Source organism: Psittacula echo (genome assembly GCF_963264785.1).
Source record: "Psittacula echo genome assembly, chromosome: 5".
In the NCBI taxonomy this organism is placed as follows: Eukaryota; Metazoa; Chordata; class Aves; order Psittaciformes; family Psittacidae; genus Psittacula; species Psittacula echo.
Genome location: NC_137739.1, coordinates 8,015,565 through 8,146,312, shown reverse-complemented (window position 1 = coordinate 8,146,312; position 130,748 = coordinate 8,015,565). Strand labels below are relative to the sequence as shown.

General features: G+C 44.1%; 6 protein-coding genes and 2 pseudogenes across 8 annotated transcripts; all 8 read right to left on the bottom strand.

The window, feature by feature from the left end:
• Positions 1 to 1,767: 1,767 nt before the first annotated feature.
• On the bottom strand, positions 1,768 to 11,663 carry LOC308221163 (ubiquitin carboxyl-terminal hydrolase 42-like; the record flags this gene model as incomplete). Its single annotated transcript, XM_080618126.1, has 14 exons — positions 1,768 to 3,244; positions 3,915 to 4,003; positions 4,388 to 5,119; positions 5,820 to 5,958; positions 6,418 to 6,518; positions 6,720 to 6,860; positions 7,480 to 7,591; positions 8,239 to 8,321; positions 8,866 to 8,936; positions 9,074 to 9,141; positions 9,302 to 9,404; positions 9,565 to 9,675; positions 10,899 to 11,099; positions 11,462 to 11,663. The coding sequence occupies 14 exons, from the start codon at positions 11,661 to 11,663 to the stop codon at positions 1,768 to 1,770; spliced, it is 3,630 nt and encodes a 1,209-aa protein (XP_080474252.1).
• Positions 11,664 to 21,772: 10,109 nt separating this feature from the next.
• On the bottom strand, positions 21,773 to 30,183 carry LOC308222350 (ubiquitin carboxyl-terminal hydrolase 42-like; annotated as a pseudogene). Its single transcript has 15 exons — positions 29,982 to 30,183; positions 29,419 to 29,619; positions 28,300 to 28,410; positions 28,049 to 28,151; positions 27,821 to 27,888; positions 27,613 to 27,683; positions 26,986 to 27,068; positions 26,227 to 26,338; positions 25,467 to 25,607; positions 25,165 to 25,265; positions 24,567 to 24,705; positions 23,140 to 23,864; positions 22,866 to 22,996; positions 22,671 to 22,759; positions 21,773 to 22,400 (listed from the first exon to the last, which is right to left on the bottom strand). The product of its transcript is annotated as a ubiquitin carboxyl-terminal hydrolase 42-like (transcript).
• Positions 30,184 to 34,411: 4,228 nt separating this feature from the next.
• Positions 34,412 to 44,166, bottom strand: LOC308222349 (ubiquitin carboxyl-terminal hydrolase 42-like; the record flags this gene model as incomplete). Its single annotated transcript, XM_080620245.1, has 14 exons — positions 34,412 to 35,888; positions 36,415 to 36,503; positions 36,891 to 37,622; positions 38,323 to 38,461; positions 38,921 to 39,021; positions 39,223 to 39,363; positions 39,983 to 40,094; positions 40,742 to 40,824; positions 41,369 to 41,439; positions 41,577 to 41,644; positions 41,805 to 41,907; positions 42,068 to 42,178; positions 43,402 to 43,602; positions 43,965 to 44,166. The coding sequence occupies 14 exons, from the start codon at positions 44,164 to 44,166 to the stop codon at positions 34,412 to 34,414; spliced, it is 3,630 nt and encodes a 1,209-aa protein (XP_080476371.1).
• Positions 44,167 to 54,290: 10,124 nt separating this feature from the next.
• LOC308222348 (ubiquitin carboxyl-terminal hydrolase 42-like) lies at positions 54,291 to 63,815 on the bottom strand (the record flags this gene model as incomplete). Its single annotated transcript, XM_080620244.1, has 14 exons — positions 54,291 to 55,767; positions 56,294 to 56,382; positions 56,770 to 57,498; positions 58,199 to 58,337; positions 58,797 to 58,897; positions 59,099 to 59,239; positions 59,859 to 59,970; positions 60,618 to 60,700; positions 61,245 to 61,315; positions 61,453 to 61,520; positions 61,681 to 61,783; positions 61,932 to 62,042; positions 63,051 to 63,251; positions 63,614 to 63,815. The coding sequence occupies 14 exons, from the start codon at positions 63,813 to 63,815 to the stop codon at positions 54,291 to 54,293; spliced, it is 3,627 nt and encodes a 1,208-aa protein (XP_080476370.1).
• Positions 63,816 to 68,055: 4,240 nt separating this feature from the next.
• On the bottom strand, positions 68,056 to 78,524 carry LOC308222347 (ubiquitin carboxyl-terminal hydrolase 42-like; the record flags this gene model as incomplete). The annotated part of the gene is made up of 15 exons (XM_080620243.1): positions 68,056 to 69,532; positions 70,201 to 70,289; positions 70,675 to 71,406; positions 72,107 to 72,245; positions 72,706 to 72,806; positions 73,008 to 73,148; positions 73,768 to 73,879; positions 74,527 to 74,609; positions 75,154 to 75,224; positions 75,362 to 75,429; positions 75,590 to 75,692; positions 75,841 to 75,951; positions 76,960 to 77,160; positions 77,271 to 77,371; positions 78,355 to 78,524. 15 exons carry the CDS (start codon positions 78,522 to 78,524, stop codon positions 68,056 to 68,058), a joined length of 3,699 nt encoding a protein of 1,232 aa, XP_080476369.1.
• Positions 78,525 to 81,959: 3,435 nt separating this feature from the next.
• On the bottom strand, positions 81,960 to 91,710 carry LOC308222346 (ubiquitin carboxyl-terminal hydrolase 42-like; the record flags this gene model as incomplete). Its single annotated transcript, XM_080620242.1, has 14 exons — positions 81,960 to 83,436; positions 83,963 to 84,051; positions 84,439 to 85,167; positions 85,868 to 86,006; positions 86,466 to 86,566; positions 86,768 to 86,908; positions 87,528 to 87,639; positions 88,287 to 88,369; positions 88,914 to 88,984; positions 89,122 to 89,189; positions 89,350 to 89,452; positions 89,613 to 89,723; positions 90,946 to 91,146; positions 91,509 to 91,710. 14 exons carry the CDS (start codon positions 91,708 to 91,710, stop codon positions 81,960 to 81,962), a joined length of 3,627 nt encoding a protein of 1,208 aa, XP_080476368.1.
• A 10,104-nt stretch (positions 91,711 to 101,814) lies between these two features.
• Positions 101,815 to 111,236, bottom strand: LOC308222345 (ubiquitin carboxyl-terminal hydrolase 42-like; annotated as a pseudogene). The gene is made up of 16 exons: positions 111,067 to 111,236; positions 110,969 to 111,021; positions 109,684 to 109,884; positions 108,350 to 108,460; positions 108,087 to 108,189; positions 107,859 to 107,926; positions 107,651 to 107,721; positions 107,024 to 107,106; positions 106,265 to 106,376; positions 105,505 to 105,645; positions 105,203 to 105,303; positions 104,605 to 104,743; positions 103,181 to 103,905; positions 102,907 to 103,037; positions 102,713 to 102,801; positions 101,815 to 102,442 (listed from the first exon to the last, which is right to left on the bottom strand). The product of its transcript is annotated as a ubiquitin carboxyl-terminal hydrolase 42-like (transcript).
• A 3,442-nt stretch (positions 111,237 to 114,678) lies between these two features.
• LOC308222344 (ubiquitin carboxyl-terminal hydrolase 42-like) lies at positions 114,679 to 124,574 on the bottom strand (the record flags this gene model as incomplete). Its single annotated transcript, XM_080620241.1, has 14 exons — positions 114,679 to 116,155; positions 116,826 to 116,914; positions 117,299 to 118,030; positions 118,731 to 118,869; positions 119,329 to 119,429; positions 119,631 to 119,771; positions 120,391 to 120,502; positions 121,150 to 121,232; positions 121,777 to 121,847; positions 121,985 to 122,052; positions 122,213 to 122,315; positions 122,476 to 122,586; positions 123,810 to 124,010; positions 124,373 to 124,574. The coding sequence occupies 14 exons, from the start codon at positions 124,572 to 124,574 to the stop codon at positions 114,679 to 114,681; spliced, it is 3,630 nt and encodes a 1,209-aa protein (XP_080476367.1).
• Positions 124,575 to 130,748: the final 6,174 nt, after the last annotated feature.

Below are 130,748 nucleotides of genomic sequence, written 5' to 3'. Positions count from 1 at the left end.
CACTGGTCTCCTGATGCAGGACCAGTGAATATGAAGTGCATCACAGTTTGATAGCATTTAATAATAAAAATTAAAATCACCCTATGAATTTGTCTGGAGCTAGCCACTTTAGAGAGACAAAGACAACTGAGACTTCAGGCAAGTGACAGTATATTAAGAGAACGGAATTAAAACGTATGGATTTTGTCTTGATGGTAAATGTTTCAATCAGAAATTCTAAGTTTTGATGGTCCACATCGATAAAGTCCAGTTTGAAGATAAAGAGTCGTTGTTTTTGAAGGTAAAGATTCATCTTTTTTGATGGCAAATCCAGGTTCGATGATAAACAGTCAGGTTTGGTGCAAACAGTCAGGTTTGGTGGTAAAAAGTCACATTTGATGGTAGAGAGTCAGTTCTGATGGTAAAGGCAGGTTCAATGGAAAACAGGTTTGGTGCTAAAGCGTCAGGTTTGATGGCAAAGCCAGGCTTGATGGTAAACAGTCAGTTTTGATGGTAGAGTCATTCTTGATGGTAAACAGCCAGATTTCAGGGTAAACCATCAGCCTTGATTGTACAGTTTTGATGGTAAAGAGTCAGGTTTGACGATGAGACGTAGCTGGTTTTGTCAGTAGGTTTAGTTTAGGTAGCGAAGGATTCCATCAGTGAGCTTTGCATCTGAAAGACAAAAGAAGCCAATGTCACTCCATGTCATGACATTCAATGTCAAACCCTGTCTCAGTGGTTTGGTTTCTGAAAGAGAAGTCTCAAGCCTGCACACAGCTCCACCTGCTCTGTGACTATATTATCCGACGGACTTGAGAAGGTAGCTTCCCCACTTCCAAACTGACTGCAGTTTGGATCTATGCTAAGGTGAAAATTCCTACTTGAGACCCATTCATTTAATATTTTTAAAGACAGACCTTCCACAACAGGAAGTTCGTTAACATCTATGGACCTGAGGAAATACTCAAATTCTGCAGACTTAACAAATTGCTTTTCACAGCCCTCATATCCCACTTGTGTTGCAAGCAGTGGATCAAAGTGGGGTTCTAGCACTGTGTTTATCGGTTAACATCTCTTACGCCTACACAGATAGTGCACTAATCTTAATGCCCCTGACCTGTGGAGTGGGGTGCAAGACATTGAATTTCTTCCTATACTTTTGAGTGGTTTAGAAAGAACCAGATTTGGCCACCTGCTGGCAAAACCATTCACTAAAGCCAAACCAGTCCCAGTCATTGCAAATGCGGAAGGCTGAGGGAAACACGCAGCTTAAAAATAGGAAAACGGATGCAGCGTTTGATGCGTGTATGGAATGTTATTTCTTTTACCACAGGTGATGACTTGCTGTGTGTCACCTATTTTGTAGTAATTTCTGCACATCTGACTTTGGATGCAGCAAACATAAGCCCTCAGATTAAGGACCAGTAAGTCTTGGTTTGTACACAAATCCTGACAGGGGCTAATTGTGGAATATGTGGAATTAAAAATACATAATTGTTGTAACCTAATCAAGAACAGTGCGCAGATCTGGCTCTGCCCTGGGTTCAGCAGGCTGGGCTTAAGCCACGACAGGGTCTTAAATTTGTGCTCCAGGTCTAGCGTTCTAACGCTATTCAGCAACATCCTTCCTATGTTGGCTTGACCAACCTAATGACCAGCCTGATGACCAACACCTAGTCAGATTATCCTACATAAATCACTTAGAAACAATGGGGAAAAGGCAGGCATGAGAAACACAGAGAAAAGTGTTAGGAAAAAAATGGCAGATTATGCTGGAATCCCTGCTTACTTGTAATCCTTCTCTCGATATGTATCTTTGGACTTCTTTTTCTTCTTGACCTTCTCATCTTTTTTCATTCTTTGGTCATCTGTCTTGCGGCATTTCTTTCCCATTTCACTTTCCCTTCCTTCTCTGTCACTGTATTTCCTCTTGCCAAGTCTAAGTTTTTCATTTTCCCAGAAAGCGTTGTCAAAATGTGCACGAGCTGAGGCAGGTGGAGGTGCGTGCCTTTCCCGAGAGTGTTTTTCAGACTGCCGCTGAGGTACTGAACCATGACGGAAGTTCTCTCTGTGGCTGCTCAAGTGATGGGCTCCTTCCTCTCTGCCGTGAGCGGTGTGAGCCCATCTGCTGTTGCAGTGATGATCCCTACGTGATTTGTAGAACTGACTCAATTTGTCAAAGTCCTTATCAAAATGAGAGGACTTCCTCTCTCTACCATCTCCTGTTCCATGAACAGAGTAATAACCCTTGTAACACCTGCGTTTTTCCCATCTCCGTGCTTCATCTTGATAGTATCTTTCCCTGCTCCAAGTTCTCTCTCCTTTGGAATGGGAATACCTATTTCTGTCTTGTTCTGTTCTTTCTCTGCTTCGTGATCTATAACGAGAGTATTTTCCTGAGCTTTTGCCGTTATTTGGACTGCTTCTTTCATTATGGGAAGGTCTGTACTTCCTTTCATTGTAATAGTCCTGCTTATGATGATATTGCTTATTTGTTTCCATGCTGCGAGAGCGCCTCCTTTTGTAGGAACGATCATCCGCTTTGCTCCTGCTTTGCTTCTGCTCTTTAATCTCAGAGTATTGTCTCTTCTTTCGGTAGTGTTCTTTGTCAGGTTTTTTGGAGTCGTGTATCTTCTCCTCGTATTTTTGCCTATTATCCTCTTCGCATTTTTTATTATTCAGCCCCTCATTTTGCCTGGAGAACTGACTCTCCAGAACTTTATCCAGCTTTGCAATAGAAGAGTCATTAACAGGTGGTACCTCTACATAGTTATTAGAAATGTCCTCTGTATCTTGGCATTTATCTGTAATACCTAGAGATGCAGGTTTTTTAGGACTACATTCAATGTCAGACTTCACAAAGGAAGTTTGCCCTAATTTCTCTTCACTCTCAGGAGACCCTTTGATATACGAAGGATCTCCTTTTGCAATGAGTGCAGGTTCTTTTGGTCTTCTTGGTTTGTCTTTGTCTCTGCTGTCTTCGGACTCACACTGCCCAACGTATTCCCATTCAGTATCCAAGGACTTTTTCCTGACCTTGTGCTGACCATTGATACTGGGTTGTACGTTATCAGCTTTTGTTATAATACTTTCAGCAACTTCTTTGGTAGCAATGGTTTCACAGTCTGATACAGTAAAAGGACTCTCAATCTCACAGCCAAGGTCGGAAAGAGGCGTCCCGGATTGTTCATAGACAGACACTGTTTCCGTCACTACGGTTTCCATAAGACGATCGCCCTCAGACTTCTGAGGTGCAGGGACACTGCACAAAATAAAAACACATTTTTCACTTGGAAAAGTTCACCTAAAAGATAAATGTTGGGAGCACAAATCCCCTTAAGTAAAAGATTTGCTGGCTACTGGTAAACTCTGTCTGTTTCTAAACTCCCTTACACGGTTTGGAAACTGTAGCTTTCTAAAGAGACTCTGTAAGGCAGTCCCCTTTAGAAACCGATTCTTATACATTCAGCAGCGCCCAGAGAAGGTGTTTTTCTTCTCTTGAGCCTGCAAGGAGTACATTAAAAACCCACACCCAGCACATTTGTCTCCCTCTGCTCACTGCTCTACATCACATCAGTAGCCAGCACCACTAGGTTCGCTCACCCCTAACTAGAAAAAAGTCAACTCATTAATGTCCGTCCCTCCCCCCAAAATGGGAGGGCAGGAGGTGGGGAATTTACATTGGAAAAAGAAATCCAATCGTTAAAAAAAGGAAAATAATTCCGTGAAGAAACAGAACTATTCTGAGAGGCATCTGCTCGTATTTAATATCAGAATAATACATCTTCAGTGCTGATGTCTGCAACCCTACATGTACAGTGTGGAATTTGCTGTACTGGTTCAAAGCTTTCTACTAAATAGAATTAGCAAAGGGGTAAAACAATGATAAACTTGGATGAAATCTTGTTTTCATCAGAGTATACCCGGTTTACCTTGTTTGCGCTGACAGCCTGTTCAGGTGGCTGTAGGCCAGGGATTCTAAGATTATTTCTTGAGGAATTGGTGACTCAGCTTCAGGTACCTACAATTAAAATGCAGACGTTAACAGACAAAAATATACTACCTTTAGCTGAAAACTGTTTGCAAAATTTCCTCATTAGTTATTAAGCAAGATCACTTTGCCTTACGTGCACTATTGCCATTTCACACATCACCCCTTCCCCACCCCCAATATATTTATGAAACTTATCAAGTACTATCTCAGCTGAACTTTTCTGAAGCTGACATATTCTCACATGCCAGTTCAGCTCTGCAAATTCTAAGGGGACAACAGCACAAAGTGTTAACGATGAAATTTGTGCTGTGTGTTTTCACAGTATTTCACATGAATTAGGAACATTTTAACGCTCCTGAATACTAAGGACACCATAGGTGAGAAGTTCTAGATGGAACAAACATAACTCACTGGTTCAAGCAATCCATTTGTTTCAGGAAAGAAAATCTCAGAAGTTTTAGCAGGTTGGACTTCGCAAGTAAAATCATCAAGTTTCAGTCCATTTTGTTTAGATCCAGTATCTAAACTAACAGCACCATTTAGTGAATCATTTTTTGGCAGCTCATGATGGGCACTCTCTTTTTCAGCCCTCTCACAGAAAGAATGGGAATTCTGCAATGTGCCGACCGCCTCCCAAATCACAATTCCGTTGGAAGATACGCTGAAATTCATTTTAAACACGCCATTCGACACCTCAGATTTTCCTGAAGACTCTGCACTGGAAGGAACCGTAGCATCGGAGCCGAGTGTAGGACTTCCATTCACTGCTGGCTCTACAAACATTTCATCAGGAACTTCCTGTCTGGAAATGTCAGCAGCAACTGCCACTGTAGAGGCATCTGAGGTAGACTCTGCTCTGAAAGAGTTTGTAATTGTGGAGGAAGGAACGGCCTTGCTGAGATCCTCATTCTCCAAAGCACTGGTAAGATGGCCAGCCTGTGACACGGTCTGCCGCTCAGGCAATTTGTTATTAATACTTCTAGTGATCTTCTGGGCTTTTGATGGATCCGTAGCTGAAGGCCTGGTAATTGCCCAGTTTTGAATGCAAGCTGTTGGTAGAGCTGAAGATAGCCTTTTTATGGAGATACCAACAGGATTTGTATCCTCTTCTAGGGGTCCATTTCCATTTAAATGACTTGAATTCTGTATTTAAAAAGAAAAGATTGCAAGATGAATATGTGCAATCACACAGCACTTATGAAAACATTAAATTCTCCTACTAAATATTTCTACAAATTGCCTCACCACCTAAGAAGAAAAAACACCCCACTTCCAATATCGACCTAAGTCCAACAAGTGTGTTTAATTCCTGCTGCTTTTGGTTTACTGCATATTGGTATCAAATGAGCCTCATTTTTGAAACCCACACAAACAACTTAACATTGACTAAAGCTCTTCCCAAATGTATTTACTTTCCCCTTTAAACATTCCTCGAAAACACTGCAATAATTGCTCTGGTACGCAGGACCAAGAAAAATCGTTTTCACTGACTCAGCTAAAGTAACACTGGCGGAGTGATATTGAATTATTACTACTACTATTGTTCTTATCATCATCATCATCATCAGGAATTAATAGGCTCCTTCAAGCGTCTGAAAAGCATAGCTCCCAGTGCTTTAGAAAGCACTTTGAGTTGGAAGTATAATGAAGTAGCATGGCTGCACAATTTAGGATTAGCCACTGTTGGAATAATTCTGGCTGTTGCTGACGGTTGTGAAGAAAGCTGCAGTGTGGGAGGGAAAATAAAACTCAGACGCTACAAAACAACAACACACCCCCCACCCCCAGTCAAAAGAAAACAACATTATCAATTTGGTGCCATTATCTGCTCCCTGCAAATTACCTTAATCATATGAGGAGGAAGCTGCGGTCCCATAAATCCGTCCTGCTTACTATTAGGCCCCCACTGACCAAGGAATGAGCAGGGGTCAGACGGTGCTGGTAAGTAAAAACCACGTTCTCCAAGTGTCAAATCATAGCGCCTTGGGAAAAAAGCAGTGATCTCAGTTTAGAGTTTTTCTTTCAGCCTGGTCTTGGATTAAACCCCCTTCTAAAATTTGAAAAGAACAGATGATGTGACACACAAGACATGTACAAAAGGCTCAACCAAGACTACAAACTAAAAAACAGACAATGGTCTCCCTACAATGACTATCCTTGCCAGAGCGACAGCTCACCCTTACATCATCTATGGCGTAATTTCTCCTCTTCTACATTAGCCAGCTACAAAGACCAGATAGACAGCAATGTACACAAGCGCACCAGTTTAACGCCAAGCAATGAAAGGCAGTAAACGCTGTGGGCAAGTTCAGGTTAGACAGAACCAAATTCCAGAAATTGTAATCTTTTCCTAGCACAGAAATAACAACACCTGAAAAAAAGACAAGTATCAGTAACAGGAAAGTAAATATATTCTGAACAGATTCAGGAGTTGGTATTACCTGACATAAAAAAGTAAATAAGCTTGCTGATTGAGAACTGTTTGGATATCAGAAGGCTCCACTACGGCATCATTCATTCGATACCAAAATCCATTGCCCGCCTGCAAATAAAAGACAGTGACATCTTTAGACAAAATGCATGTTGCTCAAATGCCGTCACAGGTAGAACTCTTCAGCACAAACCATCCAAACCAAATCAAACAGAACACACCATCCAACTTTTCCCCATCAAAACGGTGGTTACCAGTAACATTGATTTTCTTTGTTTATTTTACCCTGGGAGAAATCAAGCTGGTACCCACCTTTATGAAGCAGATATAGTGTCCTGCACTGCAGCCAAACCCCAAATGAACAAGAACTGCATATAAAGAATAGATGAGTGGCTCTCCCATCGATTGGGACATATAGGCTCGAAGATCCAAATATTCAGGGTATTTTACATCCTAAACACAAAACAGGAAGATTCAAAAATTACCCGGAATCACTTGGTGGAACAGCCTGAGAAAAACCCTTCTGAAAACACAGGCTAGGATCACACAAATATATTCTTGATTCTTATAAAAATACCTCTTCTCAGAAACAACATTTAGTCATTTAAGCTGCAGAGAACTCTTTTCTGCAGAATTAGCTCTAAGAGTGAGGTATACCCCTATGGTTACCGTAAGCCACAGTTGTTAGATGGACTTTTCTTAGACTATTGTTATTAGTCTCTAGTTACAGCCTGCAAGCATTAACAACTTTTAAATCATAGAATCACAGAATCATAGAATAGTTAGGCTTGGAAAGGACCTTAAGATCATCTAGATCCAGCCCCCCTGCCATGGGCAGGGACACCTCCCACTAAACCATGCCACCCAAGGCTCTGTCCAACCCGACTTTGAACACCGCCAGGGATGGAGCAGTCACAGCTTCCCCGGGCAACCCATTCCAGTGCCTCACCACCCTAACAGTAAAGAATTCCTTCCTTATACCCAATCTAAACTTCCCCTGTTTAAAATGATATTTTCTTGGGGAAATCTCCCATTCCAAGAAGATACAGGTGCTTTACGGCTGCAAATATACCTTGTTGATCTTGCCACCAGTAAAATCTGCAAATCTTTTCAGCGATATGACGAGAACTTTGGAGGAGCGATGTATTGTGTACCTCTTGGAGGCAGAAACCATGTTTTCGCACCTTAAAAACCAGCACAGACAAACGGTTAACGGCAAATTCTTCCCCCTCCCAAAACTCAAACAAGTGTTCATCTCTCGCACAGGCTTATGAACCCATACGCTGCACTTCAGGCTTGTTAACAGACAGAAGGTAACAGGATGTAAGCGGACAGCTCTACAAAACAAAGGATTTAGAACATTATCTTTCGATAGCCAAGCAAACATCTGAGCATCTATCCTAATGACAAAAAGGAAAGGCTTCCCAACAATTCAGCATGAGAACCCTGCAAGACATTTTTTAGTGAGCCATTAGAGGCTGCTCATGTTAACGACCACCGTTCACACGCACTGAGACCCAATCCCACTTTGTTCCACAGGGAACACTAGGACCTTCAGCAAGCTGATTGTTGCCTCCCACCCCAAATCCTTGTCCTTAGCTCCATGCTTCAGCTCACCACTACTTAGCAGACATCCCCTGTAACTTCTGGCCAGACAAATATTTCTGTGTGCAACCTCACTCTTACGAAGGCTAATAAACACCAGTAGAGGCAGCAGTAAGGAATAAAAGTCTAATATGAGCTAATGGCCAGAATTCTTCTATTTCCAGATATTCATGTGATACATGAAACGCGTTCTCTTGTGTTCAGATGGAATTAGTAAGAATCTTACTTGCTGCACTTATAGCTGTTTTCTCCACCCAGTTGTTCAGGTTTCACAAATTGTTCTAGAGCCTCGGTGACAGACGTAACGGCCTGGATGAATAAGAAAGTAGAGCACTAAGTCACTGGAAATGCAAAACTTCAAACGCTTCCTGGTAGTTTGCGAGAGAACCTTGCTAGTTCATCCTCAAGCGACCTACTGCCAACCGGCAACCACTGTGAAGGAGGCAGAAACCTCAGAGTACGCTGAGCATTTACCTCCTGTGGAAACGATTCTACTCTGAAACAAAACAATAAAGTTTGCAGTGCCACAGACAGCACCTGTGCTATGCTATGGCATCAAGAATGAGAACAGTCAAACCCATCAGCCTAAGGACAGACGTATGCTGAAGCAGAATAATGGAGAAGTGTGAGAGTATAGGTGTTTGTGTAGACATAATTACTGCTTTTACAGCTTAAACCCACTGCAAACATGGAGAGCATCTAGATGCCTTCCACACAAGACCAAAGGATTGCCGCTCCCATCCAGCATCAAGCTCTTTCCTTTTAGCAGTGTATCTTTTTCAGTAAAATGCCTTTCTTTGGAAGGCTCTACAGGTCCCCATACAGCTCAACCCATATTCACAAAACACCTTACCTCTATATCCAAAGTAATATCGAGGAATGGTTCGTACGTATCAGAAACGGCTTGGCAGTTCAAGCATTTCACTGGAATCAAAATACAAATGCTTAACACTAACTGGACAAATTTAAAGTCTTCACACGTATTACTTTAGTCAAAGTCCTTTACTACAGACAAACAGACACAGACCAGTTCAAAGGAGAAGAAGATTTTTAACAAGTACCTTGGGATCTTAGGTATCCTCCAAATATTTGATAAATAAGTGTGGTGGCTTGAGAAGATATGTCCAACCTGGAAAGAAATGATAAATCAGACCTCAGATGATGCGAGGCTCAGATTTAACTCTTCAAACAGTTTTTACCAAGGACACGGATTTTAATGCAGTATAGTAAAGAAAGGAGTAAAAGGGGCTAGAGAACAATCAAAAGTTAAATAATTTGTTTATGCTTACTTGGTGCTTCCATTCAAGCAAGTTTTCTGCAAAGCATCAACAGTGAAGGACAAGAATTCATGTGCATCCTCTTGACTGCCGTAACGGAAATGCTTTCCTATTCCTAATAAATAAGAAGGTGGTCATATTTATCTCGTAGAAATTGAAAGAAAACTTGTATTTCTAATATCTTCCTTCCAAGTATCAAAATCATTCCTATGCATCAAATAGTTCTTTGAAAAGTTACCAAATATATCAAAATAAAACCATCTGAAATTACTTACTTTTAAGGCCATGGATAACAGATGTAGGTTTGATAGCATTATTAGAGCAACACAGGACTTGGTTAATGTGAGCTTCCAATGTACACATCATACAGAAGCCTTTTTCATGACCTGAAGAGTGAAAGAAGCAACAGTCTAGCCAAATATGCATTGCTACAAAAAAAACCAAAACCCAGCCTTATGAATTAATACTCTTTAAGCTAAAGGTACAATGTGCATTCTTCATGTGCATCCTCTTCTCCTAAGGCGTCAATATCCCGACAGTTTTGTGGCATTTTAAGACACAATCCTGTACAGAATTTAAATGATGACTGAGTTTGCATTAAAATGCATTTTCTGATGAGCAATCTAAGTCACTATTGCAATGACTTTTTTTTTTTTTGCAGGCTGACACGAATGTGAACTCCACAGGCTGCCGAATATATGACAAAACACTACTGACATTGATGACACAGCACTAAGAGAGAATGCCTGTTATTTTCAGCATACTGCTGTGAGGTGAGCTACGTGACACAGAGCTAAGAAACCTCCGGGAGAAAGGAAAGATTAAATTATTTCTGCCCTCCCTTTTGCAACAGGGTTCTTAACTGGAAACATTTTTATCTATGTTAAAAAAACACACTTACATTTCTAGGAATAAACACTAAGATGCCAAACCAAAAAGCATGCATGTACCTTTGTCAAAATAGACCTAGATGGAGATGAAAAGAGGCTCCTATGCCTAAATCAATTCAAGCATAGAAGTGCAAAGAACACAAATTCCAACGTTCAAAAAATACGAACTTTTAACTAGAATAAAACCAGTCTACATTTTAATACTGCCCCACACAAATTTCCATTTCAGGACAGCAGAAATTGGCTCGTAGTGCTTTCTAGGGTGTGGGCCTTTTTAATGGGTCAAGAGTGAACGTGTCATTTATTGCAGTATTAACACACTACGGTATCTAGGCTGCAGACACAAAGAAGCTATGATGCCAACATCTTAAATTTTACCTCCTTTCTACCAGCAGGAAACCCAAATCCCAAATGTTCATCAAATGCCTTCCTTTGCAACGTACTTCTTTATTCACACAAAGCAAGAAATGGTCTTTACTTGCAACTTTACCATTGTGCATTAAATGAACAAATGAACTTTATATGCCATTCCGAGCTCCCTGCTAAATAACCATGGAATCACAGAATCATTTAGGCTGGAAAAGACCGCGAAGATCGCGTTCAAAGCCGGCTTCTACAGGTAAAACGGGAAAGCCGCGAGTTTTCTCCACAGAATCCCTGTTGTTCTTCCACCTTTGCAGCTGCCCAACATATTTATAATAATGCTAGAAAGTACTCACATGACTTGCTGTGTTCAAGAGACAGCATGTAATTGGCCAGAGGAGGTGTGTACGTCAAACACTGCAGAGTAGCATTAAGGTAACACGTATTGCCCAGATTCTGCAGTCCAACTCCAACATTCAGTGGCTGTTGCCAATCCATGCAGATTTTCTCAGGTGGAAAAAGAATTCTTTGTGGTGGGGCAATTCCATCGTTAACAACTGCAAGAAAATTAGATTTCCAAAACTATTTACGGTTTCTGTTTGAAAAAGGCTGTTTAAAAGGCAGCATTCTGCAGGAGCGCCCAGAAGAACCAGGTCTACTCCACAACCCAAAAACACATGATGGAACAGCTGAAACACTGCCACTTGAATTTGCAGGTCAACACACTGCTTTGAACCATCATTTTCCAGCACCAGTCCCTTCAGTTGCCTTAGGGGACTCACAAAATTGCAGCCTAGCGCTGAAGGCTTTATTCATCACAACCCTGTTTTATATCAGTGCAACAAATGAGAACTGCGTTTTCTAACTTTTGGGGTTTTTGTTCTGAAGAAAAGGGGGGAAGGACAGAAGGCACACTTACTTAGTTCTCCCTGGCCAAAAGGCTTGGGTTTTTCCGTGCTTCTACAATAAATAGAACCTCCTGGTCCCTTCTTTGGCTCTTCTGCAGGTTGTACCCAGCCAAAGTTTGCGGTGCATGCTGTTACTTTCTTGGCAGGCCATTTGTTGGCCCACCTGAATGACAGCTTTTTAAATATTGAAGGTATTCTCCTCTTTATAGTCATCGTTCATATCTGTATCAAAGATAAAAGTTCTGGTTGACTTCAAAATATCACAAAGCATTCCAGAAGGAGATCCTGTCACTCAGTCGCAAAGAAATAACTTGAAGGACTAAATAGCTGGTAACAAATATTAAAAAAACCCCAAACGACAACAACCAAACTAAAAACCCCACTCACAACACTGTGTTTAAGTGGGGAGCAGCAATTACGCATTTGTCTCATGACAAAACAAACATTTGCAGCAGTGACTGTAAAACAACAACATACACAAAAATGCCTAAGTAGAAATAAGGAGCAACAGGAAACTACTACAGGTGGACATGAAGACATGAAGGCACTTCTATGTCTCTAAATTGCAAACTATACTTCCACAAAGCAACACTACAGGAAGACAAAAAAGCCCAAACCAAACCAACAACAGAAAAGTAAAACCAAACCCCCGAAAAAAACCAAAAACCAAACACACACACACACACAAATTCGAAATAAGGAACATCCCGAACACACACACACACACCCCCACACACACACACACACACACCCCCAGAGGCCACACTTGTTTGCTTTCATAAAAAATAATCCATCTGCCAACCCAGGAAACCCGCAGTCAATTATCACTTTAACCTTACCTGGAAGCGAAGGGCTCCGAGTTTGTCAGCTCCGGGGTCGTGACCGTGGTCTCCGTCCGCCCAGGGGTTTCTCTGCTCTCCCAAGGCGCGTCTGCCCAGTGTTTCACCGGGGTCTGAGGGTCTGCTTCTCCCGGGTCGCAAGATAAGCTCTCAAAGTCGGTTAACGTCATAGTACCAGTTCCAAATGGAACTGCCCGGCCTTCCGTCACCAGCGCTGAGCCTGACGCACCTACCCGCTCACCCTCCGCTCTGCCTTTCCGAGGCGTTTTGGTCCCTAAAAGCATTTTGGCACCGCTGCTCTCACGGACCGGCGCGGCACGCAGCACGTCCGCTGTCGGGAGCGGCAAGAGCCCAAACACAGCCAAACCAACCCGACCCTGACGCGGCAGGCGAGGGCAGAGCACGGCCCCGAGGGATCCCTCGCTTCCCCTCGCCTCGCCCTTCTCCCTCCACCTCAGGCTCAGTCCCAGCCCCGCCCCGCCCCTCCCCGCCCCGGGTGTCCCTTTCCGCGCTCGCAGCTCGAGGACCGTCCGGAAGCAGGACCGCAGCAGCGAGCAGCCTAGGGCGGCTCCGTGCTCATGGCAACTAACGGACGGGACGCGAGGGCGGCGAGAAGTGGAACCCTTCGAAGCGCTCGATTCCCCGGGGGGGGGCGGCAGGCTCCGCGAGGAGCCGCCGCCTCCTCGCCAAGCAAGGAACAACGCCGCTCACGCCTCGGGATCTGGGGTTTTTACCACGATGCTTTTCTACTCCGAGTGCGCCTTCTGTTCTTAAGGGAAAGCCCCTAATTCCATGATGGAGGCACAGGGTGGCTTTTTTGGACTGCTGCTGGTAGCAGGCAGGGTTTCACAAACTTGTTCAACCTGAGCCGTGCCTACTGTGCCAGTGACCGCTTGGGAGACCCAGTGCTTTATCAAAGCAATTTTGCTTGTTGGAGTTGCAGAGCAGCTCGGGATACAGCACAGGGAAACGTGCCGTCCTGGCAAAGCCACAGACTGACCAAGGTGATGTGTTTCAAATCCCCTTTTGACTGTCAAGGAGAGGCCGTTTGCTTGTTCCAGCCTTGCTGATGTGCCTTGTTTTGCATGAGGTGTCATGCTGCCAGTGTTCTGCTTTATTGCATGTTTGCGATAAAGGCTGAGAGGAAAAGAACAAAGTAAACTTTTCTACACCTTAGATTTTCCCCAGAGTGTGTGCAATTGTGGTCTGCTTGGATGACTGTTCAGATACAAGTACTTTCAAGGGACTGAAACTCAACCAAAGGAGGTACAATCCTCGAACAAGTGTCCGTGGGGAGATACCTTTGCTTAATGGAACACATTTAAACTCTTTCTAGAAAGGATTTTGAGTCGTACGCCCTGCGTTTGCAGAGCAGCGTGATCTCAGAGCTGCTCACATCACCTGTTTCGAGTCTTCTGGTCCGCAACTTCAGGTTTTGTTCTTCAGCAATGCATGCATCAGTTTGAGCTCTGTACAAGTACAGTTGTAATGCAAATAAGCCAGATCAGTGGTACCAATGAGTGCAAGGCTGTGAAAAGCAGCCAATAAAGTATTTCTGGAGAAATGTGAGATTACAAAAGCACTAATAAGCCGTGAAGCACTTTTGTATCAGTTCTTCCCTTCTGAAAATCTATTTATTCAACCAGGTGAGGATGCCTGCCTAGAAGCAGGAAGGAAATGCCTTGGGAGTTAATTTGCTGTATTTAGTTGAAGTTCTTCTACCCAGCAGGAATAACTATTTGAGAGTAATGTGTAACTAAGGCGATTGTAGCAGGAAATGTAGTATTTCTTAGCATTAAAATCTCCGAACAACACAGCTTAGATAAATCAGAAAGATTATTCAGATGCCCTGTGTTTCCTACAGGTTCTCCACTCACTGGTCTCCTGATGCAGGACCAGTGAAGAAGAAGTGTGTCACAGTCTGATAGCATTTAATAATAAAAATTAAAATCACCCTATGAATTTGTCTTCAGCTGGCCACTTTAGAGAGACAAAACCAGGCAACTGAGAGTTTTTCCTAACTCACTCACTCCCAACCAAGGGAGAAACCATCTAACAAAATTGTGCAATCCTCTGAAATCCTGCAGGACAATGGGCAAAAGCATTATGAGTTGAGTTCTCTATGAGGTTGTACAAAACATACGAAGCAAGTGAAAAATGTGGCACCAGATCAGGTCCCACAAAACAAGTTATTTGCCTTAACTGTCTTCAGTGAGCTGTCGAATATATTTTCACCCTCCACCCTTCTGCTCACACTCATGGGGTGGAGCTGGTTTGTGCTGGGGACACTGGGGCCTTCCACATTTTTCCTTTTCTTTAGGGCCCATGGGGTTTCTTTCAGGCCACTCTAGCCCCAGCTTTTCCAATTTATCACTGGGTAATCCATCCATTCAATCTTTAGGAATAGCCTGTCATCACCCCAATGTCCACAACCCTTGCCTCTTCTCAGGACTATTTCTAGCTCCTGGGCAAATACTTTCTTCTCTGTCTTTCGATCAGGTGAACGCAGTCCTTCCAGGGCAGCAACGGCCCTTTCACTTTGGGATGTTGCTCTTATCTTTCCCTGTAACTGGATCCCCATGGCTTCCAAGGAGTCGGGAAGAGCCCGAATGAGGGAAGTCCTGTGTTTTCGGGATCGACCGCTATCATCATCGGGGCCTCCTGTTTAAGTTCCCGATCGTACATCCTTTGCAGACATGCTGCTTTCTGCACATTTGCTACCCACTGGTCGACTGCCCCTGTGATGGCGAGGGGATCTCCCCTCTCCAAAGGGTCAAGTCCTCCAGCCCACTAAGCTGCTCTTGGAGTTAAGGACCAGGGTGCGCAGTGGTCGCCGGTGGTTAAAAATACTGCTGGCCCCAAATATCCCTCAGCTTCCTTCTCACTCCGTAAAAATCCACCTCCCCCAGACAGCGATACTCTCCAAACAGATTCTGTTTCTGATTCCTTTGGAGTACGACCCGATTGCTTTTGAAGTTTAGCTCACTCCGGAGCAGGATAACGGAACCTCTCTGGTGGCAAGCGGTGGGAATTGGTTCTCTCCGCCTTCCTAAGCAGATTCCCTATTTATCAAGGGGCGGAGAGAAGCGGCAGGAACGTTTCACTTTTCTACGCTTAGTCCCGCCTCTCCCAGGGCCCTGTGGGGATATTCAGTTGTTTTCTCCGCCCTGTGCAGGGGCGCTTTTCTCTGCAAGGAGTTGCTCTTTCAGGGCACATTGCAAGCAGTTAGCCTGATTTTTCTCATTGTCTAACGGTTCTTTTAAGTTAACTACCTGGTCCTGCAGGGCTCGGACCAGGTCTGGTGAAGTTTGTATGAACTGAGATTCAGCTGTTTGTTGTTCTGCGCCAGCCTCCGGTGCAGCAGTCAAGATGGCGCCCAGTGCGGCGCAGACAACGGAGTTACCCTCTCCGGGCCGCAGTTTTGCGTCCTTTTGCAGGGCGCTTATTCGGTCTGTTACACTTTGCAAATTATGCCGATTTTTCTCGGCCCATTCTGCCCCTGGCAGAGAGAGGCGAGCCTTCTGTTTCTCTAAAAGACCACACAACACATCTCTGCCCTCAGGGGCAGCTTCACTGCTATCCATTTCTGAACGGGACGATCGCCTCAGGGAGGCAGCACGTTTTGCTTCAACGAAACCCACCTCTGAAGTCCCTGAGAGGCCCGCACCTCACGCAAACCAAGTTAAATACAGCAATAGGTTGGGGTTGTCACCTCAGGGGGGCAGCAGGTCTGTTTCAACAGAATCCACCCCTTACGTCCCCGAGAGGCACACACGTAATACCTTTTTACTTTCATAAAAAAGAATCCAGCTGCCAAGCTAGGAAACTCGCAGTTCTTTGATCACTTTAACCGTAACTGGAAGCCAGGTAGGTACACGAAGTAGAGAGGCACTCGAAGCTCCCGCTGCCCCGCTGTCGGAGCCCAGTTCCGCTTCCTGCTACTGCTGGCGACCCCGAGCCCCGGGACCGCGATTAGTACGGAGCAGCCAGAGCGGCCCCGGGGTTGCGTCTGTCCGAACGGGGGTTCGGGTTTGTCAGCTGCGGGGTCTGCTGCTCTGTCCGCCCCGGGGTCGGGCTCTGTGTCAGGGACTTGTTGTGTGCCAGAGAAAGCACGTAATTGGCGGGAGGAGGTGCATAAGTTAAACACTGCAGAGTAGCATTAAGGTAACACGTATTGCCCAGATTCTGCAGTCCAACTCCAACATTCAGTGGCTGTTGCCAATCCGTGCAGATTTTCTCAGGTGGAAAAAGAATTTCACGTGGTGGGGCAATTCCATCGTTAACAACTGCAAGAAAATTAGATTTCCAAAACTATTTACGGTTTCTGTTTGACAAAGGATGTTTAAAAGGTAGCACTCTGCAGCAGCACCCAAACCCACCAGGTCTACTCCACAACGCAAAAAACCGTGATGGAACAGCTTAAACACTGCCACTTGAATTTGCAGGTCAACAGACTCTTTTGAACTATGGTTTATTTATCCGTTTCAATTCTTCCAGTACAAGACAAACTACCACTCTGGCCTTTTTCCTTATTGTAACTTAAACCACAAATTTACATTTGTAATTCTATGCTAATAAATACAAGAACTAAGATGGAAAAACATGCGAGTAACTAGCAGAGCAGGTAGCCCTACAGATGCCAGACCTCCTCGGGAGCAGGGTTAGCATTCAGAGACTTGTGAATAATGGAAGCCATAAACACAAAGGTAAAATGTATTTTTCTCTGCACAACACAGAAGACCTGGGTAAGTCTGTGTATTCTAAAAAGCTCCTCAAAACCGATTGTTACAAGTGGATTTTTAAATCGATAAAACCGTAGGTTTTCCAGCACCAGTCCCTTCAGTTGCCTTAGGCGACTCACAAATTTACAGCCTAGCGCTGAAGGCTTTATTCATCACAACCCTGTTTTATATCAGCGCAACAAATGAGAACTGCGTTTTCTACTTTTCGTTTTGGTTTTTTTTTGGTTTTTTTTTGAAGGGGGGAAGGACAGAAGGCACACTTACTTAGCTCTCCCTGGCCAAAAGGCTTGGGTTTTTCAGAGGTTCTGCAATAAACAGAACCTCCCGGTCCCTTCTTTGGCTCTTCTGCAGGAGGTACTTGGCCCAAGTTTGTGGTGGATGGTGTTGTTTTCCTCGCGTGACATTTGTTGGCCCGCCTGAATGACAGGTTTTTAAATATTGCAGATATTCTCCTCATTATAGTCATTGTTCGTATCTGGAACAGAGGTAAAAGTCCTGGTTGACTTAAGAATATCACGGAGCATTCCAGAAGGAGATCCTGTCACGCAGTCTCAAAGAAATAACTTGAAGAACTAAGTAACTGGTAAAAATTATTATAAAACCCCAAACAACAACCAAACTAAAAACCCCACTCACAAAACTGCGTTTAAGTGGGCAGTAGCGATTACGCATTTGTCTCATGACAAAACAAACATTTGCAGCAGTGACTGTAAAAAAACCAGTAACATACACAAAAATGCCTAAGTAGAAATAAGGAGCAATACAAAACTACTACAGGTAGACATGAAGACATGAAGGCACTTTTATGTCTCTTAATGGCAAACTCCATTTCCACAAAGCAACGCTACCGGCAGAAAAAAGTCCAAAGCGAGTGAAAAAAAAAAAAAAAGAGGAACATCCCGAACACAAACACGCCGCACTCGTTTACTGTCATAAAAAAGAATGCAGCTGCCAAGCTGGGAAACTCGCAGTTATTCCAGTTAAGGAAGATATTAACTGGAAGCCAGTTAGGTACACGAAGTAGAGAAGCATTCGAAGCTCTCATTCCTCGCTGTCGGAGCCCAGCAAGGCTTCCTGCCACTACTGGCGCCTCCGAGATCGGGGACCGCGAGTTGTACGGAGCAGAGAGCGGCCTGAGGGTCTGCGTCTCTCCGCACAGGGGTGCCCTCTGTGTCCGCACAGGAGCCGCAGTTTGTGACCCCCCAGGGGTCTCGCTGTCCTCCCAGGGGTGCGTGCCCAGTGTTTCACCGCGGTCTGAGGGTCTGCTTCTCCCGGGTCGCAAGATAAGCTCTCAAAGTCGGTTAACGTCCAGTCCGAAATGGAACTGCCCGGCCTTCCATCACCAGCGCTGAGCCTGAGGCACCTACCCGCTCACCCTCCGCTCTGCCTTTCCGAGGCGTTTTGGTCCCTAAAAGCATTTTGGCACCGCTGCTCTCACGGACCGGCGCGGCACGCAGCACGTCCGCTGTCGGGAGCGGCAAGAGCCCAAACACAGCCAAACCAACCCGACCCTGACGCGGCAGGCGAGGGCAGAGCACGGCTCCGAGGGATCCCTCGCTTCCCCTCGCCTCGCCCTTCTCCCTCCACCTCACGCTCCGACCCAGCCCCACCGGGCACCTCCGGCCCGCGGCAACCGGTGCTGCGGGGGCAGGCGCAGCGCCGCCCCGCCTCAGCGCTCTCCCGCCCCGTCCCGCCCCGCCCCGGTCCTGCCGGGCCAGGCGGTGGTGGCCGTGGCGCCGGTGGCGGCGTCGGCGTCGGCGGGGCTGGGTCCGTCCGCCCCATACTGGGGACGTCGCCCAGCCCCTCCCCGACGGGGAGTCCCACCCCTCCGCTGCCCGGCAGGCAGGAGGACAGCGGCCGGGTGCCCGACCGGCGCCACAGCGGCGGCCAGAGCTGAGAAGAGCCCAGCCCAGCCGAGCCGAGCCGGGCCGAGCCGGCTGCTCCCGCCGCTCTCTTTCCCTTCTTTTTGCCGTGCCGGCTCCGCTCAGCAGCTGAGCTGTGTGGCCACTTCCATCAGCCGCGGTGCCAGTGCAGTGCAGGCAGAGAAATGTACAGGAAACTTCGGCTCAGCCGGACTGGCTTAAAATTGACGCTATTCTGACAAAATAAGCTCTACGTTACTGCAACATTTTGAACCGCTTTAAACTGGTACAAAACTGAACCTCTGCCAACTGAGCAGCAACTAGAATGCTTTCTAGGTGAAAACAATGCATATTTTTCAGATTTAGTACATCCCTATGTAGATATGCTGGCTGGAAAAGCTAGGTCTCTTGTAGACCAAATCCTACAAGCTAAGACTTGTGGCTTACCAGTTCCATTTCTAGATTTTCTTAGAAAATGTTTCTAGCTACAGTTTGAATATAAAATGTAAACGCTGCACAGATAGGGACTGATCTAAGTAGTAACTTGGCGTACACAAGTGATTTGCATGACATACTCTGTATCAATCATTGTTTAAAATGTGACGTTCTATGTAAATCCACTGCAATCGTAACGTTTTCATTTATCAGGAGGACCTGTTGCTTCAGCCTGGAGACTTTCTCTAAAATAAAGTGTGAAACCCTACTGTTGCATAGCTCCTCATTTACCAAGAATACATGGGAGGTGCGTGCTGATTTACTGGTTTCAGAGGTTAAGATCTGATTTTGCAACTGCTCTTGTAAGTCAAAGGCCTCTTTGCCTACCTTTAGGCACACTGATTTAAATTGACAGGTTTACTTTTTCAGAGAGAAAATTCCTCACCTGCAAAATAGATTGTTCTTGTAAAGCTGAACACTCATAGCTGTGTTGCTGTGAATGTTACTCCATTAAGAGCTGGTTTCCCACCCTGAATTAAAGAGGGATTTTGTCCGTTCCCTTCCATGAGCTTCAGTCAAATATAAGGCAAGAACAACTCAGATCTCTTGTCCTCAAGTTGATTAATCAGACCAGACAGATAAGTCAGAGGAACTGTATTTCATTGAGGTTCCCAATCACTGCTCTCCTGATGCAGGACCAGTGAATATGAAGTGCATCACAGTTTGATAGCATTTAATAATAAAAATTAAAATCACCCTATGAATTTGTCTGGAGCTAGCCACTTTAGAGAGACAAAGACAACTGAGACTTCAGGCAAGTGACAGTATATTAAGAGAACGGAATTAAAACGTATGGATTTTGTCTTGATGGTAAATGTTTCAATCAGAAATTCTAAGTTTTGATGGTCTACATCGATAAAGTCCAGTTTGAAGATAAAGAGTTGTTGTTTTTGAAGGCAAAGATTCATCTTTTTTGATGGCAAATCCAGGTTCGATGATAAACAGTCAGGTTTGGTGCAAACAGTCAGGTTTGGTGGTAAAAAGTCACATTTGATGGTAGAGAGTCAGTTCTGATGGTAAAGGCAGGTTCAATGGAAAACAGGTTTGGTGCTAAAGCGTCAGGTTTGATGGCAAAGCCAGGCTTTGTAAAGGTAAACAGTCAGTTTTGATGGTAGAGTCATTCTTGATGGTAAACAGCCAGGTTTCAGGGTAAACCATCAGCCTTGATTGTACAGTTTTGATGGTAAAGAGTCAGGTTTGACGATGAGACGTAGCTGGTTTTGTCAGTAGGTTTAGTTTAGGTAGCGAAGGATTCCATCAGTGAGCTTTGCATCTGAAAGACAAAAGAAGCCAAAGTCACTCCATGTCATGACATTCAATGTCAAACCCTGTCTCAGTGGTTTGGTTTCTGAAAGAGAAGTCTCAAGCCTGCACACAGCTCCACCTGCTCTGTGACTATACTATCCGACGGACTTGAGAAGGTAGCTTCCCCACTTCCAAACTGACTGCAGTTTGGATCTATGCTAAGGTGAAAATTCCTACTTGAGACCCATTCATTTAATATTTTTAAAGACAGACCTTCCACAACAGGAAGTTCGTTAACATCTATGGACCTGAGGAAATACTCAAATTCTGCAGACTTAACAAATTGCTTTTCACAGCCCTCATATCCCACCTGTGTTGCAAGCAGTGGATCAAAGTGGGGTTCTAGCACTGTGTTTATCGGCTAACATCTCTTACGCCTACACAGATAGTGCACTAATCTTAATGCCCCTGACCTGTGTAGTGGGGTGCAAGACATTGAATTTCTTCCTATACTTTTGAGTGGTTTAGAAAGAACCAGATTTGGCCACCTGCTGGCAAAACCATTCACTAAAGCCAAACCAGTCCCAGTCATTGCAAATGCGGAAGGCTGAGGGAAACACGCAGCTTAAAAATAGGAAAACGGATGCAGCGTTTGATGCGTGTATGGAATGTTACTTCTTTTACCACAGGTGATGACTTGCTGTGTGTCACCTATTTTGTAGCAATTTCTGCACATCTGACTTTGGATGCAGCAAACATAAGCCCTCAGATTAAGGACCAGTAAGTCTTGGTTTGTACACAAATCCTGACGGGCTATTTGTGGAATATGTGGAATTAAAAATACATAATTGTTGTAACCTAATCAAGAACAGTGCGCAGATCTGGCTCTGCCCTGGGTTCAGCAGGCTGGGCTTAAACCACGACAGGTTCTTAACTTTGTGCTCCAGGTCTAGCGTTCTAACGCTATTCAGCAACATCTTTCCTATGTTGGCTTGACCAACCTAATGACTAGCCTAATGACCAACTGGTAGTCAGATTATGCTATATAAATCACTTAGAAACAATGGGGAAAAGGCAGGCATGAGAAACACACAGAAAAGAGTTAGGAAAAAAATGGCAGATTATGCTGGAATCCCTGCTTACTTGTAATCCTTCTCTCGATATCTATCATCTATCTTGAGGCGTTTCTTTTCCACTTCGCTTTCGCTTCCTTCTGTGTCGCGGTATTTCCTCTTGCCAAGCCTCGGTTTTTCATTTGCCCAGATAGAGTTCTCAAATTGTGCACAAGCTGAGGCAGGTGGAGGTGCGTACCCTTCCCGAGAGTGTTTTTCCGACTGCTGCTGAGGTACTGAACCATGACGGAAGTTCTCTCTGTGGCTGCTCAAGTGATGGGCTCCTTCCTCTCTGCCATGAGCGGTGTGAGCCCATCTGCTCTGGCAGTGATGATCCCTACGTGATTTGTAGAACTGACTCAATTTGTCAAAGTCTTCAACAAAATGAGAGGACTTCCTCTCTCTACCATCTCGTGTTCCATGAACAGAGTCATAAACCTCGTGATATCTGCGTTTTTCCCATCTCCATGCTTCATCTTGATAGTATCTTTCCCTGCTCCAGGTTCTCTCTCCTTTGGAATGGTAATACCTATTCCTGTCTTGTTCTGTTCTTTCTCTGCTTCGGGATCTATAACGAGAGTATTTTCCTGAGCTTCTGCCATTATTTGGACTGTTTCTTTCCTTATGGGAAGGTCTGTATTGGCTTGCACATATCCTAGGATGCAAAAAAAGAGAACAGAGAAAGAATTCCAATGGTAAAAAGTGGGAAATCATCCTATGAAGAAACAGAAGCATTCCAGGAGGCATCTGCCTGTGTTTAGTACCAGAATAATACATGCTCGGTGCTGACATCTGCAACCCTACATGTACAGTGTGGAATTTGCTGTACTGGTTCAAAGCTTTCTACTAAATAGAATTAGTAAAGGGGTAAAACAACGATAAACTTGTATGAAATCTTGTTTTCATCAGAGTATACCCGGTTTACCTTGTTTGCGCTGACAGCCTGTTCAGGTGGCTGTAGGCCAGGGATTCTAAGATTATTTCTTGAGGAATCGGTGACTCAGCTTCAGGTACCTACAATTAAAATGCAGACGTTAACAGACAAAAATATACTACCTTTAGCTGAAAACTGTTTGCAAAATTTCCTCATTAGTTATTAAGCAAGATCACTTTGCCTTACGTGCACTATTGCCAATTCACACATCACCCGTTCCCCACCCCCAATATATTTATGAAACTTATCAAGTACTATCTCAGCTGAACTTTTCTGAAGCTGACATGTTCTCACATGCCAGTTCAGCTCTGCAAATTCTAAGGGGACAACAGCACAAAGTGTTAACGATGAAATTTGTGCTGTGTGTGTTAACAGTATTTCACATGAATTAGGAACATTTTAACGCTCCTGAATACTAAGGACACCATAGGTGAGAAGTTCTAGATGGAACAAACATAACTCGCTGGTTCAAGCAATCCATTTGTTTTAGCAAAGAAAATCTCAGAAGGTTTAGCAGGCTGGACCCGGCAAGAAAAATCGTCAAGTTTCAGTCCCTTTTTGTTTAGATCCAATATCTAAACTAACAGCACCATTTAGTGAATCATTTTTTGGCAGCTCATGATGGGAACTCTCTTTTTCAGCCCTCTCACAGGAAGAATGGGAATTCTGCAATGTGCTGACCACCTTCCCAATCACAATTCCATTGGAAGATATGCTGAAATTCATTTTAAATGCCTCAGATTTTCCTGAAGACTCTGCACTGGAAGGAACCGTAGCATCGGAGCCAAGTGTAGGACTTACATTCACTGCTGGCTCTACAATCATTTCATCAGGAACTTCCTGTCTGGAAATGTCAGCAGCAACTGCCACTGTGGAGGCATCTGAGGTAGACTCTGCTCTGAAAGAGTTTGTAATTGTGGAGGAAGGAACGGCCTTGCTGAGATCCTCATTCTCCAAAGCACTGGTAAGATGGCCAGCCTGTGACACGGTCTGCCGCTCAGGCAATATGTTATGAATACTGTTAGTGATCTTCTGGGCTTTCGATGGATCCGTAGCTGAAGGCCTGGTAATTGCCCAGTTTTGAATGCAAGCTGTTGGTAGAGCTGAAGATAGCCTTTTTATGGAGATACCAACAGGATTTGTATCCTCTTCTAGGGGTCCATTTCCATTTAAATGACTTGAATTCTGTATTTAAAAAGAAAAGATTGCAAGATCAATATGTGCAATCACACAGCACTTATGAAAACATTAAATTCTCCTACTAAATATTTCTACAAATTGCCTCACTACATAAGAAGAAAAACACCCCACTTCCAATATCGACCTAAGTCCAACAAGTGTGTTTAATTCCTGCTGCTTTTGGTTTACTGCATATTGGTATCAAATGAGCCTCATTTTTGAAACCCACACAAACAACTTAACATTGACTAAAGCTCTTCCCAAATGTATTTATTTTCCCCTTTAAACATTCCCCGAAAACACTGCAATAATTGCTCTGGTACGCAGGACCAAGAAAAATCGTTTTCACTGACTCAGCTAAATGAACACTGGCGGAGTGATATTGAATTATTACTACTACTATTGTTCTTATCATCATCATCATCATCAAGAATTAATAGGCTCCTTCAAGCGTCTCAAAAGCGTAGCTCCCAGTGCTTTAGAAAGCACTTTGAGTTGGAAGTATAATGAAGTAGCATGGCTGCACAATTTAGGATTAGCCACTGTTGGAATAATTCTGGCTGTTGCTGACGGTTGTGAAGAAAGCTGCAGTGTGGGAGGGAAAATAAAGCTCAGACGCTACAAAACAAAACAACAACACCCCCCACCCCCAATCAAAAGAAAACAACATTATCAATTTGGTGCCATTATCTGCTCCCTGCAAATTACCTTAATCATATGAGGAGGAAGCTGCGGTCCCATAAATCCATCCTGCTTACTATTAGGCCCCCACTGACCAAGGAATGAACAGGGGTCAGACGGTGCTGGTAAGTAAAAACCACGTTCTCCAAGTGTCAAATCATAGCGCCTTGGGAAAAAAGCAGTGATCTCAGTTTAGAGTTTTTCTTTCAGCCTGGTCTTGGATTAAACCCCCTTCTAAAATTTGATAAGAACAGATGATGTGACACACAAGACATGTACAAAAGGCTCAACCAAGACTACAAACTAAAAAACAGACAATGGTCTCCCTACAATGACTATCCTTGCCAGAGCGACAGCTCACCCTTACATCATCTATGGCGTAATTTCTCCTCTTCTACATTAGCCAGCTACAAAGACCAGATAGACAGCAATGTACACAAGCGCACCAGTTTAACGCCAAGCAATGAAAGGCAGTAAACGCTGTGGGCAAGTTCAGGTTAGACAGAACCAAATTCCAGAAATTGTAATCTTTTCCTAGCACAGAAATAACAACACCTGAAAAAAAGACAAGTATCAGTAACAGGAAAGTAAATATATTCTGAACAGATTCAGGAGTTGGTATTACCTGACATAAAAAAGTAAATAAGCTTGCTGATTGAGAACCGTTTGGATATCAGAAGGCTCCACTACGGCATCATTCATTCGATACCAAAATCCATTGCCCGCCTGCAAATAAAAGACAGTGACATCTTTAGACAAAATGCATGTTGCTCAAATGCCGTCACAGGTAGAACACTACAGCACAAACCATCCAAACCAAATCAAACAGAACACACCATCCAACTTTTCCCCATCAAAACGGTGGTTACCAGTAACATTGATTTTCTTTGTTTATTTTACCCTGGGAGAAATCAAGCTGGTACCCACCTTTATGAAGCAGATATAGTGTCCTGCACTGCAGCCAAACCCCAAATGAACAAGAACTGCATATAAAGAATAGATGAGTGGTTCTCCCATCGATTGGGACATATAGGCTCGAAGATCCAAATATTCAGGGTATTTTACATCCTAAACACAAAACAGGAAGATTCAAAAATTACCCGGAATCACTTGGTGGAACAGCCTGAGAAAAACCCTTCTGAAAACACAGGCTAGGATCACACAAATATATTCTTGATTCTTATAAAAATACCTCTTCTCAGAAACAACATTTAGTCATTTAAGCTGCAGAGAACTCTTTTCTGCAGAATTAGCTCTAAGAGTGAGGTATACCCCTATGGTTACCGTAAGCCACAGTTGTTAGATGGACTTTTCTTAGACTATTGTTATTAGTCTCTAGTTACAGCCTGCAAGCATTAACAACTTTTAAATCATAGAATCACAGAATCATAGAATAGTTAGGCTTGGAAAGGACCTTAAGATCATCTAGATCCAGCCCCCCTGCCATGGGCAGGGACACCTCCCACTAAACCATGCCACCCAAGGCTCTGTCCAACCCGACTTTGAACACCGCCAGGGATGGAGCAGTCACAGCTTCCCCGGGCAACCCATTCCAGTGCCTCACCACCCTAACAGTAAAGAATTTCTTCCTTATACCCGATCTAAACTTCCCCTGTTTAAAATGATATTTTCTTGGGGAAATCTCCCATTCCAAGAAGATAAAGCTGCTTTACGGCTGCAAATATACCTTGTTGATCTTGCCACCAGTAAAATCTGCAAATCTTTTCAGCGATATGACGAGAACTTTGGAGGAGCGATGTATTGTGTACCTCTTGGAGGCAGAAACCATGTTTTCGCACCTTAAAAACCAGCACAGACAAACGGTTAACGGCAAATTCTTCCCCCTCCCAAAACTCAAACAAGTGTTCATCTCTCGCACAGGCTTATGAACCCATACGCTGCACTTCAGGCTTGTTAACAGACAGAAGGTAACAGGATGTAAGCGGACAGCTCTACAAAACAAAGGATTTAGAACATTATCTTTCGATAGCCAAGCAAACATCTGAGCACCTATCCTAATGACAAAAAGGAAAGGCTTCCCAACAATTCAGCATGAGAACCCTGCAAGACATTTTTTAGTGAGCCATTAGAGGCTGCTGACGTTAACGACCACCGTTCACACGCACTGAGACCCAATCCCACTTTGTTCCACAGGGAACACTGGGACCTTCAGCAAGCTGATTGTTGCCTCCCACCCCAAATCCTTGTCCTTAGCTCCATGCTTCAGCTCACCACTACTTAGCAGACATCCCCTGTAACTTCTGGCCAGACAAATATTTCTGTGTGCAACCTCACTCTTACGAAGGCTAATAAACACCAGTAGAGGCAGCAGTAAGGAATAGAAGTCTAATATGAGCTAATGGCCAGAATTCTTCTATTTCCAGATATTCATGTGATACATGAAACGCGTTCTCTTGTGTTCAGATGGAATTAGTAAGAATCTTACTTGCTGCACTTATAGCTGTTTTCTCCGCCCAGTTGTTCAGGTTTCACAAATTGTTCTAGAGCCTCGGTGACAGACGTAACGGCCTGGATGAATAAGAAAGTAGAGCACTAAGTCACTGGAAATGCAAAACTTCAAACGCTTCCTGGTAGTTTGCGAGAGAACCTTGCTAGTTCATCCTCAAGCGACCTACTGCCAACCGGCAACCACTGTGAAGGAGGCAGAAACCTCAGAGTACGCTGAGCATTTACCTCCTGTGGAAACGATTCTACTCTGAAACAAAACAATAAAGTTTGCAGTGCCACAGACAGCACCTGTGCTATGCTATGGCATCAAGAATGAGAACAGTCAAACCCATCAGCCTAAGGACAGACGTATGCTGAAGCAGAATAATGGAGAAGTGTGAGAGTATAGGTGTTTGTGTAGACATAATTACTGTTTTTACAGCTTAAACCCACTGCAAACATGGAGAGCATCTAGATGCCTTCCACACAAGACCAAAGGATTGCCGCTCCCATCCAGCATCAAGCTCTTTCCTTTTAGCAGTGTATCTTTTTCAGTAAAATGCCTTTCTTTGGAAGGCTCTACAGGTCCCCATACAGCTCAACCCATATTCACAAAACACCTTACCTCTGTATCCAAAGTAATATCGAGGAATGGTTCGTACGTATCAGAAACGGCTTGGCAGTTCAAGCATTTCACTGGAATCAAAATACAAATGCTTAACACTGACTGGACAAATTTAAAGTCTTCACACGTATTACTTTAGTCAAAGTCCTTTACTACAGACAAACAGACACAGACCACTTCAAAGGAGAGGCAGATTTTTAACAAGTACCTTGGGATCTTAGGTATCCTCCAAATATTTGATAAATAAGTGTGGTGGCTTGAGAAGATATGTCCAACCTGGAAAGAAATGATAAATCAGACCTCAGATAATGCGAGGCTCAGAGTTAACTCTTCAAACAGTTTTTACCAAGGACATTCATTTTAATATAGCATAGTAAAGAAAGGAGTAAAAGGGGCTAGAGAACATTTAAAGTTTAAATAAGTGGTTTATGCGTACGTGGTGCTTCCATTCAAGCAAGCTTTCTGCAAAGCATCAACAGTGAAGGACAAGAATTCATGTGCATCCTCTTGACTGCCGTAACAGAAATGTTTTCCTATTCCTAATAAATAAGAAGGAGGTTATATTTATTTCCTAGAAAATGAAAGAAAACTCACGTTTCTAAAAGTATCAAAATCATTTCTACGCATCAAATAGTGCTTTGAAAAGTTACCAAATATATCAAAATAAAACCATCTGAAATTACTTACTTATAAGGCCATTGATAACAGACATAGGTGGGATAGCATTATTAGAGAAACACAGGGCCTGGTTAATGTGAGCTTCCAATGTACACATCATACAGAAGCCTTTTTCATGACCTGAAGAGTGAAAGAATCAACACAGTCGAGTCAAATAAGCATTGCCACCAAAAAAGAACAAAACCAAAAAACAATATCCATGAAAAACGCTATAGATATTGATGACACAGCGCTGAGAGGGAATGCCTGTTATTTTCAGCATACTGCTGTTAGGTGAGCTACGTGACACAGAGATAAGAATCCTCTGGGAGAAAGGAAAGATTAAAGGAAGTATGTACGAGTATTTCTGCCCTCCCTTTTGTAACAGGGTTCTTAACTGGAAACTTTTTTACCTATGTTAAAAAAACACAGTTAAATTTCTAGGAATAAACATTAAGATGCCAAACCAAAAAGCATCCATGTACCTTTGTCAAAATAGACCTAGAAGGATACGAAAAGAGGCTCTTACGCCTAAATCAGTTCAACCGTAGAATGGAAATACGAAGAACACAAATTCCAAGGTTCAAAAAATACGAACTTTTAACTAGAATAAAACCAGTCTACATTTTAATACTGCCCCACACAAATTTCCATTTCAGGACAGCAGAAATTGGCTCGTAGTGCTTTCTAGGGTGTGGGCCTTTTTAATGGGTCAAGAGTGAACGTGTCATTTATTGCAATATTAACACACTACGGTATCTAGGCTGCAGACACAAAGAAGCTATGATGCCAACATCCTAAATTTTACCTCCTTTCTACCAGCAGGAAACCCAAATCCCAAATGTTCATCAAATGCCTTCCTTTGCAACGTACTTCTTTATTCACACAAAGCAAGAAATGGTCCTTACTTGCAACTTTACCATTGTGCATTAAATGAACAAATGAACTTTATATGCCATTCCGAGCTCCCTGCTAAATAACCATGGAATCACAGAATCATTTAGGCTGGAAAACACCGCGAAGATCGCATTCAAAGCCGGCTTCTACAGGTAAAACGGGAAAGCCGCGAGTTTTCTCCACAGAATCCCTGTTCTTCTTCCACCTTTGCAGCTGCCCAACATATTTATAATAATGCTAGAAAGTACTCACATGACTTGCTGTGTTCAAGAGACAGCATGTAATTGGCCAGAGGAGGTGTGTACGTCAAACACTGCAGAGTAGCATTAAGGTAACACGTATTGCCCAGATTCTGCAGTCCAACTCCAACATTCAGTGGCTGTTGCCAATCCATGCAGATTTTCTCAGGTGGAAAAAGAATTTCACGTGGTGGGGCAATTCCATCGTTAACAACTGCAAGAAAATTAGATTTCCAAAACTATTTACGGTTTCTGTTTGAAAAAGGCTGTTTAAAAGGCAGCATTCTGCAGGAGCACCCAGAAGAACCAGGTCTACTCCACAACCCAAAAACACATGATGGAACAGCTGAAACACTGCCACTTGAATTTGCAGGTCAACACACTGCTTTGAACCATCATTTTCTAGCACCAGTCCCTTCAGTTGCCTTAGGGGACTCACAAAATTGCAGCCTAGCGCTGAAGGCTTTATTCATCACAACCCTGTTTTATATCAGTGCAACAAATGAGAACTGCGTTTTCTAACTTTTGGGGTTTTTGTTCTGAAGAAAAGGGGGGAAGGACAGAAGGCACACTTACTTAGTTCTCCCTGGCCAAAAGGCTTGGGTTTTTCCGTGCTTCTACAATAAATAGAACCTCCTGGTCCCTTCTTTGGCTCTTCTGCAGGTTGTACCCAGCCAAAGTTTGCGGTGCATGCTGTTACTTTCTTGGCAGGCCATTTGTTGGCCCACCTGAATGACAGCTTTTTAAATATTGAAGGTATTCTCCTCTTTATAGTCATCGTTCATATCTGTATCAAAGATAAAAGTTCTGGTTGACTTCAAAATATCACAAAGCATTCCAGAAGGAGATCCTGTCACGCAGTCGCAAAGAAATAACTTGAAGGACTAAATAGCTGGTAACAAATATTAAAAAAACCCCAAACGACAACAACCAAACTAAAAACCCCACTCACAACACTGTGTTTAAGTGGGGAGCAGCGATTACGCATTTGTCTCATGACAAAACAAACATTTGCAGCAGTGACTGTAAAACAACAACATACACAAAAATGCCTAAGTAGAAATAAGGAGCAACAGGAAACTACTACAGGTGGACATGAAGACATGAAGGCACTTCTATGTCTCTAAATTGCAAACTATACTTCCACAAAGCAACACTACAGGAAGACAAAAAAGCCCAAACCAAACCAACAACAGAAAAGTAAAACCAAACCCCCGAAAAAAACCAAAAACCAAACACACACACACACACAAATTCGAAATAAGGAACATCCCAAACACACACACACACACACACACACACACCCCCACACCCCCAGAGGCCACACTTGTTTGCTTTCATAAAAAATAATCCATCTGCCAACCCAGGAAACCCGCAGTCAATTATCACTTTAACCTTACCTGGAAGCGAAGGGCTCCGAGTTTGTCAGCTCCGGGGTCGTGACCGTGGTCTCCGTCCGCCCAGGGGTTTCTCTGCTCTCCCAAGGCGCGTCTGCCCAGTGTTTCACCGGGGTCTGAGGGTCTGCTTCTCCCGGGTCGCAAGATAAGCTCCCAAAGTCGGTTAACGTCATAGTACCAGTTCCAAATGGAACTGCCCGGCCTTCCGTCACCAGCGCTGAGCCTGAGGCACCTACCCGCTCACCCTCCGCTCTGCCTTTCCGAGGCGTTTTGGTCCCTAAAAGCATTTTGGCACCGCTGCTCTCACGGACCGGCGCGGCACGCAGCACGCCCGCTGTCGGGAGCGGCAAGAGCCCAAACACAGCCAAACCAACCCGACCCTGACGCGGCAGGGGAGGGCAGAGCACGGCTCCGAGGGATCCCTCGCTTCCCCTCGCCTCGCCCTTCTCCCTCCACCTCACGCTCCGACCCAGCCCCACCGGGCACCTCCGGCCCGCGGCAACCGGTGCTGCGGGGGCAGGCGCAGCGCCGCCCCGCCTCAGCGCTCTCCCGCCCCGTCCCGCCCCGCCCCGGTCCTGCCGGGCCAGGCGGTGGTGGCCGTGGCGCCGGTGGCGGCGTCGGCGTCGGCGGGGCTGGGTCCGTCCGCCCCATACTGGGGACGTCGCCCAGCCCCTCCCCGACGGGGAGTCCCACCCCTCCGCTGCCCGGCAGGCAGGAAGACAGCGGCCGGGTGCCCGACCGGCGCCACAGCGGCCGCCAGAGCTGAGAAGAGCCCAGCCGAGCCGAGCCGAGCCGGGCCGAGCCGGCTGCTCCCCCCGCTCTCTTTCCCTTCTTTTTGCCGTGCCGGCTCCGCTCAGCAGCTGAGCTGTGTGGCCACTTCCATCAGCCGCGGTGCCAGTGCAGTGCAGGCAGAGAAATGTACAGGAAACTTCGGCTCAGCCGGACTGGCTTAAAATTGACGCTATTCTGACAAAATAAGCTCTACGTTACTGAAACATTTTGAACCGCTTTAAACTGGTACAAAACTGAACCTCTGCCAACTGAGCAGCAACTAGAATGCTTTCTAGATGAAAACAATGCATATTTTTCAGATTTAGTACATCCCTATGTAGATATGCTGGCTGGAAAAGCTAGGTCTCTTGTAGACCAAATCCTACAAGCTAAGACTTGTGGCTTACCAGTTCCATTTCTAGATTTTCTTAGAAAATGTTTCTAGCTACAGTTTGAATATAAAATGTAAACGCCGCACAGATAGGGACTGATCTAAGTAGTAACTTGGCGTACACAAGTGATTTGCATGACATACTCTGTATCAATCATTGTTTAAAATGTGACGTTCTATGTAAATCCACTGCAATCGTAACGTTTTCATTTATCAGGAGGACCTGTTGCTTCAGCCTGGAGACTGTCTCTAAAATAAAGTGTGAAACCCTACTGTTGCATAGCTCCTCATTTACCAAGAATACATGGGAGGTGCGTGCTGATTTACTGGTTTCAGAGGTTAAGATCTGATTTTGCAACTGCTCTTGTAAGTCAAAGGCCTCTTTGCCTACCTTTAGGCACACTGATTTAAATTGACAGGTTTACTTTTTCAGAGAGAAAATTCCTCACCTGCAAAATAGATTGTTCTTGTAAAGCTGAACACTCATAGCTGTGTTGCTGTGAATGTTACTCCATTAAGAGCTGGTTTCCCACCCTGAATTAAAGAGGGATTTTGTCCGTTCCCTTCCATGAGCTTCAGTCAAATATAAGGCAAGAACAACTCAGATCTCTTGTCCTCAAGTCGATTAATCAGGCCAGACAGATAAGTCAGAGGAACTGTATTTCATTGAGGTTCCCAATCACTGCTCTCCTGATGCAGGACCAGTGAATATGAAGTGCATCACAGTTTGATAGCATTTAATAATAAAAATTAAAATCACCCTATGAATTTGTCTTGAGCTAGCCACTTTAGAGAGACAAAGACAACTGAGACTTCAGGCAAGTGACAGTATATTAAGAGAACGGAATTAAAACGTATGGATTTTGTCTTGATGGTAAATGTTTCAATCAGAAATTCTAAGTTTTGATGGTCCACATCGATAAAGTCCAGTTTGAAGATAAAGAGTCGTTGTTTTTGAAGGTAAAGATTCATCTTTTTTGATGGCAAATCCAGGTTCGATGATAAACAGTCAGGTTTGATGCAAACAGTCAGGTTTGGTGGTAAAAAGTCACATTTGATGGTAGAGAGTCAGTTCTGATGGTAAAGGCAGGTTCAATGGAAAACAGGTTTGGTGCTAAAGCGTCAGGTTTGATGGCAAAGCCAGGCTTGATGGTAAACAGTCAGTTTTGATGGTAGAGTCATTCTTGATGGTAAACAGCCAGATTTCAGGGTAAACCATCAGCCTTGATTGTACAGTTTTGATGGTAAAGAGTCAGGTTTGACGATGAGACGTAGCTGGTTTTGTCAGTAGGTTTAGTTTAGGTAGCGAAGGATTCCATCAGTGAGCTTTGCATCTGAAAGACAAAAGAAGCCAATGTCACTCCATGTCATGACATTCAATGTCAAACCCTGTCTCAGTGGTTTGGTTTCTGAAAGAGAAGTCTCAAGCCTGCACACAGCTCCACCTGCTCTGTGACTATATTATCCGACGGACTTGAGAAGGCAGCTTCCCCACTTCCAAACTGACTGCAGTTTGGATCTATGCTAAGGTGAAAATTCCTACTTGAGACCCATTCATTTAATATTTTTAAAGACAGACCTTCCACAACAGGAAGTTCGTTAACATCTATGGACCTGAGGAAATACTCAAATTCTGCAGACTTAACAAATTGCTTTTCACAGCCCTCATATCCCACCTGTGTTGCAAGCAGTGGATCAAAGTGGGGTTCTAGCACTGTGTTTATCGGTTAACATCTCTTACGCCTACACAGATAGTGCACTAATCTTAATGTCCCTGACCTGTGTAGTGGGGTGCAAGACATTGAATTTCTTCCTATACTTTTGACTGGTTTAGAAAGAACCAGATTTGGCCACCTGCTGGCAAAAGCATTCACTAAAGCCAAACCAGTCCCAGTCATTGCAAATGCGGAAGGCTGAAGGAAACACGCAGCTTAAAAATAGGAAAACGGATGCAGCGTTTGATGCGTGTATGGAATGTTATTTCTTTTACCACAGGTGATGACTTGCTGTGTGTCACCTATTTTGTAGTAATTTCTGCACATCTGACTTTGGATGCAGCAAACATAAGCCCTCAGATTAAGGACCAGTAAGTCTTGGTTTGTACACAAATCCTGACAGGGGCTAATTGTGGAATATGTGGAATTAAAAATACATAATTGTTGTAACCTAATCAAGAACAGTGCGCAGATCTGGCTCTGCCCTGGGTTCAGCAGGCTGGGCTTAAGCCACGACAGGGTCTTAAATTTGTGCTCCAGGTCTAGCGTTCTAACGCTATTCAGCAACATCTTTCCTATGTTGGATTGACCAACCTAATGACCAGCCTGATGACCAACACCTAGTCAGATTATCCTACATAAATCACTTAGAAACAATGGGGAAAAGGCAGGCATGAGAAACACAGAGAAAAGTGTTAGGAAAAAAATGGCAGATTATGCTGGAATCCCTGCTTACTTGTAATCCTTCTCTCGATATTTATCTTTGGACTTCTTTTTCTTCTTGACCTTCTCATCTTTTTTCATTCTTTGGTCATCTGTCTTGCGGCATTTCTTTCCCATTTCACTTTCCCTTCCTTCTCTGTCACTGTATTTCCTCTTGCCAAGTCTAAGTTTTTCATTTTCCCAGAAAGCGTTGTCAAAATGTGCACGAGCTGAGGCAGGTGGAGGTGCGTGCCTTTCCCGAGAGTGTTTTTCAGACTGCCGCTGAGGTACTGAACCATGACGGAAGTTCCCTCTGTGCCTACTGAAGTGATGGGCTCCTTCCTCCCTGGAGTGACTGGTGCGAGCCCATCTGCTCTGGCAGTGATGATCCCTACGTGATTTGTAGAACTGACTCAATTTGTCAAAGTCCTTATCAAAATGAGAGGACTTCCTCTCTCTACCATCTCCTGTTCCATGAACAGAGTAATAACCCTTGTAACACCTGCGTTTTTCCCATCTCCGTGCTTCATCTTGATAGTATCTTTCCCTGCTCCAAGTTCTCTCTCCTTTGGAATGGGAATACCTATTTCTGTCTTGTTCTGTTCTTTCTCTGCTTCGCGATCTATAACGAGAGTATTTTCCTGACCTTCTGCTGTTATTTGGACTGCTTCTTTCATTATGGGAAGGTCTGTACTTCCTTTCATTGTAATAGTCCTGCTTATGATGATATTGCTTATTTGTTTCCATGCTGCAAGAGCGCCTCCTTTTGTAGGAACGATCATCCACTTTGCTCCTGCTTTGCTTCTGCTCTTTAATGTCAGAGTATTGTCTCTTCTTTCGGTAGTGTTCTTTGTCAGGTTTTTTGGAGTCGTGTATCTTCTCCTCGTATTTTTGCCTATTATCCTCTTCGCATTTTTTATTATTCAGCCCTTCATTTTGTCTGGAGAACTGACTCTCCAGAACTTTATCCAGCTTTGCAATAGAAGAGTCATTAACAGGTGGTACCTCTACATAGTTATTAGAAATGTCCTCCGTATCTTGGCATTTATCTGTAATACCTAGAGATGCAAGTTTTTTAGGACTACATTCAATGTCAGACTTCACAGAGGAAGTTTGCCCTAATTTCTCTTCACTCTCAGGAGACCCTTTGATATACGAAGGATCTCCTTTTGCAATGAGTGCAGGTTCTTTTGGTCTTCTTGGTTTGTCTTTGTCTCTGCTGTCTTCGGACTCACACTGCCCAACGTATTCCCATTCAGTATCCAAGGATTTTTTCCTGACCTTGTGCTGACCGTTGATACTGGGTTGTACGTTATCAGCTTTTGTTATAATACTTTCAGCAACTTCTTTGGTAGCAATGGTTTCACAGTCTGATACAGTAAAAGGACTCTCAATCTCACAGCCAAGGTTGGAAAGAGGCGTCCTGGATTGTTCATAGACAGACACTGTTTCCGTCACTACGGTTTCCATAAGACGATCGCCCTCAGACTTCTGAGGTGCAGGGACACTGCACAAAATAAAACCACATTTTTCACTTGGAAAAGTTCACCTAAAAGATAAATGTTAGGAGCAAAAATCCCCTTAAGTAAAAGATTTGCTGGCTACTGGTAAACTCTGTCTGTTTCTAAACTCCCTTACACGGTTTGGAAACTGTAGCTTTCTAAAGAGACTCTGTAAGGCAGTCCCCTTTAGAAACCGATTCTTACTCATTCAGCAGCGCCCAGAGAAGGTGTTTTTCTTCTCTTGAGCCTGCAAGGAGTACATTAAAAACCCACACCCAGCACATTTGTCTCCCTCTGCTCACTGCTCTACATCACATCAGTAGCCAGCACCACTAGGTTCGCTCTCCCCTAACTAGAAAAAAGTCAACTCATTAATGTCCGTCCCTCCCCCCAAAATGGGAGGGCAGGAGGTGGGGAATTTACATTGGAAAAAGAAATCCAATCGTTAAAAAAAGGAAAATAATTCCGTGAAGAAACAGAACTATTCTGAGAGGCATCTGCTCGTATTTAATATCAGAATAATACATTTACCTTGTTTGCGCTGACAGCCTGTTCAGGTGGCTGTAGGCCAGGGATTCTAAGATTATTTCTTGAGGAATCGGTGACTCAGCTTCAGGTACCTACAATTAAAATGCAGACGTTAACAGACAAAAATATACTACCTTTAGCTGAAAACTGTTTGCAAAATTTCCTCATTAGTTATTAAGCAAGATCACTTTGCCTTACGTGCACTATTGCCATTTCACACATCACCCCTTCCCCACCCTCCCAAATATATTTATGAAACTTATCAAGTACTATCTCAGCTGAACTTTTCTGAAGCTGACATGTTCTCACATGCCAGTTCAGCTCTGCAAATTCTAAGGGGACAATAGCACAAAGTGTTAACGATGAAATTTGTGCTGTGTGTGTTAACAGTATTTCACATGAATTAGGAACATTTTAACGCTCCTGAATACTAAGGACACCATAGGTGAGAAGTTCTAGATGGAACAAACATAACTCACTGGTTCAAGCAATCCATTTGTTTCAGGGAAGAAAATCTCAGAAGTTTTAGCAGGTTGGACTTCGCAAGTAAAATCATCAAGTTTCAGTCCATTTTGTTTAGATCCAATATCTAAACTAACAGCACCATTTAGTGAATCATTTTTTGGCAGCTCATGATGGGCACTCTCTTTTTCAGCCCTCTCACAGAAAGAATGGGAATTCTGCAATGTGCCGACCGCCTCCCAAATCACAATTCCGTTGGAAGATATGCTGAAATTCATTTTAAACACGCCATTCGACGCCTCAGATTTTCCTGAAGACTCTGCACTGGAAGGAACCGTAGCATCGGAGCCGAGTGTAGGACTTCCATTCACTGCTGGCTCTACAAACATTTCATCAGGAACTTCCTGTCTGGAAATGTCAGCAGCAACTGCCACTGTAGAGGCATTTGAGGTAGACTCTGCTCTGAAAGAGTTTGTAATTGTGGAGGAAGGAACGGCCTTGCTGAGATCCTCATTCTCCAAAGCACTGGTAAGATGGCCAGCCTGTGACACAGTTTGCTGCTCAGGCAATTTGTTATTAATACTTCTAGTGATCTTCTGGGCTTTCGATGGATCCGTAGCTGAAGGCCTGGTAATTGCCCAGTTTTGAATGCAAGCTGTTGGTAGAGCTGAAGATAGCCTTTTTATGGAGATACCAACAGGATTTGTATCCTCTTCTAGGGGTCCATTTCCATTTAAATGACTTGAATTCTGTATTTAAAAAGAAAAGATTGCCAGATGAATATGTGCAATCACACAGCACTTATGAAAACATTAAATTCTCCTACTAAATATTTCTACAAATTGCCTCACTACCTAAGAAGAAAAAACACCCCACTTCCAATATCGACCTAAGTCCAACAAGTGTGTTTAATTCCTGCTGCTTTTGGTTTACTGCATATTGGTATCAAATGAGCCTCATTTTTGAAACCCACACAAACAACTTAACATTGACTAAAGCTCTTCCCAAATGTATTTACTTTCCCCTTTAAACATTCCCCGAAAACACTGCAATAATTGCTCTGGTACGCAGGACCAAGAAAAATCGTTTTCACTGACTCAGCTAAATGAACACTGGCGGAGTGATATTGAATTATTACTACTACTATTGTTCTTATCATCATCATCATCATCAGGAATTAATAGGCTCCTTCAAGCGTCTGAAAAGCGTAGCTCCCAGTGCTTTAGAAAGCACTTTCAGTTGGAAGTATAATGAAGTAGCATGGCTGCACAATTTAGGATTAGCCACTGTTGGAATAATTCTGGCTGTTGCTGACGGTTGTGAAGAAAGCTGCAGTGTGGGAGGGAAAATAAAACTCAGACGCTACAAAACAACAACACACCCCCCACCCCCAGTCAAAAGAAAACAACATTATCAATTTGGTGCCATTATCTGCTCCCTGCAAATTACCTTAATCATATGAGGAGGAAGTTGCGGTCCCATAAATCCGTCCTGCTTACTATTAGGCCCCCACTGACCAAGGAATGAACAGGGGTCAGACGGTGCTGGTAAGTAAAAACCACGTTCTCCAAGTGTCAAATCATAGCGCCTTGGGAAAAAAGCAGTGATCTCAGTTTAGAGTTTTTCTTTCAGCCTGGTCTTGGATTAAACCCCCTTCTAAAATTTGAAAAGAACAGATGATGTGACACACAAGACATGTACAAAAGGCTCAACCAAGACTACAAACTAAAAAACAGACAATGGTCTCCCTACAATGACTATCCTTGCCAGAGCGACAGCTCACCCTTACATCATCTATGGCGTAATTTCTCCTCTTCTACATTAGCCAGCTACAAAGACCAGATAGACAGCAATGTACACAAGCGCACCAGTTTAACGCCAAGCAATGAAAGGCAGTAAACGCTGTGGGCAAGTTCAGGTTAGACAGAACCAAATTCCAGAAATTGTAATCTTTTCCTAGCACAGAAATAACAACACCTGAAAAAAAGACAAGTATCAGTAACAGGAAAGTAAATATATTCTGAACAGGTTCAGGAGTTGGTATTACCTGACATAAAAAAGTAAATAAGCTTGCTGATTGAGAACCGTTTGGATATCAGAAGGCTCCACTACGGCATCATTCATTCGATACCAAAATCCATTGCCCGCCTGCAAATAAAAGACAGTGACATCTTTAGACAAAATGCATGTTGCTCAAATGCCGTCACAGGTAGAACACTACAGCACAAACCATCCAAACCAAATCAAATGGAACACACCATCCAACTTTTCCCCATCAAAACGGTGGTTACCAGTAACATTGATTTTCTTTGTTTATTTCACCCTGGGAGAAATCAAGCTGGTACCCACCTTTATGAAGCAGATATAGTGTCCTGCACTGCAGCCAAACCCCAAATGAACAAGAACTGCATATAAAGAATAGATGAGTGGTTCTCCCATCGATTGGGACATATAGGCTCGAAGATCCAAATATTCAGGGTATTTTACATCCTAAACACAAAACAGGAAGATTCAAAAATTACCCGGAATGACTTGGTGGAACAGCCTGAGAAAAACCCTTCTGAAAACACAGGCTAGGATCACACAAATATATTCTTGATTCTTATAAAAATACCTCTTCTCAGAAACAACATTTAGTCATTTAAGCTGCAGAGAACTCTTTTCTGCAGAATTAGCTCTAAGAGTGAGGTATACCCCTATGGTTACCGTAAGCCACAGTTGTTAGATGGACTTTTCTTAGACTATTGTTATTAGTCTCTAGTTACAGCCTGCAAGCATTAACAACTTTTAAATCATAGAATCACAGAATCATAGAATAGTTAGGCTTGGAAAGGACCTTAAGATCATCTAGATCCAGCCCCCCTGCCATGGGCAGGGACACCTCCCACTAAACCATGCCACCCAAGGCTCTGTCCAACCCGACTTTGAACACCGCCAGGGATGGAGCAGTCACAGCTTCCCCGGGCAACCCATTCCAGTGCCTCACCACCCTAACAGTAAAGAATTTCTTCCTTATACCCAATCTAAACTTCCCCTGTTTAAAATGATATTTTCTTGGGGAAATCTCCCATTCCAAGAAGATAAAGCTGCTTTACGGCTGCAAATATACCTTGTTGATCTTGCCACCAGTAAAATCTGCAAATCTTTTCAGCGATATGACGAGAACTTTGGAGGAGCGATGTATTGTGTACCTCTTGGAGGCAGAAACCATGTTTTCGCACCTTAAAAACCAGCACAGACAAACGGTTAACGGCAAATTCTTCCCCCTCCCAAAACTCAAACAAGTGTTCATCTCTCGCACAGGCTTATGAACCCATACGCTGCACTTCAGGCTTGTTAACAGACAGAAGGTAACAGGATGTAAGCGGACAGCTCTACAAAACAAAGGATTTAGAACATTATCTTTCGATAGCCAAGCAAACATCTGAGCATCTATCCTAATGACAAAAAGGAAAGGCTTCCCAACAATTCAGCATGAGAACCCTGCAAGACATTTTTTAGTGAGCCATTAGAGGCTGCTCATGTTAACGACCACCGTTCACACGCACTGAGACCCAATCCCACTTTGTTCCACAGGGAACACTAGGACCTTCAGCAAGCTGATTGTTGCCTCCCACCCCAAATCCTTGTCCTTAGCTCCATGCTTCAGCTCACCACTACTTAGCAGACATCCCCTGTAACTTCTGGCCAGACAAATATTTCTGTGTGCAACCTCACTCTTACGAAGGCTAATAAACACCAGTAGAGGCAGCAGTAAGGAATAAAAGTCTAATATGAGCTAATGGCCAGAATTCTTCTATTTCCAGATATTCATGTGATACATGAAACGCGTTCTCTTGTGTTCAGATGGAATTAGTAAGAATCTTACTTGCTACACTTATAGCTGTTTTCTCCGCCCAGTTGTTCAGGTTTCACAAATTGTTCTAGAGCCTCGGTGACAGACGTAACGGCCTGGATAAATAAGAAAGTAGAGCACTAAGTCACTGGAAAAGCAAAACTTCAAACACTTCCTGGTAGTTTGCGAGAGAACCTTGCTAGTTCATCCTCAAGCGACCTACTGCCAACCGGCAACCACTGTGAAGGAGGCAGAAACCTCAGAGTACGCTGAGCATTTACCTCCTGTGGAAACGATTCTACTCTGAAACAAAACAATAAAGTTTGCAGTGCCACAGACAGCACCTGTGCTATGCTATGGCATCAAGAATGAGAACAGTCAAACCCATCAGCCTAAGGACAGACGTATGCTGAAGCAGAATAATGGAGAAGTGTGAGAGTATAGGTGTTTGTGTAGACATAATTACTGCTTTTACAGCTTAAACCCACTGCAAACATGGAGAGCATCTAGATGCCTTCCACACAAGACCAAAGGATTGCCGCTCCCATCCAGCATCAAGCTCTTTCCTTTTAGCAGTGTATCTTTTTCAGTAAAATGCCTTTCTTTGGAAGGCTCTACAGGTCCCCATACAGCTCAACCCATATTCACAAAACACCTTACCTCTATATCCAAAGTAATATCGAGGAATGGTTCGTACGTATCAGAAACAGCTTGGCAGTTCAAGCATTTCACTGGAATCAAAATACAAATGCTTAACACTGACTGGACAAATTTAAAGTCTTCACACGTATTACTTTAGTCAAAGTCCTTTACTACAGACAAACAGACACAGACCAGTTCAAAGGAGAGGAAGATTTTTAACAAGTACCTTGGGATCTTAGGTATCCTCCAAATATTTGATAAATAAGTGTGGTGGCTTGAGAAGATATGTCCAACCTGGAAAGAAATGATAAATCAGACCTCAGATGATGCGAGGCTCAGATTTAACTCTTCAAACAGTTTTTACCAAGGACACGGATTTTAATGCAGTATAGTAAAGAAAGGAGTAAAAGGGGCTAGAGAACAATCAAAAGTTAAATAATTTGTTTATGCTTACTTGGTGCTTCCATTCAAGCAAGTTTTCTGCAAAGCATCAACAGTGAAGGACAAGAATTCATGTGCATCCTCTTGACTGCCGTAACGGAAATGCTTTCCTATTCCTAATAAATAAGAAGGTGGTCATATTTATCTCGTAGAAATTGAAAGAAAACTTGTATTTCTAGTATCTTCCTTCCAAGTATCAAAATCATTCCTATGCATCAAATAGTTCTTTGAAAAGTTACCAAATATATCAAAATAAAACCATCTGAAATTACTTACTTTTAAGGCCATGGATAACAGATGTAGGTTTGATAGCATTATTAGAGCAACACAGGACTTGGTTAATGTGAGCTTCCAATGTACACATCATACAGAAGCCTTTTTCATGACCTGAAGAGTGAAAGAAGCAACAGTCTAGCCAAATATGCATTGCTACAAAAAAAACCAAAACCCAGCCTTATGAATTAATACTCTTTAAGCTAAAGGTACAATGTGCATTCTTCATGTGCATCCTCTTCTCCTAAGGCGTCAATATCCCGACAGTTTTGTGGCATTTTAAGACGCAATCCTGTACAGAATTTAAATGATGACTGAGTTTGCATTAAAATGCATTTTCTGATGAGCAATCTAAGTCACTATTGCAATGACTTTTTTTTTTTTTGCAGGCTGACACGAATGTGAACTCCACAGGCTGCCGAATATATGACAAAACACTACTGACATTGATGACACAGCACTAAGAGAGAATGCCTGTTATTTTCAGCATACTGCTGTGAGGTGAGCTACGTGACACAGAGCTAAGAAACCTCCGGGAGAAAGGAAAGATTAAATTATTTCTGCCCTCCCTTTTGCAACAGGGTTCTTAACTGGAAACATTTTTATCTATGTTAAAAAAACACACTTACATTTCTAGGAATAAACACTAAGATGCCAAACCAAAAAGCATGCATGTACCTTTGTCAAAATAGACCTAGATGGAGATGAAAAGAGGCTCCTATGCCTAAATCAATTCAAGCATAGAAGTGCAAAGAACACAAATTCCAACGTTCAAAAAACACGAACTTTTAACTAGAATAAAACCAGTCTACATTTTAATACTGCCCCACACAGATTTCCATTTCAGGACAGCAGAAATTGGCTCGTAGTGCTTTCTAGGGTGTGGGCCTTTTTAATGGGTCAAGAGTGAACGTGTCATTTATTGCAATATTAACACACTACGGTATCTAGGCTGCAGACACAAAGAAGCTATGATGCCAACATCCTAAATTTTACCTCCTTTCTACCAGCAGGAAACCCAAATCCCAAATGTTCATCAAATGCCTTCCTTTGCAACATACTTCTTTATTCACACAAAGCAAGAAATGGTCTTTACTTGCAACTTTACCATTGTGCATTAAATGAACAAATGAACTTTATATGCCATTCTGAGCTCCCTGCTAAATAACCATGGAATCACAGAATCACTTAGGCTGGAAAAGACCGCGAAGATTGCGTTCAAAGCCGGCTTCTACAGGTAAAACGGGAAAGCCACGAGTTTTCTCCACAGAATCCCTGTTCTTCTTCCACCTTTGCAGCTGCCCAACATATTTATAATAATACTAGAAAGTACTCACATGACTTGCTGTGTTCAAGAGACAGCATGTAATTGGCCAGAGGAGGTGTGTACGTCAAACACTGCAGAGTAGCATTAAGGTAACATGTATTGCCCAGATTCTGCAGTCCAACTCCAACATTCAGTGGCTGTTGCCAATCCATGCAGATTTTCTCAGGTGGAAAAAGAATTTCACGTGGTGGGGCAATTCCATCGTTAACAACTGCAAGAAAATTAGATTTCCAAAAATATTTACGGTTTCTGATTGAAAAAGGCTGTTTAAAAGGTAGCATTCTGCAGGAGCACCCAGAAGAACCAGGTCTACTCCACAACCCAAAAACACATGATGGAACAGCTGAAACACTGCCACTTGAATTTGCAGGTCAACACACTGCTTTGAACCATCATTTTCCAGCACCAGTCCCTTCAGTTGCCTTAGGGGACTCACAAAATTGCAGCCTAGCGCTGAAGGCTTTATTCATCACAACCCTGTTTTATATCAGTGCAACAAATGAGAACTGCGTTTTCTAACTTTTGGGGTTTTTGTTCTGAAGAAAAGGGGGGAAGGACAGAAGGCACACTTACTTAGCTCTCCCTGGCCAAAAGGCTTGGGTTTTTCCGTGCTTCTACAATAAATAGAACCTCCTGGTCCCTTCTTTGGCTCTTCTGCAGGTTGTACCCAGCCAAAGTTTGCAGTGCATGCTGTCACTTTCTTGGCAGGCCATTTGTTGGCCCACCTGAATGACAGCTTTTTAAATATTGAAGGTATTCTCCTCTTTATAGTCATCGTTCATATCTGTATCAAAGATAAAAGTTCTGGTTGACTTCAAAATATCACAAAGCATTCCAGAAGGAGATCCTGTCACTCAGTCGCAAAGAAATAACTTGAAGGACTAAATAGCTGGTAACAAATATTAAAAAAACCCCAAACGACAACAACCAAACTAAAAACCCCACTCACAACACTGTGTTTAAGTGGGGAGCAGCAATTACGCATTTGTCTCATGACAAAACAAACATTTGCAGCAGTGACTGTAAAACAACAACATACACAAAAATGCCTAAGTAGAAATAAGGAGCAACAGGAAACTACTACAGGTGGACATGAAGACATGAAGGCACTTCTATGTCTCTAAATTGCAAACTATACTTCCACAAAGCAACACTACAGGAAGACAAAAAAGCCCAAACCAAACCAACAACAGAAAAGTAAAACCAAACCCCCGAAAAAAACCAAAAACCAAACACACACACACACACAAATTCGAAATAAGGAACATCCCGAACGGACACACACACACCCCCCCCCACACACACACCCCCACACCCCCAGAGGCCACACTTGTTTGCTTTCATAAAAAATAATCCATCTGCCAACCCAGGAAACCCGCAGTCAATTATCACTTTAACCTTACCTGGAAGCGAAGGGCTCCGAGTTTGTCAGCTCCGGGGTCGTGACCGTGGTCTCCGTCCGCCCAGGGGTTTCTCTGCTCTCCCAAGGCGCGTCTGCCCAGTGTTTCACCGGGGTCTGAGGGTCTGCTTCTCCCGGGTCGCAAGATAAGCTCCCAAAGTCGGTTAACGTCATAGTACCAGTTCCAAATGGAACTGCCCGGCCTTCCGTCACCAGCGCTGAGCCTGAGGCACCTACCCGCTCACCCTCCGCTCTGCCTTTCCGAGGCGTTTTGGTCCCTAAAAGCATTTTGGCACCGCTGCTCTCACGGACCGGCGCGGCACGCAGCACGTCCGCTGTCGGGAGCGGCAAGAGCCCAAACACAGCCAAACCAACCCGACCCTGACGCGGCAGGCGAGGGCAGAGCACGGCTCCGAGGGATCCCTCGCTTCCCCTCGCCTCGCCCTTCTCCCTCCACCTCAGGCTCAGTCCCAGCCCCGCCCCGCCCCTCCCCGCCCCGGGTGTCCCTTTCCGCGCTCGCAGCTCGAGGACCGTCCGGAAGCAGGACCGCAGCAGCGAGCAGCCTAGGGCGGCTCCGTGCTCATGGCAACTAACGGACGGGACGCGAGGGCGGCGAGAAGTGGAACCCTTCGAAGCGCTCGATTCCCCGGGGGGGGGCGGCAGGCCCCGCGAGGAGCCGCCGCCTCCTCGCCAAGCAAGGAACAACGCCGCTCACGCCTCGGGATCTGGGGTTTTTACCACGATGCTTTTCTACTCCGAGTGCGCCTTCTGTTCTTAAGGGAAAGCCCCTAATTCCATGATGGAGGCACAGGGTGGCTTTTTTGGACTGCTGCTGGTAGCAGGCAGGGTTTCACAAACTTGTTCAACCTGAGCCGTGCCTACTGTGCCAGTGACCGCTTGGGAGACCCAGTGCTTTATCAAAGCAATTTTGCTTGTTGGAGTTGCAGAGCAGCTCGGGATACAGCACAGGGAAACGTGCCGTCCTGGCAAAGCCACAGACTGACCAAGGTGATGTGTTTCAAATCCCCTTTTGACTGTCAAGGAGAGGCCGTTTGCTTGTTCCAGCCTTGCTGATGTGCCTTGTTTTGCATGAGGTGTCATCCTGCCAGTGTTCTGCTTTATTGCATGTTTGCGATAAAGGCTGAGAGGAAAAGAACAAAGTAAACTTTTCTACACCTTAGATTTTCCCCAGAGTGTGTGCAATTGTGGTCTGCTTGGATGCCTGTTCAGATACAAGTACTTTCAAGGGACTGAAACTCAACCAAAGGAGGTACAATCCTCGAACAAGTGTCCGTGGGGAGATACCTTTGCTTAATGGAACACATTTAAACTCTTTCTAGAAAGGATTTTGAGTCGTACGCCCTGCGTTTGCAGAGCAGCGTGATCTCAGAGCTGCTCACATCACCTGTTTCGAGTCTTCTGGTCCGCAACTTCAGGTTTTGTTCTTCAGCAATGCATGCATCAGTTTGAGCTCTGTACAAGTACAGTTGTAATGCAAATAAGCCAGATCAGTGGTACCAATGAGTGCAAGGCTGTGAAAAGCAGCCAATAAAGTATTTCTGGAGAAATGTGAGATTACAAAAGCACTAATAAGCCGTGAAGCACTTTTGTATCAGTTCTTCCCTTCTGAAAATCTATTTATTCAACCAGGTGAGGATGCCTGCCTAGAAGCAGGAAGGAAATGCCTTGGGAGTTAATTTGCTGTATTTAGTTGAAGTTCTTCTACCCAGCAGGAATAACTATTTGAGAGTAATGTGTAACTAAGGCGATTGTAGCAGGAAATGTAGTATTTCTTAGCATTAAAATCTCCGAACAACACAGCTTAGATAAATCAGAAAGATTATTCAGATGCCCTGTGTTTCCTACAGGTTCTCCACTCACTGGTCTCCTGATGCAGGACCAGTGAAGAAGAAGTGTGTCACAGTCTGATAGCATTTAATAATAAAAATTAAAATCACCCTATGAATTTGTCTTCAGCTGGCCACTTTAGAGAGACAAAACCAGGCAACTGAGAGTTTTTCCTAACTCACTCACTCCCAACCAAGGGAGAAACCATCTAACAAAATTGTGCAATCCTCTGAAATCCTGCAGGACAATGGGCAAAAGCATTATGAGTTGAGTTCTCTATGAGGTTGTACAAAACATACGAAGCAAGTGAAAAATGTGGCACCAGATCAGGTCCCACAAAACAAGTTATTTGCCTTAACTGTCTTCAGTGAGCTGTCGAATATATTTTCACCCTCCACCCTTCTGCTCACACTCATGGGGTGGAGCTGGTTTGTGCTGGGGACACTGGGGCCTTCCACATTTTTCCTTTTCTTTAGGGCCCATGGGGTTTCTTTCAGGCCACTCTAGCCCCAGCTTTTCCAATTTATCACTGGGTAATCCATCCATTCAATCTTTAGGAATAGCCTGTCATCACCCCAATGTCCACAACCCTTGCCTCTTCTCAGGACTATTTCTAGCTCCTGGGCAAATACTTTCTTCTCTGTCTTTCGATCAGGTGAACGCAGTCCTTCCAGGGCAGCAACGGCCCTTTCACTTTGGGATGTTGCTCTTATCTTTCCCTGTAACTGGATCCCCATGGCTTCCAAGGAGTCGGGAAGAGCCCGAATGAGGGAAGTCCTGTGTTTTCGGGATCGACCGCTATCATCATCGGGGCCTCCTGTTTAAGTTCCCGATCGTACATCCTTTGCAGACATGCTGCTTTCTGCACATTTGCTACCCACTGGTCGACTGCCCCTGTGATGGCGAGGGGATCTCCCCTCTCCAAAGGGTCAAGTCCTCCAGCCCACTAAGCTGCTCTTGGAGTTAAGGACCAGGGTGCGCAGTGGTCGCCGGTGGTTAAAAATACTGCTGGCCCCAAATATCCCTCAGCTTCCTTCTCACTCCGTAAAAATCCACCTCCCCCAGACAGCGATACTCTCCAAACAGATTCTGTTTCTGATTCCTTTGGAGTACGACCCGATTGCTTTTGAAGTTTAGCTCACTCCGGAGCAGGATAACGGAACCTCTCTGGTGGCAAGCGGTGGGAATTGGTTCTCTCCGCCTTCCTAAGCAGATTCCCTATTTATCAAGGGGCGGAGAGAAGCGGCAGGAACGTTTCACTTTTCTACGCTTAGTCCCGCCTCTCCCAGGGCCCTGTGGGGATATTCAGTTGTTTTCTCCGCCCTGTGCAGGGGCGCTTTTCTCTGCAAGGAGTTGCTCTTTCAGGGCACATTGCAAGCAGTTAGCCTGATTTTTCTCATTGTCTAACGGTTCTTTTAAGTTAACTACCTGGTCCTGCAGGGCTCGGACCAGGTCTGGTGAAGTTTGTATGAACTGAGATTCAGCTGTTTGTTGTTCTGCGCCAGCCTCCGGTGCAGCAGTCAAGATGGCGCCCAGTACGGCGCAGACAACGGAGTTACCCTCTCCGGGCCGCAGTTTTGCGTCCTTTTGCAGGGCGCTTATTCGGTCTGTTACACTTTGCAAATTATGCCGATTTTTCTCGGCCCATTCTGCCCCTGGCAGAGAGAGGCGAGCCTTCTGTTTCTCTAAAAGACCACACAACACATCTCTGCCCTCAGGGGCAGCTTCACTGCTATCCATTTCTGAACGGGACGATCGCCTCAGGGAGGCAGCACGTTTTGCTTCAACGAAACCCACCTCTGAAGTCCCTGAGAGGCCCGCACCTCACGCAAACCAAGTTAAATACAGCAATAGGTTGGGGTTGTCACCTCAGGGGGGCAGCAGGTCTGTTTCAACAGAATCCACCCCTTACGTCCCCGAGAGGCACACACGTAATACCTTTTTACTTTCATAAAAAAGAATCCAGCTGCCAAGCTAGGAAACTCGCAGTTCTTTGATCACTTTAACCGTAACTGGAAGCCAGGTAGGTACACGAAGTAGAGAGGCACTCGAAGCTCCCGCTGCCCCGCTGTCGGAGCCCAGTTCCGCTTCCTGCTACTGCTGGCGACCCCGAGCCCCGGGACCGCGATTAGTACGGAGCAGCCAGAGCGGCCCCGGGGTTGCGTCTGTCCGAACGGGGGTTCGGGTTTGTCAGCTGCGGGGTCTGCTGCTCTGTCCGCCCCGGGGTCGGGCTCTGTGTCAGGGACTTGTTGTGTGCCAGAGAAAGCACGTAATTGGCGGGAGGAGGTGCATAAGTTAAACACTGCAGAGTAGCATTAAGGTAACACGTATTGCCCAGATTCTGCAGTCCAACTCCAACATTCAGTGGCTGTTGCCAATCCGTGCAGATTTTCTCAGGTGGAAAAAGAATTTCACGTGGTGGGGCAATTCCATCGTTAACAACTGCAAGAAAATTAGATTTCCAAAACTATTTACGGTTTCTGTTTGACAAAGGATGTTTAAAAGGTAGCACTCTGCAGCAGCACCCAAACCCACCAGGTCTACTCCACAACGCAAAAAACCGTGATGGAACAGCTTAAACACTGCCACTTGAATTTGCAGGTCAACAGACTCTTTTGAACTATGGTTTATTTATCCGTTTCAATTCTTCCAGTACAAGACAAACTACCACTCTGGCCTTTTTCCTTATTGTAACTTAAACCACAAATTTACATTTGTAATTCTATGCTAATAAATACAAGAACTAAGATGGAAAAACATGCGAGTAACTAGCAGAGCAGGTAGCCCTACAGATGCCAGACCTCCTCGGGAGCAGGGTTAGCATTCAGAGACTTGTGAATAATGGAAGCCATAAACACAAAGGTAAAATGTATTTTTCTCTGCACAACACAGAAGACCTGGGTAAGTCTGTGTATTCTAAAAAGCTCCTCAAAACCGATTGTTACAAGTGGATTTTTAAATCGATAAAACCGTAGGTTTTCCAGCACCAGTCCCTTCAGTTGCCTTAGGCGACTCACAAATTTACAGCCTAGCGCTGAAGGCTTTATTCATCACAACCCTGTTTTATATCAGCGCAACAAATGAGAACTGCGTTTTCTACTTTTCGTTTTGGTTTTTTTTGGTTTTTTTTTGAAGGGGGGAAGGACAGAAGGCACACTTACTTAGCTCTCCCTGGCCAAAAGGCTTGGGTTTTTCAGAGGTTCTGCAATAAACAGAACCTCCCGGTCCCTTCTTTGGCTCTTCTGCAGGAGGTACTTGGCCCAAGTTTGTGGTGGATGGTGTTGTTTTCCTCGCGTGACATTTGTTGGCCCGCCTGAATGACAGGTTTTTAAATATTGCAGATATTCTCCTCATTATAGTCATTGTTCGTATCTGGAACAGAGGTAAAAGTCCTGGTTGACTTAAGAATATCACGGAGCATTCCAGAAGGAGATCCTGTCACTCAGTCTCAAAGAAATAACTTGAAGAACTAAGTAACTGGTAAAAATTATTATAAAACCCCAAACAACAACCAAACTAAAAACCCCACTCACAAAACTGCGTTTAAGTGGGCAGTAGCGATTACGCATTTGTCTCATGACAAAACAAACATTTGCAGCAGTGACTGTAAAAAAACCAGTAACATACACAAAAATGCCTAAGTAGAAATAAGGAGCAATACAAAACTACTACAGGTAGACATGAAGACATGAAGGCACTTTTATGTCTCTTAATGGCAAACTCCATTTCCACAAAGCAACGCTACCGGCAGAAAAAAGTCCAAAGCGAGTGAAAAAAAAAAAAAAAGAGGAACATCCCGAACACAAACACGCCGCACTCGTTTACTGTCATAAAAAAGAATGCAGCTGCCAAGCTGGGAAACTCGCAGTTATTCCAGTTAAGGAAGATATTAACTGGAAGCCAGTTAGGTACACGAAGTAGAGAAGCATTCGAAGCTCTCATTCCTCGCTGTCGGAGCCCAGCAAGGCTTCCTGCCACTACTGGCGCCTCCGAGATCGGGGACCGCGAGTTGTACGGAGCAGAGAGCGGCCTGAGGGTCTGCGTCTCTCCGCACAGGGGTGCCCTCTGTGTCCGCACAGGAGCCGCAGTTTGTGACCCCCCAGGGGTCTCGCTGTCCTCCCAGGGGTGCGTGCCCAGTGTTTCACCGCGGTCTGAGGGTCTGCTTCTCCCGGGTCGCAAGATAAGCTCTCAAAGTCGGTTAACGTCATAGTACCAGTTCCAAATGGAACTTCCCGGCCTTCCGTCACCAGCGCTGAGCCTGACGCACCTACCCGCTCACCCTCCGCTCTGCCTTTCCGAGGCGTTTTGGTCCCTAAAAGCATTTTGGCACCGCTGCTCTCACGGACCGGCGCGGCACGCAGCACGTCCGCTGTCGGGAGCGGCAAGAGCCCAAACACAGCCAAACCAACCCGACCCTGACGCGGCAGGCGAGGGCAGAGCACGGCTCCGAGGGATCCCTCGCTTCCCCTCGCCTCGCCCTTCTCCCTCCACCTCACGCTCCGACCCAGCCCCACCGGGCACCTCCGGCCCGCGGCAACCGGTGCTGCGGGGGCAGGCGCAGCGCCGCCCCGCCTCAGCGCTCTCCCGCCCCGTCCCGCCCCGCCCCGGTCCTGCCGGGCCAGGCGGTGGTGGCCGTGGCGCCGGTGGCGGCGTCGGCGTCGGCGGGGCTGGGTCCGTCCGCCCCATACTGGGGACGTCGCCCAGCCCCTCCCCGACGGGGAGTCCCACCCCTCCGCTGCCCGGCAGGCAGGAGGACAGCGGCCGGGTGCCCGACCGGCGCCACAGCGGCCGCCAGAGCTGAGAAGAGCCCAGCCGAGCCGAGCCGGGCCGAGCCGGGCCGAGCCGGCTGCTCCCGCCGCTCTCTTTCCCTTCTTTTTGCCGTGCCGGCTCCGCTCAGCAGCTGAGCTGTGTGGCCACTTCCATCAGCCGCGGTGCCAGTGCAGTGCAGGCAGAGAAATGTACAGGAAACTTCGGCTCAGCCGGACTGGCTTAAAATTGACGCTATTCTGACAAAATAAGCTCTACGTTACTGAAACATTTTGAACCGCTTTAAACTGGTACAAAACTGAACCTCTGCCAACTGAGCAGCAACTAGAATGCTTTCTAGGTGAAAACAATGCATATTTTTCAGATTTAGTACATCCCTATGTAGATATGCTGGCTGGAAAAGCTAGGTCTCTTGTAGACCAAATCCTACAAGCTAAGACTTGTGGCTTACCAGTTCCATTTCTAGATTTTCTTAGAAAATGTTTCTAGCTACAGTTTGAATATAAAATGTAAACGCTGCACAGATAGGGACTGATATAAGTAGTAACTTGGCGTACACAAGTGATTTGCATGACATACTCTGTATCAATCATTGTTTAAAATGTGACGTTCTATGTAAATCCACTGCAATCGTAACGTTTTCATTTATCAGGAGGACCTGTTGCTTCAGCCTGGAGACTGTCTCTAAAATAAAGTGTGAAACTCTACTGTTGCATAGCTCCTCATTTACCAAGAATACATGGGAGGTGCGTGCTGATTTACTGGTTTCAGAGGTTAAGATCTGATTTTGCAACTGCTCTTGTAAGTCAAAGGCCTCTTTGCCTACCTTTAGGCACACTGATTTAAATTGACAGGTTTACTTTTTCAGAGAGAAAATTCCTCACCTGCAAAATAGATTGTTCTTGTAAAGCTGAACACTCATAGCTGTGTTGCTGTGAATGTTACTCCATTAAGAGCTGGTTTCCCACCCTGAATTAAAGAGGGATTTTGTCCGTTCCCTTCCATGAGCTTCAGTCAAATATAAGGCAAGAACAACTCAGATCTCTTGTCCTCAAGTCGATTAATCAGACCAGACAGATAAGTCAGAGGAACTGTATTTCATTGAGGTTCCCAATCACTGCTCTCCTGATGCAGGACCAGTGAATATGAAGTGCATCACAGTTTGATAGCATTTAATAATAAAAATTAAAATCACCCTATGAATTTGTCTTGAGCTAGCCACTTTAGAGAGACAAAGACAACTGAGACTTCAGGCAAGTGACAGTATATTAAGAGAACGGAATTAAAACGTATGGATTTTGTCTTGATGGTAAATGTTTCAATCAGAAATTCTAAGTTTTGATGGTCCACATCGATAAAGTCCAGTTTGAAGATAAAGAGTCGTTGTTTTTGAAGGCAAAGATTCATCTTTTTTGATGGCAAATCCAGGTTCGATGATAAACAGTCAGGTTTGATGCAAACAGTCAGGTTTGGTGGTAAAAAGTCACATTTGATGGTAGAGAGTCAGTTCTGATGGTAAAGGCAGGTTCAATGGAAAACAGGTTTGGTGCTAAAGCGTCAGGTTTGATGGCAAAGCCAGGCTTGATGGTAAACAGTCAGTTTTGATGGTAGAGTCATTCTTGATGGTAAACAGCCAGGTTTCAGGGTAAACCATCAGCCTTGATTGTACACAGTTTTGATGGTAAAGAGTCAGGTTTGACGATGAGACGTAGCTGGTTTTGTCAGTAGGTTTAGTTTAGGTAGCGAAGGATTCCATCAGTGAGCTTTGCATCTGAAAGACAAAAGAAGCCAAAGTCACTCCATGTCATGACATTCAATGTCAAACCCTGTCTCAGTGGTTTGGTTTCTGAAAGAGAAGTCTCAAGCCTGCACACAGCTCCACCTGCTCTGTGACTATATTATCCGACGGACTTGAGAAGGTAGCTTCCCCACTTCCAAACTGACTGCAGTTTGGATCTATGCTAAGGTGAAAATTCCTACTTGAGACCCATTCATTTAATATTTTTAAAGACAGACCTTCCACAACAGGAAGTTCGTTAACATCTATGGACTTGAGGAAATACTCAAATTCTGCAGACTTAACAAATTGCTTTTCACAGCCCTCATATCCCACTTGTGTTGCAAGCAGTGGATCAAAGTGGGGTTCTAGCACTGTGTTTATCGGTTAACATCTCTTACGCCTACACAGATAGTGCACTAATCTTAATGCCCCTGACCTGTGTAGTGGGGTGCAAGACATTGAATTTCTTCCTATACTTTTGACTGGTTTAGAAAGAACCAGATTTGGCCACCTGCTGGCAAAAGCATTCACTAAAGCCAAACCAGTCCCAGTCATTGCAAATGCGGAAGGCTGAAGGAAACTCGCAGCTTAAAAATAGGAAAACGGATGCAGCGTTTGATGCGTGTATGGAATGTTATTTCTTTTACCACAGGTGATGACTTGCTGTGTGTCACCTATTTTGTAGTAATTTCTGCACATCTGACTTTGGATGCAGCAAACATAAGCCCTCAGATTAAGGACCAGTAAGTCTTGGTTTGTACACAAATCCTGACAGGGGCTATTTGTGGAATATGTGGAATTAAAAATACATAATTGTTGTAACCTAATCAAGAACAGTGCGCAGATCTGGCTCTGCCCTGGGTTCAGCAGGCTGGGCTTAAACCACGACAGGTTCTTAACTTTGTGCTCCAGGTCTAGCGTTCTAACGCTATTCAGCAACATCCTTCCTATGTTGGCTTGACCAACCTAATGACCAGCCTGATGACCAACACCTAGTCAGATTATCCTACATAAATCACTTAGAAACAATGGGGAAAAGGCAGGCATGAGAAACACAGAGAAAAGTGTTAGGAAAAAAAATGGCAGATTATGCTGGAATCCCTGCTTACTTGTAATCCTTCTCTCGATATTTATCTTTGGACTTCTTTTTCTTCTTGACCTTCTCATCTTTTTTCATTCTTTGGTCATCTGTCTTGCGGCATTTCTTTCCCATTTCACTTTCCCTTCCTTCTCTGTCACTGTATTTCCTCTTGCCAAGTCTAAGTTTTTCATTTTCCCAGAAAGCGTTGTCAAAATGTGCACGAGCTGAGGCAGGTGGAGGTGCGTGCCTTTCCCGAGAGTGTTTTTCAGACTGCCGCTGAGGTACTGAACCATGACGGAAGTTCCCTCTGTGGCTACTGAAGTGATGGGCTCCTTCCTCCCTGGAGTGACTAGTGCGAGCCCATCTGCTCTGGCAGTGATGATCCCTACGTGATTTGTAGAACTGACTCAATTTGTCAAAGTCCTTATCAAAATGAGAGGACTTCCTCTCTCTACCATCTCCTGTTCCATGAACAGAGTAATAACCCTTGTAACACCTGCGTTTTTCCCATCTCCGTGCTTCATCTTGATAGTATCTTTCCCTGCTCCAAGTTCTCTCTCCTTTGGAATGGGAATACCTATTCCTGTCTTGTTCTGTTCTTTCTCTGCTTCGCGATCTATAACGAGAGTATTTTCCTGACCTTCTGCTGTTATTTGGACTGCTTCTTTCATTATGGGAAGGTCTGTACTTCCTTTCATTGTAATAGTCCTGCTTATGATGATATTGCTTATTTGTTTCCATGCTGCCAGAGCGCCTCCTTTTGTAGGAACGATCATCCGCTTTGCTCCTGCTTTGCTTCTGCTCTTTAATCTCAGAGTATTGTCTCTTCTTTCGGTAGTGTTCTTTGTCAGGTTTTTTGGAGTCGTGTATCTTCTCCTCGTATTTTTGCCTATTATCCTCTTTGCATTTTTTATTATTCAGCCCTTCATTTTGTCTGGAGAACTGACTCTCCAGAACTTTATCCAGCTTTGCAATAGAAGAGTCATTAACAGGTGGTACCTCTACATAGTTATTAGAAATGTCCTCCGTATCTTGGCATTTATCTGTAATACCTAGAGATGCAAGTTTTTTAGGACTACATTCAATGTCAGACTTCACAGAGGAAGTTTGCCCTAATTTCTCTTCACTCTCAGGAGACCCTTTGATATACGAAGGATCTCCTTTTGCAATGAGTGCAGGTTCTTTTGGTCTTCTTGGTTTGTCTTTGTCTCTGCTGTCTTCGGACTCACACTGCCCAACGTATTCCCATTCAGTATCCAAGGATTTTTTCCTGACCTTGTGCTGACCGTTGATACTGGGTTGTACGTTATCAGCTTTTGTTATAATACTTTCAGCAACTTCTTTGGTAGCAATGGTTTCACAGTCTGATACAGTAAAAGGACTCTCAATCTCACAGCCAAGGTTGGAAAGAGGCGTCCTGGATTGTTCATAGACAGACACTGTTTCCCTCACTACGGTTTCCATAAGATGATCGCCCTCAGACTTCTGAGGTGCAGGGACACTGCACAAAATAAAACCACATTTTTCACTTGGAAAAGTTCACCTAAAAGATAAATGTTGGGAGCACAAATCCCCTTAAGTAAAAGATTTGCTGGCTACTGGTAAACTCTGTCTGTTTCTAAACTCCCTTACACGGTTTGGAAACTGTAGCTTTCTAAAGAGACTCTGTAAGGCAGTCCCCTTTAGAAACCGATTCTTATTCATTCAGCAGCGCCCAGAGAAGGTGTTTTTCTTCTCTTGAGCCTGCAAGGAGTACATTAAAAACCCACACCCAGCACATTTGTCTCCCTCTGCTCACTGCTCTACATCACATCAGTAGCCAGCACCACTAGGTTCGCTCTCCCCTAACTAGAAAAAAGTCAACTCATTAATGTCCGTCCCTCCCCCCAAAATGGGAGGGCAGGAGGTGGGGAATTTACATTGGAAAAAGAAATCCAATCGTTAAAAAAAGGAAAATAATTCCGTGAAGAAACAGAACTATTCTGAGAGGCATCTGCTCGTATTTAATATCAGAATAATACATTTACCTTGTTTGCGCTGACAGCCTGTTCAGGTGGCTGTAGGCCAGGGATTCTAAGATTATTTCTTGAGGAATCGGTGACTCAGCTTCAGGTACCTACAATTAAAATGCAGACGTTAACAGACAAAAATATACTACCTTTAGCTGAAAACTGTTTGCAAAATTTCCTCATTAGTTATTAAGCAAGATCACTTTGCCTTACGTGCACTATTGCCATTTCACACATCACCCCTTCCCCACCCTCCCAAATATATTTATGAAACTTATCAAGTACTATCTCAGCTGAACTTTTCTGAAGCTGACATGTTCTCACATGCCAGTTCAGCTCTGCAAATTCTAAGGGGATAATAGCACAAAGTGTTAACGATGAAATTTGTGCTGTGTGTGTTAACAGTATTTCACATGAATTAGGAACATTTTAACGCTCCTGAATACTAAGGACACCATAGGTGAGAAGTTCTAGATGGAACAAACATAACTCACTGGTTCAAGCAATCCATTTGTTTCAGGGAAGAAAATCTCAGAAGTTTTAGCAGGTTGGACTTCGCAAGTAAAATCATCAAGTTTCAGTCCATTTTGTTTAGATCCAATATCTAAACTAACAGCACCATTTAGTGAATCATTTTTTGGCAGCTCATGATGGGAACTCTCTTTTTCAGCCCTCTCACAGAAAGAATGGGAATTCTGCAATGTGCCGACCGCCTCCCAAATCACAATTCCGTTGGAAGATACGCTGAAATTCATTTTAAACACGCCATTCGACGCCTCAGATTTTCCTGAAGACTCTGCACTGGAAGGAACCGTAGCATCGGAGCCGAGTGTAGGACTTCCATTCACTGCTGGCTCTACAAACATTTCATCAGGAACTTCCTGTCTGGAAATGTCAGCAGCAACTGCCACTGTAGAGGCATCTGAGGTAGACTCTGCTCTGAAAGAGTTTGTAATTGTGGAGGAAGGAACGGCCTTGCTGAGATCCTCATTCTCCAAAGCACTGGTAAGATGGCCAGCCTGTGACACAGTTTGCTGCTCAGGCAATTTGTTATTAATACTTCTAGTGATCTTCTGGGCTTTCGATGGATCCGTAGCTGAAGGCCTGGTAATTGCCCAGTTTTGAATGCAAGCTGTTGGAGCTGAAGATAGCCTTTTTATGGAGATACCAACAGGATTTGTATCCTCTTCTAGGGGTCCATTTCCATTTAAATGACTTGAATTCTGTATTTAAAAAGAAAAGATTGCAAGATGAATATGTGCAATCACACAGCACTTATGAAAACATTAAATTCTCCTGCTAAATATTTCTACAAATTGCCTCACTACCTAAGAAGAAAAAACACCCCACTTCCAATATCGACCTAAGTCCAACAAGTGTGTTTAATTCCTGCTGCTTTTGGTTTACTGCATATTGGTATCAAATGAGCCTCATTTTTGAAACCCACACAAACAACTTAACATTGACTAAAGCTCTTCCCAAATGTATTTACTTTCCCCTTTAAACATTCCCCGAAAACACTGCAATAATTGCTCTGGTACGCAGGACCAAGAAAAATCGTTTTCACTGACTCAGCTAAATGAACACTGGCGGAGTGATATTGAATTATTACTACTACTATTGTTCTTATCATCATCATCATCATCAGGAATTAATAGGCTCCTTCAAGCGTCTGAAAAGCGTAGCTCCCAGTGCTTTAGAAAGCACTTTGAGTTGGAAGTATAATGAAGTAGCATGGCTGCACAATTTAGGATTAGCCACTGTTGGAATAATTCTGGCTGTTGCTGACGGTTGTGAAGAAAGCTGCAGTGTGGGAGGGAAAATAAAACTCAGACGCTACAAAACAACAACACACCCCCCACCCCCAGTCAAAAGAAAACAACATTATCAATTTGGTGCCATTATCTGCTCCCTGCAAATTACCTTAATCATATGAGGAGGAAGCTGCGGTCCCATAAATCCGTCCTGCTTACTATTAGGTCCCCACTGACCAAGGAATGAGCAGGGGTCAGACGGTGCTGGTAAGTAAAAACCACGTTCTCCAAGTGTCAAATCATAGCGCCTTGGGAAAAAAGCAGTGATCTCAGTTTAGAGTTTTTCTTTCAGCCTGGTCTTGGATTAAACCCCCTTCTAAAATTTGAAAAGAACAGATGATGTGACACACAAGACATGTACAAAAGGCTCAACCAAGACTACAAACTAAAAAACAGACAATGGTCTCCCTACAATGACTATCCTTGCCAGAGCGACAGCTCACCCTTACATCATCTATGGCGTAATTTCTCCTCTTCTACATTAGCCAGCTACAAAGACCAGATAGACAGCAATGTACACAAGCGCACCAGTTTAACGCCAAGCAATGAAAGGCAGTAAATGCTGTGGGCAAGTTCAGGTTAGACAGAACCAAATTCCAGAAATTGTAATCTTTTCCTAGCACAGAAATAACAACACCTGAAAAAAAGACAAGTATCAGTAACAGGAAAGTAAATATATTCTGAACAGGTTCAGGAGTTGGTATTACCTGACATAAAAAAGTAAATAAGCTTGCTGATTGAGAACTGTTTGGATATCAGAAGGCTCCACTACGGCATCATTCATTCGATACCAAAATCCATTGCCCGCCTGCAAATAAAAGACAGTGACATCTTTAGACAAAATGCATGTTGCTCAAATGCCGTCACAGGTAGAACTCTTCAGCACAAACCATCCAAACCAAATCAAACAGAACACACCATCCAACTTTTCCCCATCAAAACGGTGGTTACCAGTAACATTGATTTTCTTTGTTTATTTCACCCTGGGAGAAATCAAGCTGGTACCCACCTTTATGAAGCAGATATAGTGTCCTGCACTGCAGCCAAACCCCAAATGAACAAGAACTGCATATAAAGAATAGATGAGTGGCTCTCCCATCGATTGGGACATATAGGCTCGAAGATCCAAATATTCAGGGTATTTTACATCCTAAACACAAAACAGGAAGATTCAAAAATTACCCGGAATCACTTGGTGGAACAGCCTGAGAAAAACCCTTCTGAAAACACAGGCTAGGATCACACAAATATATTCTTGATTCTTATAAAAATACCTCTTCTCAGAAACAACATTTAGTCATTTAAGCTGCAGAGAACTCTTTTCTGCAGAATTAGCTCTAAGAGTGAGGTATACCCCTATGGTTACCGTAAGCCACAGTTGTTAGATGGACTTTTCTTAGACTATTGTTATTAGTCTCTAGTTACAGCCTGCAAGCATTAACAACTTTTAAATCATAGAATCACAGAATCATAGAATAGTTAGGCTTGGAAAGGACCTTAAGATCATCTAGATCCAGCCCCCCTGCCATGGGCAGGGACACCTCCCACTAAACCATGCCACCCAAGGCTCTGTCCAACCCGACTTTGAACACCGCCAGGGATGGAGCAGTCACAGCTTCCCCGGGCAACCCATTCCAGTGCCTCACCACCCTAACAGTAAAGAATTTCTTCCTTATACCCAATCTAAACTTCCCCTGTTTAAAATGATATTTTCTTGGGGAAATCTCCCATTCCAAGAAGATAAAGCTGCTTTACGGCTGCAAATATACCTTGTTGATCTTGCCACCAGTAAAATCTGCAAATCTTTTCAGCGATATGACGAGAACTTTGGAGGAGCGATGTATTGTGTACCTCTTGGAGGCAGAAACCATGTTTTCGCACCTTAAAAACCAGCACAGACAAACGGTTAACGGCAAATTCTTCCCCCTCCCAAAACTCAAACAAGTGTTCATCTCTCGCACAGGCTGATGAACCCATACGCTGCACTTCAGGCTTGTTAACAGACAGAAGGTAACAGGATGTAAGCGGACAGCTCTACAAAACAAAGGATTTAGAACATTATCTTTCGATAGCCAAGCAAACATCTGAGCATCTATCCTAATGACAAAAAGGAAAGGCTTCCCAACAATTCAGCATGAGAACCCTGCAAGACATTTTTTAGTGAGCCATTAGAGGCTGCTCACGTTAACGACCACCGTTCACACGCACTGAGACCCAATCCCACTTTGTTCCACAGGGAACACTAGGACCTTCAGCAAGCTGATTGTTGCCTCCCACCCCAAATCCTTGTCCTTAGCTCCATGCTTCAGCTCACCACTACTTAGCAGACATCCCCTGTAACTTCTGGCCAGACAAATATTTCTGTGTGCAACCTCACTCTTACGAAGGCTAATAAACACCAGTAGAGGCAGCAGTAAGGAATAGAAGTCTAATATGAGCTAATGGCCAGAATTCTTCTATTTCCAGATATTCATGTGATACATGAAACGCGTTCTCTTGTTTTCAGATGGAATTAGTAAGAATCTTACTTGCTGCACTTATAGCTGTTTTCTCCGCCCAGTTGTTCAGGTTTCACAAATTGTTCTAGAGCCTCGGTGACAGACGTAACGGCCTGGATGAATAAGAAAGTAGAGCACTAAGTCACTGGAAATGCAAAACTTCAAACGCTTCCTGGTAGTTTGCGAGAGAACCTTGCTAGTTCATCCTCAAGCGACCTACTGCCAACCGGCAACCACTGTGAAGGAGGCAGAAACCTCAGAGTACGCTGAGCATTTACCTCCTGTGGAAACGATTCTACTCTGAAACAAAACAATAAAGTTTGCAGTGCCACAGACAGCACCTGTGCTATGCTATGGCATCAAGAATGAGAACAGTCAAACCCATCAGCCTAAGGACAGACGTATGCTGAAGCAGAATAATGGAGAAGTGTGAGAGTATAGGTGTTTGTGTAGACATAATTACTGTTTTTACAGCTTAAACCCACTGCAAACATGGAGAGCATCTAGATGCCTTCCACACAAGACCAAAGGATTGCCGCTCCCATCCAGCATCAAGCTCTTTCCTTTTAGCAGTGTATCTTTTTCAGTAAAATGCCTTTCTTTGGAAGGCTCTACAGGTCCCCATACAGCTCAACCCATATTCACAAAACACCTTACCTCTATATCCAAAGTAATATCGAGGAATGGTTCGTACGTATCAGAAACGGCTTGGCAGTTCAAGCATTTCACTGGAATCAAAATACAAATGCTTAACACTGACTGGACAAATTTAAAGTCTTCACACGTATTACTTTAGTCAAAGTCCTTTACTACAGACAAACAGACACAGACCACTTCAAAGGAGAGGAAGATTTTTAACAAGTACCTTGGGATCTTAGGTATCCTCCAAATATTTGATAAATAAGTGTGGTGGCTTGAGAAGATATGTCCAACCTGGAAAGAAATGATAAATCAGACCTCAGATAATGCGAGGCTCAGAGTTAACTCTTCAAACAGTTTTTACCAAGGACATTCATTTTAATATAGCATAGTAAAGAAAGGAGTAAAAGGGGCTAGAGAACATTTAAAGTTTAAATAAGTGGTTTATGCGTACGTGGTGCTTCCATTCAAGCAAGCTTTCTGCAAAGCATCAACAGTGAAGGACAAGAATTCATGTGCATCCTCTTGACTGCCGTAACAGAAATGTTTTCCTATTCCTAATAAATAAGAAGGAGGTTATATTTATTTCCTAGAAAAGGAAAGAAAACTCACGTTTCTAAAAGTATCAAAATCATTTCTACGCATCAAATAGTGCTTTGAAAAGTTACCAAATATATCAAAATAAAACCATCTGAAATTACTTACTTATAAGGCCATTGATAACAGACATAGGTGGGATAGCATTATTAGAGAAACACAGGGCCTGGTTAATGTGAGCTTCCAATGTACACATCATACAGAAGCCTTTTTCATGACCTGAAGAGTGAAAGAATCAACACAGTCGAGTCAAATAAGCATTGCCACCAAAAAAGAACAAAACCAAAAAACAATATCCATGAAAAACGCTATAGATATTGATGACACAGCGCTGAGAGGGAATGCCTGTTATTTTCAGCATACTGCTGTTAGGTGAGCTACGTGACACAGAGATAAGAATCCTCTGGGAGAAAGGAAAGATTAAAGGAAGTATGTACGAGTATTTCTGCCCTCCCTTTTGTAACAGGGTTCTTAACTGGAAACTTTTTTATCTATGTTAAAAAAACACACTTACATTTCTAGGAATAAACATTAAGATGCCAAACCAAAAAGCATGCATGTACCTTTGTCAAAATAGACCTAGAAGGATACGAAAAGAGGCTCTTACGCCTAAATCAGTTCAACCGTAGAATGGAAATACGAAGAACACAAATTCCAACGTTCAAAAAATACGAACTTTTAACTAGAATAAAACCAGTCTACATTTTAATACTGCCCCACACAGATTTCCATTTCAGGACAGCAGAAATTGGCTCGTAGTGCTTTCTAGGGTGTGGGCCTTTTTAATGGGTCAAGAGTGAACGTGTCATTTATTGCAGTATTAACACACTACGGTATCTAGGCTGCAGACACAAAGAAGCTATGATGCCAACATCCTAAATTTTACCTCCTTTCTACCAGCAGGAAACCCAAATCCCAAATGTTCATCAAATGCCTTCCTTTGCAACATACTTCTTTATTCACACAAAGCAAGAAATGGTCCTTACTTGCAAGTTTACCATTGTGCATTAAATGAACAAATGAACTTTATATGCCATTCCGAGCTCCCTGCTAAATAACCATGGAATCACAGAATCATTTAGGCTGGAAAAGACCGCGAAGATCGCATTCAAAGCCGGCTTCTACAGGTAAAACTGGAAAGCCGCGAGTTTTCTCCACAGAATCCCTGTTCTTCTTCCACCTTTGCAGCTGCCCAACATATTTATAATAATGCTAGAAAGTACTCACATGACTTGCTGTGTTCAAGAGACAGCATGTAACTGGCCAGAGGAGGTGTGTACGTCAAACACTGCAGAGTAGCATTAAGGTAACACGTATTGCCCAGATTCTGCAGTCCAACTCCAACATTCAGTGGCTGTTGCCAATCCATGCAGATTTTCTCAGGTGGAAAAAGAATTTCACGTGGTGGGGCAATTCCATCGTTAACAACTGCAAGAAAATTAGATTTCCAAAACTATTTACGGTTTCTGTTTGAAAAAGGCTGTTTAAAAGGCAGCATTCTGCAGGAGCACCCAGAAGAACCAGGTCTACTCCACAACCCCAAAACACATGATGGAACAGCTGAAACACTGCCACTTGAATTTGCAGGTCAACACACTGCTTTGAACCATCATTTTCCAGCACCAGTCCCTTCAGTTGCCTTAGGGGACTCACAAAATTGCAGCCTAGCGCTGAAGGCTTTATTCATCACAACCCTGTTTTATATCAGTGCAACAAATGAGAACTGCGTTTTCTAACTTTTGGGGTTTTTGTTCTGAAGAAAAGGGGGGAAGGACAGAAGGCACACTTACTTAGTTCTCCCTGGCCAAAAGGCTTGGGTTTTTCCGTGCTTCTACAATAAATAGAACCTCCTGGTCCCTTCTTTGGCTCTTCTGCAGGTTGTACCCAGCCAAAGTTTGCGGTGCATGCTGTCACTTTCTTGGCAGGCCATTTGTTGGCCCACCTGAATGACAGCTTTTTAAATATTGAAGGTATTCTCCTCTTTATAGTCATCGTTCATATCTGTATCAAAGACAAAAGTTCTGGTTGACTTCAAAATATCACAAAGCATTCCAGAAGGAGATCCTGTCACTCAGTCGCAAAGAAATAACTTGAAGGACTAAATAGCTGGTAACGAATATTAAAAAAACCCCAAACGACAACAACCAAACTAAAAACCCCACTCACAACACTGTGTTTAAGTGGGGAGCAGCGATTACGCATTTGTCTCATGACAAAACAAACATTTGCAGCAGTGACTGTAAAACAACAACATACACAAAAATGCCTAAGTAGAAATAAGGAGCAACAGGAAACTACTACAGGTGGACATGAAGACATGAAGGCACTTCTATGTCTCTAAATTGCAAACTATACTTCCACAAAGCAACACTACAGGAAGACAAAAAAGCCCAAACCAAACCAACAACAGAAAAGTAAAACCAAACCCCCGAAAAAAACCAAAAACCAAACACACACACACACACAAATTCGAAATAAGGAACATCCCGAACGGACACACACACACACACCCCCACCCACACACACCCACACCCCCAGAGGCCACACTTGTTTGCTTTCATAAAAAATAATCCATCTGCCAACCCAGGAAACCCGCAGTCAATTATCACTTTAACCTTACCTGGAAGCGAAGGGCTCCGAGTTTGTCAGCTCCGGGGTCGTGACCGTGGTCTCCGTCCGCCCAGGGGTTTCTCTGCTCTCCCAAGGCGCGTCTGCCCAGTGTTTCACCGGGGTCTGAGGGTCTGCTTCTCCCGGGTCGCAAGATAAGCTCCCAAAGTCGGTTAACGTCATAGTACCAGTTCCAAATGGAACTGCCCGGCCTTCCATCACCAGCGCTGAGCCTGAGGCACCTACCCGCTCACCCTCCGCTCTGCCTTTCCGAGGCGTTTTGGTCCCTAAAAGCATTTTGGCACCGCTGCTCTCACGGACCGGCGCGGCACGCAGCACGTCCGCTGTCGGGAGCGGCAAGAGCCCAAACACAGCCAAACCAACCCGACCCTGACGCGGCAGGCGAGGGCAGAGCACGGCTCCGAGGGATCCCTCGCTTCCCCTCGCCTCGCCCTTCTCCCTCCACCTCACGCTCCGACCCAGCCCCACCGGGCACCTCCGGCCCGCGGCAACCGGTGCTGCGGGGGCAGGCGCAGCGCCGCCCCGCCTCAGCGCTCTCCCGCCCCGTCCCGCCCCGCCCCGGTCCTGCCGGGCCAGGCGGTGGTGGCCGTGGCGGCGGTGGCGGCGTCGGCGTCGGCGGGGCTGGGTCCGTCCGCCCCATACTGGGGACGTCGCCCAGCCCCGCCCCGACGGGGAGTCCCACCCCTCCGCTGCCCGGCAGGCAGGAGGACAGCGGCCGGGTGCCCGACCGGCGCCACAGCGGCCGCCAGAGCTGAGAAGAGCCCAGCCCAGCCGAGCCGAGCCGAGCCGGGCCGAGCCGGCTGCTCCCGCCGCTCTCTTTCCCTTCTTTTTGCCGTGCCGGCTCCGCTCAGCAGCTGAGCTGTGTGGCCACTTCCATCAGCCGCGGTGCCAGTGCAGTGCAGGCAGAGAAATGTACAGGAAACTTCGGCTCAGCCGGACTGGCTTAAAATTGACGCTATTCTGACAAAATAAGCTCTACGTTACTGAAACATTTTGAACCGCTTTAAACTGGTACAAAACTGAACCTCTGCCAACTGAGCAGCAACTAGAATGCTTTCTAGATGAAAACAATGCATATTTTTCAGATTTAGTACATCCCTATGTAGATATGCTGGCTGGAAAAGCTAGGTCTCTTGTAGACCAAATCCTACAAGCTAAGACTTGTGGCTTACCAGTTCCATTTCTAGATTTTCTTAGAAAATGTTTCTAGCTACAGTTTGAATATAAAATGTAAACGCCGCACAGATAGGGACTGATCTAAGTAGTAACTTGGCGTACACAAGTGATTTGCATGACATACTCTGTATCAATCATTGTTTACAATGTGACGTTCTATGTAAATCCACTGCAATGGTAACGTTTTCATTTATCAGGAGGACCTGTTGCTTCAGCCTGGAGCCTTTCTCTAAAATAAAGTGTGAAACCCTACTGTTGCATAGCTCCTCATTTACCAAGAATACATGGGAGGTGCGTGCTGATTTACTGGTTTCAGAGGTTAAGATCTGATTTTGCAACTGCTCTTGTAAGTCAAAGGCCTCTTTGCCTACCTTTAGGCACACTGATTTAAATTGACAGGTTTACTTTTTCAGAGAGAAAATTCCTCACCTGCAAAATAGATTGTTCTTGTAAAGCTGAACACTCATAGCTGTGTTGCTGTGAATGTTACTCCATTAAGAGCTGGTTTCCCACCCTGAATTAAAGAGGGATTTTGTCCGTTCCCTTCCATGAGCTTCAGTCAAATATAAGGCAAGAACAACTCAGATCTCTTGTCCTCAAGTTGATTAATCAGACCAGACAGATAAGTCAGAGGAACTGTATTTCATTGAGGTTCCCAATCACTGCTCTCCTGATGCAGGACCAGTGAATATGAAGTGCATCACAGTTTGATAGCATTTAATAATAAAAATTAAAATCACCCTATGAATTTGTCTTGAGCTAGCCACTTTAGAGAGACAAAGACAACTGAGACTTCAGGCAAGTGACAGTATATTAAGAGAACGGAATTAAAACGTATGGATTTTGTCTTGATGGTAAATGTTTCAATCAGAAATTCTAAGTTTTGATGGTCCACATCGATAAAGTCCAGTTTGAAGATAAAGAGTCGTTGTTTTTGAAGGTAAAGATTCATCTTTTTTGATGGCAAATCCAGGTTCGATGATAAACAGTCAGGTTTGATGCAAACAGTCAGGTTTGGTGGTAAAAAGTCACATTTGATGGTAGAGAGTCAGTTCTGATGGTAAAGGCAGGTTCAATGGAAAACAGGTTTGGTGCTAAAGCGTCAGGTTTGATGGCAAAGCCAGGCTTGATGGTAAACAGTCAGTTTTGATGGTAGAGTCATTCTTGATGGTAAACAGCCAGGTTTCAGGGTAAACCATCAGCCTTGATTGTACAGTTTTGATGGTAAAGAGTCAGGTTTGACGATGAGACGTAGCTGGTTTTGTCAGTAGGTTTAGTTTAGGTAGCGAAGGATTCCATCAGTGAGCTTTGCATCTGAAAGACAAAAGAAGCCAAAGTCACTCCATGTCATGACATTCAATGTCAAACCCTGTCTCAGTGGTTTGGTTTCTGAAAGAGAAGTCTCAAGCCTGCACACAGCTCCACCTGCTCTGTGACTATATTATCCGACGGACTTGAGAAGGTAGCTTCCCCACTTCCAAACTGACTGCAGTTTGGATCTATGCTAAGGTGAAAATTCCTACTTGAGACCCATTCATTTAATATTTTTAAAGACAGACCTTCCACAACAGGAAGTTCGTTAACATCTATGGACCTGAGGAAATACTCAAATTCTGCAGACTTAACAAATTGCTTTTCACAGCCCTCATATCCCACCTGTGTTGCAAGCAGTGGATCAAAGTGGGGTTCTAGCACTGTGTTTATCGGTTAACATCTCTTACGCCTACACAGATAGTGCACTAATCTTAATGCCCCTGACCTGTGTAGTGGGGTGCAAGACATTGAATTTCTTCCTATACTTTTGACTGGTTTAGAAAGAACCAGATTTGGCCACCTGCTGGCAAAACCATTCACTAAAGCCAAACCAGTCCCAGTCATTGCAAATGCGGAAGGCTGAGGGAAACTCGCAGCTTAAAAATAGGAAAACGGATGCAGCGTTTGATGCGTGTATGGAATGTTATTTCTTTTACCACAGGTGATGACTTGCTGTGTGTCACCTATTTTGTAGTAATTTCTGCACATCTGACTTTGGATGCAGCAAACATAAGCCCTCAGATTAAGGACCAGTAAGTCTTGGTTTGTACACAAATCCTGACAGGGGCTATTTGTGGAATATGTGGAATTAAAAATACATAATTGTTGTAACCTAATCAAGAACAGTGCGCAGATCTGGCTCTGCCCTGGGTTCAGCAGGCTGGGCTTAAACCACGACAGGTTCTTAACTTTGTGCTCCAGGTCTAGCGTTCTAACGCTATTCAGCAACATCCTTCCTATGTTGGCTTGACCAACCTAATGACCAGCCTGATGACCAACACCTAGTCAGATTATCCTACATAAATCATTTAGAAACAATGGGAAAAAGGCAGGCATGAGAAACACAGAGAAAAGTGTTAGGAAAAAAAATGGCAGATTATGCTGGAATCCCTGCTTACTTGTAATCCTTCTCTCGATATTTATCTTTGGACTTCTTTTTCTTCTTGACCTTCTTATCTTTTTTCATTCTTTGGTCATCTGTCTTGCGGCATTTCTTTCCCATTTCACTTTCCCTTCCTTCTCTGTCACTGTATTTCCTCTTGCCAAGTCTAAGTTTTTCATTTTCCCAGAAAGCGTTGTCAAAATGTGCACGAGCTGAGGCAGGTGGAGGTGCGTGCCTTTCCCGAGAGTGTTTTTCAGACTGCCGCTGAGGTACTGAACCATGACGGAAGTTCCCTCTGTGGCTGCTCAAGTGATGGGCTCCTTCCTCTCTGCCGTGAGCGGTGTGAGCCCATCTGCTGTGGCAGTGATGATCCCTACGTGATTTGTAGAACTGACTCAATTTGTCAAAGTCCTTATCAAAATGAGAGGACTTCCTCTCTCTACCATCTCCTGTTCCATGAACAGAGTAATAACCCTTGTAACACCTGCGTTTTTCCCATCTCCGTGCTTCATCTTGATAGTATCTTTCCCTGCTCCAGGTTCTCTCTCCTTTGGAATGGGAATACCTATTCCTGTCTTGTTCTGTTCTTTCTCTGCTTCGTGATCTATAACGAGAGTATTTTCCTGAGCTTTTGCCGTTATTTGGACTGCTTCTTTCATTATGGGAAGGTCTGTACTTCCTTTCATTGTAATAGTCCTGCTTATGATGATATTGCTTATTTGTTTCCATGCTGCGAGAGCGCCTCCTTTTGTAGGAACGATCATCCGCTTTGCTCCTGCTTTGCTTCTGCTCTTTAATCTCAGAGTATTGTCTCTTCTTTCGGTAGCGTTCTTTGTCAGGGTTTTTGGAGTCCTGTATCTTCTCCTCGTATTTTTGCCTATTATCCTCTTCGCATTTTTTATTATTCAGCCCCTCATTTTGCCTGGAGAACTGACTCTCCAGAACTTTATCCAGCTTTGCAATAGAAGAGTCATTAACAGGTGGTACCTCTACATAGTTATTAGAAATGTCCTCCGTATCTTGGCATTTATCTGTAATACCTAGAGATGCAGGTTTTTTAGGACTACATTCAATGTCAGACTTCACAGAGGAAGTTTGCCCTAATTTCTCTTCACTCTCAGGAGACCCTTTGATATACGAAGGATCTCCTTTTGCAATGAGTGCAGGTTCTTTTGGTCTTCTTGGTTTGTCTTTGTCTCTGCTGTCTTCGGACTCACACTGCCCAACGTATTCCCATTCAGTACCCAAGGATTTTTTCCTGACCTTGTGCTGACCGTTGATACTGGGTTGTACGTTATCAGCTTTTGTTATAATACTTTCAGCAACTTCTTTGGTAGCAATGGTTTCACAGTCTGATACAGTAAAAGGACTCTCAATCTCACAGCCAAGGTCGGAAAGAGGCGTCCCGGATTGTTCATAGACAGACACTGTTTCCGTCACTACGGTTTCCATAAGATGATCGCCCTCAGACTTCTGAGGTGCAGGGACACTGCACAAAATAAAACCACATTTTTCACTTGGAAAAGTTCACCTAAAAGATAAATGTTGGGAGCAAAAATCCCCTTAAGTAAAAGATTTGCTGGCTACTGGTAAACTCTGTCTGTTTCTAAACTCCCTTACACGGTTTGGAAACTGTAGCTTTCTAAAGAGACTCTGTAAGGCAGTCCCCTTTAGAAACCGATTCTTACTCATTCAGCAGCGCCCAGAGAAGGTGTTTTTCTTCTCGAGTCTGCAAGGAGTACATTAAAAACCCACACCCAGCACATTTGTCTCCCTCTGCTCACTGCTCTACATCACATCAGTAGCCAGCACCACTAGGTTCGCTCACCCCTAACTAGAAAAAAGTCAATTCATTAATGTCCGTCCCTCCCCCCAAAATGGGAGGGCAGGAGGTGGGGAATTTACATTGGAAAAAGAAATCCAATCGTTAAAAAAAGGAAAATAATTCCGTGAAGAAACAGAACTATTCTGAGAGGCATCTGCTCGTATTTAATATCAGAATAATACATCTTCAGTGCTGATGTCTGCAACCCTACATGTACAGTGTGGAATTTGCTGTACTGGTTCAAAGCTTTCTACTAAATAGAATTAGCAAAGGGGTAAAACAATGATAAACTTGTATGAAATCTTGTTTTCATCAGAGTATACCCGGTTTACCTTGTTTGCGCTGACAGCCTGTTCAGGTGGCTGTAGGCCAGGGATTCTAAGATTATTTCTTGAGGAATTGGTGACTCAGCTTCAGGTACCTACAATTAAAATGCAGACGTTAACAGACAAATATATACTACCTTTAGCTGAAAACTGTTTGCAAAATTTCCTCATTAGTTATTAAGCAAGATCACTTTGCCTTACGTGCACTATTGCCATTTCAAACATCACCCCTTCCCCACCCCCAAATATATTTATGAAACTTATCAAGTACTATCTCAGCTGAACTTTTCTGAAGCTGACATGTTCTCACATGCCAGTTCAGCTATGCAAATTCTAAGGGGACAACAGCACAAAGTGTTAACGATGAAATTTGTGCTGTGTGTTTTCACAGTATTTCACATGAATTAGGAACATTTTAATGCTCCTGAATACTAAGGACACCATAGGTGAGAAGTTCTAGATGGAACAAACATAACTCACTGGTTCAAGCAATCCATTTGTTTCAGGGAAGAAAATCTCAGAAGGTTTAGCAGGTTGGACTTCACAAGTAAAATCATCAAGTTTCAGTCCATTTTGTTTAGATCCAATATCTAAACTAACAGCACCATTTAGTGAATCATTTTTTGGCAGGTCATGATGGGAACTCTCTTTTTCAGCCCTCTCACAGAAAGAATGGGAATTCTGCAATGTGCCGACCGCCTCCCAAATCACAATTCCTTTGGAAGATACGCTGAAATTCATTTTAAACACGCCATTCGACGCCTCAGATTTTCCTGAAGACTCTGCACTGGAAGGAACCGTAGCATCGGAGCCGAGTGTAGGACTTCCATTCACTGCTGGCTCTACAAACATTTCATCAGGAACTTCCTGTCTGGAAATGTCAGCAGCAACTGCCACTGTAGAGGCATCTGAGGTAGACTCTGCTCTGAAAGAGTTTGTAATTGTGGAGGAAGGAACGGCCTTGCTGAGATCCTCATTCTCCAAAGCACTGGTAAGATGGCCAGCCTGTGACACGGTCTGCCGCTCAGGCAATTTGTTATTAATACTTCTAGTGATCTTCTGGGCTTTTGATGGATCCGTAGCTGAAGGCCTGGTAATTGCCCAGTTTTGAATGCAAGCTGTTGGTAGAGCTGAAGATAGCCTTTTTATGGAGATACCAACAGGATTTGTATCCTCTTCTAGGGGTCCATTTCCATTTAAATGACTTGAATTCTGTATTTAAAAAGAAAAGATTGCAAGATGAATATGTGCAATCACACAGCACTTATGAAAACATTAAATTCTCCTACTAAATATTTCTACAAATTGCCTCACCACCTAAGAAGAAAAAACACCCCACTTCCAATATCGACCTAAGTCCAACAAGTGTGTTTAATTCCTGCTGCTTTTGGTTTACTGCATATTGGTATCAAATGAGCCTCATTTTTGAAACCCACACAAACAACTTAACATTGACTAAAGCTCTTCCCAAATGTATTTATTTTCCCCTTTAAACATTCCTCGAAAACACTGCAATAATTGCTCTGGTACGCAGGACCAAGAAAAATCGTTTTCACTGACTCAGCTAAATGAACACTGGCAGAGTGATATTGAATTATTACTACTACTATTGTTCTTATCATCATCATCATCATCAGGAATTAATAGGCTCCTTCAAGCGTCTGAAAAGCGTAGCTCCCAGTGCTTTAGAAAGCACTTTGAGTTGGAAGTATAATGAAGTAGCATGGCTGCACAATTTAGGATTAGCCACTGTTGGAATAATTCTGGCTGTTGCTGACGGTTGTGAAGAAAGCTGCAGTGTGGGAGGGAAAATAAAACTCAGACGCTACAAAACAACAACACACCCCCCACCCCCAGTCAAAAGAAAACAACATTATCAATTTGGTGCCATTATCTGCTCCCTGCAAATTACCTTAATCATATGAGGAGGAAGCTGCGGTCCCATAAATCCATCCTGCTTACTATTAGGCCCCCACTGACCAAGGAATGAACAGGGCTCTGACGGTGCTGGTAAGTAAAAACCACGTTCTCCAAGTGTCAAATCATAGCGCCTTGGGAAAAAAAGCAGTGATCTCAGTTTAGAGTTTTTCTTTCAGCCTGGTCTTGGATTAAACCCCCTTCTAAAATTTGAAAAGAACAGATGATGTGACACACAAGACATGTACAAAAGGCTCAACCAAGACTACAAACTAAAAAACAGACAATGGTCTCCCTACAATGACTATCCTTGCCAGAGCGACAGCTCACCCTTACATCATCTATGGCGTAATTTCTCCTCTTCTACATTAGCCAGCTACAAAGACCAGATAGACAGCAATGTACACAAGCGCACCAGTTTAACGCCAAGCAATGAAAGGCAGTAAACACTGTGGGCAAGTTCAGGTTAGACAGAACCAAATTCCAGAAATTGTAATCTTTTCCTAGCACAGAAATAACAACACCTGAAAAAAAGACAAGTATCAGTAACAGGAAAGTAAACATATTCTGAACAGGTTCAGGAGTTGGTATTACCTGACATAAAAAAGTAAATAAGCTTGCTGATTGAGAACTGTTTGGATATCAGAAGGCTCCACTACGGCATCATTCATTCGATACCAAAATCCATTGCCCGCCTGCAAATAAAAGACAGTGACATCTTTAGACAAAATGCATGTTGCTCAAATGCCGTCACAGGTAGAACTCTTCAGCACAAACCATCCAAACCAAATCAAATGGAACACACCATCCAACTTTTCCCCATCAAAACGGTGGTTACCAGTAACATTGATTTTCTTTGTTTATTTCACCCTGGGAGAAATCAAGCTGGTACCCACCTTTATGAAGCAGATATAGTGTCCTGCACTGCAGCCAAACCCCAAATGAACAAGAACTGCATATAAAGAATAGATGAGTGGTTCCCCCATCGACTGGGACATATAGGCTCGAAGATCCAAATATTCAGGGTATTTTACATCCTAAACACAAAACAGGAAGATTCAAAAATTACCCGGAATCACTTGGTGGAACAGCCTGAGAAAAACCCTTCTGAAAACACAGGCTAGGATCACACAAATATATTCTTGATTCTTATAAAAATACCTCTTCTCAGAAACAACATTTAGTCATTTAAGCTGCAGAGAACTCTTTTCTGCAGAATTAGCTCTAAGAGTGAGGTATACCCCTATGGTTACCGTAAGCCACAGTTGTTAGATGGACTTTTCTTAGACTATTGTTATTAGTCTCTAGTTACAGCCTGCAAGCATTAACAACTTTGAAATCATAGAATCACAGAATCATAGAATAGTTAGGCTTGGAAAGGACCTTAAGATCATCTAGATCCAGCCCCCCTGCCATGGGCAGGGACACCTCCCACTAAACCATGCCACCCAAGGCTCTGTCCAACCCGACTTTGAACACCGCCAGGGATGGAGCAGTCACAGCTTCCCCGGGCAACCCATTCCAGTGCCTCACCACCCTAACAGTAAAGAATTTCTTCCTTATACCCGATCTAAACTTCCCCTGTTTAAAATGATATTTTCTTGGGGAAATCTCCCATTCCAAGAAGATAAAGCTGCTTTACAGCTGCAAATATACCTTGTTGATCTTGCCACCAGTAAAATCTGCAAATCTTTTCAGCGATATGACAAGAACTTTGGAGGAGCGATGTATTGTGTACCTCTTGGAGGCAGAAACCATGTTTTTGCACCTTAAAAACCAGCACAGACAAACGGTTAACGGCAAATTCTTCCCCCTCCCAAAACTCAAACAAGTGTTCATCTCTCGCACAGGCTTATGAACCCATACGCTGCACTTCAGGCTTGTTAACAGACAGAAGGTAACAGGATGTAAGCGGACAGCTCTACAAAACAAAGGATTTAGAACATTATCTTTCGATAGCCAAGCAAACATCTGAGCATCTATCCTAATGACAAAAAGGAAAGGCTTCCCAACAATTCAGCATGAGAACCCTGCAAGACATTTTTTAGTGAGCCATTAGAGGCTGCTCATGTTAACGACCACCGTTCACACGCACTGAGACCCAATCCCACTTTGTTCCACAGGGAACACTAGGACCTTCAGCAAGCTGATTGTTGCCTCCCACCCCAAATCCTTGTCCTTAGCTCCATGCTTCAGCTCACCACTACTTAGCAGACATCCCCTGTAACTTCTGGCCAGACAAATATTTCTGTGTGCAACCTCACTCTTACGAAGGCTAATAAACACCAGTAGAGGCAGCAGTAAGGAATAGAAGTCTAATACGAGCTAATGGCCAGAATTCTTCTATTTCCAGATATTCATGTGATACATGAAACGCGTTCTCTTGTATTCAGATGGAATTAGTAAGAATCTTACTTGCTGCACTTATAGCTGTTTTCTCCGCCCAGTTGTTCAGGTTTCACAAATTGTTCTAGAGCCTCGGTGACAGACGTAACGGCCTGGATGAATAAGAAAGTAGAGCACTAAGTCACTGGAAATGCAAAACTTCAAACGCTTCCTGGTAGTTTGCGAGAGAACCTTGCTAGTTCATCCTCAAGCGACCTACTGCCAACCGGCAACCACTGTGAAGGAGGCAGAAACCTCAGAGTACGCTGAGCATTTACCTCCTGTGGAAACGATTCTACTCTGAAACAAAACAATAAAGTTTGCAGTGCCACAGACAGCACCTGTGCTATGCTATGGCATCAAGAATGAGAACAGTCAAACCCATCAGCCTAAGGACAGACGTATGCTGAAGCAGAATAATGGAGAAGTGTGAGAGTATAGGTGTTTGTGTAGACATAATTACTGCTTTTACAGCTTAAACCCACTGCAAACATGGAGAGCATCTAGATGCCTTCCACACAAGACCAAAGGATTGCCGCTCCCATCCAGCATCAAGCTCTTTCCTTTTAGCAGTGTATCTTTTTCAGTAAAATGCCTTTCTTTGGAAGGCTCTACAGGTCCCCATACAGCTCAACCCATATTCACAAAACACCTTACCTCTATATCCAAAGTAATATCGAGGAATGGTTCGTACGTATCAGAAACGGCTTGGCAGTTCAAGCATTTCACTGGAATCAAAATACAAATGCTTAACACTGACTGGACAAATTTAAAGTCTTCACACGTATTACTTTAGTCAAAGTCCTTTACTACAGACAAACAGACACAGACCAGTTCAAAGGAGAGGCAGATTTTTAACAAGTACCTTGGGATCTTAGGTATCCTCCAAATATTTGATAAATAAGTGTGGTGGCTTGAGAAGATATGTCCAACCTGGAAAGAAATGATAAATCAGACCTCAGATAATGCGAGGCTCAGAGTTAACTCTTCAAACAGTTTTTACCAAGGACATTCATTTTAATATAGCATAGTAAAGAAAGGAGTAAAAGGGGCTAGAGAACATTTAAAGTTTAAATAAGTGGTTTATGCGTACGTGGTGCTTCCATTCAAGCAAGCTTTCTGCAAAGCATCAACAGTGAAGGACAAGAATTCATGTGCATCCTCTTGACTGCCGTAACAGAAATGTTTTCCTATTCCTAATAAATAAGAAGGAGGTTATATTTATTTCCTAGAAAATGAAAGAAAACTCACGTTTCTAAAAGTATCAAAATCATTTCTACGCATCAAATAGTGCTTTGAAAAGTTACCAAATATATCAAAATAAAACCATCTGAAATTACTTACTTATAAGGCCATTGATAACAGACATAGGCGGGATAGCATTATTAGAGAAACACAGGGCCTGGTTAATGTGAGCTTCCAATGTACACATCATACAGAAGCCTTTTTCATGACCTGAAGAGTGAAAGAAGCAACACAGTCGAGTCAAATAAGCATTGCCACCAAAAAAGAACAAAACCAAAAAACAATATCCATGAAAAACGCTATAGATATTGATGACACAGCGCTGAGAGGGAATGCCTGTTATTTTCAGCATACTGCTGTTAGGTGAGCTACGTGACACAGAGATAAGAATCCTCTGGGAGAAAGGAAAGATTAAAGGAAGTATGTACGAGTATTTCTGCCCTCCCTTTTGTAACAGGGTTCTTAACTGGAAACATTTTTACCTTTGTTAAAAAAACACAGTTAAATTTCTAGGAATAAACATTAAGATGCCAAACCAAAAAGCATCCATGTACCTTTGTCAAAATAGACCTAGAAGGATACGAAAAGAGGCTCTTACGCCTAAATCAGTTCAACCGTAGAATGGAAATACGAAGAACACAAATTCCAAGGTTCAAAAAATACGAACTTTTAACTAGAATAAAACCAGTCTACATTTTAATACTGCCCCACACAAATTTCCATTTCAGGACAGCAGAAATTGGCTCGTAGTGCTTTCTAGGGTGTGGGCCTTTTTAATGGGTCAAGAGTGAACGTGTCATTTATTGCAGTATTAACACACTACGGTATCTAGGCTGCAGACACAAAGAAGCTATGATGCCAACATCCTAAATTTTACCTCCTTTCTACCAGCAGGAAACCCAAATCCCAAATGTTCATCAAATGCCTTCCTTTGCAACGTACTTCTTTATTCACACAAAGCAAGAAATGGTCCTTACTTGCAACTTTACCATTGTGCATTAAATGAACAAATGAACTTTATATGCCATTCCGAGCTCCCTGCTAAATAACCATGGAATCACAGAATCATTTAGGCTGGAAAAGACCGCGAAGATCGCATTCAAAGCCGGCTTCTACAGGTAAAACGGGAAAGCCGCGAGTTTTCTCCACAGAATCCCTGTTGTTCTTCCACCTTTGCAGCTGCCCAACATATTTATAATAATGCTAGAAAGTACTCACATGACTTGCTGTGTTCAAGAGACAGCATGTAATTGGCCAGAGGAGGTGTGTACGTCAAACACTGCAGAGTAGCATTAAGGTAACACGTATTGCCCAGATTCTGCAGTCCAACTCCAACATTCAGTGGCTGTTGCCAATCCATGCAGATTTTCTCAGGTGGAAAAAGAATTTCACGTGGTGGGGCAATTCCATCGTTAACAACTGCAAGAAAATTAGATTTCCAAAACTATTTACGGTTTCTGTTTGAAAAAGGCTGTTTAAAAGGCAGCATTCTGCAGGAGCACCCAGAAGAACCAGGTCTACTCCACAACCCCAAAACACATGATGGAACAGCTGAAACACTGCCACTTGAATTTGCAGGTCAACACACTGCTTTGAACCATCATTTTCCAGCACCAGTCCCTTCAGTTGCCTTAGGGGACTCACAAAATTGCAGCCTAGCGCTGAAGGCTTTATTCATCACAACCCTGTTTTATATCAGTGCAACAAATGAGAACTGCGTTTTCTAACTTTTGGGGTTTTTGTTCTGAAGAAAAGGGGGGAAGGACAGAAGGCACACTTACTTAGTTCTCCCTGGCCAAAAGGCTTGGGTTTTTCCGTGTTTCTACAATAAATAGAACCTCCTGGTCCCTTCTTTGGCTCTTCTGCAGGTTGTACCCAGCCAAAGTTTGCGGTGCATGCTGTTACTTTCTTGGCACGCCATTTGTTGGCCCACCTGAATGACAGCTTTTTAAATATTGAAGGTATTCTCCTCTTTATAGTCATCGTTCATATCTGTATCAAAGATAAAAGTTCTGGTTGACTTCAAAATATCACAAAGCATTCCAGAAGGAGATCCTGTCACTCAGTCGCAAAGAAATAACTTGAAGGACTAAATAGCTGGTAACAAATATTAAAAAAACCCCAAACGACAACAACCAAACTAAAAACCCCACTCACAACACTGTGTTTAAGTGGGGAGCAGCAATTACGCATTTGTCTCATGACAAAACAAACATTTGCAGCAGTGACTGTAAAACAACAACATACACAAAAATGCCTAAGTAGAAATAAGGAGCAACAGGAAACTACTACAGGTGGACATGAAGACATGAAGGCACTTCTATGTCTCTAAATTGCAAACTATACTTCCACAAAGCAACACTACAGGAAGACAAAAAAGCCCAAACCAAACCAACAACAGAAAAGTAAAACCAAACCCCCGAAAAAAACCAAAAACCAAACACACACACACACACAAATTCGAAATAAGGAACATCCCGAACACACACACACACACACACACCCACACACACACACACACACACCCCCAGAGGCCACACTTGTTTGCTTTCATAAAAAATAATCCATCTGCCAACCCAGGAAACCCGCAGTCAATTATCACTTTAACCTTACCTGGAAGCGAAGGGCTCCGAGTTTGTCAGCTCCGGGGTCGTGACCGTGGTCTCCGTCCGCCCAGGGGTTTCTCTGCTCTCCCAAGGCGCGTCTGCCCAGTGTTTCACCGGGGTCTGAGGGTCTGCTTCTCCCGGGTCGCAAGATAAGCTCCCAAAGTCGGTTAACGTCATAGTACCAGTTCCAAATGGAACTGCCCGGCCTTCCGTCACCAGCGCTGAGCCTGAGGCACCTACCCGCTCACCCTCCGCTCTGCCTTTCCGAGGCGTTTTGGTCCCTAAAAGCATTTTGGCACCGCTGCTCTCACGGACCGGCGCGGCACGCAGCACGTCCGCTGTCGGGAGCGGCAAGAGCCCAAACACAGCCAAACCAACCCGACCCTGACGCGGCAGGCGAGGGCAGAGCACGGCTCCGAGGGATCCCTCGCTTCCCCTCGCCTCGCCCTTCTCCCTCCACCTCACGCTCCGACCCAGCCCCACCGGGCACCTCCGGCCCGCGGCAACCGGTGCTGCGGGGGCAGGCGCAGCGCCGCCCCGCCTCAGCGCTCTCCCGCCCCGCCCAGCCCCGCCCCGGTCCTGCCGGGCCAGGCGGTGGTGGCCGTGGCGGCGGTGGCGGCGTCGGCGGGGCTGGGTCCGTCCGCCCCATACTGGGGACGTCGCCCAGCCCCGCCCCGACGGGGAGTCCCACCCCTCCGCTGCCCGGCAGGCAGGAAGACAGCGGCCGGGTGCCCGACCGGCGCCACAGCGGCCGCCAGAGCTGAGAAGAGCCCAGCCGAGCCGAGCCGAGCCGAGCCGGGCCGAGCCGGCTGCTCCCGCCGCTCTCTTTCCCTTCTTTTTGCCGTGCCGGCTCCGCTCAGCAGCTGAGCTGTGTGGCCACTTCCATCAGCCGCGGTGCCAGTGCAGTGCAGGCAGAGAAATGTACAGGAAACTTCGGCTCAGCCGGACTGGCTTAAAATTGACGCTATTCTGACAAAATAAGCTCTACGTTACTGAAACATTTTGAACCGCTTTAAACTGGTACAAAACTGAACCTCTGCCAACTGAGCAGCAACTAGAATGCTTTCTAGATGAAAACAATGCATATTTTTCAGATTTAGTACATCCCTATGTAGATATGCTGGCTGGAAAAGCTAGGTCTCTTGTAGACCAAATCCTACAAGCTAAGACTTGTGGCTTACCAGTTCCATTTCTAGATTTTCTTAGAAAATGTTTCTAGCTACAGTTTGAATATAAAATGTAAACGCCGCACAGATAGGGACTGATCTAAGTAGTAACTTGGCGTACACAAGTGATTTGCATGACATACTCTGTATCAATCATTGTTTAAAATGTGACGTTCTATGTAAATCCACTGCAATCGTAACGTTTTCATTTATCAGGAGGACCTGTTGCTTCAGCCTGGAGACTGTCTCTAAAATAAAGTGTGAAACTCTACTGTTGCATAGCTCCTCATTTACCAAGAATACATGGGAGGTGCGTGCTGATTTACTGGTTTCAGAGGTTAAGATCTGATTTTGCAACTGCTCTTGTAAGTCAAAGGCCTCTTTGCCTACCTTTAGGCACACTGATTTAAATTGACAGGTTTACTTTTTCAGAGAGAAAATTCCTCACCTGCAAAATAGATTGTTCTTGTAAAGCTGAACACTCATAGCTGTGTTGCTGTGAATGTTACTCCATTAAGAGCTGGTTTCCCACCCTGAATTAAAGAGGGATTTTGTCCGTTCCCTTCCATGAGCTTCAGTCAAATATAAGGCAAGAACAACTCAGATCTCTTGTCCTCAAGTCGATTAATCAGACCAGACAGATAAGTCAGAGGAACTGTATTTCATTGAGGTTCCCAATCACTGCTCTCCTGATGCAGGACCAGTGAATATGAAGTGCATCACAGTTTGATAGCATTTAATAATAAAAATTAAAATCACCCTATGAATTTGTCTTGAGCTAGCCACTTTAGAGAGACAAAGACAACTGAGACTTCAGGCAAGTGACAGTATATTAAGAGAACGGAATTAAAACGTATGGATTTTGTCTTGATGGTAAATGTTTCAATCAGAAATTCTAAGTTTTGATGGTCCACATCGATAAAGTCCAGTTTGAAGATAAAGAGTCGTTGTTTTTGAAGGCAAAGATTCATCTTTTTTGATGGCAAATCCAGGTTCGATGATAAACAGTCAGGTTTGGTGCAAACAGTCAGGTTTGGTGGTAAAAAGTCACATTTGATGGTAGAGAGTCAGTTCTGATGGTAAAGGCAGGTTCAATGGAAAACAGGTTTGGTGCTAAAGCGTCAGGTTTGATGGCAAAGCCAGGCTTGATGGTAAACAGTCAGTTTTGATGGTAGAGTCATTCTTGATGGTAAACAGCCAGATTTCAGGGTAAACCATCAGCCTTGATTGTACAGTTTTGATGGTAAAGAGTCAGGTTTGACGATGACACGTAGCTGGTTTTGTCAGTAGGTTTAGTTTAGGTAGCGAAGGATTCCATCAGTGAGCTTTGCATCTGAAAGACAAAAGAAGCCAAAGTCACTCCATGTCATGACATTCAATGTCAAACCCTGTCTCAGTGGTTTGGTTTCTGAAAGAGAAGTCTCAAGCCTGCACACAGCTCCACCTGCTCTGTGACTATATTATCCGACGGACTTGAGAAGGTAGCTTCCCCACTTCCAAACTGACTGCAGTTTGGATCTATGCTAAGGTGAAAATTCCTACTTGAGACCCATTCATTTAATATTTTTAAAGACAGACCTTCCACAACAGGAAGTTCGTTAACATCTATGGACCTGAGGAAATACTCAAATTCTGCAGACTTAACAAATTGCTTTTCACAGCCCTCATATCCCACTTGTGTTGCAAGCAGTGGATCAAAGTGGGGTTCTAGCACTGTGTTTATCGGTTAACATCTCTTACGCCTACACAGATAGTGCACTAATCTTAATGTCCCTGACCTGTGTAGTGGGGTGCAAGACATTGAATTTCTTCCTATACTTTTGACTGGTTTAGAAAGAACCAGATTTGGCCACCTGCTGGCAAAACCATTCACTAAAGCCAAACCAGTCCCAGTCATTGCAAATGCGGAAGGCTGAGGGAAACTCGCAGCTTAAAAATAGGAAAACGGATGCAGCGTTTGATGCGTGTATGGAATGTTATTTCTTTTACCACAGGTGATGACTTGCTGTGTGTCACCTATTTTGTAGTAATTTCTGCACATCTGACTTTGGATGCAGCAAACATAAGGCCTCAGTTTAAGGACCAGTAAGTCTTGGTTTGTACACAAATCCTGACAGGGGCTAATTGTGGAATATGTGGAATTAAAAATACATAATTGTTGTAACCTAATCAAGAACAGTGCGCAGATCTGGCTCTGCCCTGGGTTCAGCAGGCTGGGCTTAAGCCACGACAGGGTCTTAAATTTGTGCTCCAGGTCTAGCGTTCTAACGCTATTCAGCAACATCTTTCCTATGTTGGATTGACCAACCTAATGACCAGCCTGATGACCAACACCTAGTCAGATTATCCTACATAAATCACTTAGAAACAATGGGGAAAAGGCAGGCATGAGAAACACAGAGAAAAGTGTTAGGAAAAAAATGGCAGATTATGCTGGAATCCCTGCTTACTTGTAATCCTTCTCTCGATATTTATCTTTGGACTTCTTTTTCTTCTTGACCTTCTCATCTTTTTTCATTCTTTGGTCATCTGTCTTGCGGCATTTCTTTCCCATTTCACTTTCCCTTCCTTCTCTGTCACTGTATTTCCTCTTGCCAAGTCTAAGTTTTTCATTTTCCCAGAAAGCGTTGTCAAAATGTGCACGAGCTGAGGCAGGTGGAGGTGCGTGCCTTTCCCGAGAGTGTTTTTCAGACTGCCGCTGAGGTACTGAACCATGACGGAAGTTCCCTCTGTGCCTACTGAAGTGATGGGCTCCTTCCTCCCTGGAGTGACTGGTGCGAGCCCATCTGCTCTGGCAGTGATGATCCCTACGTGATTTGTAGAACTGACTCAATTTGTCAAAGTCCTTATCAAAATGAGAGGACTTCCTCTCTCTACCATCTCCTGTTCCATGAACAGAGTAATAACCCTTGTAACACCTGCGTTTTTCCCATCTCCGTGCTTCATCTTGATAGTATCTTTCCCTGCTCCAAGTTCTCTCTCCTTTGGAATGGGAATACCTATTCCTGTCTTGTTCTGTTCTTTCTCTGCTTCGCGATCTATAACGAGAGTATTTTCCTGAGCTTCTGCTGTTGTTTGGACTGCTTCTTTCATTATGGGAAGGTCTGTACTTCCTTTCATTGTAATAGTCCTGCTTATGATGATATTGCTTATTTGTTTCCATGCTGCAAGAGCGCCTCCTTTTGTAGGAACGATCATCCGCTTTGCTCCTGCTTTGCTTCTGCTCTTTAATCTCAGAGTATTGTCTCTTCTTTCGGTAGTGTTCTTTGTCAGGTTTTTTGGAGTCGTGTATCTTCTCCTCGTATTTTTGCCTATTATCCTCTTCGCATTTTTTATTATTCAGCCCTTCATTTTGCCTGGAGAACTGACTCTCCAGAACTTTATCCAGCTTTGCAATAGAAGAGTCATTAACAGGTGGTACCTCTACATAGTTATTAGAAATGTCCTCCGTATCTTGGCATTTATCTGTAATACCCAGAGATGCAAGTTTTTTAGGACTACATTCAATGTCAGACTTCACAGAGGAAGTTTGCCCTAATTTCTCTTCACTCTCAGGAGACCCTTTGATATACGAAGGATCTCCTTTTGCAATGAGTGCAGGTTCTTTTGGTCTTCTTGGTTTGTCTTTGTCTCTGCTGTCTTCGGACTCACACTGCCCAACGTATTCCCATTCAGTATCCAAGGATTTTTTCCTGACCTTGTGCTGACCGTTGATACTGGGTTGTACGTTATCAGCTTTTGTTATAATACTTTCAGCAACTTCTTTGGTAGCAATGGTTTCACAGTCTGATACAGTAAAAGGACTCTCAATCTCACAGCCAAGGTTGGAAAGAGGCGTCCTGGATTGTTCATAGACAGACACTGTTTCCCTCACTACGGTTTCCATAAGACGATCGCCCTCAGACTTCTGAGGTGCAGGGACACTGCACAAAATAAAACCACATTTTTCACTTGGAAAAGTTCACCTAAAAGATAAATGTTAGGAGCAAAAATCCCCTTAAGTAAAAGATTTGCTGGCTACTGGTAAACTCTGTCTGTTTCTAAACTCCCTTACACGGTTTGGAAACTGTAGCTTTCTAAAGAGACTCTGTAAGGCAGTCCCCTTTAGAAACCGATTCTTATACATTCAGCAGCGCCCAGAGAAGGTGTTTTTCTTCTCTTGAGCCTGCAAGGAGTACATTAAAAACCCACACCCAGCACATTTGTCTCCCTCTGCTCACTGCTCTACATCACATCAGTAGCCAGCACCACTAGGTTCGCTCTCCCCTAACTAGAAAAAAGTCAACTCATTAATGTCCGTCCCTCCCCCCAAAATGGGAGGGCAGGAGGTGGGGAATTTACATTGGAAAAAGAAATCCAATCGTTAAAAAAAGGAAAATAATTCCGTGAAGAAACAGAACTATTCTGAGAGGCATCTGCTCGTATTTAATATCAGAATAATACATTTACCTTGTTTGCACTGACAGCCTGTTCAGGTGGCTGTAGGCCAGGGATTCTAAGATTATTTCTTGAGGAATCGGTGACTCAGCTTCAGGTACCTACAATTAAAATGCAGACGTTAACAGACAAAAATATACTACCTTTAGCTGAAAACTGTTTGCAAAATTTCCTCATTAGTTATTAAGCAAGATCACTTTGCCTTACGTGCACTATTGCCATTTCACACATCACCCCTTCCCCACCCTCCCAAATATATTTATGAAACTTATCAAGTACTATCTCAGCTGAACTTTTCTGAAGCTGACATGTTCTCACATGCCAGTTCAGCTCTGCAAATTCTAAGGGGACAATAGCACAAAGTGTTAACGATGAAATTTGTGCTGTGTGTGTTAACAGTATTTCACATGAATTAGGAACATTTTAACGCTCCTGAATACTAAGGACACCATAGGTGAGAAGTTCTAGATGGAACAAACATAACTCACTGGTTCAAGCAATCCATTTGTTTCAGGGAAGAAAATCTCAGAAGGTTTAGCAGGTTGGACTTCGCAAGTAAAATCATCAAGTTTCAGTCCATTTTGTTTAGATCCAATATCTAAACTAACAGCACCATTTAGTGAATCATTTTTTGGCAGCTCATGATGGGCACTCTCTTTTTCAGCCCTCTCACAGAAAGAATGGGAATTCTGCAATGTGCCGACCGCCTCCCAAATCACAATTCCGTTGGAAGATACGCTGAAATTCATTTTAAACACGCCATTCGACGCCTCAGATTTTCCTGAAGACTCTGCACTGGAAGGAACCGTAGCATCGGAGCCGAGTGTAGGACTTCCATTCACTGCTGGCTCTACAAACATTTCATCAGGAACTTCCTCTCTGGAAATGTCAGCAGCAACTGCCACTGTAGAGGCATTTGAGGTAGACTCTGCTCTGAAAGAGTTTGTAATTGTGGAGGAAGGAACGGCCTTGCTGAGATCCTCATTCTCCAAAGCACTGGTAAGATGGCCAGCCTGTGACACAGTTTGCTGCTCAGGCAATTTGTTATTAATACTTCTAGTGATCTTCTGGGCTTTCGATGGATCCGTAGCTGAAGGCCTGGTAATTGCCCAGTTTTGAATGCAAGCTGTTGGAGCTGAAGATAGCCTTTTTATGGAGATACCAACAGGATTTGTATCCTCTTCTAGGGGTCCATTTCCATTTAAATGACTTGAATTCTGTATTTAAAAAGAAAAGATTGCAAGATGAATATGTGCAATCACACAGCACTTATGAAAACATTAAATTCTCCTACTAAATATTTCTACAAATTGCCTCACTACCTAAGAAGAAAAAACACCCCACTTCCAATATCGACCTAAGTCCAACAAGTGTGTTTAATTCCTGCTGCTTTTGGTTTACTGCATATTGGTATCAAATGAGCCTCATTTTTGAAACCCACACAAACAACTTAACATTGACTAAAGCTCTTCCCAAATGTATTTACTTTCCCCTTTAAACATTCCCCGAAAACACTGCAATAATTGCTCTGGTACGCAGGACCAAGAAAAATCGTTTTCACTGACTCAGCTAAATGAACACTGGCGGAGTGATATTGAATTATTACTACTACTATTGTTCTTATCATCATCATCATCATCAGGAATTAATAGGCTCCTTCAAGCGTCTGAAAAGCGTAGCTCCCAGTGCTTTAGAAAGTACTTTGAGTTGGAAGTATAATGAAGTAGCATGGCTGCACAATTTAGGATTAGCCACTGTTGGAATAATTCTGGCTGTTGCTGACGGTTGTGAAGAAAGCTGCAGTGTGGGAGGGAAAATAAAACTCAGACGCTACAAAACAACAACACACCCCCCACCCCCAGTCAAAAGAAAACAACATTATCAATTTGGTGCCATTATCTGCTCCCTGCAAATTACCTTAATCATATGAGGAGGAAGTTGCGGTCCCATAAATCCGTCCTGCTTACTATTAGGCCCCCACTGACCAAGGAATGAGCAGGGGTCAGACGGTGCTGGTAAGTAAAAACCACGTTCTCCAAGTGTCAAATCATAGCGCCTTGGGAAAAAAGCAGTGATCTCAGTTTAGAGTTTTTCTTTCAGCCTGGTCTTGGATTAAACCCCCTTCTAAAATTTGAAAAGAACAGATGATGTGACACACAAGACATGTACAAAAGGCTCAACCAAGACTACAAACTAAAAAACAGACAATGGTCTCCCTACAATGACTATCCTTGCCAGAGCGACAGCTCACCCTCACATCATCTATGGCGTAATTTCTCCTCTTCTACATTAGCCAGCTACAAAGACCAGATAGACAGCAATGTACACAAGCGCACCAGTTTAACGCCAAGCAATGAAAGGCAGTAAACGCTGTGGGCAAGTTCAGGTTAGACAGAACCAAATTCCAGAAATTGTAATCTTTTCCTAGCACAGAAATAACAACACCTGAAAAAAAGACAAGTATCAGTAACAGGAAAGTAAATATATTCTGAACAGGTTCAGGAGTTGGTATTACCTGACATAAAAAAGTAAATAAGCTTGCTGATTGAGAACTGTTTGGATATCAGAAGGCTCCACTACGGCATCATTCATTCGATACCAAAATCCATTGCCCGCCTGCAAATAAAAGACAGTGACATCTTTAGACAAAATGCATGTTGCTCAAATGCCGTCACAGGTAGAACTCTTCAGCACAAACCATCCAAACCAAATCAAATGGAACACACCATCCAACTTTTCCCCATCAAAACGGTGGTTACCAGTAACATTGATTTTCTTTGTTTATTTCACCCTGGGAGAAATCAAGCTGGTACCCACCTTTATGAAGCAGATATAGTGTCCTGCACTGCAGCCAAACCCCAAATGAACAAGAACTGCATATAAAGAATAGATGAGTGGTTCTCCCATCGATTGGGACATATAGGCTCGAAGATCCAAATATTCAGGGTATTTTACATCCTAAACACAAAACAGGAAGATTCAAAAATTACCCGGAATCACTTGGTGGAACAGCCTGAGAAAAACCCTTCTGAAAACACAGGCTAGGATCACACAAATATATTCTTGATTCTTATAAAAATACCTCTTCTCAGAAACAACATTTAGTCATTTAAGCTGCAGAGAACTCTTTTCTGCAGAATTAGCTCTAAGAGTGAGGTATACCCCTATGGTTACCGTAAGCCACAGTTGTTAGATGGACTTTTCTTAGACTATTGTTATTAGTCTCTAGTTACAGCCTGCAAGCATTAACAACTTTTAAATCATAGAATCACAGAATCATAGAATAGTTAGGCTTGGAAAGGACCTTAAGATCATCTAGATCCAGCCCCCCTGCCATGGGCAGGGACACCTCCCACTAAACCATGCCACCCAAGGCTCTGTCCAACCCGACTTTGAACACCGCCAGGGATGGAGCAGTCACAGCTTCCCCGGGCAACCCATTCCAGTGCCTCACCACCCTAACAGTAAAGAATTTCTTCCTTATACCCGATCTAAACTTCCCCTGTTTAAAATGATATTTTCTTGGGGAAATCTCCCATTCCAAGAAGATAAAGCTGCTTTACGGCTGCAAATATACCTTGTTGATCTTGCCACCAGTAAAATCTGCAAATCTTTTCAGCGATATGACGAGAACTTTGGAGGAGCGATGTATTGTGTACCTCTTGGAGGCAGAAACCATGTTTTCGCACCTTAAAAACCAGCACAGACAAACGGTTAACGGCAAATTCTTCCCCCTCCCAAAACTCAAACAAGTGTTCATCTCTCGCACAGGCTTATGAACCCATACGCTGCACTTCAGGCTTGTTAACAGACAGAAGGTAACAGGATGTAAGCGGACAGCTCTACAAAACAAAGGATTTAGAACATTATCTTTCGATAGCCAAGCAAACATCTGAGCATCTATCCTAATGACAAAAAGGAAAGGCTTCCCAACAATTCAGCATGAGAACCCTGCAAGACATTTTTTAGTGAGCCATTAGAGGCTGCTCATGTTAACGACCACCGTTCACACGCACTGAGACCCAATCCCACTTTGTTCCACAGGGAACACTAGGACCTTCAGCAAGCTGATTGTTGCCTCCCACCCCAAATCCTTGTCCTTAGCTCCATGCTTCAGCTCACCACTACTTAGCAGACATCCCCTGTAACTTCTGGCCAGACAAATATTTCTGTGTGCAACCTCACTCTTACGAAGGCTAATAAACACCAGTAGAGGCAGCAGTAAGGAATAAAAGTCTAATGTGAGCTAATGGCCAGAATTCTTCTATTTCCAGATATTCATGTGATACATGAAACGCGTTCTCTTGTGTTCAGATGGAATTAGTAAGAATCTTACTTGCTGCACTTATAGCTGTTTTCTCCGCCCAGTTGTTCAGGTTTCACAAATTGTTCTAGAGCCTCGGTGACAGACGTAACGGCCTGGATGAATAAGAAAGTAGAGCACTAAGTCACTGGAAAAGCAAAACTTCAAACACTTCCTGGTAGTTTGCGAGAGAACCTTGCTAGTTCATCCTCAAGCAACCTACTGCCAACCGGCAACCACTGTGAAGGAGGCAGAAACCTCAGAGTACGCTGAGCATTTACCTCCTGTGGAAACGATTCTACTCTGAAACAAAACAATAAAGTTTGCAGTGCCACAGACAGCTCCTGTGCTATGCTATGGCATCAAGAATGAGAACAGTCAAACCCATCAGCCTAAGGACAGACGTATGCTGAAGCAGAATAATGGAGAAGTGTGAGAGTATAGGTGTTTGTGTAGACATAATTACTGCTTTTACAGCTTAAACCCACTGCAAACATGGAGAGCATCTAGATGCCTTCCACACAAGACCAAAGGATTGCCGCTCCCATCCAGCATCAAGCTCTTTCCTTTTAGCAGTGTATCTTTTTCAGTAAAATGCCTTTCTTTGGAAGGCTCTACAGGTCCCCATACAGCTCAACCCATATTCACAAAACACCTTACCTCTATATCCAAAGTAATATCGAGGAATGGTTCGTACGTATCAGAAACAGCTTGGCAGTTCAAGCATTTCACTGGAATCAAAATACAAATGCTTAACACTGACTGGACAAATTTAAAGTCTTCACACGTATTACTTTAGTCAAAGTCCTTTACTACAGACAAACAGACACAGACCACTTCAAAGGAGAGGCAGATTTTTAACAAGTACCTTGGGATCTTAGGTATCCTCCAAATATTTGATAAATAAGTGTGGTGGCTTGAGAAGATATGTCCAACCTGGAAAGAAATGATAAATCAGACCTCAGATGATGCGAGGCTCAGATTTAACTCTTCAAACAGTTTTTACCAAGGACACGGATTTTAATGCAGTATAGTAAAGAAAGGAGTAAAAGGGGCTAGAGAACAATCAAAAGTTAAATAATTTGTTTATGCTTACTTGGTGCTTCCATTCAAGCAAGTTTTCTGCAAAGCATCAACAGTGAAGGACAAGAATTCATGTGCATCCTCTTGACTGCCGTAACGGAAATGCTTTCCTATTCCTAATAAATAAGAAGGTGGTCATATTTATCTCGTAGAAATTGAAAGAAAACTTGTATTTCTAATATCTTCCTTCCAAGTATCAAAATCATTTCTATGCATCAAATAGTTCTTTGAAAAGTTACCAAATATATCAAAATAAAACCATCTGAAATTACTTACTTTTAAGGCCATGGATAACAGATGTAGGTTTGATAGCATTATTAGAGCAACACAGGACTTGGTTAATGTGAGCTTCCAATGTACACATCATACAGAAGCCTTTTTCATGACCTGAAGAGTGAAAGAAGCAACAGTCTAGCCAAATATGCATTGCTACAAAAAAACCAAAACCCAGCCTTATGAATTAATACTCTTTAAGCTAAAGGTACAATGTGCATTCTTCATGTGCATCCTCTTCTCCTAAGGCGTCAATATCCCGACAGTTTTGTGGCATTTTAAGACACAATCCTGTACAGAATTTAAATGATGACTGAGTTTGCATTAAAATGCATTTTCTGATGAGCAATCTAAGTCACTATTGCAATGACTTTTTTTTTTTTTGCAGGCTGACACGAATGTGAACTCCACAGGCTGCCGAATATATGACAAAACACTACTGACATTGATGACACAGCACTAAGAGAGAATGCCTGTTATTTTCAGCATACTGCTGTGAGGTGAGCTACGTGACACAGAGCTAAGAAACCTCCGGGAGAAAGGAAAGATTAAATTATTTCTGCCCTCCCTTTTGCAACAGGGTTCTTAACTGGAAACATTTTTATCTATGTTAAAAAAACACACTTACATTTCTAGGAATAAACACTAAGATGCCAAACCAAAAAGCATGCATGTACCTTTGTCAAAATAGACCTAGATGGAGATGAAAAGAGGCTCCTATGCCTAAATCAATTCAAGCATAGAAGTGCAAAGAACACAAATTCCAACGTTCAAAAAATACGAACTTTTAACTAGAATAAAACCAGTCTACATTTTAATACTGCCCCACACAGATTTCCATTTCAGGACAGCAGAAATTGGCTCGTAGTGCTTTCTAGGGTGTGGGCCTTTTTAATGGGTCAAGAGTGAACGTGTCATTTATTGCAATATTAACACACTACGGTATCTAGGCTGCAGACACAAAGAAGCTATGATGCCAACATCCTAAATTTTACCTCCTTTCTACCAGCAGGAAACCCAAATCCCAAATGTTCATCAAATGCCTTCCTTTGCAACGTACTTCTTTATTCACACAAAGCAAGAAATGGTCTTTACTTGCAAGTTTACCATTGTGCATTAAATGAACAAATGAACTTTATATGCCATTCTGAGCTCCCTGCTAAATAACCATGGAATCACAGAATCATTTAGGCTGGAAAAGACCGCGAAGATCGCATTCAAAGCCGGCTTCTACAGGTAAAACGGGAAAGCCGCGAGTTTTCTCCACAGAATCCCTGTTCTTCTTCCACCTTTGCAGCTGCCCAACATATTTATAATAATACTAGAAAGTACTCACATGACTTGCTGTGTTCAAGAGACAGCATGTAATTGGCCAGAGGAGGTGTGTATGTCAAACACTGCAGAGTAGCATTAAGGTAACACGTATTGCCCAGATTCTGCAGTCCAACTCCAACATTCAGTGGCTGTTGCCAATCCATGCAGATTTTCTCAGGTGGAAAAAGAATTTCACGTGGTGGGGCAATTCCATCGTTAACAACTGCAAGAAAATTAGATTTCCAAAACTATTTACGGTTTCTGTTTGAAAAAGGCTGTTTAAAAGGTAGCATTCTGCAGGAGCACCCAGAAGAACCAGGTCTACTCCACAACCCAAAAACACATGATGGAACAGCTGAAACACTGCCACTTGAATTTGCAGGTCAACACACTGCTTTGAACCATCATTTTCCAGCACCAGTCCCTTCAGTTGCCTTAGGGGACTCACAAAATTGCAGCCTAGCGCTGAAGGCTTTATTCATCACAACCCTGTTTTATATCAGTGCAACAAATGAGAACTGCGTTTTCTAACTTTTGGGGTTTTTGTTCTGAAGAAAAGGGGGGAAGGACAGAAGGCACACTTACTTAGTTCTCCCTGGCCAAAAGGCTTGGGTTTTTCCGTGCTTCTACAATAAATAGAACCTCCTGGTCCCTTCTTTGGCTCTTCTGCAGGTTGTACCCAGCCAAAGTTTGCGGTGCATGCTGTTACTTTCTTGGCACGCCATTTGTTGGCCCACCTGAATGACAGCTTTTTAAATATTGAAGGTATTCTCCTCTTTATAGTCATCGTTCATATCTGTATCAAAAATAAAAGTTCTGGTTGACTTAAAAATATCACAAAGCATTCCAGAAGGAGATCCTGTCACTCAGTTGCAAAGAAATAACTTGAAGGACTAAGTAGCTGGTAACAAATATTAAAAAAACCCCAAACGACAACAACCAAACTAAAAACCCCACTCACAACACTGTGTTTAAGTGGGGAGTAGCGATTACGCATTTGTCTCATGACAAAACAAACATTTGCAGCAGTGACTGTAAAACAACAACATACACAAAAATGCCTAAGTAGAAACAAGGAGCAACAGGAAACTACTACAGGTGGACATGAAGACATGAAGGCACTTCTATGTCTCTAAATTGCAAACTATACTTCCACAAAGCAACACTACAGGAAGACAAAAAAGCCCAAACCAAACCAACAACAGAAAAGTAAAACCAAACCCCCGAAAAAAACCAAAAACCAAACACACACACACACACAAATTCGAAATAAAGAACATCCCGAACGGACACACACCCACACACCCCCACACCCCCACACCCCCAGAGGCCACACTTGTTTGCTTTCATAAAAAATAATCCATCTGCCAACCCAGGAAACCCGCAGTCAATTATCACTTTAACCTTACCTGGAAGCGAAGGGCTCCGAGTTTGTCAGCTCCGGGGTCGTGACCGTGGTCTCCGTCCGCCCAGGGGTTTCTCTGCTCTCCCAAGGCGCGTCTGCCCAGTGTTTCACCGGGGTCTGAGGGTCTGCTTCTCCCGGGTCGCAAGATAAGCTCTCAAAGTCGGTTAACGTCATAGTACCAGTTCCAAATGGAACTGCCCGGCCTTCCGTCACCAGCGCTGAGCCTGAGGCACCTACCCGCTCACCCTCCGCTCTGCCTTTCCGAGGCGTTTTGGTCCCTAAAAGCATTTTGGCACCGCTGCTCTCACGGACCGGCGCGGCACGCAGCACGTCCGCTGTCGGGAGCGGCAAGAGCCCAAACACAGCCAAACCAACCCGACCCTGACGCGGCAGGCGAGGGCAGAGCACGGCTCCGAGGGATCCCTCGCTTCCCCTCGCCTCGCCCTTCTCCCTCCACCTCAGGCTCAGTCCCAGCCCCGCCCCGCCCCTCCCCGCCCCGGGTGTCCCTTTCCGCGCTCGCAGCTCGAGGACCGTCCGGAAGCAGGACCGCAGCAGCGAGCAGCCTAGGGCGGCTCCGTGCTCATGGCAACTAACGGACGGGACGCGAGGGCGGCGAGAAGTGGAACCCTTCGAAGCGCTCGATTCCCCGGGGGGGGGCGGCAGGCCCCGCGAGGAGCCGCCGCCTCCTCGCCAAGCAAGGAACAACGCCGCTCACGCCTCGGGATCTGGGGTTTTTACCACGATGCTTTTCTACTCCGAGTGCGCCTTCTGTTCTTAAGGGAAAGCCCCTAATTCCATGATGGAGGCACAGGGTGGCTTTTTTGGACTGCTGCTGGTAGCAGGCAGGGTTTCACAAACTTGTTCAACCTGAGCCGTGCCTACTGTGCCAGTGACCGCTTGGGAGACCCAGTGCTTTATCAAAGCAATTTTGCTTGTTGGAGTTGCAGAGCAGCTCGGGATACAGCACAGGGAAACGTGCCGTCCTGGCAAAGCCACAGACTGACCAAGGTGATGTGTTTCAAATCCCCTTTTGACTGTCAAGGAGAGGCCGTTTGCTTGTTCCAGCCTTGCTGATGTGCCTTGTTTTGCATGAGGTGTCATGCTGCCAGTGTTCTGCTTTATTGCATGTTTGCGATAAAGGCTGAGAGGAAAAGAACAAAGTAAACTTTTCTACACCTTAGATTTTCCCCAGAGTGTGTGCAATTGTGGTCTGCTTGGATGACTGTTCAGATACAAGTACTTTCAAGGGACTGAAACTCAACCAAAGGAGGTACAATCCTCGAACAAGTGTCCGTGGGGAGATACCTTTGCTTAATGGAACACATTTAAACTCTTTCTAGAAAGGATTTTGAGTCGTACGCCCTGCGTTTGCAGAGCAGCGTGATCTCAGAGCTGCTCACATCACCTGTTTCGAGTCTTCTGGTCCGCAACTTCAGGTTTTGTTCTTCAGCAATGCATGCATCAGTTTGAGCTCTGTACAAGTACAGTTGTAATGCAAATAAGCCAGATCAGTGGTACCAATGAGTGCAAGGCTGTGAAAAGCAGCCAATAAAGTATTTCTGGAGAAATGTGAGATTACAAAAGCACTAATAAGCCGTGAAGCACTTTTGTATCAGTTCTTCCCTTCTGAAAATCTATTTATTCAACCAGGTGAGGATGCCTGCCTAGAAGCAGGAAGGAAATGCCTTGGGAGTTAATTTGCTGTATTTAGTTGAAGTTCTTCTACCCAGCAGGAATAACTATTTGAGAGTAATGTGTAACTAAGGCGATTGTAGCAGGAAATGTAGTATTTCTTAGCATTAAAATCTCCGAACAACACAGCTTAGATAAATCAGAAAGATTATTCAGATGCCCTGTGTTTCCTACAGGTTCTCCACTCACTGGTCTCCTGATGCAGGACCAGTGAAGAAGAAGTGTGTCACAGTCTGATAGCATTTAATAATAAAAATTAAAATCACCCTATGAATTTGTCTTCAGCTGGCCACTTTAGAGAGACAAAACCAGGCAACTGAGAGTTTTTCCTAACTCACTCACTCCCAACCAAGGGAGAAACCATCTAACAAAATTGTGCAATCCTCTGAAATCCTGCAGGACAATGGGCAAAAGCATTATGAGTTGAGTTCTCTATGAGGTTGTACAAAACATACGAAGCAAGTGAAAAATGTGGCACCAGATCAGGTCCCACAAAACAAGTTATTTGCCTTAACTGTCTTCAGTGAGCTGTCGAATATATTTTCACCCTCCACCCTTCTGCTCACACTCATGGGGTGGAGCTGGTTTGTGCTGGGGACACTGGGGCCTTCCACATTTTTCCTTTTCTTTAGGGCCCATGGGGTTTCTTTCAGGCCACTCTAGCACCAGCTTTTCCAATTTATCACTGGGTAATCCATCCATTCAATCTTTAGGAATAGCCTGTCATCACCCCAATGTCCACAACCCTTGCCTCTTCTCAGGACTATTTCTAGCTCCTGGGCAAATACTTTCTTCTCTGTCTTTCGATCAGGTGAACGCAGTCCTTCCAGGGCAGCAACGGCCCTTTCACTTTGGGATGTTGCTCTTATCTTTCCCTGTAACTGGATCCCCATGGCTTCCAAGGAGTCGGGAAGAGCCCGAATGAGGGAAGTCCTGTGTTTTCGGGATCGACCGCTATCATCATCGGGGCCTCCTGTTTAAGTTCCCGATCGTACATCCTTTGCAGACATGCTGCTTTCTGCACATTTGCTACCCACTGGTCGACTGCCCCTGTGATGGCGAGGGGATCTCCCCTCTCCAAAGGGTCAAGTCCTCCAGCCCACTAAGCTGCTCTTGGAGTTAAGGACCAGGGTGCGCAGTGGTCGCCGGTGGTTAAAAATACTGCTGGCCCCAAATATCCCTCAGCTTCCTTCTCACTCCGTAAAAATCCACCTCCCCCAGACAGCGATACTCTCCAAACAGATTCTGTTTCTGATTCCTTTGGAGTACGACCCGATTGCTTTTGAAGTTTAGCTCACTCCGGAGCAGGATAACGGAACCTCTCTGGTGGCAAGCGGTGGGAATTGGTTCTCTCCGCCTTCCTAAGCAGATTCCCTATTTATCAAGGGGCGGAGAGAAGCGGCAGGAACGTTTCACTTTTCTACGCTTAGTCCCGCCTCTCCCAGGGCCCTGTGGGGATATTCAGTTGTTTTCTCCGCCCTGTGCAGGGGCGCTTTTCTCTGCAAGGAGTTGCTCTTTCAGGGCACATTGCAAGCAGTTAGCCTGATTTTTCTCATTGTCTAACGGTTCTTTTAAGTTAACTACCTGGTCCTGCAGGGCTCGGACCAGGTCTGGTGAAGTTTGTATGAACTGAGATTCAGCTGTTTGTTGTTCTGCGCCAGCCTCCGGTGCAGCAGTCAAGATGGCGCCCAGTACGGCGCAGACAACGGAGTTACCCTCTCCGGGCCGCAGTTTTGCGTCCTTTTGCAGGGCGCTTATTCGATCTGTTACACTTTGCAAATTATGCCGATTTTTCTCGGCCCATTCTGCCCCTGGCAGAGAGAGGCGAGCCTTCTGTTTCTCTAAAAGACCACACAACACATCTCTGCCCTCAGGGGCAGCTTCACTGCTATCCATTTCTGAACGGGACGATCGCCTCAGGGAGGCAGCACGTTTTGCTTCAACGAAACCCACCTCTGAAGTCCCTGAGAGGCCCGCACCTCACGCAAACCAAGTTAAATACAGCAATAGGTTGGGGTTGTCACCTCAGGGGGGCAGCAGGTCTGTTTCAACAGAATCCACCCCTTACGTCCCCGAGAGGCACACACGTAATACCTTTTTACTTTCATAAAAAAGAATCCAGCTGCCAAGCTAGGAAACTCGCAGTTCTTTGATCACTTTAACCGTAACTGGAAGCCAGGTAGGTACACGAAGTAGAGAGGCACTCGAAGCTCCCGCTGCCCCGCTGTCGGAGCCCAGTTCCGCTTCCTGCTACTGCTGGCGACCCCGAGCCCCGGGACCGCGATTAGTACGGAGCAGCCAGAGCGGCCCCGGGGTTGCGTCTGTCCGAACGGGGGTTCGGGTTTGTCAGCTGCGGGGTCTGCTGCTCTGTCCGCCCCGGGGTCGGGCTCTGTGTCAGGGACTTGTTGTGTGCCAGAGAAAGCACGTAATTGGCGGGAGGAGGTGCATAAGTTAAACACTGCAGAGTAGCATTAAGGTAACACGTATTGCCCAGATTCTGCAGTCCAACTCCAACATTCAGTGGCTGTTGCCAATCCATGCAGATTTTCTCAGGTGGAAAAAGAATTCTTTGTGGTGGGGCAATTCCATCGTTAACAACTGCAAGAAAATTAGATTTCCAAAACTATTTACGGTTTCTGTTTGACAAAGGATGTTTAAAAGGTAGCACTCTGCAGCAGCACCCAAACCCACCAGGTCTACTCCACAACGCAAAAAACCGTGATGGAACAGCTTAAACACTGCCACTTGAATTTGCAGGTCAACAGACTCTTTTGAACTATGGTTTATTTATCCGTTTCAATTCTTCCAGTACAAGACAAACTACCACTCTGGCCTTTTTCCTTATTGTAACTTAAACCACAAATTTACATTTGTAATTCTATGCTAATAAATACAAGAACTAAGATGGAAAAACATGCGAGTAACTAGCAGAGCAGGTAGCCCTACAGATGCCAGACCTCCTCGGGAGCAGGGTTAGCATTCAGAGACTTGTGAATAATGGAAGCCATAAACACAAAGGTAAAATGTATTTTTCTCTGCACAACACAGAAGACCTGGGTAAGTCTGTGTATTCTAAAAAGCTCCTCAAAACCGATTGTTACAAGTGGATTTTTAAATCGATAAAACCGTAGGTTTTCCAGCACCAGTCCCTTCAGTTGCCTTAGGCGACTCACAAATTTACAGCCTAGCGCTGAAGGCTTTATTCATCACAACCCTGTTTTATATCAGCGCAACAAATGAGAACTGCGTTTTCTACTTTTCGTTTTGGTTTTTTTTGGTTTTTTTTTGAAGGGGGGAAGGACAGAAGGCACACTTACTTAGCTCTCCCTGGCCAAAAGGCTTGGGTTTTTCAGAGGTTCTGCAATAAACAGAACCTCCCGGTCCCTTCTTTGGCTCTTCTGCAGGAGGTACTTGGCCCAAGTTTGTGGTGGATGGTGTTGTTTTCCTCGCGTGACATTTGTTGGCCCGCCTGAATGACAGGTTTTTAAATATTGCAGATATTCTCCTCATTATAGTCATTGTTCGTATCTGGAACAGAGGTAAAAGTCCTGGTTGACTTAAGAATATCACGGAGCATTCCAGAAGGAGATCCTGTCACTCAGTCTCAAAGAAATAACTTGAAGAACTAAGTAACTGGTAAAAATTATTATAAAACCCCAAACAACAACCAAACTAAAAACCCCACTCACAAAACTGCGTTTAAGTGGGCAGTAGCGATTACGCATTTGTCTCATGACAAAACAAACATTTGCAGCAGTGACTGTAAAAAAACCAGTAACATACACAAAAATGCCTAAGTAGAAATAAGGAGCAATACAAAACTACTACAGGTAGACATGAAGACATGAAGGCACTTTTATGTCTCTTAATGGCAAACTCCATTTCCACAAAGCAACGCTACCGGCAGAAAAAAGTCCAAAGCGAGTGAAAAAAAAAAAAAAAGAGGAACATCCCGAACACAAACACGCCGCACTCGTTTACTGTCATAAAAAAGAATGCAGCTGCCAAGCTGGGAAACTCGCAGTTATTCCAGTTAAGGAAGATATTAACTGGAAGCCAGTTAGGTACACGAAGTAGAGAGGCATTCGAAGCTCTCATTCCTCGCTGTCGGAGCCCAGCAAGGCTTCCTGCCACTACTGGCGCCTCCGAGATCGGGGACCGCGAGTTGTACGGAGCAGAGAGCGGCCTGAGGGTCTGCGTCTCTCCGCACAGGGGTGCCCTCTGTGTCCGCACAGGAGCCGCAGTTTGTGACCCCCCAGGGGTCTCGCTGTCCTCCCAGGGGTGCGTGCCCAGTGTTTCACCGCGGTCTGAGGGTCTGCTTCTCCCGGGTCGCAAGATAAGCTCTCAAAGTCGGTTAACGTCCAGTCCGAAATGGAACTGCCCGGCCTTCCATCACCAGCGCTGAGCCTGAGGCACCTACCCGCTCACCCTCCGCTCTGCCTTTCCGAGGCGTTTTGGTCCCTAAAAGCATTTTGGCACCGCTGCTCTCACGGACCGGCGCGGCACGCAGCACGTCCGCTGTCGGGAGCGGCAAGAGCCCAAACACAGCCAAACCAACCCGACCCTGACGCGGCAGGCGAGGGCAGAGCACGGCTCCGAGGGATCCCTCGCTTCCCCTCGCCTCGCCCTTCTCCCTCCACCTCACGCTCCGACCCAGCCCCACCGGGCACCTCCGGCCCGCGGCAACCGGTGCTGCGGGGGCAGGCGCAGCGCCGCCCCGCCTCAGCGCTCTCCCGCCCCGTCCCGCCCCGCCCCGGTCCTGCCGGGCCAGGCGGTGGTGGCCGTGGCGGCGGTGGCGGCGTCGGCGGGGCTGGGTCCGTCCGCCCCATACTGGGGACGTCGCCCAGCCCCGCCCCGACGGGGAGTCCCACCCCTCCGCTGCCCGGCAGGCAGGAGGACAGCGGCCGGGTGCCCGACCGGCGCCACAGCGGCCGCCAGAGCTGAGAAGAGCCCAGCCCAGCCGAGCCGAGCCGAGCCGGGCCGAGCCGGCTGCTCCCGCCGCTCTCTTTCCCTTCTTTTTGCCGTGCCGGCTCCGCTCAGCAGCTGAGCTGTGTGGCCACTTCCATCAGCCGCGGTGCCAGTGCAGTGCAGGCAGAGAAATGTACAGGAAACTTCGGCTCAGCCGGACTGGCTTAAAATTGACGCTATTCTGACAAAATAAGCTCTACGTTACTGCAACATTTTGAACCGCTTTAAACTGGTACAAAACTGAACCTCTGCCAACTGAGCAGCAACTAGAATGCTTTCTAGGTGAAAACAATGCATATTTTTCAGATTTAGTACATCCCTATGTAGATATGCTGGCTGGAAAAGCTAGGTCTCTTGTAGACCAAATCCTACAAGCTAAGACTTGTGGCTTACCAGTTCCATTTCTAGATTTTCTTAGAAAATGTTTCTAGCTACAGTTTGAATATAAAATGTAAACGCCGCACAGATAGGGACTGATCTAAGTAGTAACTTGGCGTACACAAGTGATTTGCATGACATACTCTGTATCAATCATTGTTTAAAATGTGACGTTCTATGTAAATCCACTGCAATCGTAACGTTTTCATTTATCAGGAGGACCTGTTGCTTCAGCCTGGAGCCTTTCTCTAAAATAAAGTGTGAAACCCTACTGTTGCATAGCTCCTCATTTACCAAGAATACATGGGAGGTGCGTGCTGATTTACTGGTTTCAGAGGTTAAGATCTGATTTTGCAACTGCTCTTGTAAGTCAAAGGCCTCTTTGCCTACCTTTAGGCACACTGATTTAAATTGACAGGTTTACTTTTTCAGAGAGAAAATTCCTCACCTGCAAAATAGATTGTTCTTGTAAAGCTGAACACTCATAGCTGTGTTGCTGTGAATGTTACTCCATTAAGAGCTGGTTTCCCACCCTGAATTAAAGAGGGATTTTGTCCGTTCCCTTCCATGAGCTTCAGTCAAATATAAGGCAAGAACAACTCAGATCTCTTGTCCTCAAGTCGATTAATCAGACCAGACAGATAAGTCAGAGGAACTGTATTTCATTGAGGTTCCCAATCACTGCTCTCCTGATGCAGGACCAGTGAATATGAAGTGCATCACAGTTTGATAGCATTTAATAATAAAAATTAAAATCACCCTATGAATTTGTCTGGAGCTAGCCACTTTAGAGAGACAAAGACAACTGAGACTTCAGGCAAGTGACAGTATATTCAGAGAACGGAATTGAAACGTATGGATTTTGTCTTGATGGTAAATGTTTCAATCAGAAATTCTAAGTTTTGATGGTCCACATCGATAAAGTCCAGTTTGAAGATAAAGAGTTGTTGTTTTTGAAGGCAAAGATTCATCTTTTTTGATGGCAAATCCAGGTTCGATGATAAACAGTCAGGTTTGGTGCAAACAGTCAGGTTTGGTGGTAAAAAGTCACATTTGATGGTAGAGAGTCAGTTCTGATGGTAAAGGCAGGTTCAATGGAAAACAGGTTTGGTGCTAAAGCGTCAGGTTTGATGGCAAAGCCAGGCTTGATGGTAAACAGTCAGTTTTGATGGTAGAGTCATTCTTGATGGTAAACAGCCAGGTTTCAGGGTAAACCATCAGCCTTGATTGTACACAGTTTTGATGGTAAAGAGTCAGGTTTGACGATGAGACGTAGCTGGTTTTGTCAGTAGGTTTAGTTTAGGTAGCGAAGGATTCCATCAGTGAGCTTTGCATCTGAAAGACAAAAGAAGCCAAAGTCACTCCATGTCATGACATTCAATGTCAAACCCTGTCTCAGTGGTTTGGTTTCTGAAAGAGAAGTCTCAAGCCTGCACACAGCTCCACCTGCTCTGTGACTATATTATCCGACGGACTTGAGAAGGCAGCTTCCCCACTTCCAAACTGACTGCAGTTTGGATCTATGCTAAGGTGAAAATTCCTACTTGAGACCCATTCATTTAATATTTTTAAAGACAGACCTTCCACAACAGGAAGTTCGTTAACATCTATGGACCTGAGGAAATACTCAAATTCTGCAGACTTAACAAATTGCTTTTCACAGCCCTCATATCCCACTTGTGTTGCAAGCAGTGGATCAAAGTGGGGTTCTAGCACTGTGTTTATCGGCTAACATCTCTTACGCCTACACAGATAGTGCACTAATCTTAATGCCCCTGACCTGTGTAGTGGGGTGCAAGACATTGAATTTCTTCCTATACTTTTGACTGGTTTAGAAAGAACCAGATTTGGCCACCTGCTGGCAAAACCATTCACTAAAGCCAAACCAGTCCCAGTCACTGCAAATGCGGAAGGCTGAGGGAAACACGCAGCTTAAAAATAGGAAAACGGATGCAGCGTTTGATGCGTGTATGGAATGTTACTTCTTTTACCACAGGTGATGACTTGCTGTGTGTCACCTATTTTGTAGTAATTTCTGCACATCTGACTTTGGATGCAGCAAACATAAGCCCTCAGATTAAGGACCAGTAAGTCTTGGTTTGTACACAAATCCTGACAGGGGCTATTTGTGGAATATGTGGAATTAAAAATACATAATTGTTGTAACCTAATCAAGAACAGTGCGCAGATCTGGCTCTGCCCTGGGTTCAGCAGGCTGGGCTTAAACCACGACAGGTTCTTAACTTTGTGCTCCAGGTCTAGCGTTCTAACGCTATTCAGCAACATCTTTCCTACGTTGGCTTGACCAACCTAATGACCAGCCTAATGACCAACTGGTAGTCAGATTATGCTATATAAATCACTTAGAAACAATGGGGAAAAGGCAGGCATGAGAAACACACAGAAAAGAGTTAGGAAAAAAATGGCAGATTATGCTGGAATCCCTGCTTACTTGTAATCCTTCTCTCGATATCTATCATCTATCTTGAGGCGTTTCTTTTCCACTTCGCTTTCGCTTCCTTCTGTGTCACGGTATTTCCTCTTGCCAAGCCTCGGTTTTTCATTTGCCCAGATAGAGTTCTCAAATTGTGCACAAGCTGAGGCAGGTGGAGGTGCGTACCCTTCCCGAGAGTGTTTTTCCGACTGCTGCTGAGGTACTGAACCATGACGGAAGTTCTCTCTGTGGCTGCTCAAGTGATGGGCTCCTTCCTCTCTGCCGTGAGCGGTGTGAGCCCATCTGCTGTGGCAGTGATGATCCCTACGTGATTTGTAGAACTGACTCAATTTGTCAAAGTCTTCAACAAAATGAGAGGACTTCCTCTCTCTACCAACTCGTGTTCCATGAACAGAGTCATAAACCTCGTGATATCTGCGTTTTTCCCATCTCCATGCTTCATCTTGATAGTATCTTTCCCTGCTCCAGGTTCTCTCTCCTTTGGAATGGTAATACCTATTCCTGTCTTGTTCTGTTCTTTCTCTGCTTCGGGATCTATAACGAGAGTATTTTCCTGAGCTTCTGCCATTATTTGGACTGTTTCTTTCCTTATGGGAAGGTCTGTATTGGCTTGCACATATCCTAGGATGCAAAAAAAGAGAACAGAGAAAGAATTCCAATGGTAAAAAGTGGGAAATCATCCTATGAAGAAACAGAAGCATTCCAGGAGGCATCTGCCTGTGTTTAGTACCAGAATAATACATGCTCGGTGCTGACATCTGCAACCCTACATGTACAGTGTGGAATTTGCTGTACTGGTTCAAAGCTTTCTACTAAATAGAATTAGTAAAGGGGTAAAACAACGATAAACTTGTATGAAATCTTGTTTTCATCAGAGTATACCCGGTTTACCTTGTTTGCGCTGACAGCCTGTTCAGGTGGCTGTAGGCCAGGGATTCTAAGATTATTTCTTGAGGAATCGGTGACTCAGCTTCAGGTACCTACAATTAAAATGCAGACGTTAAGAGACAAAAATATACTACCTTTAGCTGAAAACTGTTTCAAAATTTCCTCATTAGTTATTAAGCAAGATCACTTTGCCTTACGTGCACTATTGCCAATTCACACATCACCCCTTCCCCACCCCCAATATATTTATGAAACTTATCAAGTACTATCTCAGCTGAACTTTTGTGAAGCTGACATGTTCTCACATGCCAGTTCAGCTCTGCAAATTCTAAGGGGACAACAGCACAAAGTGTTAACGATGAAATTTGTGCTGTGTGTTTTCACAGTATTTCACATGAATTCGGAACATTTTAACGCTCCTGAATACTAAGGACACCATAGGTGAGAAGTTCTAGATGGAACAAACATAACTCGCTGGTTCAAGCAATCCATTTGTTTTAGCAAAGAAAATCTCAGAAGGTTTAGCAGGCTGGACCCGGCAAGCAAAATCGTCAAGTTTCAGTCCCTTTTTGTTTAGATCCAATATCTAAACTAACAGCACCATTTAGTGAATCATTTTTTGGCAGCTCATGATGGGATCTCTCTTTTTCAGCCCTCTCACAGGGAGAATGGGAATTCTGCAATGTGCTGACCACCTTCCCAATCACAATTCCATTGGAAGATATGCTGAAATTCATTTTAAATGCCTCAGATTTTCCTGAAGACTCTGCACTGGAAGGAACCGTAGCATCGGAGCCAAGTGTAGGACTTACATTCACTGCTGGCTCTACAATCATTTCATCAGGAACTTCCTGTCTGGAAATGTCAGCAGCAACTGCCACTGTGGAGGCATCTGAGGTAGACTCTGCTCTGAAAGAGTTTGTAATTGTGGAGGAAGGAATGGCCTTGCTGAGATCCTCATTCTCCAAAGCACTGGTAAGATGGCCAGCCTGTGACACGGTCTGCCGCTCAGGCAATATGTTATGAATACTGTTAGTGATCTTCTGGGCTTTCGATGGATCCGTAGCTGAAGGCCTGGTAATTGCCCAGTTTTGAATGCAAGCTGTTGGTAGAGCTGAAGATAGCCTTTTTATGGAGATACCAACAGGATTTGTATCCTCTTCTAGGGGTCCATTTCCATTTAAATGACTTGAATTCTGTATTTAAAAAGAAAAGATTGCAAGATGAATATGTGCAATCACACAGCACTTATGAAAACATTAAATTCTCCTACTAAATATTTCTACAAATTGCCTCACTACATAAGAAGAAAAACACCCCACTTCCAATATCGACCTAAGTCCAACAAGTGTGTTTAATTCCTGCTGCTTTTGGTTTACTGCATATTGGTATCAAATGAGCGTCAGTTTTGAAACCCACACAAACAACTTAACATTGACTAAAGCTCTTCCCAAATGTATTTACTTTCCCCTTTAAACATTCCCCGAAAACACTGCAATAATTGCTCTGGTACGCAGGACCAAGAAAAATCGTTTTCACTGACTCAGCTAAATGAACACTGGCGGAGTGATATTGAATTATTACTACTACTATTGTTCTTATCATCATCATCATCATCAGGAATTAATAGGCTCCTTCAAGCGTCTGAAAAGCGTAGCTCCCAGTGCTTTAGAAAGCACTTTGAGTTGGAAGTATAATGAAGTAGCATGGCTGCACAATTTAGGATTAGCCACTGTTGGAATAATTCTGGCTGTTGCTGACGGTTGTGAAGAAAGCTGCAGTGTGGGAGGGAAAATAAAACTCAGACGCTACAAAACAACAACACACCCCCCACCCCCAGTCAAAAGAAAACAACATTATCAATTTGGTGCCATTATCTGCTCCCTGCAAATTACCTTAATCATATGAGGAGGAAGTTGCGGTCCCATAAATCCGTCCTGCTTACTATTAGGCCCCCACTGACCAAGGAATGAGCAGGGGTCAGACGGTGCTGGTAAGTAAAAACCACGTTCTCCAAGTGTCAAATCATAGCGCCTTGGGAAAAAAGCAGTGATCTCAGTTTAGAGTTTTTCTTTCAGCCTGGTCTTGGATTAAACCCCCTTCTAAAATTTGAAAAGAACAGATGATGTGACACACAAGACATGTACAAAAGGCTCAACCAAGACTACAAACTAAAAAACAGACAATGGTCTCCCTACAATGACTATCCTTGCCAGAGCGACAGCTCACCCTTACATCATCTATGGCGTAATTTCTCCTCTTCTACATTAGCCAGCTACAAAGACCAGATAGACAGCAATGTACACAAGCGCACCAGTTTAACGCCAAGCAATGAAAGGCAGTAAACGCTGTGGGCAAGTTCAGGTTAGACAGAACCAAATTCCAGAAATTGTAATCTTTTCCTAGCACAGAAATAACAACACCTGAAAAAAAGACAAGTATCAGTAACAGGAAAGTAAATATATTCTGAACAGGTTCAGGAGTTGGTATTACCTGACATAAAAAAGTAAATAAGCTTGCTGATTGAGAACCGTTTGGATATCAGAAGGCTCCACTACGGCATCATTCATTCGATACCAAAATCCATTGCCCGCCTGCAAATAAAAGACAGTGACATCTTTAGACAAAATGCATGTTGCTCAAATGCCGTCACAGGTAGAACTCTTCAGCACAAACCATCCAAACCAAATCAAATGGAACACACCATCCAACTTTTCCCCATCAAAACGGTGGTTACCAGTAACATTGATTTTCTTTGTTTATTTCACCCTGGGAGAAATCAAGCTGGTACCCACCTTTATGAAGCAGATATAGTGTCCTGCACTGCAGCCAAACCCCAAATGAACAAGAACTGCATATAAAGAATAGATGAGTGGTTCTCCCATCGATTGGGACATATAGGCTCGAAGATCCAAATATTCAGGGTATTTTACATCCTAAACACAAAACAGGAAGATTCAAAAATTACCCGGAATCACTTGGTGGAACAGCCTGAGAAAAACCCTTCTGAAAACACAGGCTAGGATCACACAAATATATTCTTGATTCATTGAAAAATACCTCTTCTCAGAAACAACATTTAGTCATTTAAGCTGCAGAGAACTCTTTTCTGCAGAATTAGCTCTAAGAGTGAGGTATACCCCTATGGTTACCGTAAGCCACAGTTGTTAGATGGACTTTTCTTAGACTATTGTTATTAGTCTCTAGTTACAGCCTGCAAGCATTAACAACTTTTAAATCATAGAATCACAGAATCATAGAATAGTTAGGCTTGGAAAGGACCTTAAGATCATCTAGATCCAGCCCCCCTGCCATGGGCAGGGACACCTCCCACTAAACCATGCCACCCAAGGCTCTGTCCAACCCGACTTTGAACACCGCCAGGGATGGAGCAGTCACAGCTTCCCCGGGCAACCCATTCCAGTGCCTCACCACCCTAACAGTAAAGAATTTCTTCCTTATACCCGATCTAAACTTCCCCTGTTTAAAATGATATTTTCTTGGGGAAATCTCCCATTCCAAGAAGATAAAGCTGCTTTACGGCTGCAAATATACCTTGTTGATCTTGCCACCAGTAAAATCTGCAAATCTTTTCAGCGATATGACGAGAACTTTGGAGGAGCGATGTATTGTGTACCTCTTGGAGGCAGAAACCATGTTTTCGCACCTTAAAAACCAGCACGGACAAACGGTTAACGGCAAATTCTTCCCCCTCCCAAAACTCAAACAAGTGTTCATCTCTCGCACAGGCTTATGAACCCATACGCTGCACTTCAGGCTTGTTAACAGACAGAAGGTAACAGGATGTAAGCGGACAGCTCTACAAAACAAAGGATTTAGAACATTATCTTTCGATAGCCAAGCAAACATCTGAGCATCTATCCTAATGACAAAAAGGAAAGGCTTCCCAACAATTCAGCATGAGAACCCTGCAAGACATTTTTTAGTGAGCCATTAGAGGCTGCTCACGTTAACGACCACCGTTCACACGCACTGAGACCCAATCCCACTTTGTTCCACAGGGAACACTAGGACCTTCAGCAAGCTGATTGTTGCCTCCCACCCCAAATCCTTGTCCTTAGCTCCATGCTTCAGCTCACCACTACTTAGCAGACATCCCCTGTAACTTCTGGCCAGACAAATATTTCTGTGTGCAACCTCACTCTTACGAAGGCTAATAAACACCAGTAGAAGCAGCAGTAAGGAATAAAAGTCTAATATGAGCTAATGGCCAGAATTCTTCTATTTCCAGATATTCATGTGATACATGAAACGCGTTCTCTTGTGTTCAGATGGAATTAGTAAGAATCTTACTTGCTACACTTATAGCTGTTTTCTCCGCCCAGTTGTTCAGGTTTCACAAATTGTTCTAGAGCCTCGGTGACAGACGTAACGGCCTGGATGAATAAGAAAGTAGAGCACTAAGTCACTGGAAAAGCAAAACTTCAAACACTTCCTGGTAGTTTGCGAGAGAACCTTGCTAGTTCATCCTCAAGCAACCTACTGCCAACCGGCAACCACTGTGAAGGAGGCAGAAACCTCAGAGTACGCTGAGCATTTACCTCCTGTGGAAACGATTCTACTCTGAAACAAAACAATAAAGTTTGCAGTGCCACAGACAGCTCCTGTGCTATGCTATGGCATCAAGAATGAGAACAGTCAAACCCATCAGCCTAAGGACAGACGTATGCTGAAGCAGAATAATGGAGAAGTGTGAGAGTATAGGTGTTTGTGTAGACATAATTACTGTTTTTACAGCTTAAACCCACTGCAAACATGGAGAGCATCTAGATGCCTTCCACACAAGACCAAAGGATTGCCGCTCCCATCCAGCATCAAGCTCTTTCCTTTTAGCAGTGTATCTTTTTCAGTAAAATGCCTTTCTTTGGAAGGCTCTACAGGTCCCCATACAGCTCAACCCATATTCACAAAACACCTTACCTCTATATCCAAAGTAATATCGAGGAATGGTTCGTACGTATCAGAAACGGCTTGGCAGTTCAAGCATTTCACTGGAATCAAAATACAAATGCTTAACACTGACTGGACAAATTTAAAGTCTTCACACGTATTACTTTAGTCAAAGTCCTTTACTACAGACAAACAGACACAGACCAGTTCAAAGGAGAGGAAGATTTTTAACAAGTACCTTGGGATCTTAGGTATCCTCCAAATATTTGATAAATAAGTGTGGTGGCTTGAGAAGATATGTCCAACCTGGAAAGAAATGATAAATCAGACCTCAGATGATGCGAGGCTCAGATTTAACTCTTCAAACAGTTTTTACCAAGGACACGGATTTTAATGCAGTATAGTAAAGAAAGGAGTAAAAGGGGCTAGAGAACAATCAAAAGTTAAATAATTTGTTTATGCTTACTTGGTGCTTCCATTCAAGCAAGTTTTCTGCAAAGCATCAACAGTGAAGGACAAGAATTCATGTGCATCCTCTTGACTGCCGTAACGGAAATGCTTTCCTATTCCTAATAAATAAGAAGGTGGTCATATTTATCTCGTAGAAATTGAAAGAAAACTTGTATTTCTAATATCTTCCTTCCAAGCATCAAAATCATTTCTATGCATCAAATAGTTCTTTGAAAAGTTACCAAATATATCAAAATAAAACCATCTGAAATTACTTACTTTTAAGGCCATGGATAACAGATGTAGGTTTGATAGCGTTATTAGAGCAACACAGGACTTGGTTAATGTGAGCTTCCAATGTACACATCATACAGAAGCCTTTTTCATGACCTGAAGAGTGAAAGAAGCAACAGTCTAGCCAAATATGCATTGCTACAAAAAAACCAAAAACCAGCCTTATGAATTAATACTCTTTAAGCTAAAGGTACAATGTGCATTCTTCATGTGCATCCTCTTCTCCTAAGGCGTCAATATCCCGACAGTTTTGTGGCATTTTAAGACGCAATCCTGTACAGAATTTAAATGATGACTGAGTTTGCATTAAAATGCATTTTCTGATGAGCAATCTAAGTCACTATTGCAATGACTTTTTCTTTTTTTTGCAGGCTGACACGAATGTGAACTCCACAGGCTGCCGAATATATGACAAAACACTACTGACATTGATGACACAGCACTAAGAGAGAATGCCTGTTATTTTCAGCATACTGCTGTGAGGTGAGCTACGTGACACAGAGCTAAGAAACCTCCGGGAGAAAGGAAAGATTAAATTATTTCTGCCCTCCCTTTTGCAACAGGGTTCTTAACTGGAAACATTTTTATCTATGTTAAAAAAACACACTTACATTTCTAGGAATAAACACTAAGATGCCAAACCAAAAAGCATGCATGTACCTTTGTCAAAATAGACCTAGAAGGATACGAAAAGAGGCTCTTACGCCTAAATCAATTCAAGCATAGAAGTGCAAAGAATACAAATTCCAACGTTCAAAAAATACGAACTTTTAACTAGAATAAAACCAGTCTACATTTTAATACTGCCCCACACAGATTTCCATTTCAGGACAGCAGAAATTGGCTCGTAGTGCTTTCTAGGGTGTGGGCCTTTTTAATGGGTCAAGAGTGAACGTGTCATTTATTGCAATATTAATACACTACGGTATCTAGGCTGCAGACACAAAGAAGCTATGATGCCAACATCCTAAATTTTACCTCCTTTCTACCAGCAGGAAACCCAAATCCCAAATGTTCATCAAATGCCTTCCTTTGCAACATACTTCTTTATTCACACAAAGCAAGAAATGGTCTTTACTTGCAAGTTTACCATTGTGCATTAAATGAACAAATGAACTTTATATGCCATTCTGAGCTCCCTGCTAAATAACCATGGAATCACAGAATCACTTAGGCTGGAAAAGACCGCGAAGATTGCGTTCAAAGCTGGCTTCTACAGGTAAAACTGGAAAGCCACGAGTTTTCTCCACAGAATCCCTGTTGTTCTTCCACCTTTGCAGCTGCCCAACATATTTATAATAATACTAGAAAGTACTCACATGACTTGCTGTGTTCAAGAGACAGCATGTAATTGGCCAGAGGAGGTGTGTACGTCAAACACTGCAGAGTAGCATTAAGGTAACACGTATTGCCCAGATTCTGCAGTCCAACTCCAACATTCAGTGGCTGTTGCCAATCCATGCAGATTTTCTCAGGTGGAAAAAGAATTTCACGTGGTGGGGCAATTCCATCGTTAACAACTGCAAGAAAATTAGATTTCCAAAAATATTTACGGTTTCTGTTTGAAAAGGCTGTTTAAAAGGTAGCATTCTGCAGGAGCGCCCAGAAGAACCAGGTCTACTCCACAACCCAAAAACACATGATGGAACAGCTGAAACACTGCCACTTGAATTTGCAGGTCAACACACTGCTTTGAACCATCATTTTCCAGCACCAGTCCCTTCAGTTGCCTTAGGGGACTCACAAAATTGCAGCCTAGTGCTGAAGGCTTTATTCATCACAACCCTGTTTTATATCAGTGCAACAAATGAGAACTGTGTTTTCTAACTTTTGGGGTTTTTGTTCTGAAGAAAAGGGGGGAAGGACAGAAGGCACACTTACTTAGCTCTCCCTGGCCAAAAGGCTTGGGTTTTTCCGTGTTTCTACAATAAATAGAACCTCCTGGTCCCTTCTTTGGCTCTTCTGCAGGTTGTACCCAGCCAAAGTTTGCGGTGCATGCTGTCACTTTCTTGGCACGCCATTTGTTGGCCCACCTGAATGACAGCTTTTTAAATATTGAAGGTATTCTCCTCTTTATAGTCATCGTTCATATCTGTATCAAAGATAAAAGTTCTGGTTGACTTAAAAATATCACAAAGCATTCCAGAAGGAGATCCTGTCACTCAGTCGCAAAGAAATAACTTGAAGGACTAAATAGCTGGTAACAAATATTAAAAAAACCCCAAACGACAACAACCAAACTAAAAACCCCACTCACAAAACTGTGTTTAAGTGGGGAGCAGCGATTACGCATTTGTCTCATGACAAAACAAACATTTGCAGCAGTGACTGTAAAACAACAACATACACAAAAATGCCTAAGTAGAAATAAGGAGCAACAGGAAACTACTACAGGTGGACATGAAGACATGAAGGCACTTCTATGTCTCTAAATTGCAAACTATATTTCCACAAAGCAACACTACAGGAAGACAAAAAAGCCCAAACCAAACCAACTACAGAAAAGTAAAACCAAACCCCCGAAAAAAAACCAAAAACCAAACACACACACACAAATTCGAAATAAGGAACATCCCGAACGGACACACACACACACACACACACCCCCCCACACCCCCAGAGGCCACACTTGTTTGCTTTCATAAAAAATAATCCATCTGCCAACCCAGGAAACCCGCAGTCAATTATCACTTTAACCTTACCTGGAAGCGAAGGGCTCCGAGTTTGTCAGCTCCGGGGTCGTGACCGTGGTCTCCGTCCGTCCAGGGGTTTCTCTGCTCTCCCAAGGCACGTCTGCCCAGTGTTTCACCGGGGTCTGAGGGTCTGCTTCTCCCGGGTCGCAAGATAAGCTCTCAAAGTCGGTTAACGTCATAGTACCAGTTCCAAATGGAACTGCCCGGCCTTCCGTCACCAGCGCTGAGCCTGAGGCACCTACCCGCTCACCCTCCGCTCTGCCTTTCCGAGGCGTTTTGGTCCCTAAAAGCATTTTGGCACCGCTGCTCTCACGGACCGGCGCGGCACGCAGCACGTCCGCTGTCGGGAGCGGCAAGAGCCCAAACACAGCCAAACCAACCCGACCCTGACGCGGCAGGCGAGGGCAGAGCACGGCTCCGAGGGATCCCTCGCTTCCCCTCGCCTCGCCCTTCTCCCTCCACCTCACGCTCCGACCCAGCCCCACCGGGCACCTCCGGCCCGCGGCAACCGGTGCTGCGGGGGCAGGCGCAGCGCCGCCCCGCCTCAGCGCTCTCCCGCCCCGCCCCGCCCCGCCCCGGTCCTGCCGGGCCAGGCGGTGGTGGCCGTGGCGGCGGTGGCGGCGGTGGCGGCGTCGGCGGGGCTGGGTCCGTCCGCCCCATACTGGGGACGTCGCCCAGCCCCGCCCCGACGGGGAGTCCCACCCCTCCGCTGCCCGGCAGGCAGGAGGACAGCGGCCGGGTGCCCGACCGGCGCCACAGCGGCCGCCAGAGCTGAGAAGAGCCCAGCCCAGCCGAGCCGAGCCGGGCCGAGCCGGCTGCTCCCGCCGCTCTCTTTCCCTTCTTTTTGCCGTGCCGGCTCCGCTCAGCAGCTGAGCTGTGTGGCCACTTCCATCAGCCGCGGTGCCAGTGCAGTGCAGGCAGAGAAATGTACAGGAAACTTCGGCTCAGCCGGACTGGCTTAAAATTGACGCTATTCTGACAAAATAAGCTCTACGTTACTGAAACATTTTGAACCGCTTTAAACTGGTACAAAACTGAACCTCTGCCAACTGAGCAGCAACTAGAATGCTTTCTAGGTGAAAACAATGCATATTTTTCAGATTTAGTACATCCCTATGGTAGATATGCTGGCTGGAAAAGCTAGGTCTCTTGTAGACCAAATCCTACAAGCTAAGACTTGTGGCTTACCAGTTCCATTTCTAGATTTTCTTAGAAAATGTTTCTAGCTACAGTTTGAATATAAAATGTAAACGCTGCACAGATAGGGACTGATCTAAGTAGTAACTTGGCGTACACAAGTGATTTGCATGACATACTCTGTATCAATCATTGTTTAAAATGTGACGTTCTATGTAAATCCACTGCAATCGTAACGTTTTCATTTATCAGGAGGACCTGTTGCTTCAGCCTGGAGCCTTTCTCTAAAATAAAGTGTGAAACCCTACTGTTGCATAGCTCCTCATTTACCAAGAATACATGGGAGGTGCGTGCTGATTTACTGGTTTCAGAGGTTAAGATCTGATTTTGCAACTGCTCTTGTAAGTCAAAGGCCTCTTTGCCTACCTTTAGGCACACTGATTTAAATTGACAGGTTTACTTTTTCAGACAGAAAATTCCTCACCTGCAAAATAGATTGTTCTTGTAAAGCTGAACACTCATAGCTGTGTTGCTGTGAATGTTACTCCATTAAGAGCTGGTTTCCCACCCTGAATTAAAGAGGGATTTTGTCCGTTCCCTTCCATGAGCTTCAGTCAAATATAAGGCAAGAACAACTCAGATCTCTTGTCCTCAAGTCGATTAATCAGACCAGACAGATAAGTCAGAGGAACTGTATTTCACTGAGGTTCCCAATCACTGCTCTCCTGATGCAGGACCAGTGAATATGAAGTGCATCACAGTTTGATAGCATTTAATAATAAAAATTAAAATCACCCTATGAATTTGTCTGGAGCTAGCCACTTTAGAGAGACAAAGACAACTGAGACTTCAGGCAAGTGACAGTATATTAAGAGAACGGAATTAAAACGTATGGATTTTGTCTTGATGGTAAATGTTTCAATCAGAAATTCTAAGTTTTGATGGTCCACATCGATAAAGTCCAGTTTGAAGATAAAGAGTCGTTGTTTTTGAAGGTAAAGATTCATCTTTTTTGATGGCAAATCCAGGTTCGATGATAAACAGTCAGGTTTGATGCAAACAGTCAGGTTTGGTGGTAAAAAGTCACATTTGATGGTAGAGAGTCAGTTCTGATGGTAAAGGCAGGTTCAATGGAAAACAGGTTTGGTGCTAAAGCGTCAGGTTTGATGGCAAAGCCAGGCTTGATGGTAAACAGTCAGTTTTGATGGTAGAGTCATTCTTGATGGTAAACAGCCAGATTTCAGGGTAAACCATCAGCCTTGATTGTACACAGTTTTGATGGTAAAGAGTCAGGTTTGACGATGAGACGTAGCTGGTTTTGTCAGTAGGTTTAGTTTAGGTAGCGAAGGATTCCATCAGTGAGCTTTGCATCTGAAAGACAAAAGAAGCCAATGTCACTCCATGTCATGACATTCAATGTCAAACCTTGTCTCAGTGGTTTGGTTTCTGAAAGAGAAGTCTCAAGCCTGCACACAGCTCCACCTGCTCTGTGACTATATTATCCGACGGACTTGAGAAGGTAGCTTCCCCACTTCCAAACTGACTGCAGTTTGGATCTATGCTAAGGTGAAAATTCCTACTTGAGACCCATTCATTTAATATTTTTAAAGACAGACCTTCCACAACAGGAAGTTCGTTAACATCTATGGACCTGAGGAAATACTCAAATTCTGCAGACTTAACAAATTGCTTTTCACAGCCCTCATATCCCACTTGTGTTGCAAGCAGTGGATCAAAGTGGGGTTCTAGCACTGTGTTTATCGGTTAACATCTCTTACGCCTACACAGATAGTGCACTAATCTTAATGCCCCTGACCTGTGGAGTGGGGTGCAAGACATTGAATTTCTTCCTATACTTTTGACTGGTTTAGAAAGAACCAGATTTGGCCACCTGCTGGCAAAACCATTCACTAAAGCCAAACCAGTCCCAGTCATTGCAAATGCGGAAGGCTGAGGGAAACACGCAGCTTAAAAATAGGAAAACGGATGCAGCGTTTGATGCGTGTATGGAATGTTATTTCTTTTACCACAGGTGATGACTTGCTGTGTGTCACCTATTTTGTAGTAATTTCTGCACATCTGACTTTGGATGCAGCAAACATAAGCCCTCAGATTAAGGACCAGTAAGTCTTGGTTTGTACACAAATCCTGACAGGGGCTATTTGTGGAATATGTGGAATTAAAAATACATAATTGTTGTAACCTAATCAAGAACAGTGCGCAGATCTGGCTCTGCCCTGGGTTCAGCAGGCTGGGCTTAAACCACGACAGGTTCTTAACTTTGTGCTCCAGGTCTAGCGTTCTAACGCTATTCAGCAACATCCTTCCTATGTTGGCTTGACCAACCTAATGACCAGCCTGATGACCAACACCTAGTCAGATTATCCTACATAAATCACTTAGAAACAATGGGGAAAAGGCAGGCATGAGAAACACAGAGAAAAGTGTTAGGAAAAAAATGGCAGATTATGCTGGAATCCCTGCTTACTTGTAATCCTTCTCTCGATATTTATCTTTGGACTTCTTTTTCTTCTTGACCTTCTCATCTTTTTTCATTCTTTGGTCATCTGTCTTGCGGCATTTCTTTCCCATTTCACTTTCCCTTCCTTCTCTGTCACTGTATTTCCTCTTGCCAAGTCTAAGTTTTTCATTTTCCCAGAAAGCGTTGTCAAAATGTGCACGAGCTGAGGCAGGTGGAGGTGCGTGCCTTTCCCGAGAGTGTTTTTCAGACTGCCGCTGAGGTACTGAACCATGACGGAAGTTCTCTCTGTGGCTGCTCAAGTGATGGGCTCCTTCCTTTCTGCCGTGAGCGGTGTGAGCCCATCTGCTGTGGCAGTGATGATCCCTACGTGATTTGTAGAACTGACTCAATTTGTCAAAGTCCTTATCAAAATGAGAGGACTTCCTCTCTCTACCATCTCCTGTTCCATGAACAGAGTAATAACCCTTGTAACACCTGCGTTTTTCCCATCTCCGTGCTTCATCTTGATAGTATCTTTCCCTGCTCCAAGTTCTCTCTCCTTTGGAATGGGAATACCTATTTCTGTCTTGTTCTGTTCTTTCTCTGCTTCGTGATCTATAACGAGAGTATTTTCCTGAGCTTTTGCCGTTATTTGGACTGCTTCTTTCATTATGGGAAGGTCTGTACTTCCTTTCATTGTAATAGTCCTGCTTATGATGATATTGCTTATTTGTTTCCATGCTGCGAGAGCGCCTCCTTTTGTAGGAACGATCATCCGCTTTGCTCCTGCTTTGCTTCTGCTCTTTAATCTCAGAGTATTGTCTCTTCTTTCGGTAGCGTTCTTTGTCAGGGTTTTTGGAGTCGTGTATCTTCTCCTCGTATTTTTGCCTATTATCCTCTTCGCATTTTTTATTATTCAGCCCCTCATTTTGCCTGGAGAACTGACTCTCCAGAACTTTATCCAGCTTTGCAATAGAAGAGTCATTAACAGGTGGTACCTCTACATAGTTATTAGAAATGTCCTCTGTATCTTGGCATTTATCTGTAATACCTAGAGATGCAGGCTTTTTAGGACTACATTCAATGTCAGACTTCACAAAGGAAGTTTGCCCTAATTTCTCTTCACTCTCAGGAGACCCTTTGATATACGAAGGATCTCCTTTTGCAATGAGTGCAGGTTCTTTTGGTCTTCTTGGTTTGTCTTTGTCTCTGCTGTCTTCGGACTCACACTGCCCAACGTATTCCCATTCAGTATCCAAGGACTTTTTCCTGACCTTGTGCTGACCATTGATACTGGGTTGTACGTTATCAGCTTTTGTTATAATACTTTCAGCAACTTCTTTGGTAGCAATGGTTTCACAGTCTGATACAGTAAAAGGACTCTCAATCTCACAGCCAAGGTCGGAAAGAGGCGTCCCGGATTGTTCATAAACAGACACTGTTTCCGTCACTACGGTTTCCATAAGACGATCGCCCTCAGACTTCTGAGGTGCAGGGACACTGCACAAAATAAAAACACATTTTTCACTTGGAAAAGTTCACCTAAAAGATAAATGTTGGGAGCACAAATCCCCTTAAGTAAAAGATTTGCTGGCTACTGGTAAACTCTGTCTGTTTCTAAACTCCCTTACACGGTTTGGAAACTGTAGCTTTCTAAAGAGACTCTGTAAGGCAGTCCCCTTTAGAAACCGATTCTTATACATTCAGCAGCGCCCAGAGAAGGTGTTTTTCTTCTCTTGAGCCTGCAAGGAGTACATTAAAAACCCACACCCAGCACATTTGTCTCCCTCTGCTCACTGCTCTACATCACATCAGTAGCCAGCACCACTAGGTTCGCTCTCCCCTAACTAGAAAAAAGTCAACTCATTAATGTCCGTCCCTCCCCCCAAAATGGGAGGGCAGGAGGTGGGGAATTTACATTGGAAAAAGAAATCCAATCGTTAAAAAAAGGAAAATAATTCCGTGAAGAAACAGAACTATTCTGAGAGGCATCTGCTCGTATTTAATATCAGAATAATACATCTTCAGTGCTGATGTCTGCAACCCTACATGTACAGTGTGGAATTTGCTGTACTGGTTCAAAGCTTTCTACTAAATAGAATTAGCAAAGGGGTAAAACAATGATAAACTTGGATGAAATCTTGTTTTCATCAGAGTATACCCGGTTTACCTTGTTTGCGCTGACAGCCTGTTCAGGTGGCTGTAGGCCAGGGATTCTAAGATTATTTCTTGAGGAATCGGTGACTCAGCTTCAGGTACCTACAATTAAAATGCAGACGTTAACAGACAAAAATATACTACCTTTAGCTGAAAACTGTTTGCAAAATTTCCTCATTAGTTATTAAGCAAGATCACTTTGCATTACGTGCACTATTGCCATTTCAAACATCACCCCTTCCCCACCCCCAATATATTTATGAAACTTATCAAGTACTATCTCAGCTGAACTTTTCTGAAGCTGACATATTCTCACATGCCAGTTCAGCTCTGCAAATTCTAAGGGGACAACAGCACAAAGTGTTAACGATGAAATTTGTGCTGTGTGTTTTCACAGTATTTCACATGAATTAGGAACATTTTAACGCTCCTGAATACTAAGGACACCATAGGTGAGAAGTTCTAGATGGAACAAACATAACTCACTGGTTCAAGCAATCCATTTGTTTCAGGGAAGAAAATCTCAGAAGGTTTAGCAGGTTGGACTTCACAAGTAAAATCATCAAGTTTCAGTCCATTTTGTTTAGATCCAATATCTAAACTAACAGCACCATTTAGTGAATCATTTTTTGGCAGCTCATGATGGGCACTCTCTTTTTCAGCCCTCTCACAGAAAGAATGGGAATTCTGCAATGTGCCGACCGCCTCCCAAATCACAATTCCGTTGGAAGATACGCTGAAATTCATTTTAAACACGCCATTCGACGCCTCAGATTTTCCTGAAGACTCTGCACTGGAAGGAACCGTAGCATCGGAGCCGAGTGTAGGACTTCCATTCACTGCTGGCTCTACAAACATTTCATCAGGAACTTCCTGTCTGGAAATGTCAGCAGCAACTGCCACTGTAGAGGCATCTGAGGTAGACTCTGCTCTGAAAGAGTTTGTAATTGTGGAGGAAGGAACGGCCTTGCTGAGATCCTCATTCTCCAAAGCACTGGTAAGATGGCCAGCCTGTGACACGGTCTGCCGCTCAGGCAATTTGTTATTAATACTTCTAGTGATCTTCTGGGCTTTTGATGGATCCGTAGCTGAAGGCCTGGTAATTGCCCAGTTTTGAATGCAAGCTGTTGGTAGAGCTGAAGATAGCCTTTTTATGGAGATACCAACAGGATTTGTATCCTCTTCTAGGGGTCCATTTCCATTTAAATGACTTGAATTCTGTATTTAAAAAGAAAAGATTGCAAGATGAATATGTGCAATCACACAGCACTTATGAAAACATTAAATTCTCCTACTAAATATTTCTACAAATTGCCTCACCACCTAAGAAGAAAAAACACCCCACTTCCAATATCGACCTAAGTCCAACAAGTGTGTTTAATTCCTGCTGCTTTTGATTTACTGCATATTGGTATCAAATGAGCCTCATTTTTGAAACCCACACAAACAACTTAACATTGACTAAAGCTCTTCCCAAATGTATTTACTTTCCCCTTTAAACATTCCTCGAAAACACTGTAATAATTGCTCTGGTACGCAGGACCAAGAAAAATCGTTTTCACTGACTCAGCTAAAGTAACACTGGCGGAGTGATATTGAATTATTACTACTACTATTGTTCTTATCATCATCATCATCATCAGGAATTAATAGGCTCCTTCAAGCGTCTGAAAAGCGTAGCTCCCAGTGCTTTAGAAAGCACTTTGAGTTGGAAGTATAATGAAGTAGCATGGCTGCACAATTTAGGATTAGCCACTGTTGGAATAATTCTGGCTGTTGCTGACGGTTGTGAAGAAAGCTGCAGTGTGGGAGGGAAAATAAAACTCAGACGCTACAAAACAACAACACACCCCCCACCCCCAGTCAAAAGAAAACAACATTATCAATTTGGTGCCATTATCTGCTCCCTGCAAATTACCTTAATCATATGAGGAGGAAGCTGCGGTCCCATAAATCCGTCCTGCTTACTATTAGGCCCCCACTGACCAAGGAATGAGCAGGGGTCAGACGGTGCTGGTAAGTAAAAACCACGTTCTCCAAGTGTCAAATCATAGCGCCTTGGGAAAAAAGCAGTGATCTCAGTTTAGAGTTTTTCTTTCAGCCTGGTCTTGGATTAAACCCCCTTCTAAAATTTGAAAAGAACAGATGATGTGACACACAAGACATGTACAAAAGGCTCAACCAAGACTACAAACTAAAAAACAGACAATGGTCTCCCTACAATGACTATCCTTGCCAGAGCGACAGCTCACCCTTACATCATCTATGGCGTAATTTCTCCTCTTCTACATTAGCCAGCTACAAAGACCAGATAGACAGCAATGTACACAAGCGCACCAGTTTAACGCCAAGCAATGAAAGGCAGTAAACGCTGTGGGCAAGTTCAGGTTAGACAGAACCAAATTCCAGAAATTGTAATCTTTTCCTAGCACAGAAATAACAACACCTGAAAAAAAGACAAGTATCAGTAACAGGAAAGTAAATATATTCTGAACAGGTTCAGGAGTTGGTATTACCTGACATAAAAAAGTAAATAAGCTTGCTGATTGAGAACTGTTTGGATATCAGAAGGCTCCACTACAGCATCATTCATTCGATACCAAAATCCATTGCCCGCCTGCAAATAAAAGACAGTGACATCTTTAGACAAAATGCATGTTGCTCAAATGCCGTCACAGGTAGAACTCTTCAGCACAAACCATCCAAACCAAATCAAACAGAACACACCATCCAACTTTTCCCCATCAAAACGGTGGTTACCAGTAACATTGATTTTCTTTGTTTATTTTACCCTGGGAGAAATCAAGCTGGTACCCACCTTTATGAAGCAGATATAGTGTCCTGCACTGCAGCCAAACCCCAAATGAACAAGAACTGCATATAAAGAATAGATGAGTGGCTCTCCCATCGATTGGGACATATAGGCTCGAAGATCCAAATATTCAGGGTATTTTACATCCTAAACACAAAACAGGAAGATTCAAAAATTACCCGGAATCACTTGGTGGAACAGCCTGAGAAAAACCCTTCTGAAAACACAGGCTAGGATCACACAAATATATTCTTGATTCTTATAAAAATACCTCTTCTCAGAAACAACATTTAGTCATTTAAGCTGCAGAGAACTCTTTTCTGCAGAATTAGCTCTAAGAGTGAGGTATACCCCTATGGTTACCGTAAGCCACAGTTGTTAGATGGACTTTTCTTAGACTATTGTTATTAGTCTCTAGTTACAGCCTGCAAGCATTAACAACTTTTAAATCATAGAATCACAGAATCATAGAATAGTTAGGCTTGGAAAGGACCTTAAGATCATCTAGATCCAGCCCCCCTGCCATGGGCAGGGACACCTCCCACTAAACCATGCCACCCAAGGCTCTGTCCAACCCGACTTTGAACACCGCCAGGGATGGAGCAGTCACAGCTTCCCCGGGCAACCCATTCCAGTGCCTCACCACCCTAACAGTAAAGAATTTCTTCCTTATACCCAATCTAAACTTCCCCTGTTTAAAATGATATTTTCTTGGGGAAATCTCCCATTCCAAGAAGATAAAGCTGCTTTACGGCTGCAAATATACCTTGTTGATCTTGCCACCAGTAAAATCTGCAAATCTTTTCAGCGATATGACGAGAACTTTGGAGGAGCGATGTATTGTGTACCTCTTGGAGGCAGAAACCATGTTTTTGCACCTTAAAAACCAGCACAGACAAACGGTTAACGGCAAATTCTTCCCCCTCCCAAAACTCAAACAAGTGTTCATTTCTCGCACAGGCTTATGAACCCATACGCTGCACTTCAGGCTTGTTAACAGACAGAAGGTAACAGGATGTAAGCGGACAGCTCTACAAAACAAAGGATTTAGAACATTATCTTTCGATAGCCAAGCAAACATCTGAGCATCTATCCTAATGACAAAAAGGAAAGGCTTCCCAACAATTCAGCATGAGAACCCTGCAAGACATTTTTTAGTGAGCCATTAGAGGCTGCTCATGTTAACGACCACCGTTCACACGCACTGAGACCCAATCCCACTTTGTTCCACAGGGAACACTAGGACCTTCAGCAAGCTGATTGTTGCCTCCCACCCCAAATCCTTGTCCTTAGCTCCATGCTTCAGCTCACCACTACTTAGCAGACATCCCCTGTAACTTCTGGCCAGACAAATATTTCTGTGTGCAACCTCACTCTTACGAAGGCTAATAAACACCAGTAGAGGCAGCAGTAAGGAATAGAAGTCTAATACGAGCTAATGGCCAGAATTCTTCTATTTCCAGATATTCATGTGATACATGAAACGCGTTCTCTTGTGTTCAGATGGAATTAGTAAGAATCTTACTTGCTGCACTTATAGCTGTTTTCTCCACCCAGTTGTTCAGGTTTCACAAATTGTTCTAGAGCCTCGGTGACAGACGTAACGGCCTGGATGAATAAGAAAGTAGAGCACTAAGTCACTGGAAATGCAAAACTTCAAACGCTTCCTGGTAGTTTGCGAGAGAACCTTGCTAGTTCATCCTCAAGCGACCTACTGCCAACCGGCAATCACTGTGAAGGAGGCAGAAACCTCAGAGTACGCTGAGCATTTACCTCCTGTGGAAACGATTCTACTCTGAAACAAAACAATAAAGTTTGCAGTGCCACAGACAGCACCTGTGCTATGCTATGGCATCAAGAATGAGAACAGTCAAACCCATCAGCCTAAGGACAGACGTATGCTGAAGCAGAATAATGGAGAAGTGTGAGAGTATAGGTGTTTGTGTAGACATAATTACTGCTTTTACAGCTTAAACCCACTGCAAACATGGAGAGCATCTAGATGCCTTCCACACAAGACCAAAGGATTGCCGCTCCCATCCAGCATCAAGCTCTTTCCTTTTAGCAGTGTATCTTTTTCAGTAAAATGCCTTTCTTTGGAAGGCTCTACAGGTCCCCATACAGCTCAACCCATATTCACAAAACACCTTACCTCTATATCCAAAGTAATATCGAGGAATGGTTCGTACGTATCAGAAACGGCTTGGCAGTTCAAGCATTTCACTGGAATCAAAATACAAATGCTTAACACTGACTGGACAAATTTAAAGTCTTCACACGTATTACTTTAGTCAAAGTCCTTTACTACAGACAAACAGACACAGACCAGTTCAAAGGAGAAGAAGATTTTTAACAAGTACCTTGGGATCTTAGGTATCCTCCAAATATTTGATAAATAAGTGTGGTGGCTTGAGAAGATATGTCCAACCTGGAAAGAAATGATAAATCAGACCTCAGATGATGCGAGGCTCAGATTTAACTCTTCAAACAGTTTTTACCAAGGACACGGATTTTAATGCAGTATAGTAAAGAAAGGAGTAAAAGGGGCTAGAGAACAATCAAAAGTTAAATAATTTGTTTATGCTTACTTGGTGCTTCCATTCAAGCAAGTTTTCTGCAAAGCATCAACAGTGAAGGACAAGAATTCATGTGCATCCTCTTGACTGCCGTAACGGAAATGCTTTCCTATTCCTAATAAATAAGAAGGTGGTCATATTTATCTCGTAGAAATTGAAAGAAAACTTGTATTTCTAGTATCTTCCTTCCAAGTATCAAAATCATTCCTATGCATCAAATAGTTCTTTGAAAAGTTACCAAATATATCAAAATAAAACCATCTGAAATTACTTACTTTTAAGGCCATGGATAACAGATGTAGGTTTGATAGCATTATTAGAGCAACACAGGACTTGGTTAATGTGAGCTTCCAATGTACACATCATACAGAAGCCTTTTTCATGACCTGAAGAGTGAAAGAAGCAACAGTCTAGCCAAATATGCATTGCTACAAAAAAAACCAAAACCCAGCCTTATGAATTAATAGTCTTTAAGCTAAAGGTACAATGTGCATTCTTCATGTGCATCCTCTTCTCCTAAGGCGTCAATATCCCGACAGTTTTGTGGCATTTTAAGACGCAATCCTGTACAGAATTTAAATGATGACTGAGTTTGCATTAAAATGCATTTTCTGATGAGCAATCTAAGTCACTATTGCAATGACTTTTTTTTTTTTTGCAGGCTGACACGAATGTGAACTCCACAGGCTGCCGAATATATGACAAAACACTACTGACATTGATGACACAGCACTAAGAGAGAATGCCTGTTATTTTCAGCATACTGCTGTGAGGTGAGCTACGTGACACAGAGCTAAGAAACCTCCGGGAGAAAGGAAAGATTAAATTATTTCTGCCCTCCCTTTTGCAACAGGGTTCTTAACTGGAAACATTTTTATCTATGTTAAAAAAACACACTTACATTTCTAGGAATAAACACTAAGATGCCAAACCAAAAAGCATGCATGTACCTTTGTCAAAATAGACCTAGATGGAGATGAAAAGAGGCTCCTATGCCTAAATCAATTCAAGCATAGAAGTGCAAAGAACACAAATTCCAACGTTCAAAAAATACGAACTTTTAACTAGAATAAAACCAGTCTACATTTTAATACTGCCCCACACAAATTTCCATTTCAGGACAGCAGAAATTGGCTCGTAGTGCTTTCTAGGGTGTGGGCCTTTTTAATGGGTCAAGAGTGAACGTGTCATTTATTGCAGTATTAACACACTACGGTATCTAGGCTGCAGACACAAAGAAGCTATGATGCCAACATCCTAAATTTTACCTCCTTTCTACCAGCAGGAAACCCAAATCCCAAATGTTCATCAAATGCCTTCCTTTGCAACGTACTTCTTTATTCACACAAAGCAAGAAATGGTCCTTACTTGCAACTTTACCATTGTGCATTAAATGAACAAATGAACTTTATATGCCATTCCGAGCTCCCTGCTAAATAACCATGGAATCACAGAATCATTTAGGCTGGAAAAGACCGCGAAGATCGCGTTCAAAGCCGGCTTCTACAGGTAAAACGGGAAAGCCGCGAGTTTTCTCCACAGAATCCCTGTTCTTCTTCCACCTTTGCAGCTGCCCAACATATTTATAATAATGCTAGAAAGTACTCACATGACTTGCTGTGTTCAAGAGACAGCATGTAATTGGCCAGAGGAGGTGTGTACGTCAAACACTGCAGAGTAGCATTAAGGTAACACGTATTGCCCAGATTCTGCAGTCCAACTCCAACATTCAGTGGCTGTTGCCAATCCATGCAGATTTTCTCAGGTGGAAAAAGAATTTCACGTGGTGGGGCAATTCCATCGTTAACAACTGCAAGAAAATTAGATTTCCAAAACTATTTACGGTTTCTGTTTGAAAAAGGCTGTTTAAAAGGCAGCATTCTGCAGGAGCACCCAGAAGAACCAGGTCTACTCCACAACCCAAAAACACATGATGGAACAGCTGAAACACTGCCACTTGAATTTGCAGGTCAACACACTGCTTTGAACCATCATTTTCCAGCACCAGTCCCTTCAGTTGCCTTAGGGGACTCACAAAATTGCAGCCTAGCGCTGAAGGCTTTATTCATCACAACCCTGTTTTATATCAGTGCAACAAATGAGAACTGCGTTTTCTAACTTTTGGGGTTTTTGTTCTGAAGAAAAGGGGGGAAGGACAGAAGGCACACTTACTTAGTTCTCCCTGGCCAAAAGGCTTGGGTTTTTCCGTGCTTCTACAATAAATAGAACCTCCTGGTCCCTTCTTTGGCTCTTCTGCAGGTTGTACCCAGCCAAAGTTTGCGGTGCATGCTGTTACTTTCTTGGCACGCCATTTGTTGGCCCACCTGAATGACAGCTTTTTAAATATTGAAGGTATTCTCCTCTTTATAGTCATCGTTCATATCTGTATCAAAGATAAAAGTTCTGGTTGACTTCAAAATATCACAAAGCATTCCAGAAGGAGATCCTGTCACTCAGTCGCAAAGAAATAACTTGAAGGACTAAATAGCTGGTAACGAATATTAAAAAAACCCCAAACGACAACAACCAAACTAAAAACCCCACTCACAACACTGTGTTTAAGTGGGGAGCAGCGATTACGCATTTGTCTCATGACAAAACAAACATTTGCAGCAGTGACTGTAAAACAACAACATACACAAAAATGCCTAAGTAGAAATAAGGAGCAACGGGAAACTACTACAGGTGGACATGAAGACATGAAGGCACTTCTATGTCTCTAAATTGCAAACTATACTTCCACAAAGCAACACTACAGGAAGACAAAAAAGCCCAAACCAAACCAACAACAGAAAAGTAAAACCAAACCCCCGAAAAAAAACCAAAAACCAAACACACACACACAAATTCGAAATAAGGAACATCCCGAACGGACACACACACACACACACACCCACACACCCACACCCACACCCCCAGAGGCCACACTTGTTTGCTTTCATAAAAAATAATCCATCTGCCAACCCAGGAAACCCGCAGTCAATTATCACTTTAACCTTACCTGGAAGCGAAGGGCTCCGAGTTTGTCAGCTCCGGGGTCGTGACCGTGGTCTCCGTCCGCCCAGGGGTTTCTCTGCTCTCCCAAGGCGCGTCTGCCCAGTGTTTCACCGGGATCTGAGGGTCTGCTTCTCCCGGGTCGCAAGATAAGCTCTCAAAGTCGGTTAACGTCATAGTACCAGTTCCAAATGGAACTGCCCGGCCTTCCGTCACCAGCGCTGAGCCTGAGGCACCTACCCGCTCACCCTCCGCTCTGCCTTTCCGAGGCGTTTTGGTCCCTAAAAGCATTTTGGCACCGCTGCTCTCACGGACCGGCGCGGCACGCAGCACGTCCGCTGTCGGGAGCGGCAAGAGCCCAAACACAGCCAAACCAACCCGACCCTGACGCGGCAGGCGAGGGCAGAGCACGGCTCCGAGGGATCCCTCGCTTCCCCTCGCCTCGCCCTTCTCCCTCCACCTCAGGCTAAGTCCCAGCCCCGCCCCGCCCCTCCCCGCCCCGGGTGTCCCTTTCCGCGCTCGCAGCTCGAGGACCGTCCGGAAGCAGGACCGCAGCAGCGAGCAGCCTAGGGCGGCTCCGTGCTCATGGCAACTAACGGACGGGACGCGAGGGCGGCGAGAAGTGGAACCCTTCGAAGCGCTCGATTCCCCGGGGGGGGGCGGCAGGCCCCGCGAGGAGCCGCCGCCTCCTCGCCAAGCAAGGAACAACGCCGCTCACGCCTCGGGATCTGGGGTTTTTACCACGATGCTTTTCTACTCCGAGTGCGCCTTCTGTTCTTAAGGGAAAGCCCCTAATTCCATGATGGAGGCACAGGGTGGCTTTTTTGGACTGCTGCTGGTAGCAGGCAGGGTTTCACAAACTTGTTCAACCTGAGCCGTGCCTACTGTGCCAGTGACCGCTTGGGAGACCCAGTGCTTTATCAAAGCAATTTTGCTTGTTGGAGTTGCAGAGCAGCTCGGGATACAGCACAGGGAAACGTGCCGTCCTGGCAAAGCCACAGACTGACCAAGGTGATGTGTTTCAAATCCCCTTTTGACTGTCAAGGAGAGGCCGTTTGCTTGTTCCAGCCTTGCTGATGTGCCTTGTTTTGCATGAGGTGTCATGCTGCCAGTGTTCTGCTTTATTGCATGTTTGCGATAAAGGCTGAGAGGAAAAGAACAAAGTAAACTTTTCTACACCTTAGATTTTCCCCAGAGTGTGTGCAATTGTGGTCTGCTTGGATGACTGTTCAGATACAAGTACTTTCAAGGGACTGAAACTCAACCAAAGGAGGTACAATCCTCGAACAAGTGTCCGTGGGGAGATACCTTTGCTTAATGGAACACATTTAAACTCTTTCTAGAAAGGATTTTGAGTCGTACGCCCTGCGTTTGCAGAGCAGCGTGATCTCAGAGCTGCTCACATCACCTGTTTCGAGTCTTCTGGTCCGCAACTTCAGGTTTTGTTCTTCAGCAATGCATGCATCAGTTTGAGCTCTGTACAAGTACAGTTGTAATGCAAATAAGCCAGATCAGTGGTACCAATGAGTGCAAGGCTGTGAAAAGCAGCCAATAAAGTATTTCTGGAGAAATGTGAGATTACAAAAGCACTAATAAGCCGTGAAGCACTTTTGTATCAGTTCTTCCCTTCTGAAAATCTATTTATTCAACCAGGTGAGGATGCCTGCCTAGAAGCAGGAAGGAAATGCCTTGGGAGTTAATTTGCTGTATTTAGTTGAAGTTCTTCTACCCAGCAGGAATAACTATTTGAGAGTAATGTGTAACTAAGGCGATTGTAGCAGGAAATGTAGTATTTCTTAGCATTAAAATCTCCGAACAACACAGCTTAGATAAATCAGAAAGATTATTCAGATGCCCTGTGTTTCCTACAGGTTCTCCACTCACTGGTCTCCTGATGCAGGACCAGTGAAGAAGAAGTGTGTCACAGTCTGATAGCATTTAATAATAAAAATTAAAATCACCCTATGAATTTGTCTTCAGCTGGCCACTTTAGAGAGACAAAACCAGGCAACTGAGAGTTTTTCCTAACTCACTCACTCCCAACCAAGGGAGAAACCATCTAACAAAATTGTGCAATCCTCTGAAATCCTGCAGGACAATGGGCAAAAGCATTATGAGTTGAGTTCTCTATGAGGTTGTACAAAACATACGAAGCAAGTGAAAAATGTGGCACCAGATCAGGTCCCACAAAACAAGTTATTTGCCTTAACTGTCTTCAGTGAGCTGTCGAATATATTTTCACCCTCCACCCTTCTGCTCACACTCATGGGGTGGAGCTGGTTTGTGCTGGGGACACTGGGGCCTTCCACATTTTTCCTTTTCTTTAGGGCCCATGGGGTTTCTTTCAGGCCACTCTAGCACCAGCTTTTCCAATTTATCACTGGGTAATCCATCCATTCAATCTTTAGGAATAGCCTGTCATCACCCCAATGTCCACAACCCTTGCCTCTTCTCAGGACTATTTCTAGCTCCTGGGCAAATACTTTCTTCTCTGTCTTTCGATCAGGTGAACGCAGTCCTTCCAGGGCAGCAACGGCCCTTTCACTTTGGGATGTTGCTCTTATCTTTCCCTGTAACTGGATCCCCATGGCTTCCAAGGAGTCGGGAAGAGCCCGAATGAGGGAAGTCCTGTGTTTTCGGGATCGACCGCTATCATCATCGGGGCCTCCTGTTTAAGTTCCCGATCGTACATCCTTTGCAGACATGCTGCTTTCTGCACATTTGCTACCCACTGGTCGACTGCCCCTGTGATGGCGAGGGGATCTCCCCTCTCCAAAGGGTCAAGTCCTCCAGCCCACTAAGCTGCTCTTGGAGTTAAGGACCAGGGTGCGCAGTGGTCGCCGGTGGTTAAAAATACTGCTGGCCCCAAATATCCCTCAGCTTCCTTCTCACTCCGTAAAAATCCACCTCCCCCAGACAGCGATACTCTCCAAACAGATTCTGTTTCTGATTCCTTTGGAGTACGACCCGATTGCTTTTGAAGTTTAGCTCACTCCGGAGCAGGATAACGGAACCTCTCTGGTGGCAAGCGGTGGGAATTGGTTCTCTCCGCCTTCCTAAGCAGATTCCCTATTTATCAAGGGGCGGAGAGAAGCGGCAGGAACGTTTCACTTTTCTACGCTTAGTCCCGCCTCTCCCAGGGCCCTGTGGGGATATTCAGTTGTTTTCTCCGCCCTGTGCAGGGGCGCTTTTCTCTGCAAGGAGTTGCTCTTTCAGGGCACATTGCAAGCAGTTAGCCTGATTTTTCTCATTGTCTAACGGTTCTTTTAAGTTAACTACCTGGTCCTGCAGGGCTCGGACCAGGTCTGGTGAAGTTTGTATGAACTGAGATTCAGCTGTTTGTTGTTCTGCGCCAGCCTCCGGTGCAGCAGTCAAGATGGCGCCCAGTACGGCGCAGACAACGGAGTTACCCTCTCCGGGCCGCAGTTTTGCGTCCTTTTGCAGGGCGCTTATTCGGTCTGTTACACTTTGCAAATTATGCCGATTTTTCTCGGCCCATTCTGCCCCTGGCAGAGAGAGGCGAGCCTTCTGTTTCTCTAAAAGACCACACAACACATCTCTGCCCTCAGGGGCAGCTTCACTGCTATCCATTTCTGAACGGGACGATCGCCTCAGGGAGGCAGCACGTTTTGCTTCAACGAAACCCACCTCTGAAGTCCCTGAGAGGCCCGCACCTCACGCAAACCAAGTTAAATACAGCAATAGGTTGGGGTTGTCACCTCAGGGGGGCAGCAGGTCTGTTTCAACAGAATCCACCCCTTACGTCCCCGAGAGGCACACACGTAATACCTTTTTACTTTCATAAAAAAGAATCCAGCTGCCAAGCTAGGAAACTCGCAGTTCTTTGATCACTTTAACCGTAACTGGAAGCCAGGTAGGTACACGAAGTAGAGAGGCACTCGAAGCTCCCGCTGCCCCGCTGTCGGAGCCCAGTTCCGCTTCCTGCTACTGCTGGCGACCCCGAGCCCCGGGACCGCGATTAGTACGGAGCAGCCAGAGCGGCCCCGGGGTTGCGTCTGTCCGAACGGGGGTTCGGGTTTGTCAGCTGCGGGGTCTGCTGCTCTGTCCGCCCCGGGGTCGGGCTCTGTGTCAGGGACTTGTTGTGTGCCAGAGAAAGCACGTAATTGGCGGGAGGAGGTGCATAAGTTAAACACTGCAGAGTAGCATTAAGGTAACACGTATTGCCCAGATTCTGCAGTCCAACTCCAACATTCAGTGGCTGTTGCCAATCCATGCAGATTTTCTCAGGTGGAAAAAGAATTCTTTGTGGTGGGGCAATTCCATCGTTAACAACTGCAAGAAAATTAGATTTCCAAAACTATTTACGGTTTCTGTTTGACAAAGGATGTTTAAAAGGTAGCACTCTGCAGCAGCACCCAAACCCACCAGGTCTACTCCACAACGCAAAAAACCGTGATGGAACAGCTTAAACACTGCCACTTGAATTTGCAGGTCAACAGACTCTTTTGAACTATGGTTTATTTATCCGTTTCAATTCTTCCAGTACAAGACAAACTACCACTCTGGCCTTTTTCCTTATTGTAACTTAAACCACAAATTTACATTTGTAATTCTATGCTAATAAATACAAGAACTAAGATGGAAAAACATGCGAGTAACTAGCAGAGCAGGTAGCCCTACAGATGCCAGACCTCTTCGGGAGCAGGGTTAGCATTCAGAGACTTGTGAATAATGGAAGCCATAAACACAAAGGTAAAATGTATTTTTCTCTGCACAACACAGAAGACCTGGGTAAGTCTGTGTATTCTAAAAAGCTCCTCAAAACCGATTGTTACAAGTGGATTTTTAAATCGATAAAACCGTAGGTTTTCCAGCACCAGTCCCTTCAGTTGCCTTAGGCGACTCACAAATTTACAGCCTAGCGCTGAAGGCTTTATTCATCACAACCCTGTTTTATATCAGCGCAACAAATGAGAACTGCGTTTTCTACTTTTCGTTTTGGTTTTTTTTGGTTTTTTTTTGAAGGGGGGAAGGACAGAAGGCACACTTACTTAGCTCTCCCTGGCCAAAAGGCTTGGGTTTTTCAGAGGTTCTGCAATAAACAGAACCTCCCGGTCCCTTCTTTGGCTCTTCTGCAGGAGGTACTTGGCCCAAGTTTGTGGTGGATGGTGTTGTTTTCCTCGCGTGACATTTGTTGGCCCGCCTGAATGACAGGTTTTTAAATATTGCAGATATTCTCCTCATTATAGTCATTGTTCGTATCTGGAACAGAGGTAAAAGTCCTGGTTGACTTAAGAATATCACGGAGCATTCCAGAAGGAGATCCTGTCACTCAGTCTCAAAGAAATAACTTGAAGAACTAAGTAACTGGTAAAAATTATTATAAAACCCCAAACAACAACCAAACTAAAAACCCCACTCACAAAACTGCGTTTAAGTGGGCAGTAGCGATTACGCATTTGTCTCATGACAAAACAAACATTTGCAGCAGTGACTGTAAAAAAACCAGTAACATACACAAAAATGCCTAAGTAGAAATAAGGAGCAATACAAAACTACTACAGGTAGACATGAAGACATGAAGGCACTTTTA